The sequence below is a fragment of the Salvelinus fontinalis genome, unplaced genomic scaffold (assembly GCF_029448725.1).
Source record: "Salvelinus fontinalis isolate EN_2023a unplaced genomic scaffold, ASM2944872v1 scaffold_0632, whole genome shotgun sequence".
Classification (NCBI taxonomy): domain Eukaryota; kingdom Metazoa; phylum Chordata; class Actinopteri; order Salmoniformes; family Salmonidae; genus Salvelinus; species Salvelinus fontinalis.
The window spans coordinates 1-114,102 of NW_026600841.1; the positions used below are offsets into that span (position 1 = coordinate 1).

Below are 114,102 nucleotides of genomic sequence, written 5' to 3' on the forward strand. Positions count from 1 at the left end.
CTTTCAGGTTCCCTAACTGGTTAAAACACTTTCCACACTGGGAGCATAGGTAAGGCTTCTCCCCTGTGTGTATTCTCGTGTTCTTTCAGGTTCCCTAACTGGTTAAAACACTTTCCACACTGGGAGCAGTTGTAAGGCTTCTCCCCTGTGTGTATTCTCTCATGCCGTTTCGGCTTCGCAGGCCGGTTGAAACCCTTTCCACACTGAGAGCAGTGGTAAGGCTTCTCCCGTGTGTATTCCTTCATGCCGTTTCGGCTTCGCCGCCTCTCTGAAACCCTTTCCACATTGGGAGCAGTGTTAAGGCTTCTCCCGTGTGTGTATTCTCTCATGCCGTTTCAGATCCGCAGGCCGGCTGAAACCCTTTCCACACTGGGAGCAGTGGTAAGGCTTCTCCCCTGTGTGGATTCTCTCATGTCGTTTCAGTTCCGCAGGCCAGTTGCAACCCTTTCCACACTGGGAGCAATGGTAAGGCTTCTCACCTGTGTGTATTCTCTCGTGACGTATCAGCTCCCCTGACCGGCTGAAAAACTTTCCACACTGGGAGCAGTGGTAAGGGTTCTCACCTGTGTGGCTTCTCTCGTGTTCTTTCAGGTTCCCTAACTTGTTAAAACACTTTCCACACTGGGAGCAATGGTAAGGCTTCTCACCTGTGTGGCTTCTCTCGTGTTCTTTCAGGTTCCCTAACTTGTTAAAACACTTTCCACACTGGGAGCAGTGGTAAGGGTTCTCACCTGTGTGTATTCTCTCGTGTTCTTTCAGGTTCCCTAACTGGTTAAAACACTTTCCACACTGGGAGCAGTGGTAAGGCTTCTCCCCTGTGTGTATTCTCTCATGGTTTTTCAGGCTCCCTAAATTGGTAAAACTCTTTCCGCACTGGGAGCAGTGGTAAGGCTTCTCCCCTGTGTGTATTCTCTCATGCCGTTTCAGCTTCGCAGGCCGGTTAAAACACTTTCCACACTGGGAGCAGTTGTAAGGCTTCTCCCCTCTGTGTATTCTCTCATGGTTTTTCAGGTTCCCTAAATTGGTAAAACTCTTTCCGCACTGGGAGCAGAGGAAAGGCTTCTCCCCTGTGTGTATTCTCTCATGGTTTTTCAGGCTCCCTAAATTGGTAAAACTCTTTCCGCACTGGGAGCAGTGGTAAGGCTTCTCCCCTGTGTGTATTCTCTCATGCCGTTTCAGCTTCGCAGGCCGGTTAAAACACTTTCCACACTGGGAGCAGTGGCAAGGCTTCTCCCCTATGTGGATTCTCTCATGTTTTTTCAGGTGTGCTATAAATTTAAAACACTTTCCACACTGGGGGCAGTTGTAAGGCTTCTCCCCTGTGTGGATTCTCTCATGTTTTTTTAGGTGTGCTATACATTTAAAACCCTTTCCACACTGGGGGCAGTGGTAAGGCTTCTCCCCTGTGTATTTTCCTTCATGCCGTTTTAGCTTCGCCGCCTCGCTGAAACCCTTTCCACATTGGGAGCAGTGGTAAGGCTTCTCCCGTGTGTGTCTTCTCTCATGCCGTTTCAGGTCCCATAACCGGTTACAACCCTTTCTACAGTGGGAGCACTGGGTTCGTCTTGCTGGTTTGGACGTCCCTGGCTCTGGTTTTTCTCCTGCCAAAGACAGTGTTTAAAAAAAAAAATGAAACCTCCACATGATAAAACAACCTTGCTACGAGGGTAAATCCTGAATCAGATCTCTCAATAACCTGAGGCCATTTAACAATCTTTGTGTGATTTTAAAACAAATGTTGTAGAGCATCCTGGTAATTACTGATATGTTTACATTACTTATTTTATTCATCCTGTTTTACAAGTCAGAACACAAAAAACTAAACCGTTCTTGGACACTCAAGACACAGACGTCGCTTAATTCCAATCGAGCAGGTGGTTCTAAATACACTGCTCAAAAAAATAAAGGGAACACTTAAACAACACAATGTAACTCCAAGTCAATCACACTTCTGTGAAATCAAACTGTCCACTTAGAAGCAACACTGATTGACAATAAATTTCACATGCTGTTGTGCAAATGGAATAGACAAGTACTGGAAACAATAGAACACTATGAAATATCGGGGACACCAGGCCTGGTTTTCATAGCTGATTTTGAAAAGGCTTTTGATAAAGTACGACTGGAGTTTATATATAAATGCCTAGAATATTTCAATTTTGGGGAATCTCTTATAAAATGGGTAAAAATGATGTATAGTAACCCTAGGTGTAAAATAGTAAATAATGGCTACATCTCAGAAAGTTTTAAACTATCTAGAGTAGTAAAACAAGGTTGTCCACTATCGGCATATCTATTTATTATTGCCATCGAAATGTTAGCTGTTAAAATTAGATCAAACATTAATATTAAGGGATTAGAAATCCAGGGCCTAAAAACTAAGGTGTCATTGTACGCTTATGATTCATGTTTTCTTTTAAAACCACAACTAGAATCTCTCCACGGCCTCTTAGAGGATCTAGATACATTTGCTATCCTCTCTGGATTAAAACCAAATTATGATAAATGTACCATATTACGTATTGGATCACTAAAAAATACACATTTTACATTGCCATGTAGTTTACCAATTAAATGGTCTGACGGAGATGTGGACATACTCGGTATACAAATCCCAAAAGAAAGAAATGATCTCACTCCAATAAATTTTTATAGAAAGTTAACAAAAATAGATAAGATCTTGCTACCAATGAAAGGAAAATACTTGTCTATTTGTGGGAAAATCACCCTGATTAACTATTTAATCATATCACAGTTTACCTATTTGCTTATGGTTTTGCCTACACCTAGTGACCTGCTTTTTAAATTATATGAACAAAAAATATTCAATTTTATTTGGAACAGCAAGCCAGATAAAATTAAAAGGGCCTATTTATATAACGAATATGAATTCGGAGGGCAGAAATTATTAAATATTAAAGCATTAGACCTCTCACTAAAGGCATCAGTCATACAAAAGTTATACTTAAATCCAAACTGGTTCTCTAGTAGATTGGTACGAATGTCTCATCCTATGTTCAAGAAGGGCCTTTTTCCCAAAAATATATAAAAATATATATATATATATTAACACAACATGTAAAGTGTTGGATGTTTCATGAGCTGAAAAAAAAGATGGCAGAATTTTTTACATCCCTGTTAGTTAACATTTATTCTTTGCCAAGATAATCCATCCACCTGACAGGTGTGGCATATCAAGCTGATTAAACAGCATGATCATTACACAGGTACACCTTGTGCTGGGGAGAATAAAAGGCCACTAAAATGTGCAGTTCTGTCACACAACACAATGCCACAGATGTCTCAAGTTTTGAGGGAGCGTGCAATTGGCATGCTGACTGCAGGAATATCCACTGGAGCTGTTACGAGATAATTGAATGTTAAATTCTCTACCAGAAGCCACCTCCAACGTCATTTTAGAGAATTTGGCAGTACATCCAACTGGCCTCACAACCACAGACCACATGTAACGACGCCAGCCCAGGACTGGCACATCGTCTGAGACCAGCCACCAGAGATGTATTTCTCTTTGTAATGAAGCCCTTTTGTGGGGAAAAAAAAATTCTGATTGCGGAGCGAGGCCCAGCCAATGGGTGGGCGTATGCCCTCCAGGGCCCACCAATGGCTGCGCCCCTTCCCAGTTATGTAAAGTCCATAGATTAGGGCCTCAGTTAGTTATTTACAATCACTGACTCATATAAACTGTAAATCGTTGTTTATATTTTGGTTCAGTATAGACACACACACAGTGCATTCGTTAAAAACTTCTCTAGGATAGGGATCAGCATTTTCACGTTTGGATGAAAAGCATATCCAAATTCAACTGCCAGCTACACATCCCCAGAAGATAAGATGTGCATAATATTAGTAAATTTGGATAGAAAAAACTCTGAAGTTTCTAAAACTGTTTGAATCATGTCTGTGAGTATAACAGAACTTATTTAGCAGGCGAAACCCAGAGGACAAACCATTCAGATTTTTTTTTTTTTTTGGAGGTCACTTTTCAATTATATTTCATTGGGAATCCAGATTTCTAAGGGACCTTCTTGCAGTTCCTACCGCTTCCACTTGATGTCAACAGTCTTTAGAAATTGGTTGAGGTTTTTCCTTTGTGTAATGAAGAAGTACGGCCATCCAGAACGAGGGTAACTTGAAGAGTACTGTTAGATAGAGGCGCGTGACCAGAAAGCTAGCTACAGTTTGTTTTCCTCCTGTATTGAACACAGATCAGCCCGTCTTCAATTTTATCGATTATTTACGTTAAAAAATACCTAAAGTTGTATTACAAAAGTAGTTTGAAATGTTTTGGCAAAGTTTACAGGTAACTTTTGAGATACTTTGTAGTCACGTTGCGCAAGTTGGAACCGGTGTTTTTATGGATCAAACGTGCCAAATAAATGGACATTTTGGATATATATAGACGGAATTAATCGAACAAAAGGACCATTTGTGATGTTTATGGGACATATTGGAGTGCCAACAAAAGAAGCTCGTCAAAGGCAAGGCATGAATTATATTTCTATTTCTGCGTTTTGTGTCGCGCCTGCAGGGTTGAAATATGCTTCTCTCTCTTTGTTTACTATGGTGCTATCCTCAGATAATAGCATCGTTTGCTTTCGCCGAAAAGCGTATTTGAAATCTGACATGTTGGCTGGATTCACAACAAGTGTAGCTTTAATTTGCTATATTGCATGTGTGATTTAATGAAAGTTTGATATTTATAGTATTTTAGTTGAATTTGGCACTCTGCATTTTTACTGGCTTTTGGCCAGGTGGGAGGCTAGCGTCCCACATATCCCAGAGAGGTTTTAAGTATTCAGACCCCATCACCTTTTCCAAATTTTGTTACATTTCAGCATTATTCTAAAATTGATTCAATTGTTTCCCCCCCCTCGTCAATCTAAATTCAGCAAAAAAGAGAAACGTCCTCTCACTGTCAACTGCTTTTATTTTCAGCAAACTTAACATGTGTAAATATTTGTTGGAACATAACAAGATTCAATAACAGACATAAACTGAACAAGTTCCACAGACATGTGACTAACTGAAATTGAATAATGTGTCCCTGAACAAAGTGGGGGGGGTCAAAATCAAAAGTAACAGTCAGTATCTGGTGTGGCCACCAGCTGCATTAAAGGAGGACTGTAGCATCTAATGATGAAACATGGAGTCTTAAAGGAGGCCTGTAGCTTCTAATGATGAATTACTATGGAGTCTGATGCTTTAAAGGAGAAGTTTACCCAAAATCCAGAAACTCATAAGTGATTCCATACATTGAAACTAGTCCAGTGGAGTTTGCCCTCTCCCTCTCTCTCTCTCTGTAGTGCTGTACTGAAACAGCTGCAAAACGTGACTCGTGACGTTGCTGGATGCGGGCCTCGCTCTGCTGCTTTGCCAGTTAATTTGTTATTTTATTACAGCTATGGCCTTTGTCTTTCACCTGGAGATGTTCATTTATGTCTGAGAAAAAAACACTTTTCAACATAAAACATACACAAAATAAACTCAGCAAAAAAAATTACGGGTCTTTTTCAGGACCCTGTCGTTCAAAGAATATTCGTAAAAATCCAAATAACGTCACAGATCTTCATTGTAAAGGGTTGAAACACTGTTTCCCATGCTTGTTCAATGAACCATGAACAATTAATGAACATGCACCTGTGGAACGGTTGTTAACTTCTTGCGACTACAGGGGGTGCTGTTTTCTCATTAGCATAATTGCATTACAGATTAAACGGCTTCCTACTAAATTCTTTATCGTACAATATGCATATTATTACTATTATTGGATAGAAAACAGTCTCTAGTTTCTATAGGCGTTGGAATTTTGTCTCTGAGTGGAACAGAACTCATTCTACAGCAATTTCCCTGACATGGAGTCAGATTTCACACATTTTGGCCCCTGATCTGGAGTCAGTTTAAAGGCCACTGTGAACGCTATCAGGATACGGACACTGCTTACGTCTTCCCCTGGATGCCTTTATGTGATGACGATTTGAATGGCTTCGATTGCGCAATCACAGGCCCTATAAATGAAAAAAACCTGTAGGTAGGAACTATTTTCCAGCTGCGTCATGCGCGCGGAGGACACGGAACTGCTCTTTTTCCAAGCATTAGTGTAGCCAGTTATATTTCTCCGGTCATGTTTCTACTCGTTATAGGAGTTAAAAACATCATAAGGTAGATAATTTAAACCGTTTTATAGCAATTTATATCCCTTTAGTGCGATTTTGAGGCATTGCTTTGTTGTGCACTTTGACGCGCTGGGCACATTTCGGGCTCCCGGTCGTACGTTAGTGGGCATTTCGACGGACAAGTGGACATCTTTCGACCAAAAGAAGATTACACCCAAGCAAGAATTCTTTGCCCAAGATGCTGATGGAAGAACAGCTCACAGTAAGAACAATTTATGATGATAAATCGTGTTTCTGTCGATAAATGTTAAACGTTTATGTCGCCATCTTGTTTGCTATAGCTTCGCTTGGCGCAACCTGTATTGAAAAGTAAGGATAATTAAAAAAATGTAAATCAGAGATTGTATTAAGAACTAATTTGTCTTTCGATTCCTGTCAACCCTGTCAACCCTGTTTTTTTAGTCAAGTATATGATTAGCTATTGATTAAACTAGATCACTTAAAGATGGCGACCGACTTTACCAGGCTTGTTTTGCTACTATTTTCATTGTATAACCACGTTTTTTTATGGCTAAATATGCACATTTTCAAACAAACTGTATATGTATGTTGTAATATGATGTTACAGGAGTGTCATCTGAAGGATTCTGAGAAGGTTAGTGAAAAAATTAATATGTTTTGGCGATGATATGATATCGCTCTCTTTGGTTAGAATCAGTGCTCGGGTAACGTTTGCGTATGTGGTATGCTAATATAACGATTTATTGTGTTTTCGCCGTAAAACACTTAGAAAATCTGAAATGTCTGAATTCACAAGATCTGTGTCTGTCCATTGCTATGTGCTGTGTATTTTTAAGAAATGTTTTATGATGAGTAAATTGGTAATACACGTTGCTGTCTATAGTAATTCTAGGAGCTTTGGTGAGATTTGTGATGCTGGCTGCAATGGCAAACTATGATTTATACCTGAAATATGCACATTTTTCTAACAAAACCTATCCTATACCATAAATATGTTATCAGACTGTCATCTGATGAGTTTTTTTCTTGGTTAGTGGCTATCAATATCTTAGTTTAGCCGAATTGGTGATAGCTACTGGTGTTGAGAGAAAATGGTGGACAAGAAAAATGTTGATTTTTGCTAACGTGTTTAGCTAATAGATTTACATATTGTGTCTTCCCTGTAAAACATTTTAAAAATCTGAAATGGTGGCTTCATTCACAGGATCTGTATCTTTCATTAGGTGTCTTGGACTTGTGATTTAATGATATTTAGATGCTACTATTTCATTGTGACGCTATGCTAGCGATGCTAATCAGTGTGTGGGGGGGGGGGGGTGCTCCCGGACCCGGGGTAGGTGCTCGTTAGAGGTTAAGACACAAACAGCTTACAGACGGTAGGCTATTAACCTGTCTAGCCCCGCTAGAAATTCAAATTCAAAATATATTTTTTTGAAATATTTAACTTTCACACATTAACAAGTCCAATACAGCAAATGAAAGATAAACATCTTGTGAATCCAAGCAACATGTCCGATTTTTGAAATGTTTTACAGCGAAAATACCACGTATATTTATGTTAGCTCACCACCAAATACAAAAAACACAGACATTTCTTTCACAGCAAAGGTAGCTTGCAAAAAAACACCAAAATAAAGATAGAATTAGTCACTAAACAAGAAACAACTTCATCAGATGACAGTATTATAACATGTTATACAATAAATCTATGTTTTGTTCGAAAAATGTGCATATTTCAGGTATAAATCATAGTTTTACATTGCAGCTACAATAACAAATATCACCAAAGCAGCTAGAACAATTACAGAGACCAATGTGAAATACCTAAATACTCATCATAAAACATTTATGAAAAATACACAGCGTACAGCAAATGAAAGACAAAGATCTTGTGAATCCAGCCAATTATTCAGATTTTTTAAGTGTTTTACAGCGAAAACACAATATAGCATTATATTAGCTTACTACAATAGCCACCCACACAACCGCATTCATTCACCGCAAAGGTAGCGATAGCGAAAAAAACAGCAAAAGATACAAATTTATTCACTAACCTTGACAAACTTCATCAGATGACAGTCCTATAACATCATATTACACAATACATATATGTTTTGTTCGAAAATGTGCATATTTAGCGGTACAAATCGTGGTTTTACAATGTAAATACGTAGCCAAACCGCACAAAATTATCCGGATATATTTCTGACACTCACCTAATCTAATCAAAGAACTCATCATAAACTTTACTAAAAAATACATGTTGGACAGCAAATGAAAGATACACTAGTTCTTAATGCACTCGCCGTGTTAGAATTCTAAAAATAACTTTAGTACGACATACAGCTTACGTTATAGCGAGACAGCGCCTGCAATGAGGGCGGAAAATAGTACTAAACATTTTCCACAGAAATACGAAATAACATCATAAATGGTTCCTACTTTTGCTGAGCTGCCATCAGAATCTTGTACAAGGGGTCCTTTGTCCAGAACAATCGTTGTTTGGTTTTAGAATGTCCTTTTCTTCTGTCGAATTAGCAACCAAAGCTAGCCAAGTGGCGCGAAGCTGTCCATCTTCACCAAACGCAGAGAACAGAAACCGCCAAAACTCCCGATAAACTTTCAATAATCTGATAAAACTATATTGAAAAAACATACTTTACGATGATATTATCACATGTATCAAATAAAATCAAAGCCGGAGATATTAGCCGTCTATAACGAAAGCTTTTCAGAAGGGAATTCAGAGTTCCTTCCCGCGCCTTCCTGAACAAAGGAAATTGGGGTCATGTCATTCCAAGAGCTCTCTTTTGACCTCAGATCAAGCTAGACACCCCATTCCACCTCTCACTGCCTATTGACATCTAGTGGAAGGCGTATGAAGTGCATGTTTATCCATAGATTTCAAGCAAATGAATAGGGAGGCCCTGGAACAGAGCCTCGATTTCAGATTTTTCACTTCCTGACCTGAAGTTTGCTGCAAAATGAGTTCTGTTTTACTCACAGATATAATTCAAATAATTAAATCGTTATATTACCATACCACTAATGCAAACGTTACCCGAGCACTGATTCAAGCCAAAGAGAGCGATATCGTTATCATCGCCAAAATATATTAATTTTTTCACTAACCTTCTCAGAATTCTTCCGATGACACTCCTGTAACATCATATTACAACATACATATAGAGTTTGTTCGAAAATGTGCATATTTAGCCTCAAAAAACCGTGGTTATACAATGAGAAAAGTTGCCAAGCTGGTCAGAAAATGCCGGGCGCAATATTGGACAGTGATCTTGTCTCATGATTAACTATTCATAAACTTGACTAAAAAAATATAAGTTGGACAGCTATCGAAAGACAAATTAGTTCTTAATGCAATCGCTGAATTACATTTCTAAAATTATCCTTACTGTGCAATACAGGGTTCGCCAAGCGAAGCTATACCAAACAAAATGGCGGAATATGCGTTTAACATTTTTCTACAGAACAACGATTTATCATCTTAAATATTTCTTACTATGAGGTGATCTTCCATCAGAATCTTGGGCAATGTATCCTTTCTTGGGTCTAATCTTCTTTTGGTCGAAAGATGTCCACTTGTCCGTCGAAATGCCCACTAACGTACGACCGGGACCCCGAAACGTGCCCGGCGCTTCAAACTGTATTACAAAGCAATGCCTCAAAATCGCACTAAACGGATATATATTGCTATAAAACGGTTCAAATTAACTAACTTATGATGTTTATAAGACCTATAACGAGTAAAAACATGACCGGTGATATATTACTGGCTAAACAACAGGTTGGAAGGAGGCGAGTCCGACGTCCTTTGTGCGTCAGGCGCAGGCAGCAAAAGGAAGCTACTTCCGGTATTTGTTGTTTTATACAGGCCCGATTGCGCAATCGACCCCATTCAAAGCGTCACCACGTACTGACATCCAGGGGAAGACGTAAGCAGTGTCTGTTTCTCCATAGCATATACACGGACTTTACAACCGACCCCAGATCAGGGGCCAAGATTTCTGAAATCTGACTCCCTGTCAGGAAAAGTGCTGTAGAAGGCGTTCTGTTTCACTCAGAGACAAAATTCCAACGGCTATAGAAACTAGAGAGTGTTTTCTATCCAATAATAATAATAATATGCATATTGTACGAGCAAGAATTGAGTACTAGGCAGTTTAATCTGTAGAGCAAATTATGCTAATGCGAAACAGCACCCCCTATATTCGCAAGAAGTTAACCTGTTTGGGATAAGGGGGTAGCATTTTCACGTTCGGGTGAAAAGCGTGCCCAGAGCAAACTTCCTGCTACTCAGGCCCAGAAGCTAATATATGCATAGTATTAGTAATAGTGGATAGAAAACACTCTGAAGTTTCTAAAACTGTTTGAATTATGTCTGTGAGTATAACAGAACTCATTTGGCAGGCGAAAACCCGAGAAAAATCCAACCAGGAAGTGGGAAATCTGAGGTTTGTAGTTTTCAACTCATTGCCTATCGAATGTACAGTGTCTATGGGGTCATATTGCACTTCCTAAGGCTTCCACTATATGTCAACAGTCTTAGAACATTGTTTGAGGCTTCTACTGTGAAGGAGGGGGGAATGAGAGCTGTTTCAACCAGAGGTCTACCAGAGTGGCATGAGCTGATCACGCGCCTACACGTGAGCACAACCTGCGATCCATTGCAATTCTAAAGACAAAGAAATTCTCTGGTTGGAACATTATTGAAGATTTATGTTAAAAACATCCTAAAGATTGATTCTATACATCGTTTGACATTTTTCTACGAACTTTAATATACATTTTTGAACTTTTCATCTGAACTTTCGCCTGGACTTGCCCGCGCCTCGTGAGTTTGGATTTGTTTACCAAACGCGCTAACAAAAAGAGGTATTTGGACATAAATGTTGGACTTTATCAAACAAAACAAACATTTATTGTTGAACTGGGATTCCTGGGAGTGCATTCTGATGAAGATCATCAAAGCGAATATTTAAAACGCTATTTCTGACTCAACAACATGGCGGGTATCTGCATGGCTTGTGTCTGAGCGCCGTACTCGGATTATTGCATGGTTTGCTTTTTCCGTAAAGCTTTTTTGAAATCTGACACAGCGGTTGCATTAAGGAGAAGTATCTCTATAATTCTGTGCATAATACTTGTATCAACTTTTATAAGTTCATTATGAGTATTTCTGTAAATTGATGTGCCTCTGAAAATTTGCAGGATGTTTTCGATGCACAACATTACTGACCATAAAGCGCCAATGTAAACTGAGATTTTTGGATATAAATATGCACTTTATCGAACAAAAGATACATGTATTGTGTAACATGAAGTCCTATAAGTGCCATCTGATGAAGATCATCAAAGGTTAGTGATACATTTAATTGAATCTATATTTCTGTTTTTTGTGACTCCTCTCTTTTGCTGTAAAATGTCTGTGTGTGTTTTTGTGACTAGGCTCTAACCTAACATAATTATATGGTGTGCTTTCGTTGTAAAGATTTTTTGAAATCGGACACGATGGGTAGATTAACAAGAAGTTAAGCTTTAATTTGGTGTATTGCACTTGTGAATGCATCAAAGTTACATATTTCTAAAAAATATTTGTGAATTTAGCGCTCTGCCTTTTCAGCGGAATGTTGTCGAGGGGTTCCACTAGCCATAAGAAGTTTTAAGACTCCATAATGTTTCATCATTAGATGCTACAGTCCTTCTTTAACTTCTTATGGCTGAAGGGGCAGTATTGAGTAGCTTGGATGAAAGGTGCCCATATCAAACGGCCTGCTCCTCAGTCATAGTTGCTAATCTTTGCATATTATTATTAGTATTGGATAGAAAACACTCTAAAGTTTCTAAAACTGTTTGAATTATGTCTGTGAGATTAACAGAACTCATATTGGCAGGCAAAATCCTGAGTTGAAATCAAAACAGGAAGTCAGAAATCTGAGCTTGTATGTATTCACCAGAGTCCCTAAAGAAATTCCCTTGAGATATGAGTTTGCACTGCCTATGGGTTCCACTAGATGTCAACCATCAATATAAATTATAATGAGACTTCTATGATGTTGTGGGAGAGAATGAGAGCATAATCAGTCAGGTGTCCTTCAAGCAGCCATTTTCTGATCATGCTTTTTCCTCATGGGAGTCATTTGCGTTCCATTTACCACGAAGACAAGAAAGAATACTCCGGTTGGAACTTTATTGAAGCTATATGTTAAAAACATCCTAATGATTGATTGTGTACTTAGTTTGAAATGTTTCTTCGACCGGTAATATCACTTTTTGTCCGATATAACGCTGACCAGAATTAGTGTTTGGATATGTAAACCAGACGCGCTAACAAAAGAAGGTATTTGGACATAAATAACGGAATTTTTTCGAACAAAACAAACATTTATTGTGGACCTGGGATTCCTGGTGTGCTTTCTGATGTAGATCATCAAAGGTAAGGGAATATTTATCATATATTTTCTTGTTTATGTTGACGCCATCTTTGCGGCTCTGGTGTTTTACTTTTGAGCGCCGTCTCAGATTATAGCGTGGGTTTCTTTTCCGGAAAGTTTTTAAAAAATCTGACACAGCGGTTGCATTAAGGAGAGGTATATCTATAATTCCATGTGTATAACTTGTATTATCATCTATTTATGATGAGTATTTCTGTTGAAACGATGTGGCTATGCAAAGTCACTTGATGTTTTTGCAACTAGTGAATCTAGTCGCCTCAATGTAAACTCAGATTTTTTTATATAAATTGTGGGTGGTCCCGTGTGGCTGAGTTGGTAGAGCATGGCGCTTGCAACGCCAGGGTTGTGGGTTCAATTCCCACGGGGGGACCAGGGTTCAATTTCCACGGGGGGACCAGGATGAATATGTATGAATATGTATGAACTTTCCAATTTGTAAGTCGCTCTGGATAAGAGCGTCTGCTAAATGACTTAAATGTAAATATGAATTTAATCAAACAAAACATGCATGTATTGTGTAACATGAAGTCCTATGAGTGTCATCTGATGAAAATAATCGAAGGTTAGTGATTCATTTTATCTGTATTCAGGTTTTTGTGAAGCTATCTTTAGCTGTAAAAAATGGCTGTGATAATTGTGGTTTTGTGGTGACCTAACATAATCATTTGTAGTGCTTTCGCTGAAAAGCCTATTTGAAATCGGACACTTTGGTTGGGATTAACAACAAGATTACCTTTAAAATGATATAAGACACATGAATGTCTGAGGAATTTTAATTGAGATTATATGAATTTTAATATGAGATTTCTGTTTTTTAATTTGGCGCCCTGCACTTTCACTGGCTGTTGTCATATCATCCCGTTACCGGGATTGCAGCCATAAGAAGTTTTAAGACTCCATCATGTTTCATCATTAGATGCTAAAGTCCTCCTTTAAGACCTTATCATGTTTAGAATGTGTTTGGAAGTGCTACTCTATCTATCCTACTCTCATCCTTTCGGTTTTAATAATATTTAATAATAATAATAATAATGTTATAATACGTAATAACTAACTTTAATAACTAGGGTTAATACCTGCCTGGCTCCCCAACAAAATCTTTATCTTTACCCCCCTCTAACAATACCGCTACAGAATTAGCATAGTAGGCCATGTAACTTAAGGTCATCTGAAATATTTAGGACTAACTAACTATTCCTTGCCACCCATTCTGAAACTAACTGCAGCTCTTTGTTAAGTGTTGCTGTCATTTCAGTCGCTGTGGTAGCTGACGTGTACAGTGTTGAGTCATCCGCATACATAGACACACTGGCTTTACTCAAATGTCGTTGGCATGTTGTTGGTAAAGATTGAAAAACGTAGGTGCCAAACAGCTGCCCTGTGGAATTCCTGATTCTACCTTGATTTTGTTGTACAGGCTTCCATTAAAGAACACTGTCTGTGTTCTGTTAGACAGGTAGCTCTGGGGCGGCAGGTAGCCTAGTGGTTAGAGCGTTAGGCCAGTAACCAAAAGGTTGCTGGATCGAATCCCCGAGTTGACAAGGTAAAACTCCGTCGTTCTGTCCCTGAACAAGACAGTTAACCCACTGTTCCTAGGCCGTCATTGAAAGTAAGAATTTGTTCTTAACCAACTTGCCTAGTTAAATAAAGGTTACATTTTTTTTTTAAAGCTCTTTATCCACAATATAGCAGGGGGTGTAAAGCCATATGTTTTTTTTCAGCAGCAGACTATGATCGATACTGTCAAAAGTCGCAATGAAGTCTAACAAAACAGCCCTAACAATATTTCTATCGTCATCAACTTCTCTCAGCCAATCAGTCATTTGTAAGTGCTATGCTTATTGAATGTCCTTCCCTATAAGCTGAAAGTCTCAATTTGTTTACTGTAAAATAGCATTGTATCTGGCCAAACTATTTTTTCCAAAAAATTTAAGGGTTGGTAATACGCTGATTGGTCGGCTATTTAAGCCAGTAAAGGGAGCTTTACTATTCTTGGTTAGTGGAATGACTTTAGCTTCCCTCCAGGCCTGAGGGCACACACTTTCTAGTAGGCTTACATTAAAGACAAGACAAATAGGAGTGGCAATACCGGCCGCTATTATCCTCAATTTTCCATCCACGTTGTCAGACACAGGTGACAAGTCATTGTTGATTTTTTTGCCCAAAATTTAATTGAAGATGCTCCATTTTTTTTACTATCATTCTTCATGTCATTTATCTGTTTCATAGTGTAGTTTCTTCTTCTTTTTATTTAGTCACATGATTTCTCAATTTGCAATACGTTTGCCAATCAGTTATACAGCCAGACCTATTTGCCAACTCTTTAGCCTCTTCATCATACCATTTTTTAATTCCTCATCAATCCACGTGGATTTAACAGTGTTTACAGTAATATTCTTAATGGGTGCATGCTTATTAGTAACTGGGATAAGCAATTTCAAATGTGTCAAGGGCAGCGTCTGGTTGCTCATCATTACACACCACGGACCAAAAAATATTATTTACATCAACAACATAGGAATCACCACAAAACTTATTGTATGAACTCTCGCTCTGGATAAGAGCGTCTGCTAAATGACTTAAATGTAATGTAAATGTACACAATATTAGGCCCAGCCTTTGGAACTTTGGTTTTCCTAGACATGGCTACTATATTGTGATCACTACATCTGATGGATCTGGAAACTGCTTTTAAACACATTTCTGCAGCATTAGTAAAGATATGATCAAAATATGATGATGATTTAATTTCTGTACTGTTTGTAACTACCCAGGTAGGTTGACTGATAACCTGAACAAGGTTGACGGCACTGGTTACAGTTTGAAGCTTTCTCTTGAGTGGGCAGCCTGATCATAGCTTTCCTCCAGTATTAGTTAATTAATTAACAGTGTCTGGAGTTTAGTTTGCCTGTTCAAAAGTCTTGTAAAGATAGGGGGGTTGACTGGGACAGGCAATGTAACATCCATGTTTTAAGGAAACGTTTTTGTAAAACAAGCATCTTACATTGGATCATCTTTTAACTTTCTCTCTAAAGCTAACTTTCATCAAGGTATTTTATGGTCTATTGGTTTCTCCCTTTTCATTGGCAGAATCCTTTTTCAGTGTTATGATATTCATAACATCCATATCCACCAGTCTATCTTCCTGTCAACTAACATAACTCTGCTGGTTGTCCTGGTAACAGATACCAGTCTATCTTCCTGTCAACTAACATAACTCTGCTGGTTGTCCTGGTAACAGATACCAGTGGGCAGATCTATTGTATTTATTCAAACTAAACTACAGCACTTACTTTGATGTGTCAAATCTGATCCTTTCTTCTCTTCTTCTCCTCTCACAGTTCCACTCAGCCCCGTTGTTTTCCTGCAGTCCACCAGCTGCACATACAACCTCTTCATACCCAGCAGTACTGCGCTACCGGGAGAGGCACGACACGGGGACTCCGGGAGGGAGGAAGGGCTAGCGTTGTCCTGGTAACCATAAAGAGGGGACACAGACACATATCATTATGGATGCTGATGTCACTGTTGTCATAAAGTGCTTTACAGAAACCCAGCCCAGACCCAGATAGAGCAAGCTGTATGCTAGACCAGACCAAGCTGTACCATCTGGTGTTCTGATCTGGAGAGACTCTTCTCTGCCTCGTCAGCATCAGGATGTTGTTGAGGCTCCCCAGAGGATTGACAATAGTCATGTCTCTCGCCTGTGTGAATGAGAACATCAAACAGATTGTAAACTTATGACCATCTATTACAATCATAGAGTCTTACAAGAGGCATGAATATGTATAAAAAGAGCCTAAAATGGGCACTTTCATCATGATTTTGTCGAATACTGTTTGTGTTGTAAATGTAAAAGGGTCGTTCCACTAAATGGGTGCCTTTTACATCCCTTTGACATTTAAGTAGGAAATTATGCATCAATATTGCATTTTTAAAGCCTGTTATATTAGATGAGGTGCACTGTAATGTAGACCACCTGGAGAATTCAATATATCTAATTTAAAAGTCCCCAAAAATATATGTATCAATGGCAGATTGACCCTGAAACAATTCCTACAGTAGTGAACAACATATTAAAGTGCAAAACCTCAGTAGAATGCCCCTTAAAAACCACACATTAGTTCAACAACTGCACAGTTTGTGCCCCTGTTTTTAAGACAGTACTCACTGGTGGTAATCGGATCTTCAGTCGCCTCCTTTTTCACTCCCAAAACGTCTTCCTCCTCTTTTATTGAGATAGCCTCCTCTTCCTCTTTTACTCTAAAAGGTTCTTCCTCTTCTTTCACTACATTCTCTTCTTTCAATGTTATGGCATCTTCCTCCTTTTTGATTCTGAAAGCTTCTACCTCTTCCACTCTGACAACCTCTTTCCCATCTTCCTCTTTCACTGTAATATCATCTTCTTCTTTCAATGTGATACTCCTCTTCCTCCTTTTTCATCCTGAAAGCTTCTTCCTCTCCTTTCATCAGAGCTTCTTTCTCCGTCTAGTTTAGTGAGCTCATGCCAGGTCGCAGTTGTAAATGAGAACTTGTTCTCAACTACTCTACTTGGTTAAATAAAGGTGAAATAAATAAAAATAAAAAATGCTCAGGGAGATTAGCCTAGCGCAGTACCAATGTAACACATTTGCTAATGTAATAAGCAAATTGAGTTTAAATGAACAAGTAGATACGTAAACAGAATGATGTTCTAAAACACTAAGATTAATATACACAAGATTGGTCTAAAGATCTTAAATGTTTCGGTTTTATGTTCGCTAGCAAACCACCGCGGTTGGTGAATCAGAAGCCTTTTGTCGCTGTTGAAGAATCCTCCCGTCCCGTCCACTAGATTATACGTCACACAAGAACCATCAACTGAAAGACTCATATCGCCGTCTGCTGCCTGGAGTGGGTAACGCAGACTGGGAAAAATCCCCATTACAATGTTTATTCTGGCAAACAATGTCATAAGAAGTAATTTAAAAACAACCAGATGTTATGTTTTCTCCTCCTTCTTACAGCCAATACTTTCCTCCAGGGCTGGTCTGCCCAATAGGCAGGATTAGGTGACAGATTGAAGAGGGTGGCATATTCCGAGCTAAATTGACAAAGGCTCATCTGGTGGTATAATTTGTATTCATTTTTGCCATAGTTATTCTGACCCTACTGCCTGCAAGTTGTCGTTATCTACACCCAAAAAATGAAAATATCTTCTCAGATATCTCAAATATTTTTCTCAGACTTCAAAAGTGGTCTCCTGATGTGGTTTAATTATTGTTGTGGACTTAGAACATCCAATGTTGTTGTTTTTCTATTAACAGTGTGATTTTGGAAGAGAAAACCAGAAAAACAGCGACAATCAGAAACCTTGAAAAACTAAACGTAGAATATAAATTAAAGATTAGGTCCCTGAATGGTCAAAAACCTCTTCAAATAGAAGTATGTTTATAGCACAAAATATCTTACAGGTAGGCCATCTCTCACTCTCTCTCATCATGTCACAAGCTGTCAGGCTCCCAGAGGCAGGGCAATAAAAGGCCCCAGCTCACTCAACTGCCCCTCCCCTCTCCAACAGCCATCAACCCAGAACATCCTGAAGACAGAACATCTAAAAGATCATCTGGGAATCCTTTCTTCCCCATAGAGCTTTTCAAAAGTGAGGTGAATATTCAATGGGATGTTTGTACAGTGCATTCGGAAAGTATTCAGACCCCTTGACTTTTTCCACATTTTGTTACATTACAGCTTATTCTAAAATGTATTACTTAAAATGTTTCCTCATCAATCGACACACAATACCCAATAATAATTTAATTTACCACAGGTGGACTCCAATCAAGCTGTAGAAATATCTCAAGGATGATCAATGGAAACATCTGCATCTGAGCTCAATTCCGAGTATCAGAGCAAAGGGTCTGAAAACTTATGTAAATAATATGTATGTTTTTTGTTTTTAATAAATTTGCTAAAATGTCTAAAAGTCTTTTATCGCTTTATCATTATGGGGTATTGTGTGTAGATTTCTGAGGAAATAGTTTTATTTAATCCATTTTAGAATAAGACTGTATCATAACAAAATGTGGACAACGTCAAGGGGTCTGAATCCTTTCCAAAGGCACTGGAAGTGGTTGAGGAGAGAGCATCATTGATATATTCGAATTAAAATCATTGACCCATAAGAGAACACCTGACCAAAGCAAGGCGTGACCCATATAGAATTAAAACAACATTATTCTTAATGAGAAATATAATCTAATAAACAAATGTTTGCATAATCAAAGACATGAAAACATTGTATTTAGCAAGACTTTCATATGGCCAGGAAGGTCATTGAGAATAACAATAGACAATAGTTATTGTTGCTAGTTTAGGGATGAAGATAGTGAAGGTTCATGAATGTTACAGATGTGGTGTTCACAGTGTGGATGTTGACAGAGGGGGATTCGAACCCTAAAGTAATAGTGGTACAAAAGATCATAAAGGTCATTTATCATTCTGGTTTAGGGGGGTAATACCTTTTTGGAAACCACTATTCACACTATGTACAGACATAGAAAACCATCACATCAAGGAGGTGTAACAGTGATGAATGACTATTCAATGTACAACAGTAGTCTTCTGTAACAAGCAATACCTGCTAAATATGTTTACATACATCCATGACTGAATGGTTTCATGAACTCCTTTAAAGGTTTTGTAAGTAAGTTGTAACCGGTCCTCAATCAGCAGTCTGAATTAACCTAAAGGCACCAAAACAAACGTTTAGAGAAGTTTGGAGATTATTCCACAAGAAAGGTGCTAAGAGCAGATTTACCTAACTCTGTACAGACCAAAGGAATTCCCAGAGCTAGCCATCCCTGAGACTGTGTATGATAACACCAACTCTTACCTCTAATGGTTATTGTAGATGTTAGCTACAGAGGGAGTTACTGTCAAAGAGATTTATAAATGCAAAGAGAGCAATGAATGGACCTACGTGACCACAAAGAGGGTCAGCCTACTTCCTGATGAAGAATGCAGGGAGGTGTACTGAACCTGTACCCAGAATAAAACAAAGTGCATTATGGTCAAATGCATCTAATGGCTTTTAATGAAGTGGCAGCTGTATTCATATAGATGATGTCACCACAGTCTAGGACCAGTAAGAACATCGATTGAATGATCTGCTTTGTACTATTAAGCAAGAGGCCTGACCTATTTCTATAGAAGAAGACCCTTTTCATACTCAGCATCTTAATTAACTAACTCATCAATATGTTTTTTAAAAGACAGCTTAATGTCTATACAGAAACCCAGCCTAAAACACCAACTCAGCATCTTAACTAAATTACTCATCAATATGTTTTTAAACGACAGCTTAATGTCTATACAGAAACACAGCCTAAAACACCAACTCAGCATCTTAACTAAATTACTCATCAATATGTTTTTAAACGACAGCTTAATGTCTATACAGAAACACAGCCTAAAACACCAACTCAGCATCTTAACTAAATTACTCATCAATATGTTTTTAAACGACAGCTTAATGTCTATACAGAAACACAGCCTAAAACCCCAACTCAGCAGCTTAATTAACTAACTCATCAATATGTTTATTTAAAGACAGCTTAACATCTAGACAGAAACCCAGTCTAAAACACCAACTCAGCATCTTAACTAACTCATCAATATGGTTTTTAAAAGACAGGTTAAAGTCAGATACACCATACAAGGTACACACACTTCAATCATTAGAATTATTTTTGTACAATCTAGAAAACAACATATACTTCGTTTTTTTTGTATTGTTGTACCGGGTCTTGTTGTAACGGGTCTCGTCCCGTGTATTGTCATTACGGGTCTCGTCCCGTGTATTGTTACTATGGGTCTCGTCCCGTGTATTGTCGTAACGGGTCTCGTCCCGTGTTTTGTCACTACGGGTCTCGTCCCGTGTATTGTCACTACGGGTCTCGTCCCGTGTATTGTCATTACGGGTCTCGTCCCGTGTTTTGTCATTACGGGTCTCGTCCCGTGTATTGTTACTATGGGTCTCGTCCCGTGTATTGTCGTAACGGGTCACGTCCCGTGTATTGTTACTATGGGTCTCGTCCTGTGTATTGTCATTACGGGTCTCGTCCCGTGTATTGTCATTACGGGTCTCGTCCCGTGTATTGTCATTACGGGTCTCGTCCCGTGTATTGTCATTACGGGTCTCGTCCCGTGTATTGTTACTATGGGTCTCGTCCCGGGTATTTATTAGAGGTTTCCACCTCGCTCATTGTTTGGGTTACAGCCTTGTGTAAAATATACGTGTTTGCTTTGGGCTTCGTCCCCGTCATCTTTATGACGTACGCATCTGTGGGTAGAAAAAAACAAACTATTTTGTATTCCTGCGCTGTAACGATAATCCTCCTCCTCTTCATCAGAAGAGGAGGAGCAGGGATTGAACCAAGGTGCAGCGGATTGTGAAGACATAATGATTTATTAAAGATAAGACGAAAACACGAACTTCACTATAAACTAACAAAATAACAAAACGAAAGTAGACAGACCTGAACGACGAACTTACATACAACGTGAAGAACGAAATGAACAAACCGTATACAGTCCCGTATGGTGCAAACATAGACACAGACACAGGAGACAACCACCCACAAACAAACACTGTGAACCGCCTACCTAAATATGACTCTCAATTAGAGGAACGCCAAACACCTGCCTCCAATTGAGAGCCATACCAGGCAACCCTAAACCAACATAGAAACAGATAACATAGAATGCCCACCCAACCTCACGTCCTGACCAACTAACACACAAAAACTAACATAAATAGGTCAGGAACGTGACAGTACCCCCCCCACAAGGTGCGAACTCCGGACGCACCAGCACAAAGTCTAGGGGAGGGTCTGGGTGGGCATCTAACCACGGTGGTGGCTCAGGCTCCGGGCGCGGTTCCCACCCCACCATAATCCATCCTAACTTCCTCCAACATAGAATGTCCACCCTCTTTCTTCCCCCACACAATTCTCTTAATAATATATTAAATAAGGATAACACCAGGACAGAGAGATAAATCAAGATAGAGGGATAGATAAGACTATAGAGATAGATGAAGATAGAGAGGGAGATTAGGATAGAGGGGCAACTCCGGACTGAAAGGCAGCTCCGGACAGAGAGACAGCTCTGGACTGATGGGCAGTTCTGGGTATCCAGCCTTTTCAGGCTGAAGGGCAGCTCATGGCTGACTGACGACTCTCGATGCTCATGGCTGGCTGACGGCTCTCGACGCTCATGGCAGGCTGACAGCTCTCGACGCTCATGGCAGGCTGACGGCTCTCGACGCTCATGGCAGGCTGACGGCTCTCGACGCTCATGGCAGGCTGACGGCTCTCGACGCTCATGGCAGGCTGACGGCTCTCGACGCTCATGGCAGGCTGACGGCTCTCGACGCTCATGGCAGGCTGACGGCTCACGACGCTCATGGCGCTCTGACGGCTCTGGCCGCTCATGGCTCTCTGACGGCTCTGGCTGCTCATGGCTCACTGACGGCTCTGGCTGCTCATGGCTCTTTGACGGCTCTGGCTGCTCATGGCGCTCTGACGGCTCTGGCTGCTCATGGCTCGCTGGCGGCTCTGGCAGATCCTGTCTGGTTGGCGGCTCTGGCAGATCCTGTCTGGTTGGCGGCTCTGGCAGATCCTGTCTGGTTGGCGGCTCTGGCAGATCCTGTCTGGTTGGCGGCTCTGGCAGATCCTGTCTGGTTGGCGGCTCTGGCAGATCCTGTCTGGCTGACGGCTCTAGCGGCTCCTGTCTGGCTGATGGCTCTAGCGGCTCCTGTCTGGCTGACGGCTCTGTAGGCTCATGGCAGACGGGCGGCTTTGCAGGCTCATGGCAGACGGGCGGCTTTGCAGGCTCCTGGCAGACGGATGGCTCAGATGGCGCTGGGGAGACGGATGGCTCAGATGGCGCTGAGGAGACGGATGGCTCAGATGGCGCTGGGAAGACGGATGGCTCAGATGGCGCTGGGGAGACGGATGGCTCAGATGGCGCTGGGGAGACGGATGGCTCTGGCCGGATATGGCGCACTGTAGACCTGGTGCGTGGTGCCGGAACTGGAGGCACCCTGCTAATGATAAGCACCTTCCTACTAGTGCGGGGAGCAGGAACAGGGCACACTGTATTCTCAAAGCCTACTCTATCCCTGATGCGTGGTACCGGCACTGGTGACACCGGGCTGAGGACAAGCACATCAGGATTAGTAGGGGGAGAAGATACAGTGGGTTCAGGGCTCTGGAGACGCACTGGTAGCTTAGTGCGTGGGACCGGAACTGGAGGCACCGGGCTAGATACACGCACTACAGGGAGAGTGCGTGGAGGAGGAACAGGGCTCTGGAAATGCACTGGTAGCCTAGTGCGTAATGTAGGCACTGTAGGTACTAGGCTGGGGCGGGGAGGTGGCGCCGGAAATACCGGACCGTGCAGGCGTACTGGCTCTCTTGAGCATTGAGCCTGCCCAACCTTACCTGGTTGAATGCTCCCGGTCGCCCTGCCAGTGCGGCGAGGTGGAATAGCCCGCACTGGGCTATGCAGGCGAACCGGGGAAACCATGCGTAAGGCAGGTGCCATGTATGCCGGCCCGAGGAGACGCACTGGAGACCAGACGCGTTGAGCCGGCCTCATGACACCTGGCTCAATGCCCAATCTAGCCCTACCAGTGCGGGGAGGTGGAATAACCCGCACTGGGCTATGCACACGTACAGGAGACACCGTGCGCTCTACTGCGTAACACGGTGTCTGCCCGTACTCCCGCTCTCCACGGTTAGCCTGGGAAGTGGGCGCAGGTCTCCTACCTGCCCTTGGCCCACAACCCCTTAGCCCCCCCCCAAGAAATTTTTGGGAATTACTCACGGGCTTTTCGGGCTTCCGTGCAAGACGCGTCCCCTCATAACTCCGGTTCTTCACTCCAGTAGCCTCTGCTCTCCTCAGTGCCTCCACCTGTTCCCATGGGAGGCGATCCCTTCCAGCCAGGATCTCCTCCCATGTGTAGCAACCTTTACCGTCCAATACATCGTCCCAAGTCCATTCCTCCTTCTTGCGCTGTCCCTTACTCCGTTTAAACCGCTGCTTGGCTCTGGATTGGTGGGTGGTTCTGTAACGATAATCCTCCTCCTCTTCATCAGAAGAGGAGGAGCAGGGATTGAACCAAGGTGCAGCGGATTGTGAAGACATAATGATTTATTAAAGATAAGACGAAAACACGAACTTCACTATAAACTAACAAAATAACAAAACGAAAGTAGACAGACCTGAACGACGAACTTACATACAACGTGAAGAACGAAATGAACAAACCGTATACAGTCCCGTATGGTGCAAACATAGACACAGACACAGGAGACAACCACCCACAAACAAACACTGTGAACCGCCTACCTAAATATGACTCTCAATTAGAGGAACGCCAAACACCTGCCTCCAATTGAGAGCCATACCAGGCAACCCTAAACCAACATAGAAACAGATAACATAGAATGCCCACCCAACCTCACGTCCTGACCAACTAACACACAAAAACTAACATAAATAGGTCAGGAACGTGACATGCGCCTGTCTCCGATCTTTATACAACGTGACACACTTCAATCATAAGAATCATTTTTGTGCACTCTAGAAAACAACATATACTTAGTTTTACACAGATTCAATAACAATTTAAGGTCAATAAAGGTTTTCTGTAAAATAATGACAGCATACTGTAGTTCAGATAGAGACTGATCAGCAGGGCGGGCAATATAGTACACAACTGTATCGTCTGCATACAGATGCAGGTAGCAGTTTATTTTGACAAAACAATATTGTTAATGTATACAATATAGTTGTTTATTATACATTCTAACATATAAAACAATGCCTAGGAAGTAAAGATTTTATGTGCAACATTTGAACAACAATTTGACCACCCTTGGGTTACGATGTATATGACATGACAAGATACTTTAGTCATCTTTTTTTATTGACATGTTTATAATCCAAAAGTATGTTTTTAGAGGGGAGGGAAATACTGTTTATGTTAAACTGTAGAGAACAAGAAACTTTGGTGAATCAAGGAGTCCCTGATATTTTATATACTACACATGTCCAAAAAGCTGGTTCTGACAATAAACTTTTCAGTTTCAAACGTCAGAACAGGACCGTACTGTAGTACTAGACTATTACACTGTTATGTACTACTAATGTACTAGTATCTAAGATGTTAAGAAATGTCTACAAGGGGAACATGTACACAATATAACATATTCCCACAGCATCTAAGGATACTGACACTGACATTATATTATGTTATGTGACACTAGCATAAGGATACAGAACCAGTCAAAAGTTTGGACACATCTACTCATTCAAGGGTTTTTCTTTATTTTCACTATTTTATACATTGTAGAATAATATATGAAGCCATCAAAACCATGAAATAGCAGTGAAGTCCTATTACCAGATAGGAAGTAGCAGTGAAGTCCTATTACCAGTCTTGTATGTATCAGTTCATGAGGGTTGCCTAATCACACATATGACATTTTGGAAAGATGTGACCTTTTTAACCCCTCAAAACAGCACCTATGACCTCAATGTAAGGCACTTCCGGTTGTCACAGGAAGCTACAATTAAACACATTTCCTCACTGGGACACCTGTTTACATAATCCTGAGTTTCAAGTCTTTATGTTAAAAACGGATTGATTTTCATAGGGTTGAATACCTCTTTTAGGGTCAACTTAACCACTTCCGGTTGCTCCAGGAAGCTGAAAAACAACACAGGTAATCCTTATAGTAGCCTGATTAGTTGTCATTGATGATAGTTTTCTAGGGTAACCCTAACCCACTTAGTCATCCAGTTGAATTTCGAACAGCAGGCAATGTATTCCTAAGGGGAGAGAACTAAGGCACATTTATGAATTGATTCACTGTTTTAAGGGTTCATTTCAAATGGTCTGAGTAAATAAGGAGGACCTCCCAACCATTCCTGTGGTTGAATTGTGTTTCTAGCCTCCACGGTTTGGCTGCTGTAACCCAAAAGCACCTTAAATTTAGGTCAGGCTTCATTCTGGGCCTAGAATGTACACACTCTCTCCCTATCTTAATGGATACCTTTATGAAATAGATTCTCTCTCTCTATGACAAAAGACAACAGACATGGCATTGACTCAAATCAAATTTATTTATAAAGCCCTTCTCACATTAGCTGATTTCTCAAAGTGCTGTACAGAAACCCAGCTTAAAACCCCAAACAGCAAGCAATGCAGGTGTAGAAGCATGGTGGCTAGGAAAAACTCCCTAGAAAGGCCAGAACTTAAGAAGAAACCAGAATTTAAAAAAATTAAAGGATCAGGGCTGAGCAGGGACTTCATTGGCATTTGTACTTTGGTTCTTGGCCCTTTAAGGTTAGAAAGTCCATCAAATCCACATACTTTAGTGTAGACATTCATTTATTTATGATTTCATGACTGTTTGATAGTAGATCCCTGAATGGGAAAAAAACCTTCTCCAAATAGAAGTATGTTTGTATCACAAATTATCTTACAGATATTTTGACCATATCTGACAGGCTCCCCTCTGCAAGGCAATCAAAGGCTCCAGCTCACTGAACTGCCCCTCCCCTTTGCAACAGAAGATAATGAAATGTTGACATCCTGGGAAGATCACCTCCAAATGTCATTCTCTTAGCCTATCAACAATTTTCTGACAGGGAAACATTCAAACTACAGGGACAATTTAAGCCTTTCCTGTGGCTCCAGGTCCATAGCTTAAATCAGTAAAGGTAATCCTTATAGTAGCCTGATGAGCTGTCATTGTAGGTGATTTTGCAAGGCAAATCATTCAATTACCCGTGAGGACCTGACATTTTCAGTCAAACTTGCATGGCTAAACATATTACAGAAATTACAGTTTTTGAATTTTTAAAGAGAGGTTTGTTGGGTTCTGAGAATATTTGTCCGTCAAGTTCTTACTCTAATATTTAGAACCAAACATGTTAATGGATAGTATTGTGTCCCATTAGATTTCAAGCAGATGGACCTAGCAGTAAAGAGAGAAGGTACATTTTGGAATTTATTCACTGTTAAGGGTTCATTTCACATGGTCAGAGAATATATGGAGGACCTCAAAAACATTCCTGTGGTTTAATTTGTGTTTCTAGCCTCAACGGATTGGCCGCTGTTACCCAAAATCACCCTCAATTTAGGTCAGGCCTCATTTTAGGCCTACTTTTTTGTCTTGAGAGAAAACAGCCCATGCTTCCTATGAACACAACTTTTTCAACATTTCAAGATAGCAGTTTGTTCAATAGGAGAACAGGGCTCTGGCGGTTTAGGTTTCGGAGAAAATGGACCTCAAAGAGAACAAAATACACGGGCGCATGTTCTCCAACTCTATTGCTCCTTTGGATACATCTTTATGAAAGCTATTCTACTGGAAGTGAGGAAACATTCCCAAAAGGAGGGGGTAAAGGTTATTGTAGAATAAAAAGGTAAAATTAACATTTTCACATGTATGAGGAGGAGGGCCACTGCGGTGAGAAGGGAAGACTAGGACGCGGGCCCGGGTGGAGCCGCCGCGGGTGCAGATCTTGATGGTAGTAGCAAATATTCAAACGAGAGCTTTGAAGGCCGAAGTGGAGAAGGGTTCCATGTGAACAGCAGTTGAACATGGGTCAGTCGGTCCTAAGAGATGGGCGAACGCCGTTCGGAAGGGAGGGGCGATGGCCTCCGTCGCCCCCGGCCAATCGAAAGGGAGTCGGGTTCAGATCCCCGAATCCGGAGTGGCGGAGATGGGCGGCACGAGGCGTCCAGTGCGGTAACGCGACCGATCCCGGAGAAGCTGGCGGGAACCCCAGGGAGAGTTCTCTTTTCTTTGTGAAGAGCAGAGCGCCCTGGAATGGGTTCTCCCCGAGAGAGGGGCCCAAGCCCTGGAAAGCATTGCGGTTCCGGCGGCGTCCGGTGAGCTCTCCCGGGCCCTTGAAATTCTGGGGAAGAGGGTGTAAATGTCTGGGGATGTTTAAAAATGGAAAAAGCTCAAAACTTTCCCAAAATGCTCTCAAATTATAGGTCTAGTCACACTGGAACAGAGCATTTGTGATACATCGCTGTGACTGTCCAATCTATGGATCTATGCAGCCTCAAAACAAGCTTGTTTTTACTGTACGTTCAAATCATTGCCCATTTTCGTAATACCTAATACAACAAAATTGTATTCAGTTTACTGGATTTTAGGTGCACCTTACCAATCACATGAATCATCTCCTTTCCTCTTGCTGGCTTCTCCACTTGTCACAGCAGTGGAGCAGTGTAAACATTCATCTTTTAATGATTTCTTGACTGTTTGATAGTAGATCCCTGAATGGTAAAAAAAAACTCTCCAAATAGAAGAAGTATGTTTGTAGCTCAAAATATTTTACAGATATATCTTACTGATATTTTGAACATATCTGACAGGCTCCCAGAGGCAGGGCAATCAAAGGCTCCAGCTCACTGAACTGCCCCTCCCCTCTGCAACAGAAGATAATGAAATGTTGACATCCTGGAAGATCACCTCCAAAGGTCATTCTCTTAGCCTCTCAACAATTTTCTGACAGGGAAACATTCAAAACTACAGGGACAAACAATTGCTTCTGGCCTGTTCGGTTGCATTTGACTTTATTATTGTACCAAAACTTCTCAGACTAGAAAATACAATTAGAAAGTACATTTAGAAACTATGATTAGAAACTATGGCCAACTATATTCAAACTATGATCATATGCGATAATTAAAAATGGTGAGAAACTATGAATAAACTGAACAACGATGAAGCCATGTTTGTGTGTGTGTGTGATGATCTATTATTTAATATTGCACATTCTCTTTCAATATGTATAACAGAAGAAAACAAAATGTTGACAGGCTGGGAAGATCCAAAGGTCACTTCCAAAGGTCACTCTCTTATCTCCGCCACAGCACCACCCAAGGGGAGTTGTTTTGAGACCCATCTGACGGACCTAGTTGTCAAGCCATTCCAAATCTTCTCCTTCTCCAACAAAAGATTTTCTTGACACCCCATAGTCAAATAACAGTTCTTGTTGCACCTGAATGTCTCGTAGGGCAATGAAAAGGATGATGTTCCACACGTTGCCATCCTCTTCTAATTGCTGAAGCTGACCCTTTATGTTGCTTCTCTTTCTGGAATGATTTATCCTACGTCCAATTGTGTCCATCTCTGGGTGGCAAGGGCAGGGCACAGTCTTTGCATCTATACAGTACGTTTTCCCTGACGATTCCTTGTAGAAGTAAATGAACCCCATCTCGTCATTATCTGTTGCTTCCAACAATTCTTTCCCCTGCTTCCCTGAGAGTGGGAGACCGTGGTAGTCACAGACAACTTCCCCTTTAGCAAATGGACGTGTCGTCATGACCTTTTTTCCTTTATCAGGGTCAGTGGCAATGTACAGTCCTTTCCACTTCTGTGACTTCACCAGCTTCTTAATTGCCTTGTTGTCTTTTGGTGTGTCAGTGTTAATTGAAGGTTGCCAGTAACAAAGGACATTCTCCACTTTCACTTTGTTCTTCTCCCAGTTCTGCCTTTCAATGTATCTCTCTACTTGACTTGCAGTGGGCTGTCTTCTGGGGAAGTGCGCTGTAACCAAAAAATAAGTGTTATTAATAATTTCATTTATTCAATAGTAGAAGCCCTTATCAAGTAGTACTTTATTTACTGACTAAATAAAGTACATTTTTGTAATATATAATATAACAAAATTGTATTTAGTTTAGTGTATTTTAGCTGCTTCATACCGATCACATAATCACGTCTCATTTTCTCTTGCTGGCTTCTCCACTTGTCATAGCAGTATCTCTCATACGTTCCTGCAATCAGTCGTCTGTCCTTCGTCTTGATTGATTGTCCATCAATTGTGACAGGGAAGTGTTCATAGAAGAGTTTCAAGGTCTGTGCCTCATCCAACTTTTTGCTGCTGGACAATGCTCCTTTTCTCCTTGTGCTTGCACAGGAGGGGCCTGCAGTCTCACTACTTGAAAAAGGGAACATAACAACACATTTGTATCTATATGTAGCAGCATTTACAAGACAATGTAAAGTGTAATTTATATAATTAGTGTAAATACTTACTCAGATTCAATGGACATGGCAACTTTGGAGATCAGCTTCATTTCCATGCAGGCATTGACTGTTGTCTTCAAGCAGTAATGCTTTTTAGTTGTAGCAGTTGTATGGGCCAAGTAGTCAGCAACAAGGGACATCTCTTGGTCTGTGAAGCTGGCTTTGGTATTTGTCTCAAAAACTTTTCTTGCTACCTGGCTCGTGATGTTGGGCAAGTTGTATCTGATGAAAGAACAAGAAAAACAGTTTGGTTTCAGAAAACTGTACTGTCCAAAAAGTATTGTGGAATGATTAAACAGTGTTCTCCTTAACAGTGGTGTACTTACTTTGCATGAAACCTTTGTAGGCCATTGGATGGGTTGTAGATGGGTTTCCCGGTTGTGGAAATGAAGAATCTCTCATCTTCTTGCATGTCATCAGAGTTTTTAAGAAAAGCTGGTCGAACATGTCGGTAGTACACATCGAACCACTGAAAATATAGACAACATTAATACATGTAAATAGGGGGCACCCGATTCACTTCTGGATAAAATCGTGCCCAATTTAAACGGCCTCGTACTCTGTCCTAGATCATATGATATGCATATTATTATTACTATTGGGTAGAAAACACTGACGTTTCTAAAACTGTTTGAATTATATCTGTGAGTAAAACAGAACTCATTTGGCAGGCAAACTTCCAAACAGGGTCTCTGTGAAAGGCATTGCCTATTCAATTGTCTTTTATTTATGGATCTGTATGCACTTCATACGCCTTCCACTAGATGTCAACAGGCAGTAGAACGTGGAATGAAGTCTCTAGCCTTTTCTGGGAACGGATGGGACTCGCTGGAGTGAGAGGTCAGCCATATTAGTAGTACTTGGCTACGCACTTCGGTTTGTCATCGTTTTCTGCAATGCGTTAGGTAGACACGAAGAAAAGCTCCGTCTGGGAAGTTATTGGATTGATTTCTGAAAAACATCCTGAAGATGGATTCTCAACTGAGTTTGACCAGTTTATTCGACTATTATTATGACTTTTTGAATTTTTCGTTCATGCGTAAAATCTTCATGGACACGTGAGCTCCACTATGCAAGCCAAAATTGCTAATTCGACAGAAGAAATGGACAATCTAAAACAAAACAACAATTTATTGTGGAATTAGGATTCCTGGCACTGCATTCTGATGAAAGATCATCAAAGGTAAGGGAATATTTATGATGTAATTTCGTATTTTTGTGGACTCTTTGGACTCCAACATGGCGGAGAATGGCTGAGCGCTGTCTCAGATTATTGCATGCTGTGCTTTGTACTAAAGTATATATTTTTTTTTAAATCTAACACAGCGGTTGCATTAAGAACCAGTGTATCTTTAATTATATATGCAACTTGTATTTTTCAGCAAAGTTTATGATGAGTTTTTCTGTTAGATTACGTGGCTGTCTAAAATTTCTCCGGACATTTTGGTGCCATTTGTGACCATGGCTGCAATGTAGAACCCAGATTTGTAGCTATAAATATGCACATTTTCAAACAAAACATAAATGTATTGTATAACATGATGTCATAAGACTGTCATCTGATGAAGTTGTTGAAAGGTTAGTGATTAATTTTATCTCTATTTGTGGGTTTTGTGAAAGCTATCTTTACGGTGAAAAACTGCCGTTGTGTTTTGGGCTATTGTGGTGAGCAAACATAAATATATGTTGTGTTTTCGCTGTAAAACATTTTAAAAATCGGACATGTTGGCTGGATTCGCAAGATGTTTATCTTTCATTTGCTGTATTGGACTTTTGATTTCATGAAAATATATTATATGATATTCCCTGTGGCGCTAGGCTAGGCAATGCTAGTCAGCGTTTCTGATGAGGAGGATCCCGGATCCGGGAGGGGGGAGTCGGTAGAGGTGTTTAACAGGTTTGTATTAAATCACATTCACAATAACAGATTGTAGTAAATATACTTACTGCATGTTCCTCCTCATCTAACAAAATGGTTGCAACTTGCTGAGTTGCTGTTTCGTGCTTCTTAACACCGACGACAGTCCAATTCTCACCATCTGGCAACTTGCACGCGCTCCTTGAGAGCCATTCGCTCAGCTGCAATTGGAACAGTGACATATTAATAAAACACATGCCAAAGAAGCAAATACAATTCAACATTATAGCAAATTTATGACATTTAGTTAACTTACGGTCAAATGTTTGATCACTCCAGCCCTTTGGAGATGTTTGAGCATGAGCAGAGACTCAAGGTAGTACAGAACATGCAGTTGTTCAGTTTCCAGCAAGGATTCTTCATTCATGGCCTTCCCAATGATACACAGAAATTCGTTCTTCGCCACCCTCAATTTCCCAACATTCTTTTGGTGTCTTCGCAACTGACACCATCTGTGTGTATCTGCAGAAAAACATTAATACATACATTATTTTAACCTGTTGAGGCTAGGGGGTGCTGTTGTCACTATTTATGTAAATCGTGTAATTTTTTAAACGGCTTCCTACTAAATTCTTGATCGTACAATATGCATATTATTATTATTATTGGATAGAAAACAGTCTCTGGTTTCTATAGCCGTTGAAATTTTGTCTCTGAGTGGAACAGAACTCATTCTACAGCAATTTCCCTGACATGGAGTCAGATTTCACACATTTTGGCCCCTGATCTGGAGTCAGTTTAAAGGCCACTGTTATTGCTATGAGCATACAGACACTGCTTACGTCTTCCCCTTGATGCCTTTAAGTGATGACGATTTGAATGGTATCGATTGCGCAATCACAGCCCCTATAAAACAAAAACACGTGTAGGTAGGAACTCTTTTCCAGATGCGTCATGCGCGCGGTGGACACCGACCTGCACTTTTTCCAAGCACTAGTGAAGCCAGTTATATTTCTCCGGTCATGTTTCTACTTGTTATAGGAGTTAAAAACATCATAAGGTAGTTAATTTAAACCGTTTTATAGCAATTTATATCCGTTTAGTGCGATTTTGGGACATTTATTTCTGAGACACTGTGAATCTCTGGGCACGGTTCCAGTTCATGCCGAACGCAATGGGCATTTCGACATGGCAAGAGGACAGCTTTCGACCAAAAGACGATTAGACCCAAGAAAGGATTCTTTGCCCAAGATTCTGATGGAAGAACAGCTCAAAGTAGGAACAATTTATTATGATAAATCGTGTTTCTGTCGAGAAATGTTAATCGCTTAGGACGCCATCTTGTTTGACGTAGCTTCGCTTGGCGCAAATTGTATTGAAAAGTAAGGATAATTTAAAAAATGTAAATCAGCGATTGTATTAAGAATTAAATGGTCTATCAATCGCTGTCCACCCTATATTTTTCAGTCACGTTTATGAGTATTTATGTATACGGCTAGATCACTGTCTAATATGGCGCACGACATTGTCTGACCAGCTGGGCAACTTTTGTCATTGTCTAACCATGATTTTGGTGGCTAAATATGCACATTTTCGAACAAACTGTATATGGATTGTGTAATATGATGTTACAGGAGTGTCATCGGAAGAATTCTGAGAAGGTTAGTGAAAAAATTAATATATTTTGGCTATGTTTACGTTATCGCTCTCTTTGGCTAGAATCAATGCTCTGGTAACGTTTGCATATGTGGTATGCTAATATAACGATTTATTGTGTTTTCGCTGTAAGACACTTAGAAAATCTGAAATATTGTCTGTATTCACAGGATCTGTGTCTTTCGATTAGTGTATGCTGTGTATTTTTACGAAATGTTTGATGATTAGTAATTAGGTAAACAGGTTGCTCTATATATTTATTCTAGTCCATTTGTGACGGTGGGTGCAATTGTAAACTATGACATCTACCTGAAATATGCACATTTTTCTAACAAAACCTATCCTATACCATAAATATGTTATCAGACTGTCATCTGATAAGTTTTTTTGTTGGTTAGGGGCTATAAATATCTTAGTTTAGCCGAATTGGTGATAGCTACTGGTGTTGGTGGACAAATAAAAGATGGTGGATTATGCTAATGTGTTTTTAGGTAATAGATGTACATCTTTACATATTGTGTCTTCCCTGTAAAACATTTTAAAAATCGGACATGTTGACTGGATTCACAAGATCTGTGTCTTTCATTAGCTGTATTGGACTTTAATGTGTGAAAGTTAAATATTTAAAAAAAAATTTTTTTTTGAATTTCGCGGCTCTGCCTTTTCAGTGGGGGTGGGGGGGGTGGGGGTGTGCCGCTAGGGGATCAATAAGGGATCATAGCTTCCAGCCCCAGCTAAAACACCAGACTCCAATAATCACCTAATCATAATCTTCAGTTTAGGATGCAGTTTGATTAATCAGCTGTGTTTGCTAGCGATGGAGAAAAAGTGTGACACCAATCAGGCCCCCGAGGACTGGAGTTGCCCACCCCTGGTTTACAGGATGATTTGTACCTTAATTTGTACCTTAGCTTTAATGGAATAGTACCGTCACATCTAGATAAAAACGAATGTGAAAAATTAACAGAGCAAATGTTTATTAAAACATTACCTATTCATAGAAGTATGTATTCATCATTTACTATATATCAGCTTATTGTTAAATTATTCTGACGTTTTTTCCAATACAAAAGTGTAGTAACCAAACTGCGTTACCCACTCCAGCCAGCAGATGGCGATATGCGTCTTTCAGGTGTTGATTCTTGCGTGACGTATAATGGACTGGACCGGACGCTTCTTCAGGAACAACAACGCGGCTACTCTTTCAACCACCTCGGTAGCTTGCTAGCCAACATAAAACTGAAAGATTGACGCTTTAGACCATGTTAATGTACATTAGCTAATCTCAGTGTTTTAAACACATTTCAGTTGACGTATCAACTGGTTAACTTTAACCTAATTTGCTTGTTAAATTTTCAAAGTTGTTAAAACATTGATACTGAGCCTAGCTTTAGGCTAGTCGCTAATTCTAACATCCCAGACCATGAGCTCACTAAACTACTCCTCCCCCGTTAAAGAAGAGGTCTGCTGTATGCAGAAAGAAGCTCGGAGGCTGAACATTATCGTGAAAGAAGAATATGATGTTATAGAGGAAAAAGAGGAAGAACCTTTCAGAGAGGAAGACGATGCTATCACAATAAAGGTGAAGGAGGAAGACGTCTTGGGAGTGAAAGTGGAGGAGACAGAATATCAGATTAACACCAGTGAGTACTGTCTTAAAAACAGAGCCACACACTATGCCGTTAGTTTATCTAATGTGGGGATTTTAAGGGGCATTCTACTGAAGTTCTACACGTGAATATGTTGTTCAGTACTGTAGGAATTGTTAAAGGGGCCATCTGCCTTTGTTAGTTTTAATCTGCCATTGGTACATATATTTTGGGGACTTTTAAATTAGATTTATTAAATGATCCATGTGGTCTACATTAAAGTGCATCTCATCTAGTATAACAGGCTTTTAAAATGCAATGTTGGAGCATAATTTATACTTAAAATATCAAAGGTATGTAAAAGGAAACCCATTCGGTGGAACGACCCTTTAACATTTGCATTTTAGACCCTGTTTAGATATATTAATGCCTCTTGTAAGACCCTATGATTATAATAGACGGTCGTAAGTTCACTATCTGTTTGATGTTCTCATTCACACAGGAGAGAGACATGACTATTGTGGATCCTCTGGGGAGCCTCAACAACATCCTGATGCTGACGAGGAAGAGAAGAGTCTCTCCAGATCAGACCACCAGATGGTACAGCTTGGTCTGGTCTAACATACAGCTTGCTCTATCAGAGTCTGGGCTGGGTTTCTGTAAACCACTTCATGACAGTGATGACATAAGCATCCATAATGATATGTGTCTGTGTCCCCTCTTTATGGTTACCAGGACAACGCTAGCCCTTCCACCCTCCCAGGGTCCCCATGTCGTGCCTCTCCCGGTAGCGCCTCACTGTTGGGTATGAAGAGGTTGTCTGTGCTGCTGGTGGACTGCAGGAAAACAACGGGGCTGAGTGGAACTGTGAGAGGAAGAGAAGAGAAGAAAGGATCAGGTTTAACTCATCAAAGTAAGTGCTGTAGTTTAGTTTGAACAAATACAATAGATCTGCCCACTGGTATCTGTTACCAGGACAACCAGCAGAGTTCTGTTAGTTGACAGGAAGATAGACTGGTATCTGTTACCTGGACAACCAGCAGAGTTCTGTTAGTTGACAGGAAGATAGACTGGTATCTGTTACCAGGACAACCAGCAGAGTTATGTTAGTTGACAGGAAGATAGACTGGTGGATATGGATGTTATGAATATCATAACACTGATAAAGGATTCTGCCAATGAAAAGAGAGAAACCAATAGACCATATATGACCTTGATGAAACTTAGATTTAGAGAGAAAGTTTCAAGATGATCTGATGTAAGGTGCATGTTTTACTAAACCTTTTCCTAAAAACATGATGGATGTTACATTGCCTGTCCCAGTCAACCCCCCCCCCCCCCCCCCCCTTTCTTTTCAAGACTCTAGAACACACAAACTAAACTCCAGACACTTAAATGTGGTCTGTATTGCTTCAGTAACATTTGATCTACACAACTTGTTAAACATGGCCAATATATATTTTAAAACAAGCTCCTTTTTTGTCTTTACCTCCGTCTCTGTAATGGACAAAGTTCATTTCATTTCCTACTTTAACAGGTCAAGTAAAGCCTGAACTCCGACATATTGACCTTAAAGAACATGGTTCATTTGAAAATGACTAACTTTATTCATAAAATGTGTAACTGACACCAGTGTGCTGCTAACAGTTTAGTTTCCTCCACTGTCCCTGCTCAAACCAGTGATCCTCTGCTTCTCAACACACGTGACCGCTCTCCTTGAGAATAAACTATATTCAGAGTTCTAGAGCCACACACTCACTATAGCACAATAATTACTATAGCACAGTGTATTTAACAGATGGTGAGATCAGAAACAAATCAGCCCCTTTGTTGCTCTGTTTCAGAGCTACTCTGCCTTCTGACGAAGGAAAACCTTTTCAACTATAAATGTATATTTGGCTGCCATTTAGGCTGCAACAACTATACAATGGAACACCCCCTGATCTGTTGTTTTATGAAGGGTCACCTACGCCCAGAACCCAAACAGCTAGTCCCATCCTGGGATTTTTATGTTTTGCTTGAGGCCATTTCTGCTGTTGGAGCCGCTGGAAAGAATAAAAATTAGATTTATATTGTTTAAAACCGCTTTACTTTAGCCATTATATCCGTATAATGAGTTACACCCCCGTACCTTCATGAGGTTCTATGGTAGCAAGGGTCTGACACCTCCGGAGGGCTTGATGGCTCAATCCACCAGAGGTATGGCTACAACATAGGCATTGTTCAAAGGCATCTCTGTTGAAGAGATCTGTAATGCAGCATGTTGTGGTGATGTACCTTCATGAGGTTCTACTGACTGGACATCACTACACATACGGTGAGTAGAGTGGGGACCTCTGAGGGATGATCCTGTCTAGACTTGGCATCAGAGAGTATATGAGCTCTGTGGTAGTTGACTATATCCCCAAAGTGAGAGACTAACGAGTCACTGAAATAGAACTGAAGGTTCCCTAACAGAACCCTGATTCTATGATATTCACCAGGTTACCTAACAGAACCCTGATTCTATGATATTCACCAGGTTACCTAACAGAACCCTGATTCTATGATATTCACCAGGTTACCTAACAGAACCCTGATTCTATGATATTCACCAGGTTACCTAACAGAACCCTGATTCTATGATATTCACCAGGTTACCTAACAGAACCCTGATTCTATGATATTCACCAGGTTACCTAACAGAACCCTGATTCTATGATATTCACCAGGTTACCTAACAGAACCCTGATTCTATGATATTCACCAGGTTACCTAACAGAACCCTGATTCTATGATATTCACCAGGTTACCTTTCACACATGGAAGACGGGAGCGACTATGTCCCTGTAATAGGAAGTGGTCTGCTATTGGCCGTTGCTATCGGAGAGTACAGTGCCTCCTGAAAGTATTCAGACCCCTTGACTTTTTCCACATTTTGTTACATTACAGCCTTTTCTAAAAACACAATACCCCATACTGACAAAGCAAAAACATTTTTGTTTGATAATTTTGCTAATTTATCAAAAAATACAAAACTGAAATATTACATTTACTTAAGTATTCAGACCCTATACTCAGAACTCTGTTCAAGCAGCAGGTTCTGCTCTGGAGCAGGTTTTCATCAAAGATCTCTCTTAACCTGTTTGTGACTGCCCCCCCTTTCCTCAATTTCCACCTGAAAACATACCCTAATCTAACTGCTTGTAGCTCAGGCCTAGAAGGAAGGATATGCATATTCTTGGTATCATTTGAAAGGAAACATTCTGGAGTTTGTGTAAATGTGAATTGAATGTAGGAGAATATAACACAATAGATCTGGTAGAAGAAAATACAAGGAAATCAACAGACGTTTTTTGTTCTTTTACTGTTGTTGCATCTTTAAAAATCAACAAGAAAGGCCAAACATTCAGTTATGATACTGGGGATCATTTCAAATCCGAACATAAGTAGGCAACAGTATTTGACCAAAGTTTCAGATGGATACCTTCAGGAATGAGTAAGGTACATGCGATTGAGCATGAAGTCAACCAGGTGTCCCTCACAAGTTTCCCAATTGTACCCAAGTGGCCGAATTGGTACAATGATACAAATAACTATATACAAAATACAAAACAATTATTGTAACATACCCCAAAATATATATATTTGAAAAATTCAAGAAAAAAAAAGAATATTAAAAATAAATAAAAATTAACAACGGTAACTATTTACACTTCAAATGTTCAATCATGTGAAGACTCTCAGTCCTCTACACAATGTTGCGCTCCTGATGCCATATCCCATAGCAGTCTCTCTCTGGTGTGAAACAGAGGGTCACAGCACAGGTGTTGCAGGTGACAGGGGACTTCTTATGGCACAGGGCACAACGAAGCCGCCCTACTGAGCCTTTTTTTCCCTGAGGCACATCCCTGCCTGCAATGATGAATTTCAGCATGTGCGTACCGCTGGTTGGAGCAGAAGGGACAGAGGTAGAGGGGACAGAAGGTGCTACAGTGTTCTTGCTGTAGTTAGCAAGCTCCTGGATGAGCTGCTCCCTAAAGGCTAGCTGTGAGATTGGGGGCTGTCCACAGTTCTTGGCCATTTCCTTCTGGAGGATGAAGGAATTCACCACAGCAATGTCAATAAAATGATAAAACAAAGTTTTGTACCATTTCATGGTCTTGTGAAGAACATTATAGTAGCCTATCAGCGCATCCGATAGGTCTACACCTCCCATGCTCTTATTGTAATCCTTCACAGCAGCTGGAATGGGGACATTTCTGGCGGTCCAAGCGCCTGTAGGACCTTTCAAACGTCGAACAACGTGATCCCCACCGAAGGACTTGTGAATAGTGGAGCACATGACTACCTCTCGAGTGTCCATCCACTTCACAAACAGCAGCCCATCTTCACGGATCCATCTCATGGTACCCCGCTCAGCCCGCTTAGGCTGGTCGTTCACCCTGGTTTTTGGAAAGCCCACTCTGTTGGTCCGAATGGTGCCACAGGCCCACATCTCCAGCTTCCTCAGGTCTGTGAACAGGGTAGGGCTTGTGTAGAAGTTGTCTACAAATAGTTTGTAGCCCTTCCCCAGCAGCTGGAAATCTAATAACTGCATCACAGAGTCATAACTGAGTCCCTTACCGCTCGCACAAGTGTTCTTCCCCTCATAAACAAAAATATTGCACGTGGATGCACACGCAGAATCGGCCAAAACAAACAGCTTGTAACCCCATTTTGTCGGTTTGTTGCGCATGTACTGTTTTAGGCCAATTCTGGCCTTTGAGGCTACCATTCTCTCATCTATGGAAAGGTTCTGGGCGGGCTGAAAATTATTCTTGCAGGCCTCAACGATATCGTGGTAGAGAGGTTTGATCTTGCAGAGCTTATCAAACCCTGCCGTGCCTCGTTTCGTCTCGTTGTCCTTATCAACTTCTGGGTCACTGATGTGAAGCGCCCATGAAATTGTCAGAAACCTTTTCCTAGACATGACCGTTGAGGGGAAAGGCAGTTGATAGAGTGGTGCAGTTTTCCAGTAGTGTTTGAGGGTTCTTCAACTTCACCAGCCCCATGTAGATGACCATAGACAGGTAGCAAAACAGATCTGAAATGGAAATGTCCTTCCATGTCTCTGTCTTGCCTTCCTGCTTCTTAGCCCCATATTTATTAGTGTTCATCACCAGGGTATCAACAACTGCCGAGGTGAAAAACAACTGGAAAAGTTGCATGGGGGTGTATTTGGAAGTCAGGTCCAATTGAGGGCCTACTGGGCGTTTTGGGCGGAAAAGTGGAGATGGTGGGGCCACATCTTCCTCTAGAACAGACCCCTCCTGGATGGACCAGCTTCAGTGGGGGATTTGCACCTTGGCTCCCAATCAGAATCGCTGGGACTGTGAAATAAAGACACAGACACATATTATATATACAAATAGTGCCTATGGTGAGGTTGTCCATTCCATTTTAGATAGAAAATACATGTAAACAATTAGGTAATAATTATACAGACACACAGACATACACCCACAATGTAGAGCAATATGTACTTTCTACATTTCAATATACTTGTGTACTTTATATTTCATGTCCTAGTCATATTTTTATATAAGGCAAATAAAATACAAATATCTCAAACAACTCAAATGAATAATATTTGATATTATTAATTTCAAACAACGTTACTTACCGATCCAAAACTGCGTCTTCCCCGTAGAGGAACATCTCCTCAAATTCAGAATCAAAAGATTGATTAGACTCACTAGATTCATTATGGTGTTCACTATCTCTATCAATTTCCTCAATTATATCGTTTAAGTCCGTGTACTTTGTCTTCGTCTTTGCTTTGACTGATTTATTTGCCATTATTATGTCTTGAACATGCTCTAAAATAAACTGTTGCGGTGCGTAAACGGCGTGTCTGTTTCTTGTAGAATTTTCAATGGCGAATGGCTGTGTGTACGCACGAGTTTAGGACAAAGGATATTCTTCCCGGGTCGAACCATTACATGTTCCCATTTACCTCAGTTCATTGGCTATCTATCCAACTAGATTTCAAGAAGATCAGTGGTCATTGGTCCGAAATACAGTCAATCAACGAAGGACAGGCCACCTGATTTGCGCGTAATGAGGTCGTTGTTTGGTGTGTTCAAATCAATTTTTTTCGGTCAATATGTCCCGGGAAAAGAACCATGAAGTTTGGTTGTTTTACTAACAAACAGAGGATTGTAATGAAACCGAACTTGACTTGATAAACGTCCCTTTAGAGTGAGGAATTACAATGAATGTTACGTCCAAAGTTGAAGGACGCTGAATTTTCCACACAAGCCGTTCACAAAATGTTTCGTGTTAGGCTATAAAAATGGATTATATCGAACAAAACGCCACTTGATTGTTTCGTCGTGACCTTTAGGATTGCCAAAAGAAGAAAATTACCTAAGGTAATTGATGATTTTTATTGCTATTTCTGACTTTCGTGACTAATGTACTTTGCTGTAACTGCACCTGTGTTGTTTACTGTTGTTTACTGATCGATAATCGCTTTTGCAGTGAAGCTTTTCGAAATCAGACATATTGGCTAGATTAACAAGAGGTATAGCTTTGATTTGGTGTATAACACTTCTGATTTAATTGAAGCTAAATATGTATAAATATGTCATTTCACCAATTTTTTATTTTTTTTGTGAAACGTTCCGCTAGCGGAACCCCGGGGCTAGACAGGTTAAAGGAGGACTGTAGCATCTAATGATGAAACATTATGGAGTCTTAAAGGAGGACTGGGATGGGAAAGGAAAGGGGATATCTAGTCAGTCACAACTGAATCCATTCACCCTAAATGTGTCTTCCGCATTGAACCCAACCCCTCTGAATCAGAGTGGTGCGGGGGCTGCCTTAATCGACGTCCACGTTATCGGCGCCCGGGAAGCAGTTGTTGGGGGTTAACTGCCTTGCTCAAGGGTAGAACGGCAGCTTTTTTCTACCTTGCGGGCGTTCGGATTCGAACCAGCGACTTCTTGGTTAATGGCCCAACATTCTTAATCTCTAGTCTAGTCACAAATGTTCCAACTTCAATATATTATTTCTCAATGATGCTTTAAAACCTCTCTAGGGGGTGTGGGACGCTATCGTCCCACCTGGCCAACATCCAGTGAAATTACAGAGCGCCAAATTCCAAAACAGAAATACTCATTATAAAAATTCATGAAACATACAAGTGTTATACATCGGTTTAAAGATTAAGTTCTTGTTCATCCAGCCACGGTGTCAGATTTCAAAAAAGACTTTACGGCGAAAGCAAACCATGCGATTATCTGAGAACAGCGCCCAGCAGACAAATCATAACAAACAGTAACCGGCCATGTAGACGAGTAACATAAGTCAGAAATAGCGATTAAAATTAATCACTTACCTTTGATGATCTTCATATGATTACAGTCACAAAACTCCCAGTTACCCAATAAATGTTTGTTTTGTTCGATCAAGTCCCTCTTCATATCCAAAAACCTCTGTTTGTTAGCGCGTTTTGTTCAGTAAAACACTGTCTCAAACAACATCCGGTGAAATTTCAGAGCTTGAAACTCAACAAAACAGAAATTCTCATAATCTACATACATGAAAGACACAAATGTTATACACCAGCTTAAAGATAAACTTCTTGTTAATCCAACCACTGTGTCAGATTTCAAAAAGGCTTTCCGTCGAAAGCAAACCATGCGATTATCTGAGAACAGCGCCCAGCAGACAAATCATTACAAACAGTTAGCAGCCAAGAAGAAGAGTAACAAAAGCCAGAAATAGCGTTAAAATGTATCACTTACCTTTGATCTTCATATGGTTGCACTCCGAAGACTCCATGTTACACAATAAATGTTTGTTTTGTTCGATAAAGTCACTCTTTATGTCCAAAAACCTCAGTTTTCTTGGTGCGTTTTGTTCAGTAATACATTGGAACAAAGCGCGGTCACAGCAGTCAAAAAATCTGAAAAGTACCATAAAATTTCGTAGAAACATGTCAAACAGTGTTTATAATCCAGCCTCATTGTTGTTTTTGTCATAAATAATCGATCATATTTCAACCGGACAAAAGCTTCGTCAATAGAAGAGGAGAAACAAGAAATGCGCCCTTCCGATCATGCGCTGGGCTCATGGCTGGAAATTTCCACTGTACACTCATTGAACGTGCTGTTTCTCCCTCATTTTTCAGAGTAAAAGCCTGAAACGATGCCTAAAGACTGGCCACATGTTGAGGAAGCAATAGAGATAGTGACCTGCGTCATAAGTCTTTGTATGGTGGATAGGCTTTCAATGGAAAAACAGGCATTTCAAAATAAAAGCATTTCCTGGATGGATTTTCCTCAGGTTCTCACCTGCCATTTCAGTTCTGTTATACTCACAGACATTTTTTTAACAGTTTTAGAAACTTTGGAGTGGTTTCTATCCAAATCTACTAATTTGCATACCCTAGCTTCTGGGCCTGAGTAGCAGGCAGATTACTTTGGGCACGCTTTTCATCCAAAATCCCGAATGCTGCCCCCTACCCTAGTGAGGTTAAAGGAGAAGTTTACCCAAAATCCAGAAACTCTGAAGTGATTCCATACATTGAAACTAGTCCAGTGGAGTTTTCTCTCTCCCTGTAGTGCTGTACTGAAACAGCTGCAAAACGTGACTTGTGACGTTGCTGGATGCGGGCCTCACTCTGCTGCTTTGCCAGTTTGTTATTGTATTACAGCTATGGCCTTTGGTTTTCACCTGGAATTGTTTATTTATGTTTGAGAAAAAAACACTTTGTATTGATATAAATGTATATAAATATGATGTCATAGTGAATTCATGACATGTGACTGAACAAGCCTTTTCGTACTTCATAACATGGCTACATACAGTGCCTCCGGAAAGTATTCAGACACCTTGACTTTTCCATATTTTGTTACGTTACAGCCTGATTCAATCTACACACAAATACCCCTTAAACCTGTCTAGGACATGCGTTCCGCTGGCAGAACCCCTCGACAACATTCCGCTGAAAGGCAGCGCGGGTAATTCAAAAATATTTTTTTGAAATATGTAACTTTCACACATTAACAAGTCCAATACAGCAAATGAAAGATAAACATCTTATTAATCTACCCATCGTGTCCGATTTCAAAAATGCTTTACAGCGAAAGCACAGCATATGATTATGTTAGATCACCACCAAGTCAAAAAAAACACAGACGTTTTTCCAGCCAAAGATAGGAGTCACAAAAAGTAGAAATAGAGATAAAATTAATCACTAACCTCTGATGATCTTCATCAGATGACACTCATAGGACATCATGTTACGCAATACATGTATGTTTTGTTCGATAATGTGCATATTTATATCCAAAAATCTCAGTTTACATTGGCACCATGTTCAGAAATGCCTCCAAAATATCCAGAGAAATTGCAGAGAGCCACATCATATAAATCAAATCAAGTTTATTTTATATAGCCCTTAGTACATCAGCTAATATCTCAAAGTGCTGTACAGAAACCCAGCCTAAAACCCCAAACAGCAGGCAATGCAGGTGAAGAAGCACGGTGGCTAGGAAAAACTCCCTAGAAAGGCCAAAACCTAGGAAGAAACCTAGAGAGGAACCAGGCTATGAGGGGTGGCCAGTCCTCTTCTGGCTGTGCCGGGTGGAGATTATAACAGAACTATGCCAAGATGTTCAAAATGTTCATAAGTGACAAGCATGGTCAAATAATAATCAGGAATAAATGTCAGTTGGCTTTTCATAGCCGATCATTAAGACTTGAAAACAGCAGGTCTGGGACAGGTGGCGGTTCCATAACCGAAGGCAGAACAGTTGAAACTGGAATAACAGCAAGGCCAGGTGGACTGGGGACAGCAAGGAGTCATCATGCCCAGTAGTCCTGACGTATGGTCCTAGGGCTCAGGTCCTCCGAGAGAGAGAAAGAAAGAGAGAACGAGAGAATTAGAGAGAGCATACTTAAATTCACACAGGACACTGGATAAGACAGGAGAAGTACTCCAGGTATAACCAACTGACCCTAGCCCCGGACACATAAACTACTGCAGCATAAATACTGGAGGCTGAGACAGGAGGGGTCAGGAGATACTGTGGCCCCATCCGATGATACCCCCGGACAGGGCCAAACAGGAAGGATATAACCCCACCCACTTTGCCAAAGCACAGCCCCCGCACCACTAGAGGGATATCTTCAACCACCAACTTACAACCCAGGGACAAGGCCGAGTATAGCCCACAAAGATCTCCACCACAGCACAAACCAAGGGGGGGCGCCAACCCAGACAGGAAGATCACGTCAGTAACTCAACCCACTCAAGTGACGCACCCCTCCTAGGGACGGCATGAAAGAGCACCAGTAAGCCAGTGACTCAGCCCCTGTAATAGGGTTAGAGGCAGAGAATCCCAGTGGAGAGAGGGGAACCGGCCAGGCAGAGACAGCAAGGGCGGTTCGTTGCTCCAGAGCCTTTCCGTTCACCTTCACACTCCTGGGCCAGATTACACTCAATCATATGACCTACTGAAGAGATAAGTCTTCAGTAAAGACTTAAAGGTTGAGACCGAGTCTGCGTCTCTCACATGGGTAGGCAGACCGTTCCATAAAAATGGAGATCTATAGGAGAAAGCCCTGCCTCCTGCTGTTTGCTTAGAAATTCTAGGGACAATTAGGAGGCCTGCGTCTTGTGACCATAGCGTACGTATAGATATGTACGGCAGGACCAACTCGGAAAGATAGGTAGGAGCAAGCCCATGTAACGCTTTATAGGTTAACAGTAAAACCTTGAAATCAGCCTTTGCCTTAACAGGAAGCCAGTGTAGGGAAGCTAGCACTGGAGTAATATGATCAAATTTCTTGGTTCTAGTCAGGATTCTAGCAGCCGTATTTAGCACTATCTGGAGTTTATTTGGTGCTTTATCCGGGTAGCCGGAAAGTAGAGCATTGCAGTAGTCTAGCCTAGAAGTAACAAATGCATGGATTAATTTTTCTGCATCATTTTTGGACAGAAAATGTCTGATTTTTGCAATGTTACGTAGATGGAAAAAAGCTGTCCTTGAAACAGTCTTGATATGTTCGTGAAAAGAGAGATCAGGGTCAAGAGTAACGCCGAGGTCCTTCACAGTTTTATTTGAGACGACTTTACAACCATCAAGATTAATTGTCAGATTTAACAGAAGATCTCTTTGTTTCTTGGGACCTAGAACAAGCATCTCTGTTTTGTCCGAGTTTAAAAGTAGAAAGTTTTCAGCCATCCACTTCCTTATGTCTGAAACACAGGCTTCTAGCGAGGGCAATTTTGGGGCTTCACCATGTTTCATTGAAATGTACAGCTGTGTGTCATCCGCATAGCAGTGAAAGTTAACATTATGTTTTCGAATAACATCCCCAAGGGGTAAAATATATAGTGAAAACAATAGTGGTCCTAAAACGGAACCTTGAGGAACACCGAAATGTACAGTTGATTTGTCAGAGGACAAACCATTCACAGAGACAAACTGATATCTTTCCGACAGGTAAGATCTAAACCAGGCCAGAACTTGTCCGTGTAGACCAATTTGGGTTTCCAGTCTCTCCAAAAGAATGTGGTGATCGATGTTGTCAAAGGCAGCACTAAGGTCTAGTAGCACGAGGACAGATGCAGAGCCTCGGTCTAACGCCATTAAAAGGTAATTTACCACCTTCACAAGTGCAGTCTCAGTGCTAAACCAGACTGAAGCATTTCGTACACATTGTTTGTCTTCAGGAAGGCAGTGAGTTGCTGCGCAACAGCTTTTTCTAAAACTTTTGAGAGGAATGGAAGATTCGATATAGGCCGATAGTTTTTTTTATATTTTCCGGGTCAAGGTTTGGCTTTTTCAAGAGAGGCTTTATTACTGCCACTTTTAGTGAGTTTGGTACACATGCGGTGGATAGAGAGCTGTTTATTATGTTCAACATAGGAGGGCCAAGCACAGGAAGCAGCTCTTTCAGTAGTTTAGTAGAAATAGGATCCAGTATGCAGCTTGAAGGTTTAGAGGCCATGATTATTTTCATCACTGTGTCAAGAGATATAGTACTAAAACACTTAAGTGTCTCTCCCGATCCCAGGCCCTGGCAGAGCTGTGCAGATCCAGGACAGCTAAGCCCTGGAGGAATACGCAGATTCAAAGAGGAGTCCGTAATTTGCTTTCTAATGGTCATTATCTTTTCCTCAAAGAAGTTCATGAATTTATTACTGCTGAAGTGAAAGCCATCCTCTCTTGGGGAATGCTGCTTTTTAGATAGCTTTGCAACAGTATCAAAAATAAATTTTGGATTGTTCTTATTTTCCTCAATTAAGTTGGAAAAGTAGGATGATCGAGCAGCAGTGAGGGCTCTTCGGTACTGCACGGTACTGTCTTTCCAAGCTAGTCGGAAGACTTAAAGTTTGGTGTGGCGCCATTTCCGTTCCAATTTTCTGGAAGCTTGCTTCAAAGCTCGGGTATTTTCTGTATACCAGGGAGCTAGTTTCTTATGACAAATGTTTTTCGTTTTTAGGGGTGCAACTGCATCTAGGGTATTGCGCAAGGTTAAATTGAGTTCCTCAGTTAGGTGGTTAACTGATTTTTGTCCTCTGACGTTCTTGGGTAGGCAGAAGGAGTCTGGAAGGGCATCAAGGAATTTTTGTGTTGTCTGAGAATTTATAGCACGACTTTTGATGCTCCTTGGTTGGGGTCTGAGCAGATTATTTGTTGCGATTGCAAACGTAATAAAATGGTGGTCCGATAGTCCAGGATTATGTGGAAAAACATTAAGATCTACAACATTTATTCCATGGGACAAAACTAGGTCCAGAGTATGACTGTGGCAGTGAGTAGGTCCAGAGACATGTTGGACAAAACCCACTGAGTCGATGATGGCGCCGAAAGACTTTTGGAGTGGGTCTGTGGACTTCTCCACATGAATATTAAAATCACCAAAAATTAGAATATGATCTGCTATGACTACAAGGTCTGATAGGAATTCAGGGAACTCAGAGAGGAATGCTGTATATGGCCCAGGAGGCCTGTAAACAGTAGCTATAAAAAGTGATTGAGTAGGCTGCATAGATTTCATGACTAGAAGCTCAAAAGACGAAAACGTCATTTTCTTTTTTGTAAATTGAAATTTGATATCGTAAATGTTAGCAACACCTCCGCCTTTGCGGGATGCACGGGGGATTCGCGGGATGCACGGGGGATATGGTCATATAACAGAAATACTCTGAAAATCACATTTACACAAGCATCGTTGATCATTTCCAAACTGATTGCAGATTTTCCTGACAAGGTTGCCAGTCTGGCATCCTCAACCATAGTGCCGTTTAGGCACACGCCCCCTATCAGAGGAGGTCGGTATGTGTCTGCTGGTGAATCACCCAAGCCACACAGGAAAACCTCATGTTCGGTTAAGTTCCGAGTTGAACTCACCTTGTCATTTGTCACCAATGGCGAAGTCATAACCAAGTTCACCGGGTTTGTGGCAGATGCTGACGTCGAACACACGCCGTTGCGCAATGTATGACAGGTAGCCTTGGAAGAATGCGGGGAAGTCAACGGAGTTGGCATACATATTTGTCACCAGATTTGGTTGGTTTTCCAATCCATTAGTGGTACCAAACGGTCAATTAAATCTATCCCAATAAGCATCCGTTCGATGTCGATGGTAATCGCTTTCGAAGTTGAGTTTAAGTAGGAGACACTTGAATAGTGGCGAGGTAGCTTCGGTGAAACCCCTAAGCTTCGTGTCGCAACGTTCCGTTTTCAACCAACGGTTTGTTGGGTCCACTGCCCCTTTTAGTTCATCCAGCAAGGTTTCGGATATGAGTGAAATTGTCAAACCCGAATCTATGAGAGCGTGACAGGTCAAACAGTCCTCCAGGACTGTTCTAAGGTATGGCCTGTTCGAGTTGGGTTTTCTCATCATATCCCCAACATAATGGAGTGGGTTGGGAGTACCGAGCGGTTTGTAATCTGTGTCGATTTCCAAGACGGATAACTCACCTATGTGACCCAGTGGGTCCTCTATCGGAATGTGAGAGGAATCATCTGTTGCAAAGCTGCTTATCTAGAACGAGTGGTCCCTGGACAGGGATTGGAGTGGGGGCGGGGGTATTGGAAATGTTGACGTCCTCTCGAATTGCGTTAGTTTCGGCTGACTTGGTTCCCAACAATTTTACGCCTAGTTATGTTGTCCTCTTTCTCAAATTTCTTACGATGCAGTACATCTCTTATCAGAGTTTCTATATCATTTCGCTTAGGGTTTAGATCATTGTTGAACACTTTGTTGCGCTTGTTACTCTTGTGTCCTGACCCTTTGTGAGGGTTAGGCGCAGGGACATATCGGCCAAGTTGATCTCTACGGGACCTGTTCGATTGGGGACGTTCATCATAGCTATTGCTACTGCAGTGGTTGTCAGTGTGGTGGTTACTTGGTTGCCACCCCCTTTGATCGTCATCTTTTACCGCACCTGTCCCTAATGCTGCACCTTCTAATTGGAGTGATGGTTCCCGCCTAAGCTCGAAAGTCGAGGTGTCCGGGCTCTTAGCCCGGCTTGCTTTTAATGCTTCAAAAGCGGTGCTTACAAGCTCTCAGAGCGTCGAGATTGGCAACCCAATGTGGGCAGTAGGGCCCAAGTAGTTGATGAAGTAGATGTTTGACAGAAACAGTTGTTTGAATGGTAATAGGTCTTCCATTCCCGTTTCAGTGAGCATGCCAAAGTAAGCTGAAAAAAGCAGGTGATAGTAGGTCTGTGGGTGTTCATTTTGAGCTTGTCTGATATTGTTAGCCAACGAGCTGTCGTGTTTGCGAGTCGCAGAACCACTGAATTCTATTTTCAAAACCGTGGCAAGTTTAGCGTAGTCGTGCAGGATTTCGCCACAATTTCTCTGTATATAATGGCCCATAACTTTAACACTAGCAGAGATCCTGGAACTGATATACCCTTACAGTATATTATATTCAACAATATATACAAAAATCAACATTTATATTTTCAATATTAATGTAAGAAATGTTTGAATGAAATCCGAATACTACTCATATTACAGAGCAAGTGGTAAAGATTCATGACACCCATTGTTGATTTGTAGCCTGTAGCATCTAATGATGAAACATTATGGAGTCTTGAAGGAGGACTGTAGCATCTAATGATTATACATTATGGGGTCTTGAAGGAGGACTGTAGCATCTAATGATGAAACATTATGGAGTCTTGGAGGAGGACTGTAGCATCTAATGATGAAACATTATGGAGTCTTAAAACTTCTTATGGCTAGTGGAACTCCTCGACAACATTCCGCTGAAAAGGCAGAGCGCTAAATTCAAAAATATTTTTTAGAAATATGTAACTTTGATGCATTCACAAGTGCAATACACCAAATTAAAGCTTAACTTCTTGTTAATCTACCCATCGTGTCCGATTTAAAAAAAAAGCTTTACAGCGAAAGCACACCATATAATTATGTTAGGTCAGAGCCTAGTCACAAAAACACACACAGCCATTTTCCAGCCAAAGAGAGGAGTCACAAAAAGCAGAAATATAGATTAAATTAAATTTATCACTAACCTTTGATGATCTTCATAAAATGGCACTTATAGGACTTCATGTTACACAATACATGTATGTTTTGTTCGATAAAGTTCATATTTATATCCAAAAATCTCAGTTTACATTGGCGCTTTATGGTCAGTAATGTTGAGCATCGAAAACATCCGGCAAATTTTGAGGCACATCAATTTACAGAAATCCTCATAATAAACATGTAAAAGTTGATAAAAGATACAAGTATTATGCACAGAATTATAGATATACTTTTCCTTAATGCAACCGCTGTGTCAGATTTCAAAAAAGCTTTACGGAAAAAGCAAACCATGCAATAATCCGAGTACGGCGCTCAGACACAAGCCATGCAGATACCCGCCATGTTGTTGAGTCAGAAATAGTGTTTTAAATATTCACCTACCTTTGATGATCTTCAGAATGCACTCCCAGGAATCCCAGTTCAACAATAAATGTTTGTTTTGTTCGATAAAGTCCAACATTTATGTCCAAATACCTCCTTTTGTTAGCGCGTTTGGTAAACAATTTCAAGCTCACGAGGCGCGGGCAAGTCCAGGCGAAAGTTCCGATGAAAAGTTCAAAAATGTATGTTACAGTTCGTAGAAACATGTCAAACGATGTATAGAATCAATCTTTAGGCTGTTTTTAACATAAATCTTCAATAATGTTCCAACCAGCGAATTCCTTTGTCTTAAGAATTGCAATGGAACGCAGGTCGCTCTCACGTGTAGGCGCATGACCAGCTCATGCCACTCTGGCAGACCTCTGGTTGAAACAGCTCTCATTCCCCCCTCCTTCACAGTAGAAGCCTCAAACAATGTTCTAAGACTGTTGACATCTCGTGGAAGCCTTAGGAAGTGCAATATGACCCCATAGACACTGTACATTCGAAAGGCAATGAGTTGAAAACTACAAACCTCAGATTTCCCACTTCCTGGTTGGATTTTTCTCAGGTTTTCGCCTGCCATATGAGTTCTGTTATACTCACAGACATCATTCAAACAGTTTTAGAAACTTCAGAGTGTTTTCCATCCAATAATACTAATAATATGCATATCTTATCTTCTGAAGATGAGTAGCTGGCAGTTTAATTTGGATATGCTTTTCATCCAAACGTGAAATTGCTGCCCCCTATCCTAGAGAAGTTTTTAACGAATGCACGTGTGTGTGTATACTGAACCAAAATATAAACAACAATTTACAGTTTATATGAGTCAGTGATTGTAAATAAATAAACGAGGCCCTGATCTATGGACTTTACATAACTGGGCAGGGGCACAGCCATTGGTAAGCCCTGGAGTGCATACACCCACCCATTGCGGAGCCAGGCCCAGCCAATCAGAATTAGTTTTTCCCCACAAAAGGGCTTCATTTCAAAGAGAAATACAACTCTGGTGGCTGGTCTCAGACAATGTGGAGGTCCTGGGCTGGCGTCGTTATATGTGGTCTGTGGTTGTGAGGCCAGTTGGATGTACTGCCAAATTCTCTAAAATGACGTTGGAGGCGGCTTCTGGTAGAGATTTTAACATTCAATTATCTGGTAACAGCTCCAGTGGATATTCCTGCAGTCAGCATGCCAATTGCACGCTCCCTCAAAACTTGAGACATCTGTGGCATTGTGTTGTGTGACAGAACTGCACATTTTAGTGGCCTTTTATTCTCCCCAGCACAAGGTGCACTTGTGTAATGATCATGCTGTTTAATCAGCTTGATATGCCACACCTGTCAGGTGGATGGATTATCTTGGCAAAGAATAAATGTTAACTAACAGGGATGTAAAAAATTCTGCAATCTTTTTTTTCAGCTCATGAAACATCCAACACTTTACATGTTGCGTTTATATTTTTGTTTATTGTAGTTACTCTCAGTTTTAGGAACATCTTCCCAAATACACTGCTCAAAAAAATAAAGGGAACACTTAAACAACACAATGTAACTTCAAGTCAATCACACTTCTGTGAAATCAAACTGTCCACTTAGGAAGCAACACTGATTGACAATAAATTTCACATGCTGTTGTGCAAATGAAATAGACAAAAGGTGGAAATTATAGGCAATTAGTAAGACACCCCCAAAAAAGGAATGGTTCTGCAGGTGGTGACCACACACCACTTCTCAGTTCCTATGCTTCCTGGCTGATGTTTTGGTCACTTTTGAATGCTGGCGGTGCTTTCACTCTAGTGGTAGCATGAGACAGAGTCTACAACCCACACAAGTGGCTCAGGTATTGCAGTTCATCCAGGATGGCACATCAATGCGAACTGTGGCAAAAAGGTTTGTTGTGTCTGTCAGCGTAGTGTCCAGAGCATGGAGGCGCTACCAGGAGACAGGCCAGTACATCAGGAGACGTGGAGGAGGCCGTAGGAGGGCAACAACCCAGCAGCAGGACCGCTACCTCCGCCGTGTCCTTTGTCCAGAATAGTTGTTGTTTTGATCTGGAACGGCAAATATCCCTCTTCATTTAGCATGGGCACTTGCCAAGTGACACGGATTACTCCAACGTCAACAAAGTTAGAAAACGGAACACGGCAAAACTCCCGAAAAAGTTTCAATAATCTGATTAAACTATATTGAAAAAACATACGTTACGAGGATATGGTGACATGTATCAAATCAAATCTAAGACGGAGATGTTCGTCTTTCATAACGACAGCTAAACAGAAGCCATATCAATGTCCTCTTTCGCGCGCTCCAGAAACAGGAAATGGACGGTCACGTCAAACAAAGACCTTTTATTCCACCTCTGACCAAGATAGACACGAAAATTCTTCTCTCACCGCATCTTGACAACCAGGGGAAGGCGTAGGAAGTGTTTGTGACTCCTACGTCACACGCCCATGTATAGGCAGGCAGTTGAACAGAGCATAGATTTCTGACATTTCACTTCCTGGTCAGGAAAAATGCTGCAGAAGGATTTCTGTTTCACTCAGAGAAATAATTCAAACGTTTTTAGAAACTAGAGAGTGTTTTCTATCCAATTGTAATAATAATATGCATATTGTACGAGCAAGAATTGAGTACGACGCCGTTTGAAATGGGCACATATTATCTGGCTACTCAATACGCCCCCTGCAGCCATAAGAAGTTTTTAAGGAAGTGTGTACAATTGTGGCCAAAAGTTTTGAGAATGACACAAATATGAATTTTCAGTCTGCTGCCTCAGTTTGTATGATGGCAATTTGCATATACTCCAGAATGTTATGAAGAGTGATCAGATGAATTGTAATTAATTGCAAAGTCCCTCTTTGTCATGCAAATGAACTGAATCCCCCCCAAAACTGGAAGCTTCAAAAGGATGGTGGTGCTTGGAATCATTGTTCTTCCTCTGTCACCCATGGTTACCTGCAAGGAAACACGTGCCGTCATCATTGCTTTGCACAAAAAAGACTTCACAGGCAAGGATATTGCTGCCAGTAAGATTGCACCTAAATCAACCCTTTATCGGATCATCGATAACTTCAAGGAGAGCGGTTCAATTGTTGTGAAGAAGGCTTCAGAGCGGTTTAATTGTTGTGAAGAAGGCTTCAGAGCGGTTTAATTGTTGTGAAGAAGGCTTCAGGGCACCCAAGAAAGTCCAACAAGCGCCAGGACCGTCTCCTAAAGTTGATTCAGCTGCGGGATCGGGGCACCACCAGTACAGAGCTTGCTCAGGAATAGCAGCAGGCAGGTGTGAGTGCATCTGCACACAAACTGATATTCTGCAAAGGGTACAGGGATTGGACTGCTGAGGACTGGGGTAAAGTCATTTTCTCTGATGAATCCCATTTTCGAATGTTTGGGGCATCTGGAAAAAAGCTTGTCTGGAGAAGACAAGGTGAGCGCTTCCATCAGTCCTGTATCTTGCCAACGGTAAAGCATCCTGAGACCATGTGTGGGGTTGCTTTTCAGCCAAGGGTGTGGGCTCACTCACAATGTTGCCTAAGAACACAGCCATGAATAAGGAATGCTACCAACACATCCTCCGAGAGCAACTTCTCCCAACCATCCAGGAACAGTTCGGTGACGAACAATGCCTTTTCCAGCATGAAGGAGCACCTTGCCATAAGGCAAAAGTGATAAGTGGCTCTGGGAACAAAACATTAATATTTTGGGTCCAGGGCCAGGAATCAACTTCATGTCATTGCCAATAAAAGCCTTTGACCCTTATGAAATGCTTGTAATTATACTTCAGTATTTCATAGTAACATCTGACAAAAATATCTGAAGACACTGAATCAGCAAACTTTGTGGAAATTAATATTTGTGTCATTCTCAAAACTTTTGGCCACAACTGTAGCTCGCATTCTGTATCATACAGCTATGAAAGTTATATATTTAGAACCACCTGCTCGATTGGAATTAAGCGACGTCTGTGTCTTGAGTGTCCAAGAACGGTTTAGTTTTTTGTGTTCTGACTTGTAAAACAGAATGAATAAAAAAGTAATGTAAACATTATCAGTAATTACCAGGAAACTCCACAACATTTGTTTTAAAATCACACCAAGATTGCTAAAACTGGCCTTAGGTTATTGAGCGATCTGATTAGGATTTACCCTCGTAGCAAGGCCTATTTATCATGTGGAGGTTTCATTCAGGTCTCTTTTTTTAAAAACACACTGTCTTTAGCAGGAGAAAGTCCAGACTCAGAGGATCCAGAGCCAGGGACGTCCAAACCAACAAGAAGACACCAGTGTTCCCACTGTGGCAAGTGTTTTAAACAGTTAGGGAACCTGAAAGAACACGAGAGAATACACACAGGTGAGAAGCCTTACCACTGCTCCCAGTGTGGAAAGTGTTTCAACCAGCTTTGGGAGCTGAAAAAACACGAGAGAATACACACAGGGGAGAAGCCTTACCACTGCTCCCAGTGTGGCAAGTGGTTTAAACAGTTAGGGAATCTGAAAGAACACGAGAGAATACACACAGGTGAGAAGCCTTACCACTGCTCCCAGTGTGGAAAGGGTTTCGGCCAGCCGGCCCATCTGAAACGGCATGAGAGAACACACACAGGGGAGAAGCCTTACCACTGCTCCCAGTGCGGAAAGAGTTGTAACGATTTAGGGAACCTGAAAAAACACGAGAGAATACACACAGGGGAGAAGCCTTACCACTGCTCCCAGTGCGGAAAGAGTTTTAGCGATTTAGGGAACCTGAAAAAACACGAGAGAATACACACAGGGGAGAAGCCGTACCACTGCTCCCAGTGTGGCAAGTGTTTTAAACAGTTAGGGAATCTGAAAGAACACGAGAGAATACACACAGGGGAGAATTCTTACCACTGCTCCCAGTGTGGCAAGTGTTTTAAACAGTTAGGGAATTTGAATGAACACGAGAGAATACACACAGGGGAGAATTCTTACCACTGCTCGCAGTGTGGAAAGAGTTTTAACCGGTCAGGGAACCTGAAAAAACATGAGAGAATACACACAGGGGAGAAGCCTTACCACTGCTCCCAGTGTGGCAAGTGTTTTAAACAGTTAGGGAATTTGAAATTACACGAGAGAATACACACAGGTGAGAAGCCTTACCACTGCTCCCAGTGTTTAAAAGGTTTCAGCCAGCTGGTGAATCTGAAACGGCATGAGAGAATACACACAGGGGAGAAGCCTTACCACTGCTCCTTGTGTGGAACGAGTTTTAACGATTTAGGGAACCTGAAAAAACATGAGAGAATACACACAGGGCAGAAGCCTTACCACTGCTCTCAGTGTGGAAAGTTTTTCGGCCGGTCAGGGGATCTGAAAAAACATGAGAGAATACACACAGGGAGAAGCCTTACCGCTGCTCCCAATGTGGAATGAGTTTCAACCAGCCGGGGGAGCTGAAATGGCATGAGAGAATACACACAGGGGACTTGCTGTCTTATATTGTTGACTGATAATGATTACCTGTTTTTACCATATGAACTTGAATTGTACAAAGTATACTAAAACATATATTTGTATGTTTTTATTAGAAAACATGAATTGAATATGGAGTTTGAATATAGAGTAGGTCAGATTCCTTCTGTTTTAAATGGTCCTTTTTTAAACTCTGACACTGTGTGTGTGTTTATCTGTGTGTCATTCCTCCAGCACTGCAGATAATCAAGTGATATTTGGATGTGATGCATTTGTTCCGTTGTTTACATTTGCAATGTTGGCCCACTGATGATTTAATGAAATGAAAATGTTCACAGACTCTGTAATGCAAAATGTTAATTGTATGTGTCCACATATCTGAGTATGTGACTTGTGGTGGATGAATCAGAATTAGTTGGGTAACATAGATAATTAAGATGTCTTATCTGCATAATATGCTGATGTGATATACTTGTTATTAGAATGTATCCCTTCGGACTCTGGTGTTGGCAGTTGCACTTCTTCCCTCAGCTGGGGCTCAGTCACCTGGGGCCCAGAGAGGGGAGAGGTTAGGCTTGTCTTTCCTTTGGCATTGGGGGGAGGTGTATGGCAGTGTCTGGAAGCATTGTATGTCCTCTCTGATGTTGCACTTATCCTGGGATAGTGTATGACCTAGAGGCTCACTCCCCTCAGTGAGCTTGTCCAGGAGTGGGGTCAATAAGGGGTTTTACTTGAGATGGGAGAATATAGAGTTGACAATTGAGTTATGCCATTGGATGAGTTTGTGTTTTTGTGCTATGAAGTACCAGGAACGAGATTAGAACCTCGTCTTAGGGACCAAACTGAATGATAAATTATAGCGAATGCTATCTGGCTACGGGATACTCCTTTCTCATTATAAAATCTCACTTTGTGAACTGTTCCTAGTATCTGTGGTTTGTTATGTCGACTAGGGGGTGGATCTTTGCTATAAAAGATCTCAGTAGCCATTGTGTTGCCACTCTCAACGGTTCATTAGACATAGTGAATTGTTGAAAGTCATTGCAAAGATCTTATTATTAAAGATGTAGGTTAAGTATAACTCTGATTAGTGTGTGAAGTTTGTCTCTCATTTGGTAATACAGAAATTAACCACCACAGACTAACCTTGTGAAACTGACCTATTATAATCTCCTGTTCTTGGGAGTATCATTCTGCATTTCAAACCAGCTGCACCTGCATCCTTGTATGAATAAAGTCCCTCCCAGGAACAGGAAACTAAAAAGATATGTGCTCATCACCCAATGCTTCAGGAATTCAAACTGTCTACACTGCGCTGTGTAACTCTGTTATTCTCTCTGAGCTCAGAAATAAAGAATATTGGTTTGACTTGGACTCCAGCAGATCCTTATTTTATAATATCCACCACAACTCTCCCACAGATTGCTGTTTATCATTGTCTCAGTGAAGAGTTCTTCGTTTTACTTTCCTGGGGGCATTTACAATTCTCCCACTGGTTGAATAAACGTTGTTTCCACGTCATTTCAACAAAACAAATCCATGTGATGATGTTTGATCAATGTGGGAAACTGATTGGATTTGTAAAAAGCCATGAACATCAGGTATTTTTTATTTTTCACCGAACTGGCAACCCAAATCCAATGACAGGTGAAATTTTGTGTTGATTTCATGTTGAATTCACTTTAGTTGACGACTCAAAGAAATGTAAATAGAAACTAGATGTTGAACTGACGTCTGTGCCCAGTGGGCTGGTTTGAATACGCGGCAGGTGTTGGATCAATATCCACCTTCGTTGGATAAAAGGCTTTGCGTTATGACGTAGTGCACAAGAAGAATAACGTTTGCTGTTAAATTCCGATGTACCGAATGAAAAATACAAGTTAAATTGGTTTCCATCACATTTTCAACTCCACTGATGGTTTTAAAAACTTGTGTGAAATAGGAAACGTGCTCTTGTCCCGTGCACTGTAGCCTGCAGCTCACATATACAGTGCTGGTAGGCTACCTATATGATGAAATTATTATGAATGAGAGCGATATTATTGTATTTGTCAAATGGCAACCAAGCATCAATCATCATGTCACCAGAATAAGACCATCAAAATGTATTGGAAAGGAGCATCAAGCTCATCACATGCAGTTTCACCACCCTGTGAAGTTCATAACTTATTTAATCTGTAGCCTAAAAAACTACATGGTTTCCCAAGTCGTAGAGGGAGGACCACACAACATATCATCACGTGACTCCAAGTTAAAACAGATGTGATGCTTAGTATATAAATATTTGTGGATAAATGAGTTTCCACCGCCATTTCTTGCTCATACATTTTTACTGACACAAAAAGACCCCACCATGTCAAACAAACTAACAAATTGTCTATCTGCATTAATAAAAGTGTACAGGCATATCCTGTTTCCATCAGCCCAGTCATTACTTTTGAAATGGTTGGATCAATGTCCACCTTCATGATATGGATGAAGCCTGATTTGGAATGTCTGAGTAGTTCTATCTGATGTCATAATACACCCCTCTGATAATCAAGTGATATTTGGAACGTCTGAGTAGTTCTATATGATGTCATAATACATCCCTCTGATAATCAAGTGATATTTGGAATGTCTGAGTAGTTCTATATGATGTCATAATACATCCCTCTGATAATCAAGTGATATTTGGAATGTCTGAGTAGTTCTATATGATGTCATAATACACCCCTCTGATAGTGATACATTTGCTCCATTGTTTCCATGTCAGTTGGAGGCCCACTTTATGTCTTACATAGTGGGGCTTTAAAAGAATAGTATGGTGACATCTTAGTGTGGCTTGAAATGATTAGGATTATTAATCAAAAACTCCAAAGAAACAATACACTGCGGCTTTGACGTCAAGATGAGAATGGGCTGATGGTTGTTGGTGCTTCTATATAGGTAAGGCTGTCCAATATGAATGTTCAATACACACAATAGGTTGATCGGTAGCCAGTTAGCTAGCTGCTACAGTCCAATATGAATGTTCAATACACACTAGGTTGATCGGTAGCCAGTTAGCTATCAACAAAATCAAAATGGACTCCAGGCCTGGTGGTGGCTGCAGTGCACTACAACCACTGTTTACCAGGGCTTCCTGAGTGAAAAATAATTTGGCTATATAAAGAGGGCACGACAAAACCTATTCCCCCTTTGGCATGGGTCCTCAGATCACAACGCAGGGCCAGACGAATTACCAGGACGTGTACTCCGAGCATGCGCTGACCAACTGGCAAGTGTCTTCACTGACATGTTCAACCTCTCCCTATCTGAGTCTGTAATACCAACATGTTTCAAGCAGACCACCATAGTCCCTGTGCCCAAGAACACCAAGGTAACCTACCTAAATGACTACCGACCCATAGCACTCACGTCTGTAGCCATGAAGTGCTTTGAAAGGCTGATCATCTCTATGGAGATGGGAGAACCTTCCAGAAGGACAACCACCTCTGCAGCACTCTGCCAGTCTGGCCTTTATGGTAGAGTGGCCAGACGGAAGCCACTCCTCAGCACTCTCCCTACGGTGAAGCATGGTGGTTGCAGAATCATGCTGTGAGGATGTTTTTCAGTGGCAGGGACTGGGAGGCAAGTCACAATTGAGGCAAAGATGAACAGAGCAAAGTACAGAGAGATCCTTGATGAAAACCTGCTCCAGAGATCTCAGGACCACAGACTGGAGCGGTATAAAAAATATATGTGTTTAAAAATATACAGTACCAGTCAAAAGTTTGGACACACCTACTCATTCCAGAGATTTTCATTATTTTTACTATTTTCTGCGTTGTAGAATAATAGTGAATACATCAAAACTATGAAATAACATATATGGAATCATGTAGTAACCAAAAAAGTGTTAAAGAATTCAAAATATATTTTATGTTTGAGATTCTTCAAAGTAGCCACCCTTTGCCTTGATGACAGCTTTGCACACTCTTTTTTTTATTTTTTATTATTATTATTATTATTATTATTATTGTTATTATTATTTTTTTTATTTTTTTGAGGGGGTGGATCAGCCTAATATTGCGGAAAGAATGTTGCTTCCAATGTAATTGTCTGCATCATTTCCAATCCCCCATATTTTTTGGGGTAAATATATATATATCCATTCACGTATGCATACATATACACATATATACATACACATACCTACATAGACATACATACTTTTTTTTAAAGAGTATACCTTTATTATTATTCCCTGCAAACCCTACCACCGATCCCCCAATTGGAGTAAACTGATAAACATTTCTGTTTTTACCTTCAATTTATACATCTTATACACATTTTACAGACACAGTCTACTTTATAATAGTTCTCAATTGTTTGTTCTTAGTCCTTCCTCTATTTCTGTTGTCCATCCAGTTTGATTTCCACTTGTAACTGTGCTATTTCACAAAAGCTCCGCACCTATACACATTTCACAGATCCCGTATGCCCTACATTGTTTATCTTGTTATTAGTCCCACCCTTCAGCTCCACTCAACCTTTCCCATCTATCTTCCAACATCATCCATTTCGGATTTTTATTTGCCATATATTTTTCAACTGTGCTGTGATGCTTCACAAAAGATTTGAAACGTCCTATTCTCATAGCTTCCACGGATTGTAAATTAAAAATAAACATTTTTGCTAAAATAATTATTATATTATTGATTGATTGACTATGGCTTTTCAAATCCCCCAGTATTGCTATCTGTAGCGTTAGTTCTACGCAAATGTTGCAATTCTTCAACCATTCCTGGACCTGTGACCAAAAACGAGCTACATGCGGACAATACCAAAATAAATGGTCTAATGACTCTGCCTCCTCACAGCAGAATCTACAGAGCTGAGAAGATTGTATCCCCCATATATATAACATTCTATTAGTTGCAAGAATTTTGTACAATAATTTCAATTGAAAAATTCGAAGTTTTGAATCCAGCGTTGTTTTGCGTATCAATTCATAAACCATGTGCCATGGAATGGGTACATCGAAAATCTCTTCCCAACTATTTTGCAATTTATATGGCACAGCTGTAAGTTTTTTGGTCCTTAAATGAAATTGGTATATGTTTTTATTTATCACACTTTTCTTTAACCATTTATGTTCTTTAATATAAGGCCGACATACAAGTTCCTTACTTTTATCCCCTTCCACCTGCCTCTTCCATTTTTGTGGTAATGCTGCAATTAATTGGTTGTAATTTTGGGTAGAGCAGACATTTCCATATGTCTGTGTTAGCTGCATGTGTGACATTACTCCACCAGTCCTATTTATGATATCATTCACAAAAATTATACCTTTTTTAAACATTTCTTCGATAAATACAGTTTTTTTTATCAATTACTATATTTGAATTTAACCACAAGATTTGTTGTACTATTTGTTCCGTCCTTTCAGGTGGATTAAACTGAAATTGCAACCAACTTTCTAAGGCTTGTTTAAAAAATAAAGATATTTTGGAGATTATTTCCTTTTCAAGCAACCGAAAGTGAGCAGGTGTAATCTGAATAAAGGGAAAAAGGCCCTTCTTGAACATAGGATGAGACATTCGTACCAATCTACTAGAGAACCAGTTTGGATTTAAGTATAACTTTTGTATGACTGATGCCTTTAGTGAGAGGTCTAATGCTTTAATATTTAATAATTTCTGCCCTCCGAATTCATATTCGTTATATAAATAGGCCCTTTTAATTTTATCTGGCTTGCCGTTCCAAATAAAATTGAATATTTTTTGTTCATATAATTTAAAAAGCAGGTCACTAGGTGTAGGCAAAACCATAAGCAAATAGGTAAACTGTGACATGATTAAAGAGTTAATCAGGTTGATTTTCCCACAAATAGACAGGTATTTTCCTTTCCATGGTAGCAAGATCTTATCTATTTTTGCTAACTTTCTATAAATATTTATTGGAGTGAGATCATTTCTTTCTTTTGGGATTTGTATACCGAGTATGTCCACATCACCGTCAGACCATTTAATTGGTAAACTACATGGCAATGTAAAATGTGTATTTTTTAGTGATCCAATACGTAATATGGTACATTTATCATAATTTGGTTTTAATCCTGAGAGGATAGCAAATGTATCTAGATCCTCTAAGAGGCCGTGGAGAGATTCTAGTTGTGGTTTTAAAAGAAAACATGAATCATCAGCGTACAATGACACCTTAGTTTTTAGGCCCTGGATTTCTAATCCCTTAATATTAATGTTTGATCTAATTTTAACAGCTAACATTTCGATGGCAATAATAAATAGATATGCCGATAGTGGACAACCTTGTTTTACTCCTCTAGATAGTTTAAAACTTTCTGAGATGTAGCCATTATTTACTATTTTACACCTAGGGTTACTATACATAATTTTTACCCATTTTATAAGAGATTCCCCAAAATTGAAATATTCTAGGCATTTATATATAAACTCCAGTCGTACTTTATCAAAAGCCTTTTCAAAGTCAGCTATGAAAATCAGGCCTGGTGTCCCCGATATTTCATAGTGTTCTATTGTTTCCAGTACTTGCCTTATATTATCTCCAATGTATCGTCCATGTAAAAAAACCTGTCTGATTAGGATGAATAATATCTGACAAAACTTTTTTTATTCTATGCGCCAAGCATTTTGCTAGGATTTTTGCATCACAACACTGAAGTGTAAGAGGTCTCCAATTTTTTAAATGGACTGGATCTTTATATATACCACTTGGGTCCTGTTTCAGTAATAATGATATCACACCTTCTTGTTGCGTGTCTGATAATCTATCATTTATATAGGAGTGGTTAAAACAAGCTAATAATGGTCCTTTGAGTATATCAAAAAAATGTTTGTATACTTCCACTGGTATGCCATCCAGTCCTGGAGTTTTCCCATCCTTAAAGGCCCCAATTGCATCATGTAGTTCCTCCTCTGTAATTAGGCCTTCACATGAGTCTTTCTGTACAGATGTTAATTTTACACTATTATTAGGGAAAAAATCCATACAATTAGTTTCAGTTAGTGGAGATGGAGGAGCCTGAAACGAAAACATATTCTTAAAGTACTTTACTTCCTCTTCCAAAATATCATTTGGTGAATCATGCGTGACTCCATCATTTGTAACAAGTTTTAATACATTTTTTTTGGTAGCATTTCTATATTGAAGATTGAAAAAGAATTTGGTGCATTTTTCCCCATATTCCATCCAGTTCGCTTTATTTTTATAATATATTACACTGGATCTTTCTTGAATAAGTTCCTCCATTTCTTTTTGTTTTTCCTCTAACTTATTCTGTGCCTCTATGGTACCGTTTTTATTGTTATCTAACTGTACTGTTAGTCCTTCAATTTCCTTTGTTAATATGGACTCTTTTGATCGAAATTGCTTTTGTTTTATAGATGAGTACTGAATTGCATGGCCTCTAAAGGCACACTTAAAAGTGTCCCATACAATATGGGGATCTGCTGTACCTATGTTATGTCTAAAAAAGTCAGTTATAAATTATTCTGTCCTAGTTCTAAACAATTTATCATCTAGTAGGCTTTGATTAAATTTCCAATATCCTCGCCCACGTGGAAATTCTGTAAGAGTAATATATATGCCAATTATGTGATGGTCCGACCGCATTCTGTCCCCTATCAAACACTTTTTAACTTTTGGTGCCAGAGAGAATGATATAAGAAAGTAGTCAAGGCGACTAGCTTGATTAAGCCTCCGCCATGTATATCTCACTAGGTCAGGGTATTTAAGTCTCCATATATCCACTAATTCCAATATATCCATGACATTCCTGATTTCCTTAAGTGCCTGAGGGTGATAGTTTGTAGTGTGATTTCCTTTCCGGTCCATAGAGGTATTTAAGACCGTATTAAAATCTCCCACTATAATAATAGAGTCTAGTGTTGCTTGTAGAGTTGATACATTCTTATATTATATTGTCAAAGAAGCTTGGATCATCATTATTCGGACCGTATAGGTTAATAAGCCATATATGTTTATTGTCCAATAACATATTTAAAATAATCCATCTACCTTGAGGATCAGTTTGGACAAGTTGCACATTTGGATCAAAGTTATTACTAATTAAAACCATCACCCCTTTTGAATTTCTTTGCCCATGGGAGAAATATATTTCCCCCCCCAGTTCTTTTTCCACAAAACTTCATCTAAAACTGTTGAATGGGTTTCCTGTAAACAGTAGATATTATAATCCTTCTCTTTTAGCCAGGTAAATACTGAGGTAAATACTTATCAGGTAAATACTGATAAATCAGTAAATACTGATTTAAATCAAATATTGAATTTGGGCTTTACTAATATTGCCCATAGAAATGCATTGATAAACACGTTTTAACCTTTCACGGGTATCTACCCCGGGTCCGGGAGCACCCCCCCCCCCCCCCCCCCCCCACACTGAGTAGCATCGCTAGCATAGCGTCACAATTAAATAGTAGCATCTAAATATCATTAAATCACAAGTCCAAGACACCTAATGAAAGATACAGATCTTGTGAATAAAGCCACCATTTCAGATTTTTTAAATGTTTTACAGGGAAGACAAAATATGTAAATCTATTAGCTAACCACGTTAGCAAAAGACACCATTTTTCTTTGTCCACCATTTTCTCTCTCCACCAGTAGCTATCACCAATTAGGGCAAATAAAGATATTGATAGCCACTAACCAAGAAAAAACCTAATCAGATGACAGTCTGATAACATATTTATGGTATAGGATAGGTTTTGTTAGAAAAATGTGCATATTTCAGGTATAAATCATAGTTTACAATTGCACCCACCATCACAACTCGACTAGAATAAATACACAGAGCAACGTGTATTACCTAATTACTAATCATAAAACATTTCGTAAAAATACACAGCATACACTAATTGAAAGACACAGATCCTGTGAATACAGACAATATTTCAGATTTTCTAAGTGTCTAACAGCGAAAACACAATAAATCGTTATATTAGCATACCACATGTGCAAACATTACCAGAGCATTGATTCTAGCCAAAGAGAGCGATAACGTAAATATCGCCAAAATATATTAATTTTTTCACTAACCTTCTCAGAATTCTTCAGATGACACTCCTGTAACATCATATTACAACATACATATAGAGTTTGTTCGAAAATGTGCATATTTAGCCACCAAAATCATGGTTAGACAATGACAAAAGTAGCCCAGCTGGTCAGAAAATGTCGTGCGCCATATTAGACAGTGATCCAGTCTTATACATAAATACTCATAAACTTGACTAAAAAATACAGGGTGGACAGCGATTGATAGACAATTTAATTCTTAATACAATCGCTGAATTACATTTTTTTAATTATCCTTACTTTTCAATACAGGTTGCGCCAAGCGAAGCTACACCTAACAAAATGGCGGCATAAGCGTTTTTCGACAGAAACACGATTTATCATCATAAATTGTTCTTACTTTGAGCTGTTCTTCCATCAGAATCTTGGCCAATGAATCCTTTCTTGGGTCTAATCGTCTTTTGGTCGAAAGCTGTCCTCTTGCCATGTGGAAATGCCCACTAACGTTCGGCACGAACTGGAAACGTGCCCAGCGGTTCAAAGTGTCTCAGAAAGAAATGCCTCAAAATCGCACTAAACGGATATAAATTGCTATAAAACGGTTCAAATTAACTACCTTATGATGTTGTTAACACCTATAACGAGTAAAAACATGACCGGAGAAATATTACTGGCTAAACAACAGGTTGGAAGGAGGCGAGTCCGACGTCCTTCGTGCGCCAGGCGCAGGCAGCCAAAGAAAGTTACTTCCGGTATTTGGTGATTTATAGAGGCACTGATTGCGCAATCGACTCCATTCAAAGCGTCATCACGTACTGACATCCAGGGGAAGACGTAAGAAGTGTCTGTTTCTCCATAGCATTTACAGGGACCTTTAAACTGACTCCAGATCAGGGGCCAAGATGTCTGAAATCTGACTCCCTATCATGAAAAGTGCTGTAGAAGGAGTTCTGTTTCACTCAGAGACAAAATTCCAACGGCTATAGAAACTAGAGAGTGTTTTCTATCCAATAATTATAATAATATGCATATTGTACGAGCAAGAATTGAGTAGGAAGCCGTTTAATGTGTAGAGCAAATTATGCTAATGCGAAACAGCACCCCCTATATTGACAAGAAGTTTAACTGGAAAAAAATACATATATATATTTTTTAAGTAATAAGGTTTTATCTAGGCGATATATCTAGGCGATATAAGAAAGCTCAGGTAATATTTTATATATTGTTTTACATATATTTAACCCCTTATTTTTTGGGGCACAAAACTACCTCCGTACTTCCATTTGTGTGTATAGGTTACCTTCAAACGAGTTCCGATGAGCAACATAGAGAACACCGTTATGTTGGTGAGTCTCCCCTTTTCCATTTTATTTTGTAGCTCAAACGGTTTGGATGCTACAGACATTTTTTCGTGAGAAGACCCGATATTTGGGATGTCTTATGGTCTGACAATAACCGCTGTAGCGACCACCTTCCACCGCACAGGCGGAAGGCCGACATTTGCAGATGTGATGGATTGAGACGCAGCCCATGCAACAAAACAGATCTTTATCTTAAACTGATGGATTTGGATGGGGATTTTTTTTTTACTATGTTACTTAGATTGACGCAAAGTGCTTCAATAGACTCTTAAGGATTAACATCACCAGTAGGCTAAGGCTATCACATCCTTATGATATACAGTATCTATTTTCATAAGAGTAACGTGACTGCATTAACATCACCAGTAGCCTAAGGCTATCACATCCTTATGATATACAGTATCTATTTTCATAAGAGTAACGTGACTTCATTAACATCACCAGTAGGCTAAGGCTATCACGTCCTTATGATATACAGTATCTATTTTCATAAGAGTAACGTGACTGCAAGAGACAGGTCGGGAATGTCAGACTGTTTTACGGGACAAATCAACCTTTTTTTTCTAAATTAGTGGTGTTTGAATTTGTTGATAAAATGCAGGACATGATTGTTTGGTTGTGCGGGGACTCTCCGGGACATGTGGTCTCCCTAATTACCTGCCTCACTGACTCTCCCTTGGCCAGGTGAAACGACATCTCTCTCAGAAGCACTTCTCTCCCTGCCTCTCGCTTCAGTAACTCAGCCACTCTTTTACCATCAGATGGTCCGTCAATCTGTAAGTCTCTGCTTTCTTCGCTTTTGATGTGCTGGTTTAGTTTTAGTTGTGTTCTGTGGGCTCCTGCCTGTGCTACTTGGTCTTGAGTTGTTAACAATGTTGGGCTCTCGCTTGCTACTTACTACTTACTGTGGTGGTTGGCTAGCTAGGCTAGTTAGCTGGCTAGGCTAGCAGGTTAAAATAGCTAATGTTAGCTGGCTAGCTAACATAACTGCATGTAACATTATTTGATAACTGGCATTGTGTATTTACAAAACTTTGGATTACTTTAATGCGGCTCAATTTGCTATTAAAGCTGTAAATTAGAGCTAGCTAGGTGTTGATAGCCACTGGCTGACTCATGCAGTGCTGAAGTAGGTAGGTCTGGTAGGGCTAACATTAGCAGGCTAGTTAGCTAGCAACCTTGCAAGCTTATCTGTAACCGTCAATTCATAAAGTATTTGCTTGTAAGTTGGCTGAAGATGTTATTGAAACCACTAGTCATGAGTGCACACGATTTGGTTTAATTTGAAGTGATCTATTTGAAGATGTTTCTGTCAGAGTTTACATTGTAGGGAATAGGCTGGCTAGCCGGGTCCTCCATATTACTTCACAGCCTGTAAAAAAAACATTCTGACATGACTTTGGCATTCTTTGGAATTCTGATCGGTTTTATGTACTCTAAAAACAGAAAAGAGAGGTGGAACTTTGCATTGGGACTTGTGATGCTATACTAATGCAGATCCATATGTTACATGTGGTTACATTTAGCTACCTCCACTTTAAGGGAGTTGTATGGCCACATTTAGATGTGAATAAATAACAGACAGAGAAAACAATTTCTATTCTAACAGTATTTGGGTCATTCTTGAGCTCTGGTAATATTTCAGTCCCACTGACTAATTTTGATTATAAATTGAAATGTCCAGTATAATGAATTGAAATAAATATAGAATTAATTTAAACTTTATTATTACAAAATCATATTTTTTAACTGACACCAAGAATTGTTTCATGTCCCCCAGGCGTTTCAATAAATGTTTACTTGGGAAATTAATATTAAAATGTGCACATCATTTAATGCAAACAAAAATTTGTGTTATTTTGTTGAGAAAGTATTTTTTTTAAATAAATGCATGATTATTTATTAAATTTACACAATTTAGCTATGTCCCTCAGTCTACATGTAACGGGTTGTAAATCTGTGACAGGGTTGAGTTATTTACTTTATTTATGAATATTGCATCTAAACAAATTAATAATTGAATATATTATACATTATATATTGTTTATATTCACTTATAAAACATGCTGTAATGTGTTCCATGTGAACAGAAAATATATTTTATGGCAGGTAGCCTGGTGGTAGGAGAGTTGGGCAAGTCTCTTCAGTTGTTCCTTTAAGTTGCTCTGGATCCTAAATTACTCAATGATTATAGTGTATACATGTATATATTCTAAGAATCTTTGATTTAACGTTATTCCATTGAAACATCTAGGGAATGATGGCACCCACATCAGCAGCAGAACGACAAAGGCACGTCACAATGCTGACCCAGTAAAAAGGGAACAGTACCTTGAGAGAGAGAGATGGAAAAGGAATGTTGATTCAGGGGGAAAAAGGAAAGATAATTGATTTATTAAGTGAGAGAGACCAGCATCAGAAGCGTAAACAGTGGAGAACAGCTTACAAAAGAAGCAAGGAGAGGAAAGGAGCACTGAGGAACTTGACCACTAAGTCCACATCATGAACGTTGAAGAGAACGGCAGACAGGTTGGTGGCTAAGGGCCGTGATATCAGTGATGTACGGGACCTTTACAAGGCCTCCATCAGACAAACACGTCAGTGAAGCTGTTCTGTGTGAAGAGTGCCGATGATGAACGTGCGATGGAGATGATGCCAAGACCCATAAAAGCAGTGCCCTCGACCATGAGAATACACCAGGTCATCACCATGGCTCCTGGTGAGCTGATGTCTGGTGATGTCAGTTGCCTTTGTTCAACAACGAAGGACCTAAACTGTACATGCTTTAATAACACACAGCACTTCAGTTTCATTCAGAAGGTCCTGGTTGCTCCAGAACAGCCAGCCAATGAGGAAAATCGTTTTTTATCCAGGCATCATCCTCGGACGAATGAAGTTAGTGTATAAGTGAAATATATACATTGCGTAGGACCAAACAGATTTTTCTGGAATTCTCGAGACGACTTCCACTAGTGTCAGTTTGATGAAGTCCTTGAGATGATTCCAGTCCTTGAGTCCTTGAGATGACCTCCCTACTCTTCTACATTTGCACACACTGTCATAGATTTTTCTATTGTGTTATTGACTGCACATTTGTTTATGTGTAACTCTGTGTTGTTGTTTTTGTCGGACTGCTTTGCTTTATCTTGGCAAGGTCACGGTTGTAAATGAGAACTTGTTCTCAACTGGCCTACCTGGTTAAATAAAGGTCAAATAAAAAAATACCTTCATGAGGTTCTATAGTAGCAAGGATCTGACACCTCCGGAGGGCTTGATGGCTCAATCCACCAGAGGTATGGCTACGACATAGGCATTGTTCAAAGGCATCTCTGTTGAAGAGATCTGTAATGCAGCATGTTGTGGTGATGTACCTTCATGAGGTTCTACTGACTGGACATCACTAGACATACGGTGAGTAGAGTGGGGACCTCTGAGGGATGATCCTGTCTAGACTTGGCATCAGAGAGTATATGAGCTCTATGGTAGTTGGTAGTTGACTAGGTTACCTTTCACACATGGAAGACAAACGTACTTAGATGTGAAGTCGGGAGAGACTATGGCCCTTATATAGGAAGTGAAGTCATCTGCTATTAGCTGTTGCTTGACAGACGTTGTTTGATTGGATCTCCCTAGACTCCGCCCCTAACGAGGCTTATAATATCATAGAACAGAGGTTACGTTAGGTAACCTTAAGTTACATGTCCTACCATGCTAATTTCTCTGTATTAAATGGCCCATAACTTTAACACTAGCAGAGATCCTGGAACTAATATACCCTTAAAGTATATTATGTTCAACAATATATATAAAAAATCGAAACATTTATATTTTCAATATTTATATTTTCTATATTAATAAATTCATGTAAGAAATGTATGAATGAAATCAAAATACAAATAAAACATTTTTTTAAGTGTCAACCTTACAGTGGAATGCTTACTTACAAGCCCTTAACCAACAATGCAGTTTTAAGAAAAATAAGTGTTATACAAAAAATACAAATAATTAATATTAAAGAGCAGCAGCAAAATAACAGTAGCGAGGCTGTATACAGGTATTACCGGTACAGAGTCAATATGGAGGCTGTATACAGGTATTACCGGTACAGAGTCAATGTGGAGGCTGTATACAGATATTACCGGTACAAAGTCAATGTGGAGGCTGTATACAGGGGGTACCGGTACAAAGTCAATGTGGAGGCTATATACAGGAGGTACCGGTACAGCGTCAATGTGCGGGGGCACAGGTGAGTCGAGGAAAAATACTACTCCTATTACAGAGCAAGTGGTAAAGATTTAAATTGACACTCATAGTTGGAGGACTTTAGCATCTAATGATGAAACATGTAGAATCTCCACAGAGGAGCTCTGTCATGATTGTAGCAGGTTTACTAACGCGTTACTTATATTAGCTGTGTTGACTATGACGTTACTTTAGCTAATATGGTGACAACGATGCTGTGTGTAGCAGTTATGAAATGGTTTGGTTTGGAAAGGTTTTTTCTCCTGGTCACCTACAGCTGACGTCCACAAGCGAAGGGAAAAGGTGAGCGAATTGATGTGAGAGGAAATACAACGTGGCAGTTGTGAAAGTGAACTGTGTTTACGCGTCATCAATCCAGGAATAGGGGAAATGTTAGTATCATGTAGTAGCCTAAACCTATTGCTGTTACATTGAACAGGTTGAATGAAATATGAATGACAGTCATCTAATATGCTGTAATAGAATTAAGGCCATGAATAAACAAATCGTCCTGCCTCAACTTAAAAGGCACTGTTAGGATGACCGCCACTGTTTGGATGGTAGGCCTTTCTTGGGAAACTGTTGAGCTGTAAAAACCCAGCAACTTTGCAGTTATTGACACAACCCGATGAGCCTGGCACCTACTACCATACCCCGTTCAAAGACACTTAAATATGTTGTCTTCCTCATTCACCCTCTGAATGGCACACATGCACAACCAATGTCTCATGTCTCAAGGCTTAAAATTCCTTATTTAACCTGACTCCCCCCTTCATCTACACTGATTGAAGTGGATTTAACTAGTGACATTAATAAGGGATCATAGCTTTAGCCTGGATTCACCTGGTCAGTCTGTGTCATGGAAGGAGCAGGTGTTCTTAGTGTTTTGTCTACCCAGTGTATAGCACTACAGATAATCTACAGATAATAAGTGCTATTTGCATGTGATGCATTTGCTCTATTGTTTACAGTATGATTTGTATCTTATAGAGAGTGGCTTTAAGGTAAAAGTACCGTCACATCTAGATAAAAACGAATGTGAAAATAAACAGAGCAAATCTGTATTAAAACACTACCTATTCATAGATGTATTTATTCATCATCTACATATTCATATTAAGCTTCTACGTCTGTGTACAGGAACGTATTATTTGTAAGACGTAAGAGAAAATATATCAGCTTATTGATAAATTATTATGATGTTCTTTCCAATACAAAAGTGTAGTAACTGTTGTTTCCAAACTGCGTTACCTACTCCAGCCAGCAGATGGCGATTTGCATCTTTCAGGTGATGCTTCTTGCGTGACGTATAATTTACTGGACCGGACGCTTCTTCAGGAACAACAACACGGCTACTCTTTCAACCGCCTCGGTAGCTTGCTAGCCAACATAAAACCGATAGATTGAAACGTTACACCGTGTTTGTGTACATTAGCTAATCTCAGTGTTTTAAACACATTTCTGTTGATTTATCAACTGATGACCTTTAGCCTAATTTGCTTGTTCAATTTGCAAACTTGTTTAAGATTGATACTGAGCCTAGCACTAGGCTAGTCGCTAATGCTAACTAACTAGCTAACATCCCCGACCATGAGCTCACTAAACTACTCCTCCCCTGCTAAAGAAGAGGGGGTCTGCTGTATGGAGAAAGAAGCTCTGGGACTGAACATTGTCGTGGAAGATGAGGGTGTTACAGTGAAAGAAGAGGAGGCTGTTGCAGTGAAAGAAGATGAGGCTGTTATAGTGAAAGCAGAGGAGGCTGTTACAGTGAAAGAAGAGATAGAACATTTTAGAGAGGAAGAGGATGCTATCTCAATAAAGGTGAAGGAGGAAGACGTTTTGGGAGTGAAAGAGGAGGAGACAGAATATCAGATTACTACCAGTGAGTACTGTCTTAAACAGGGGCACAAACTGTTGTTGAACTAATGTGGGGTTTTAAAGGGGCATTCTACTGAAGTTCTACACTTGAATATGTTGTTCTGTACTGTAGGAATTGTTTCAGGGGCCATCTGCTGTTGGTACATATATTTTTGGGACTTTTAAATGAGATTAATGGAATTCTCCATGTGGTCGACATTAAAGTGCACCTCATCTAATATAGCAGGCTTTTCAAATTCAATATTGTTGCATATTTTGTACATTAAATATCAAAGGGACACAAAAGGCACCCATTTCGTGAAACTACCCTTTCACATTTGCAACACAAACATTATTTTATAAAATCATGATGAAGTGGCCATTTTAGGCCCTTTTTAGACATATTCATGCCTCTTGTAAGACCCTATGATTGCAAGAGAAGATCATAAGTTTACAATCGGTTTGATGTTCTCGTTCACACAGGAGAGAGACCTGACTATTGGGGATCCTCTGGGGAGCCTCAACAACATCCTGATGCTGACGAGGCAGAGAAGCGTCTCTCCAGATCAGAACACCAGATGGTACAGCTTAGTCTGGTCTAGCATACAGCTTGCTCTATCGGGGTCTGGGCTGAGTTTCTGTAAAGCACTTCATAACAACAGTGACATCAGCATCCATAATGATGTGTCTGTGTCCCCTCTTTATGGTTACCAGGACAATGCTAGCCCTTCCTCCATCCTGGAGTCCCCGTGTCGTGCCTCTCCCGGTAGCGCCTTACTGCTGGGTATGAAGAGGTTGTCTGTGCTGCTGGTGGACTGCAGGAAAACAACGGGGCTGAGTGGAACTGTGAGAGGAGGAGAAGAGAAGAAAGGATCAGATTTGACTCATCAAAGTAAGTGCTGTAGTTTAGTTTGAACAAATACAATAGATCTGCCCGCTGGTATCTGTTACCAGGACAACCAGCAGAGTTCTGTTAGTTGACAGGAAGATGGACTGGTATCTGTTACCAGGACAACCAGCAGAGTTCTGTTAGTTGACAGGAATATAGACTGGTGGAAATGGATGTTATGAATATCATAACACTGAAAAAGGATTCTGCCAATTAAAGGAGAGAAACCAATAGACCATATTAAACCTTGATGGAAGTTAGCTTTAGAGAGAAAGTTCTAAGATGATCCAATGTAAGGTGCTTGTTTTTCAAAAACATTTTCTCAAAATATTATGGATGTTACATTGCCTGTCCCAGTCAACCCCCCCTATCTTTATAAGACTGTAGAACAGGAAAACTAAACTCCAGACACTGGTCATTAATTAACTAATACTGGAGGAAATCTGTGATCAGGCTGCCCACTCAAGAGAAAGCTTCAAACTGTAACCAGTGCCTACAACCTGGTTCAGGTTATCAATCAACCTACCAGGGTAGTTACAAACAGTACAGAAATTAAATCATCAACATATTTTGATCATATCTTTACCAATGCTGCAGAAATGTGTTTGAAAACAGTATCCAGATCCATCAGATGTAGTGATCACAATATAGTAGCCATGTCTAGGAAAACCACAGTTCCAAAGGCTGGGCCTAATATAATAGAAACAAAGATAAATGACTTGAAGAATGATTGTAAAAATCTTTGGAGCACCTTCAATTCAATTTTGGTTAAAAAAAAATCAACAATGACATGTCACCGGTGTTTGATTTCTATTTTACCTTTATTTAACTAGGAAAGTCAGTTAAGAGCAAATTCTTATTTTCAATGACGGCCTAGGAACAGTGGGTTAACTGCCTTGTTCAGGGGCAGAACAACAGAGTTTTACCTTGTCAGCTCTGGGATTCGATCCAGCATCCTTTTGGTTACTGGCCTAACGCTCTAACCTCTAGGCTACCTGCCGCCCCAGAGCTACCTGTCTAACAGAACACAGAGAGTGTTCTTTAATGGAAGCCTGTACAACAAAATCAAGGTAGAATCAGGAATTCCCCAGGGCAGCTGTTTGGCACCTGCTTGTTTCAATCTTTACCAACGACTTGCCAACGACATTTGAGTAAAGCCAGTGTGTCTATGTATGCGGATGACTCAACACTGTACACGTCAGCTATCACGGCAACTGAAATGACAGCAACACTTAACAAAGAGCTGCAGTTAGTTTCAGAATGGGTGGCAAGGAATAGTTAGTTAGTCCTAAATATTTCAGATGACCTTAAGTTACATGGCCTACTATACTAATTCTGTAGCGGTATTGTTAGAGGGGGATAAAGATAAAGATTTTGTTGGGGCGCCAGGCAGGTATTAACCCTAGTTATTAAAGTTAGTTATTACCTATTATAACATTATTATTATTAAATATTATTAAAACCAAAAGGATGAGAGTAGAATAGATAGAGTAGCGCTTCCAGACATATTCTAAACATGATGGCGTCTTAAAGGAGGACTGTAGCATCTAATGATGAAACATTATGGAGTCTTAAAGGAGGCCTGTAGCATCTAATGGTGAAACATTATGGCGTCATAAAGGAGGACTGTAGCATCTAATGATGAAACATTATGGAGTCTCAAAGGAGGACTGTAGCATCTAATGATGAAACATGATGGAGTCTTAAAGGAGGACTGTAGCATCTAATGATTAGTTACTATGGAGTCTGATGCTTTAAAGGAGAAGTTTACCCAAATCCATACTATGAAACTAGTCCAGTGGAGTTCGTCCTCTCCCTCTGTCTCTCCCTGTAGTGCTGTACTGAAACAGCTGCAAAAACGTGACTCGTGACGTTGCTGGATGCGGGCCTCGCTCTGCTGCTTTGCCAGTTAATTTGTTTTTTTATTACAGCTTTGGCCTTTGTCTTTCACCTGGAGTTGTTTATTTATGTCTGAGAAAAAAAACACTTTTCAACCCATAAAACATATACAAATCAACTCAGCAAAAAGATGTACGTATCTTTTTCAGGACCCTGTTTTACAAAGATTATTCATAAAATACAAATAACGTCACAGATCTTCATTGTAAAGGGTTTAAACACTGTTTCCCATGCTTGTTCAATGAACCATAAACAATTAATGAACATGCACCTGTGGAACGGTCGTTAAGACACAAACAGCTTACAGACGGTAGGCAATTAAGGTCACAGTTATGAAAACTTAGGACTCGAAAGAGGCCTTTCTACTGACTCTGGAAAAACACTAAAAGAAAGATGCCCAGGGTCCCTGCTCATCTGCGTAAACTTACATTTACATTTACATTTAAGTCATTTAGCAGACGCTCTTATCCAGAGCGACTTACAAATTGGTGCATTCACCTTATGACATCTTGCCTTAGGCATTCTGCAAGGAGGCATGAGGTCTGCAGATGTGTCCAGGGCAATAAATTGCAATATTCGTACTAAGACAGCGCTACAGGGAGACAGGTCGGACAGCTTATCGTCCTCGCAGTGGCAGACCACTTGTAACAACACCTGCACAGGATTGATACATCCGAACATCACACCTACAGGTACAGGATGGCAACAACAACTGCCCAAGTTACACCAGGAACGCACAATCCCTCCATCGGTGCTCAGACTGTCCGCAATAGGCTGAGTGAGGCTGGACTGGTGGCTTGTAGGCCTGTTGAAAGGCTGGTCCTCACCAGACATCACTGGCAACAACGTCGCCTCTGGGCACAAACACACCGTCACTGGACCAGACAAGACCGGCAAAAAGTGCTCTTCACTGACAAGTCGTGGTTTTGTCTCCAGGGGTGATGGTCGGATTCACGTTTATCGTCGAAGGAATGAGTGTTACACCAAGGCCTGTACTCTGGAGCGGAATCGATTTGGAGGTGGAGGGGCCGTCATGGTCTGGGGCGGTGTGTCCCAGAATCATCTTACTGAGCTTGTTGTCATTGAAGGCAAACTCAACGCTGTGCATTACAGAGAAGACATCCTCCTCCTTGATGTGGTACCCTTCCTGCAGGCTCATCTTGATATGACCCTCCAGCATGATAATGCCACCAGCCATTCTGCTCGTTCTGTGCATGATTTCCTGCAAGACAGGAATGTTAGTGTTCTGCCATGGCCAGCGAAGAGCCCGGATCTCAATCCCATTGAGCACGTCTGGGGCCTGTTTGATCGGAGCGTGAGGGCTAGGGCTAGGGCCTTTCCCCCCAGAATCGTCTGGGAACTTGCAAGTGCCTTGGTGGAAGAGTGGGGTAACATCTCATAGCAAGAACTGGCAAATCTGGTGTAGTCCATGAGGAGGAGATGCACTGCAGTACTTAATGCAGCTGGTGGCCACACCAGATACTGACTGTTGATTTGGATACCCCCCCCCTTTGTTCAAGGACACATACTTCCATTTCTGTTAGTCACATGTGTGTGGAACTTGTTCAGTTTATGTATGTTGTTGAATCTTGTTATCTTGTTAAGTTTGCTGAAAATAAACACAGTTGACAGTGAGAGGACGTTTCTTTTTTTGCTGAGTTTAGATTGACAAGGGGGGAAAAACAATTTAATTAATTTTAGAATAATCCTGAAAAGTAACAACATTTGGAAAAGGACAAGGGGGCTGAATACTTAACGAATGCACTGTGTGTGTGTGTGTGTGCTGAACCAAAATATAAACAACAATTTCAACGATTTACAGTTCATATAAGTCAGTCATTGTAAATAAATAAATTAGGCCCTAATCTTTGGACTTCACATGACTGGGCAGGGGCGCAGCCATTGGTGGGCCCTGGAGGGCATACGCCCACCCATTGCGGAGTCAGGCCCAGCCAATCAGAATTTGTTTTTCCCCACAAAAGGGCTTCATTACAAAGAGAAATACAACTCGGGTGGCTGGTCTCAGACAATGTGGAGGTCCTGGGCTGGCGTCGTTATATGTGGTCTGTGGTTGTGAGGCCAGTTGGATGTACTGCCAAATTCTCTAAAATGACGTTGGAGATTAGAGATGGTAGAGATTTTAACATTCAATTATCTGATAACAGCTCCAGTGGATATTCCTGCAGTCAGCAAGGCAATTGCACGCACCCTCAAAACTTGAGACATCTGTGGCATTGTGTTGTGTGACAAAACTGAACATTTTAATGGCCTTTTATTGTCCCCAGCACTAGGTGCACCTGTGTAATGATCATGCTGTTCAATCAGCTTCTTGATATGCCACACCTGTCAGGTGGATGGATTATCTTGGCAAAGAATAAATGTTAACTAACAGGGATGTAAAAAATTCTGCAATTTTTTTTTTCAGCTCATGAAACATCCAACACTACATGTTGAGTTTATATTTTTGTTTATTGTAGTTACTCTCAGTTTTAGGAACATCTACCCAAATATTTCACTTTATTTTTTTACTTTACCCAAAATATGACATCAGCGATAGTCAAAATGTTGAAAATCTGTGAAGGTCTAAATAACAAATTGGTCCATTTAAACCGCATGTGTCAAACCCTTTCAACAACGGGGAGATTTTACTGATGTGCTTTGTGTCTTCGACGTAAAAACAAGTTTTAGACTTCCACACAAAATTACTTCTTTACTTATTTTATGTTTAAGGAAGTGTGTAGGTCGCATTCTGTATCATACAGCTATGAAAGTTATATATTTAGAACCACCTGCTCGATTGGAATCCAGCGACGTCTGTGTTCTAGTTTCCTAGAACTGTTTAGTTTTTTGTGTTCTGACTTGTAAAATAAGTAATGTAAACATATCAGTAATTACCAGGATGCTCTACATTTATTTTAAAATCACACTACGATTGTTAAAACTGGCCTCAGGTATTGAGGGATCTGATTAGGATTTGCCCTCATAGCAAGGTTGATTTATCATGTGGAGGTTTCATTCGGGTCTCTATTTTTAAAAACCACACTGTCTTTGGCAGGAGAAAGACCAGACTCAGAGGAACCAGAGCCAGGGACGTCCAAACCAGCAAGAAGACACCACTGCTCCCAGTGTGGAAAGAGTTTTACCACCTTACGTAACCTGAAAACACACGGGAGAATACACACAGGGGAGAAGCCTTACCACTGCTCCCAGTGTGGAAAGGGTTGTACCCGATTGTGCGAGCTGAAACAACACGAGAGTATACACACAGGGGAGAAGCCTTACCATTGCCCCCAGTGTGGAAATAGTTTTAACCACTTAAGAAACCTAACAAGACATGAGAGAATACACACAGGGGAGAAGCCTTACCACTGCTCCCAGTGTGGAAAGGGTTTTAATCAGTCAGGGGACCTGGAACGACATGAGAGAATACACACAGGGGAGAAGCCTTACCACTGCTCCCAGTGTGGGAAGGGTTGTAGCCGATTATGCTGGCTGAAAGAACACGAGAGAATACACACAGGGGAGAAGCCTTACCACTGCCCCCGGTGTGAAAAGAGTTTTAGCTGTAAAAGCTCCCTGAAAAAGCATGAGAGAATTCACACAGGGGAGAAGCCTTACCACTGCTCCCAGTGTGGAAAGAGGTTTAATCAGTCAGGGGACCTGGAACGACATGAGAGAATACACACGGGGGAGAAGCCTTACCACTGCTCCCAGTGTGGAAAGAGTTTTACCACCCTACGTAACCTGAAAACGCACGGGAGAATACACACAGGGGAGAAGCCTTACCACTGCCCCCAGTGTGAAAAGAGTTTTAGCTGTAAAAGCTCCCTGAAAAAACATGAGAGAATTCACACAGGGGAGAAGCCTTAACACTGCTCCCAGTGTGGAAAGAGTTTTACCCAGTTAGGAAGTTTGAAAGAACACATGGGACTGCACACAGGGGAAAAGCCTTACAAATGCTCAAACTGTGGGAAGACGTATGACTCATCACAGTCACTTAACCATAATGTGCGAATCCACACAGGAGAGAATAATTTCTTCTCCTTGTGTGTATATTGCTATTTCCCATCACATTAACTGACAATTTGTCATGGTCTTATAATGTTGACTGAGAATGTGTTTACTTGTTTATACCATATGAAATGTAATTGTAGAAAGTATACTCAAACATATGTTTTTATTAAGAAAAATTACATTTATTAATTTATTAATTATTAAATTAAATCAGATTCCGTGTGTTTAAATTTTCATTTTTTTTTAACTGTGTGTGTTTATCTGGGTGTCATTCCTCCAGCACTACAGATAATCAAGTTATAATTGGATGTGATGCATTTGTTCCGTTGTTTACATTTGCATTGTTGGCCCACTGATGATTTAATGAAATGAAAATGTTCACAGACTCTGTAATGGAAAATGGTAATTGTATGTGTCCACATAACTGAGTATGTGACTAACCTTGTGAAACTGTCCTATTATAATCTCCTGTTCCTGGGAGTATCATCCAGTGTTGCAAACCAGCTGCACCTGTGCCCTTGTATGAATTAAGTCCCTCCCAGGAACAGGAAACTATAAAGATATGTGCCCATCACCCAGTGCTTCAGGAATTCAGACTGTCTACACTGCGCTGTGTAACTGTTATTCTCTCTGAGCTCAGAAATAAAGAATCTTGGTTTGACTTGGACTCCAGCAGATCCTTATTTTATAATATCCACCACAACTCTCCCACGGATTGCTGTTTCATCATTGTCTCAATGAAGAGTTCCTCGTTCCACTTTCCTGGGGTAATTTACAAGCCTCCCACTGGTTGAATAAACGTTGTTTCCACGTCATTTCAACAAAACATATCCATGTGATGTTAGATCAATGTGAAAAACAGTTGGGATTTGTAAAAATCCATCAACATAAGGTATTTTCATGTTGAATTAACTTTAGTTGACGACTGAAAGACATGTAAATAGAAACTAGATGCTGAACTGACCAGTGGGCTGGCTTCCGGGATTAGCGTGCATTGTGTCAAGAAGCAGTGCGGCTTGGCTGGGTCGTGTTTCGGGCTCTCGACCTTCGCCTCTACCGAGTCTGTACGTGAGATGAAGCCATGGGACAAGACTGTAACTGCCAAAATAAACATTTGCTGTTAAATTCCCATGTACCGAATGAAAAATAGAAGTTAAATGGATTTCCATTACATGTTCAAATCTACTATGGTTTATTTTTTTAACATTATATAGAAAACTGCACTGTAGCCAACAGCTCACAGATACAGTGGGGTAGGCTACCTACGTGATGAGATTATTGTGGATAAGAGCACATATTACTTTATTTTATCAAATGGCAACCAAGCATCAATCATCATGTCACCAGAATAAGACCATCCAAATGTATTGGAAAGGAGCATCAAGCTCATCACATGCAGTTTCACCACCCTGTGAAGTTCATAACTTATTTCATCTGTAGCCTAATAAACTGCATGGGTTCCCAAGTCGTAGAGGGAGGACCACACAACATATCATCACGTGACTCCAAGTTAACTAAGATGTGATGGTTATTATATAAATATTTGCACATAAAGGAGTTTCCACCTCCATTTCTTGTTTATACATTTTTACTGACACAAAAAGACCCCACCATGTCAAACGAACTAACAAATCGTCTGTCTGCATTAATACAATTGTAAAAGCATATCCTGTTTCCGTCAGCCCGGTCATTACTTTTGAAATGGTTGGATCAATATCCACCTTCATGATATGGATGAAGCCTGATTTGGAATGTCTGAGTAGTTCTATCTGATGTCATAATACACCTCAGATAATCAAGTGATATTTGGAATGTCTGAGTAGTTCTATATGATGTCATAATACACCCCTCTGATAATCAAGTGATATTTGGAATGTCTGAGTAGTTCTATCTGATGTCATAATACCCCTCTCATAATCAAGTGATATTTGGAATGTCTGAGTAGTGATACATTTGCTCCATTGTTTCCATGTCAGTTGGTTTCCCACTGAAGATTTATATCTAACAGAGGGGCTTTAAAGGAATACTATGGTGACATCTTAGGGTGGCTTTAAGTAAATAGGATTATTAATCATAAACACCTACAGATACAATACCCTGCAGCTTTGACGGCAAGAAGAGAATGGTCTGATGGGTGGTGGTGCTACTCTATAGGTAAGGCTGTCCAATATGAATGTTCAATACACACAATAGGTTGATCAGTAGCCAGTTAGCTAGCTGCTCCATCTTAACACAGCTAGTAAGTCTGTACAGTCCAATGAATGTTCAATTCTCACAATAGGTTGACTATGGAGGTGATGTACCACAGTCAAAGTCCTGCAATAAAAGCTAAGACGCTAATATTTGTGTAAACTATACATAGTTGTGTTCTGTGGTTGTCACTGAGGTGGCTGATGTCCCATTTCATGGGGTCACTCCATAGTTAAAGCTGAATAGTGTTCTGTGGAGGTCACTGAGTTGGCTGATGTCCCATTTCATGGGGTCATTCCATAGTTAAAGCTGAACAGTGACTATAGAACATCTACACGCCTTTTAACTTTTTGACACGTTTTGCTCCTTAAAATTAAATCTATAAAGGGATTAAATTAGATTTAATAGAAAATGTTGAACAATTTTTTTGTTTACATCATAATTGGATAAGTCCGTCCCCCGTCCAAGTTAATACTTGGTGGAAGCCATTACAGTTTCATTAAGATTCCACCAACTTTGTGCAAAATACATCCATAGTTTTTGTCAAAACTGCTCATTGCTGGACAACGATATTTAAACCAGATGGGTTTTTTCAGTACATTTAAGTCAGGACTGAGATGAGACCACTTAGGAACACTCAACAAGTCTCGCCATTCTGGTGTGTTTTTTTGCATAAAAAATTGTGTAATTGCAGAAACATAAAACCCTATCCCAGCCCTCCAGGCCTGGTGGTGGCAGCAGTGTAAACATCTGTGTAATTGTCCTTCAGAAAAATTAAACAACGTGGCAGGGTTTCAGAAGACTGAGGTGGGTTTTAACTTTTTACCTGGGCTTTGCTCCTTTCATATTTATTTTGTTCCTGACAAACTCCCCAGTCCCTGCCGGTGACAAGCATACCCATAACATGATGCTGCCACCACAATACTTATTGTGTGGTTAATGTGTGGTCTATCTCCAGATCATCAGACTGTTAAATAGTCACCTCTAGCCGGCCTCCGCCCAGTACCCTGCCCTGAACTTTAGTCACTGTTACACTGCCGTCTACCACCCAGTACTCCACCCTGTATTCTAGTCCAGGCTCATCCTATATAAATACTGCTGTACACACCTTTTCTATTCATATACAGTCCATAATGTCTATACACACCATCATATACATTGTAAACTAACTGTATATATATTTATATTCCGGACTCTGACATTGCTCGTTCTACTATTTCTATATTTCTTCTTCCTTGAAGTAAATTGTGGGGATTTGCATGTATTGATTTGTATTGTTAGATATTACAGCACTGTTTCGATACAACAGGGATGACATCAGAGAAATATGTGTATGAGACCAATAACAAATGATTTGATCTGGTCAGAGGTGTGCAGACAACAGATGGTGTTTATGGTGGAGAGGACTGTGGACTCAGTGGAGGACATCCCAGCCACTTGGCAGTGTTAACACTCCTACTTCCTATCTGACTGGTAATAGGACTTCACTGCTACTTCCTATCTGACTGGTAATAGGACTTCACTGCTACTTCCTATCTGACTGGTAATATGAATTCACTGCTACTTCCTATCTGACTGGTAATAGGACTTCACTGCTACTTCCTACCTGACTGGTAATATGACTTCACTGCTACTTCCTATCTGACTGGTAATAGGACTTCACTGCTACTTCCTATCTGACAGGTAATATGACTTCACTGCTACTTCCTATCTGACTGATATTAGGACTTTACTGCTACTTCCTACCTGATTGGTAATAGGACTTCACTGCTACTTCCTACCTGATTGGTAATAGGACTTCACTGCTACTTCCTACCTGACTGGTAGTAGGACTTCTATTTATACAATCAATCAAGCAAATTTTACTTCAGCAGTGGTCACAAAGTGCTTTTACAGTCATCTGGCCCAGAAACACCTTGGACATACAGGGCACCACTGCTCCTGCCTTTCTCCCTGTGTGATGTCATATCCTTTTCCTGTTAAGGCACCTGACCAGCTGAGTGCAGGTGGGCTCTCCTGTGAACATGGGGCTGAAGATCAGACAGTGAAGAGACTCCGGGGGCGGTGATGAAGGCTGTAGAAATGAAGATATAAGATAGCATAACTTCCTGTGGGCAGTGTAGCATAACTTCCTGTGGGCAGTGTAGCATAACTTCCTGTAGGCAGTGTAGCATAACTTCCTGTGGGCAGTGTAGCATAACTTCCTGTAGGCAGTGTAGCATAACTTCCTGTAGGCAGTGTAGCATAACTTCCTGTAGGCAGTGTAGCATAACTTCCTGTAGGCAGTGTAGCATAACTTCCTGTGGGCAGTGTAGCATAACTTCCTGTGGGCAGTGTAGCAGAACATCCTGTGGGCAGTGTAGCATAACTTCCTGTAGGCAGTGTAGCATAACTTCCTGTAGGCAGTGTAGCATAACTTCCTGTAGGCAGTGTAGCATAACTTCCTGTAGGCAGTGTAGCATAACTTCCTGTAGGCAGTGTAGCATAACGTCCTGAAGGCAGTGTAGCATAACGTCCTTTAGGCAGTGTAGCATAACGTCCTGTAGGCAGTGTAGCATAACTTCCTGTGAAAGTAGTGAAATGAATGACATGGAATGAAAAGGTGTGGTATTTACTTCTGAGTATGTCCAATGTATATTGTGTGATCAAAATCTACTATAAAATGATAGTTTTCTTAGTTTACCAAACTTAATTGCCAATCAACATTCCCAGCATGAACAGCAGCCTCGGAAACAAATTCGTATTTCCAATGACAGCATGGCAAAATGCCTCCTATGGGGCAGTAAAAACAGCTCTGGTTATTTTGAAAATACTTTGTATTAAGTTGTTAGCAAGAATAAACAATGTAATTAACATTTTCCCAAACTGCGTCATCCAAACTAGTCAGCAGATGACGTATAATCTAGTCGACGGGACCGTTCGACACAAGGCTACTGATTCAGACAGAACGGCAGCTTTCTAGCCAACGTTCTACAATGAAAACAGGTGCATTCTGAAAGGTTTTGATGTGATAACAAAAATGTTATTCACGTCTGAATTCAGGATAATACTGTTTGTTTTATTTGACTTAAATGTTATTATTTATGTATCATACTATGCGAATACACTACCAAGCAATGCAAGTAGATATTTGGAATTAACCCCAAAGAAGGTTTTGATCAATAATTTATTAAGAAAACCAGTAGTCATGATGAGACTATGCTTCCTATTCAGGCATCATATAATGCACAGCCACATGCAAATACATCAACTCCACCAATAAAACATTGACAACTTTAACATGACTACTGGTGATGTCATTATTTTCATCACCATCCATCAATGGTTAAATTACATTATTATTCTTTGTACATGGTGTGCCCGCCTCCTGAGTCTGACTAGAAGTCCACTCGGAATACCTCTTCTCTGCCGTCGGCGACGAGCCCTGGGGAGTACGAACAAAGGATCACATTCTGGAAAGTCGTATTCCTGGTCGTAATGCTGGTGAGTTACCGCCGCTCTGATATCCAAATGTTATTTCCGGCTGTATGTAATAACACAACAAACGTTCTGGGCTAATAGAAATAACAGAACACTGCAAAGTTGCTGAGGAGCCAGAAGCAGAGTTTAGAACATGTCTCTTGGGAATATTTTAACCTGGCACATACAGTATTCAGACCCCTTGACCTTTCACCGTACAGCCTTATTCTAAAATGGATTAAATCGTTTTTTCCCCCTACACACAATACCCCATAATGACAGAGCAAAAATAGGTTTGAATTTTCTTGCAATTTTTGTGGTGTTGTGAACATTTATAAATGTACACTGACACATCGCGACCCACCATTAACAGGGTCGCGACCCATACTTTAAGAAAGGCGGTTGTAGGGTCATACCCAAGACTCGAAGCTGTAATCGCTGCCTAGGGTGCTTCAACAAAGTACTGAGTAAAAGGTCTGAATACTTATGTAAATGTGATATTTAAATTTTTAATGTTAACCTGTTTTTACTTCGTCATTATTGGGTATTTTGTAGATTGATTATTTTAAAAATATATATTTTAGAATAAGGCTGTCACGTAACAAAATGTGGAAAAAGTCAAGGGGCCTGAATACTTCCGAAGGCATTGTATTTGCACCCTCTGAACTAACCCTACAAAAAAAGACTAAAATCCAATTTATGCTTTATCCAAAAATTTGGTCTCAGCCTCCAGAGGCCAAATGGAGCTCCGTACTGCACCGCCAAGCACCTCCCAAATGTTGTACCAATGCGGACAGCTCTGTATAGCTTCTCATTGACATGATTGGTCAATGCGGCAACTTCAGGAGAGTAATGGCACAATCAGTGAAAGCCAGCAGGAGAGGGAGAATGGTTGGGTCAGGTTAAAACCTCTTCCGGATTGGACCCCTCATCTCAATTTCCACCTAAAATTACCCAAATCTAACTGCCTGTAGCTCAGGACCTTAAGCAAGGTTATGCATATTCTATACTATTTGAAAGGAACACTGAAGTTTGTGGAGATGTGAAATTAATGTAGGAGAATATAACACAGCTGGTAAAAGATAAAAACAAAAAAAAACATGTTTACAATTTTTATTTGATAATCTTTGAAATGCAAAAGGACATACATTGATATAGGACGCTGGGGGTCAGTTATTTGTTGTCCACAACAGGGCAACAGTACATGTGCAAAGTCAGACTGATAACTTCAAGAATGAGCGAGTTAAATGACATTTAGTATGAAGTCACCCAGGTGTCCCACACCAGTTGCCCAAATGGCCAAATTGATTTTTTCAAGAAAATAACTACATAGAAGATACAAAAATGCTACGCTAATAAAAAATACAAGTCTCCACACTCCCAGGAATGTCATAAATGATGGATCATTAGCTTCCCTACATAAAAGGTACTAACGGGAAATGTGACAAGAATGCTGATCCAATATCTCCAAACACAGAAGTGAAACATTTAAGGGCCAAGTTAGCAGCCCACAGTGATCAAATGTCACTGTTGAACAACACCACAAACCACACAAAGTTAAAAAATAAAAAAACAATTTGAACACTTTAGAATGACAGTATTTGGAAGACCCTCAGTCCTCTACACAATATCGTGCTGCTGATGCCAAGTCCCAAAGCAGTCTCTTTCTGCTGTAAAGCAGAGGCAAACCGAACAAGTCGTGCAGGTGATGGGGGACTTCATGTGACAAAGAACACAAAGACGCCTCCATGCTGTGGCCTTTTTGCCCCGAGGCACATTCATGCCTGCAGTTATGAATTCGGGCATGTGAACAAAACTGGTGGCAGGAGCAGAAGGGACAGAGGTAGAGGGGTCAGAAAGTGCTGCAGTGGACTTTGTGCCGTAGCCAGCAAGCTCCTGGATGAGCAGCTTTCTGAAGGCTAGCTGTGTCATGGAGGTCTGTCCAGAGCTCTTAGCCATTTCCTTCTGGAGGACGAATGCATTCACCACAGCAATGTCTATGAAATGATAGAACAATGTTCTGTACCATTTCGTTGTCTTGTGGAGAACATTGTAGTCGCCTATCAGAGCGTCTGACAGGTCCACACCTCCCATGCTCTTGTTGTAATCCTTCACAGCAGCAGGAATGGGAACATTTTTAGTGCTCTGTTCCCCATTAGCGTCCTTCACACGCCTGACTACGTGATCGCCACTGAAGGATTTGTGGATACTGGAGCACATGACCACCTCTCTGGTATCCATCCACTTCACAAAGAGCAGGTCATCTTTACGAATCCATCGCATGGTACCCCTATCAGCCCGCTTTGGCATGTCGTTTACTTTTGTTTTGGGAAAACCCACTCTGTTGGGACGAATGGTGCCACAAGCCCACACATTCAGCTTCCTCAGGTCTGTGAACAGGGTAGGGCTTGTGTAGAAGTTGTCCACAAACAGTTTGTAGCCCGTCCCCAGCAGTTGAAAATCGAATAATTCCATAACGGAATCATAACTAAGTCCCTTACCGGTGGCTGAGATGGATTTCCCCTCGTAAACAAAAAAATTCCAAGTGTAGGCACACACAGAATCGTCCAAAACAAACAGTTTGTACCCCCATTTTGTCGGCTTGTTACTCATATATTGTTTGTAGCCAATTCTAGCCTTTGAGGATACCATCCTCTCATCTATGGACAGGTTCTGGTTGGGCTGAAAATGGGTCTTGCAAGCCTCAACCATGCTGGGGTAGAGAGGTTTGATTTTGCAGAGCCTATCAAAGCTTGCTGTGCCTCTCTTCTTGTCATTGTCGTCGTCAACTTGTGGGTCACTGATATGAAGCGCCTGCGAGATAGTCAGAAACTTTTTAGAAGGCATGACAGTGGAGGGGAAAGGCAGTTGGTAGAGTGTTGACGTTCTCCAGTAGTCCTTGAGGTTTTTACACTTCACAAACCCCATGTAAATAACCAGTGAGATGTAACAGTACAGGTCTTGGATGGAAATGGGCTTCCATGCCTCTTTCTTATCTGCTTGTGTCTTAGCCCCATACTTGTTGGTGTTAGAAACCAGCGAATCAAGAACTGACAAGGAGAAAAACATCTGGAAAAGATGAAGGGGGCTGTACTTTACAGTCTTGTCCAGCTGAGGTCCTGGATGCCTTTTCGGTCTAAATGTTGGTGGAAGTGGCTCCACATCATCTTCTAGCACAGTGTGCCAACGGTCCTCTGCCTCAGTGGTAGTTGTCGCTGGTTCACTGGCCCTCCTCCGCTTCTGGGCTGACCTCTTCACACCTCTAGATGGCCGGGCGGGGGAAGGTGTGGAGCAGGAGACAGCAGGGGTCCGGCTGGATGAACCAGCTTCAGTGTCTGAATTAGTGGGGGATGGACACCTTGACATTGTGGGTTCCCATTGTTCATCCGAGTCCCTGGCACTGTGTAAGAAAAAACAATCAGTAAGAATACTTCTACAGATGAGCCCTGTATCGACACGTAAAATAAACAGATGTCTATTATATAGAGTAGAGGGAACATAATCACGACGGTGAAGTGTGTGTTTATCAATGGTGAATAAGGCTGGTCAGGGGAGAACGGCTCATAGTGGTGGCCGGGGTGAGGTGAGTGGAATGGTATCAAGCAACATGGTCTGTTTGGTGCTGTTCCATTCTACTCCATTCCGGCCATTGTTGTGGGCAGCCCTCCCCTCAACAGCCTCCAATGGCTATTTATATAACAATGGAATGGAGTGAATGGAACAGCACCAAACAGATCATGTTGCTTGATGATGTGGAACCTCGGGGCGATAAGGTAAGGTAACCCAGTGGTTAGAGCGTTGGGCCACTAACCCAAAGGTTGGTGGATCGAGTCCCAGAGCTGACAAGGTAAAAATATGTCATTCTGCCCCTGAACAAGGCAGTTAACTTCTCTTGGGTAGGGGGCAGCATTCGGAATTTTGGATGAAAAGCATGCCCAAATTAAACTGCCAGCTACTCATCCCCAGAAGATAAGATATGATTATGATATATTTGGATAGAAAACACTGAAGTTTCTAAAACTGTTTGAAACATGTCTGAGTATAACAGAACTTATTTAGCAGGCGAAACCCTGAGGACAAAGCATTCAGATTTTCTTTTTGAGGTCACTCTCTTTTCAATGAATTTTCATTGGGAAACCAGATTTCGAAGGGACATTCTTGCAGTTCCTACCGCTTCCACTGGAAGTCTTTAGAAATTGGTTGAGGTTATTCCTTTGTGTAATGAAGTACGGCCATCTTGAAGGAGGGTCACTCGAAGTGTCCTGTTTGTTAGAAGCGCGTGACCAGAAAGCTAGCTACAGTTGGTTTTAATCCTGTATTTAACACAGATCAACCCATCTTCAATTTTATCGATTATTTACGTAAAAAAATACCAAAATATGTATTACAAAGGTAGTTTGACATTTTTTGCCAAAGTTTACAGGTAACCTTAGATATTTTGTAGTCACGTTTCACAAATTGGAACCGGTGTTTTTCTGGATCAAATGCGCCAAATAAATTGACATTTTGGATATACATCGACGGAATTAATCGAAAAAAATGACAATTTGTGATGTTTATGGGACATATTGGAGTGCCAACAACAGAAGCTCGTCAAAGTTAAAGCATGAATTACATTTTTATTTCTGCATCTTGTGTCGCGCCTGCAGGGTTGAAATATGCTTCTCTCTCTTTGTTTACTATGGTGCTATCCTCAGATAATAGCATTGTTTGCTTTCACCAAAAAGCCTATTTGAATTCTGACATGTTGGCTGGATTCACAACCAGTGTAGCTTTAATTTGGTCTCTTTCATATGTGATTTAATAAAAGTTAGATTTTTATAGTAATTCATTTGAATTTGGCGCCCTGCATTTTCTCTGGCTTTTGGCCAAGTGAGACAGTAGCGTCCCGCCTAAACTCAGATTTTTCTATATAAATATGAACTTTACCGAACAAAACATACATGTATTGTGTAACATGAAGTCCTAGGAGTGTCATCTGATGAAGATCAAAGGTTAGTGATTCATTTTACCTCTTTCTGCTTTTTGTTACTCCTCTCTTTGGCTGGAAAAATGGCTGTATTTTTCTGTGACTTGGCTCTAACCTAACATAATCGTTTTGTGTGCTTTCGTCGTAAAAGCTTTTTGAAATCGGACACTTTGGCTGGATTTACAACAGGTGTATCTTTAAAATAGTGTGAAATACTTGTATGTTTGAGGAATTTAAATTATGGGATTTCTGTTTTGAATTTGGCACCTGGCAGTTTCACAGGTTGTTGACGAGGTGGGACGCTATCGTCCCACATACCCTAGTGAGGTTAACAAGATATTTGTGGAGTGGTTGAAAAACGAGTTATAATGACTCCAACCTAAGTTTATGTAAACTTCGACTGTGTGTATAAATAAATATAAATAAATAAAAAAGATCAAAATGAATATGCGACCATTTAAACAACTGCATTAGCATGGGAAGCAAAAACCTATTTTACTTACTGGTCTAAAAGTGGATCTTTTCCTTCCAAAAACATTTCTTCCGCGCTGGAATCATAACTGTGGTCACTCACAGAGTCCTCATCCATTCCTTCTGTGTCACTCTCCTGGTCAAATTCTGCAATAATATCATCAAAATGTTTATACTTGGACTGAGATTTAGCTTTTCCACTCTTAGTAGCCATGTTTAACTTTTTCAGATTTGAGAAGTTTGTAGAAGAGAAGGAACTGCTGTGAAACGTAAACTACAGTGCGTCCTGTTTCCTTTCACCAGAGAATGAACTCTGTTGTGCACAGCTCTAGCATGATGGCTGTTTGTCCTACAAACGGCATTCACATACTGCTGGAAAGCCCAGCTCATTGGCTATCTAGCTAGGTTTCAAAACGATAGGTGGTCATTGGACCAAGACCCTTCATGGGCTAATTCAGGTGTTGTATAGCCAATACATCATGTAGAATGATGAAACAAGTTTGGTTGCCTTCTAGAGTGTCTGAAGATTGCACAGAAACCGAACTTGACCATGTTAAACAATTTTAGATTTCTAACAAAATTAGATTTCATAAAATTGTTTTGTTGCAAGTTGAGTAAGAATTCATGCAGAATGCTGTTTACAACATGGATGGTGTTAGGATATACAATACCATTCAAGAGTTCGGGGTCACTTAGAAATGTCCTTGTTTTTGAAAGAATAGCCTTTTTCTGTCCATTTAAAATAACATCAAACTGATCAGAAATACAGTGTAAACATTGTTAATGTTGTAAATGACTGTTGTAGCTGGAAATGGCAGATTGTTTTATGGAATATCTACATAGGCGTACAGAGGCCCATTATCAGCAACCATCACTCCTGTGTTCCAATGGCACGTTGTGTTACCTAATCCAAGTTTATCATTTTAAAAGGCTAATTGATCCATTTTGAGCCTGTAATCAAACCCACAAATGCTGATGCTCCAGACACTCAACTGGTCTAAAGAAGGCCAGTTTTATTGCTTCTTTAAATCAGCATAACAGTTTTCAGCTGTGCTAACATAATTGCAAAGGGGTTTTCTAATGATCAATTAGCCTTTTAAAATTATAAACTTGGATTATAAACAATTGATTGGTGGAAAGAACAGGTGACTAAGTCAAACAAGTAAAAGATACCAGTCCATCTTCATGTCAACTAACAGAACTCTGCTGGTTGTCCTGGTAACAGATACCAGTCCATCTTCATGTCAACTAACAGAACTCTGCTGGTTGTCCTGGTAACAGATACCAGTGGGAAGATCTATTGTATTTGTTCAAACTGAACTACAGCACTTACTTTGATGTGTCAAATCTGATCCTTTCTTCTCTTCTCCTCCTCTCACAGTTCCACTCAGCCCCGTTGTTTTCCTGCAGTCCACCAGCTGCACAGACAACCTCTTCATATCCAGCAGTGAGGCGCAACCGGGAGAGGCACGACATGGGGACTCCGGAAGGGTGGAAGGGCTAGCATTGTCCTGGTAACCATAAAGAGGGGACAGACACATATAATTATGGATGCTGATGTCACTGTTGTCATAAAGTGCTTTACAGAAACCCAGCCCAGACCCCGATAGAGCAAGCTGTATAATAGACCAAACCAAGCTGTACCATCTGGTGTTCTGATCTGGAGAGACTCTTCTCTTCCTCGTCAATATCAGGATGTTGTTGATGCTCCCCAGAGGATCCAGGATAGTCATGTCTCTCTCCTGTGTGAATGAGAACATCAAACAGACGGTAAACTTATGACCATCTATTGCAATTACAGTGTTACAAGAGGCTTGAATATATGTCTAAAAAGGGCCTAAATTAGCCACTTGAATTATGCTTTTTCTTTTTTTTGTGATCAGTGGTATAAAGTACCTAAGTAAAAAATACTTTAAAGTACGATTTAAGTTTTTCAGGGAATCTGTACTTTACTATTTTTGACTAATTTGACTTTTACTTCACTATATTCCTAAAGAAAATGATGTACTTTTTACTCCATACATTTTCCCAGACACCCAAAAGTACTCATTACATTTTGAAGGCTTAGCTGGACAGGAAAATGGTCCAATTCACTCACTAATCAAGAGAACATCCCTGGTAATCATCACTGCCTCTGATCTGGCGGACTCACTAAACACACGTTTCAATTGTAGATAGTCTGAGAGTTGGAGTGTGTCCCTGGCTATCCGTAAATGTAAAAAAAAAAAAATGTTAAATGGCACCATCTGGTTTGCTTAATAAGGAATTTGAAATTAGTTATATACTTTTACTTTTGATACTAAAGTATATTTTAGACTTTTACTCAGGAAGTATTTTACTAGGTGACTCACTTTTACTTGAGTAATTATCTATTCAGGTATCTGTACTTTTACTCAAGTATGACAATTGCGTACTTTTCCCACCATTGTGGTGCAAATGTTAAAGAGCCGTTCCACAAAATGGATGCATTTTGCGTCCCTTTGATATTTTATGTAGAAATGATGCACTGTATATTATATTTAAAAGCCTGTTATATTAGAATTAGTGCACTTTAATATAGACCATAGAGAATTCAATAAATACAATTTTGAAGTGCACAAAATATATGTACCAATGGCAGATTGCCCCTTAAACAATTCCTACAGTACTGAACAACATATTCAAGTGCAGGTATTCAGTAGAATGCCCCTTAAAAAACACAGTTCAACTACTACATAGTTTGTGTCCCTGTTTTTAAGACAGTACTCACTGGTGGTAATCGGAACTTCAGTCTCCTCTTTTATTGCGATATCCTCCTCTTTTACTCGAAAAGGTTCATCCTCTTCTTTCAATTTTACGGCATCTTCCTCCTTTTTGATTCTGAAAGCTTCTACCTTTTTTTCCACTTTGACAACCTCTTTCCCATCTTCCTCTTTCACTGTAATATCATCCTCTTGTTTCTCCTTTTTCATTCTTCAAACTTCCTTGCCTCCTTTCACCAGAGTTTCTTTCTCCGTCTAGATTTGTGCGTTTATGCTCCGGGAAATTAGCCTAGTGCGGTATCAATGTAACACATTTGCTAATTTAACAAGCAAATTACGTTTATAAATGAACCAGTAGATAGGTAAACAGAATTATGTTCGAAACACTAAGAGTAATATACACAAGAATGGTATAAAGAGTTTTAGGTTTGCTAGCAAAGCACCGCGTGGTTAAACCAGAAGCCTTTTGTCGCTGTTGAAGAAGCCTCCTGTCCCGTCCACTAGATTATACGTCACGCAAGAAGCATCACCTGAAAAACTCGCCTTCTGCTGACTGGAGTGGGTAACGCAGTTTGGAAACAATAGTTACTACACTTTTGTATTGGAAAGAACGTCATAATAATTTAACAATAAGATGATATATTTTCTCTTACGTCTTACAAATAATACCGTCCTGTATACAGACGTAGAAGCTTAATAGTGTAATAATAATAGCGACCCTGGGTTTATAGTCGCGGAAATCAACCCTGCCGCACGAGCATGCTTTTGCGGCACAGTCGATAGCGCGCCGGACCTCGGGTTAGAAGGTCGAGAGTTCGAGACCTGCTCCCTACTGTTTCATTACAATATGAATATGTAAATGTTGAATAAATACTTATATGATTAGGTAGTGTTTTAATACACATTTGCTCTGTTCATTTTTTACATTCGTTTTTATTTAGATGTGGGTACTATTCCCTTAAAGCTACGCTCTTTAAGATACAAATCATCCTGTAAACCAGGGGTGGGCAACTCCAGTCCTCGGGGCCTGATTGGTGTCACACTTTTTCTCCTTCCCTAGCAAACACAGCTGATTAATCAAATTGCATTCTAAACTGAAGATCATGAATTGCTGATTATTGGAGTCAGGTGTGTTAGCTGGGGCAAAACTGTGACACTAATCAGGCCCTCGAGGACTGGAATTTCCCAACCCCGCTGTAAACAATAGAGCAAATGCGTCACATTTAAATAGCACTTGATTATCTGTAGTGCTTTACACTGAGTCTACAAAACATTAAGAACACCTGCTCCTTCCATGACATAAACTGACTAGGTGAATCCAGGTGAATGATATGATCCCTTATTGATGTCACAAGTTAAATCCACTTCAATCAGTGTAGATGAAGGGGAGGAGTCAGGTTAAATAAGGATTTTTAAGCCTTGAGACAAATGAGACATGGATTGTGTATGTGTATCATTCAGAGGGTGAATGGGGAAGACAAAATATTTAAGTGTCTTTGAACGGGGGATGGTAGTAGGTGCCAGGTGCACCGGTTTGTGTCAAGAACTGCAAAGTTGATGGGTTTTTCCAGCTCAACAGTTTCCCATGTGTAGCAAGATGGTCCACCATCCTAACAGTGCCGTTTAAGATGAGGCAGGACGATTTGTTTATTCATGAGCATGGCCTTATTTCTATTACAGCATATTAGATGACTGCCAATCATATTCCATTAACATTGTTCAATGTAACAGCGATAGGTTTAGGCTACTACTGATACTAACAATTCCCCTATACCTATCATGAGGTTTCTATAACCTAGCCTATGAATTAAAGTTTACAACGTAGGTGCACACTGGTCGAGAGAAAAATTTGAGGTGATAAACAGTGACATATTCAATACCACCTTGCACACTCTTGCATTTATCTAGCTGATCTAGGGTGTAGTCATTAGTCCAACACTTGCAAACGAGAGTTTCTATTGGACAAATTCAGGTATGTTTATCCCCGTTTTGTTCTGTTTAAGAAACGTTTTTCAACAACAATCGGCGGAATGTGTGATCTAACTTTAACTTTAAGTAGCCTATATTTGATGTGATATATTCCTTTCGAGACAGGATTGTGTCACGGCACAGATCTGGGGAAATGGACCAAAACATTTCTGCCACATTGAAAGTCCCAAAGAAGACAGTGGCCTCCATCATTCTTAAATGGAAGAAGATTGGAACCACCCTTCCTAGTGCTGGCGGCTCAGCCAAACTGAGCAATAGGGGGAGAAGGGCCTTGGTCAGAGAGGTGACCAAGAACCCGATGGTCACTCTGACAGAGCTCAAGAGTTCCTCTGTGGAAATGGGAGAACCTTCCAGAAGACCAACCATCTCTGCAGCACTCCACCAATTAGGCCTTTGTGGTAGAGTGGCCAGACGGAAGCCACTTCTCCGTAAAAGACAAAAGAAAGCCATCTTGGAGTTTGCCAAAAGGCACCTAAAGGACTTTCATACCATGAGAAACAAGATTCTCTGGTCTGATGAAACCAACATTGAACTCTTTGGCCTGAATGCCAAGCGTCACATCTGGAAGAAACCTGGCATCATCCCTACGGTGAAGCATGGTGGTGGCAGCATCATGCTGTGGGGATGTTTTTCAGTGGCAGGGATCGAGGGAAAGATAAATGGAGAAAAGTACAGAGAGATCCTTGATGAAAACCTGCACCAGAGCTCTCTCCAGTGATGTTCGATCCGGTTCAAATCCGAGCTCTGGCTGGCCCACTCAAGGACGTTCCGAGACTTGTCTCAAAGCCACTTTTGCGATGTCTTGGCTGTGTGCTTAGGGTCATTGTCCTGTTGGAAGGTGAACCTTTGTCCCAGTCTGAGGTCCTGAGCAGGATTTTATCAAGGATCTCTCTGTACTTTGCTCCGTTCATCTTTGCCTTGATCCTGACTTGTCTCCCAGTCCCCTTTTAAATTATACGAGAAAATAATATTCAATTGTATTTATATCAGCAAGCAAGACTAAATTAAATAGGACTATTTATATAATGAATATGAATTCGGAGGGCAGAAATGATTAATCATTAAAGCATTAGATCTCTAACTAAAAGCTTCAATCATACAAAGGTTATACTTTTATTCCGACCTGGTTCTCTATCAGATTAGTAAGAATGTCTCACCCGATGTTCAAGAATGGCCTTTTTCTCTTTATTCAGATTACAACCTCTCACTTTCAGTTATTTGAAAATGAAATCATCTCCAAAAGATCATTATTTTTTAAAACAAGCCTTAGGAAGTTGGTTGGAATTTCAGTTTAATCCACCAGAAAAGACCAAACAAATAATTTAAAAAAATGGTTAAACTCAAATATAGTAACTGATCAAAATAAATAAATAAAATTGATTACATGAAAAAGGTATAATCTTTGTAAATTATACCATCAATAGGACTGGTGGAGTTGTCACACATGCAGCTCATAAAAATATATGGAAATCTCTGCTCTACCCAAAATTACAACCAACTAATTGCAGCATTACCACAAAAATGGAAGAGACAAGTGGAAGGGGGGAAAAGTCAGAATCTTGTCTGTCAGCCCTGCTTTAAAGACCAAACTTGGTTCATGAAAATTGTGAATGACACCAGATTCAAAACTTAGAATTTTTCAATTGAAATTATTATACAAAATATATATGGGGATACAACGAACCCCTGTAGATTTAGCTGCGAAGAGACAGAATCATTAGATCATTTGTTTTGGTACTGTCCATATGTTGCTTGTTTTTGGTCGCAGGTCAAGGAATGGCAACATTTACCTGGAGCTAACTCTGCATACAGCACTAATGAGTGATTTGAAAAGTCATAGTCAATTGATTAATAAAATAATAATACTTTTAGCAAACATGTTTATTTTTAATTTACAATCTGTAGCAACGATGAGATTATAAAAGTCAATAACTTTTGTGAAACAGCACAGTTAAAAATATATGGCAAATAGAAATCAAAGAGGGTGGTCTTCAGAGATAGATGGGAGAGGTTTAGGGTAACTGAAGGATAGGACTGGATGGTCTTCAGAGATAGATGGGAGAGGTTTAGGGTAACTGAAGGATAGGACTGGATGTTCTTCAGAGATAGATGGGAGAGGTTTAGGGTAACTGAAGAATAGGATTAAAAACAAACTAAATATAACTATTGTAAAATATATTGTGTAAAATGTACATAGTATGTAGAAGCTGGACGTAGAAGCCTAATAGTTGTTGTGCATTAGTTTACTCTAATTAGGGGATGGATGGTAGGGTTACTGGAAAACATGTTTTTATATACATACAGTGCCTTCGGAAAGTATTCAGGTTTTTAGAAATGTTTGCAAATTATAGAAAATCAAAAGAAATACTTTATTTACATAAGTTTTCAGACCCTTTGATATGAGACTCGCTCAGGTGCATGCTGTTTCCATTGATCATCCTTGAGATGTTTCTACAACTTGTGGTACATTCAATTGATTGGACATGATTTGGAAAGGCACACAACTGTCTATATGAGGTCCCACAATTCACAGTGCATGTCAGAGCAAAAACCAAGCCACGAGGTCGAAGGAATGGTGCGTAGAGCGCCGACACAGGATTGCTTTCATTGTGCATCTGTAAATATTTGTGAGTGTTTTAGGTGACAAGCCAACTTTCTTTAGCCTCCTGAGGTTGAAGAGGCTCTGTTGCGCCTTCTTCACCACACTGTGTTCTTGGGGTCCTTCAATGCTGCAGAAGTGTTTTGGTACCCTTCCCAAGATCTGTGCCTCGACGCAATCCTGTCTCGGAGCTCTACGGACAATTCCTTCTACCTCATGGCTTGATTTTTGCTCTGACAGTCTCATAGCAAAGGGTCTGTATACTTACTGTTATGTAAATAAGGTATTTCTGTTTTTTATCTTTAATAAATTCGCAAAATTTTTATAAAACCTGTTTTTGTTTTCTCATTATGGGGTATTGTGTGTAGATTGCTGAATATGTATTTTTTAAATCCATTCTAAAATAAGGCTGTAATTTAACAAAATGTGGAAAAAGTAAAGGGGTCTGAATACTTTCTGAATCCACCGTACAAACATCACATTGAATATTCACCTCACTTTCAAAAAGCTCCATGAGGAAAATCTTTTAGATGTTCTGTCTTCAGGATGTTCTGGGTTGATGTCTGTTGGAGAGGGGAGGGGCAATTAAGTGAGCTGGGGGCCTTTTATTACCCTGCCTCTGGGAGCCTGTCAGCTTGTGACATGATGAGAGAGAGTGAGAGAGGGTCTACCTGTAAGATAGTTAGGAAAATTTAACAATGACTTGCAGGCAGTGGGTTCAGAATAAAAATGACAAAAAAATGAATACAAATTATACCACCACCCAAAAGGACACTTTAGAGATTGGAAGGGAAAAGGGGCATGTGCTCTACACAGGTAGAGTCCTATCTGTCCATGTTACCTTAAACAAAGCAGGCACTGCTTCATGTGGCCTCACCTACACTCACCTTAATAGCCCATATGCCACTGGGTGATAGAAATTGTCATAGTTTTAGGGCAACATTATGTGAGGTGTTATTATGTGTTGTTAGCGATGAGCTTTGGTCAATTTAGCTCGTAAAATGCCACCCTCGTCAATCTGTCACCTAATCCTACCTAATGGGCAGGTCAGCCCTGGAGGAAAGTATTGGCTGTAAGAAGGAAGAGAAAACATAACATCTGGTTGTTTTTTCTCCAATCTGCGTTACCCACTCCAGCCAGCTGATGGCGATATGAGTCTTTCGGGTGATGCTTCTTGCGTGACGTGTATTCTAGTGGACGGGACAGGATGCTTCTTCAACTGCGACAAAAGGCTTCTGATTCAATCAACGTGGTGGTTTGCTAGCTGGCTCATAATTATGTTTACGTATCTACTCGTTAATTTAAACGTAATTTGAGTCTTAGATTAGCAAATGTGTTAAATTGATACTGTACTAGGATAATCGCCCGGAGCATGAGCTCACTAAGCTCGACGGAGAAAGAAGCTCTGATGAAAGGAGAGGGAGAAGCTTTCAGGATGATAAAGGAGGAAGAGGAGGCTATCACATTGACAGAAGAGGATGATATTACAGTGAAAGAGGAAGATGGGAAAGAGGTTGTCAGAGTGGAAGAGGAGGAGGTAGTAACTTTAAGAATAAAAAAGGAGGAAGATGCCATAACATTGAAAGAAGAGGAAGAACATTTTGTAGTAAAAGAGGAAGAGGAGGCTATCTCAATAAAAGAGGAGGAGAGGGAATTTCCGATTACCACCAGTGAGTACTGTCTTAAAACCAGGGTCACAAACGATGCAGTTGTTGAACTAATGGGGTCTAATTTGTGGAACGTCCCAACAGGAATCTGTTCCAAAATCTTCGTAAAGTACAAGGATGCCAACCAACGCCGCAAACAAAGTAGCATGGTCAATTCACCGAGCTAACACGCTGCCGAATAGGCATCAACACTCCACGAAGCTTATTCTTAATGTTTGTCCGTAGGCTACCAGAGTGGATTAACGTGGTGAGTGAAACACGTAATGAAATAGCCCACTCCCTTCCCGGTGTCTTATTCCGCCTCTATACAACTTTGTATGCGCTGTTTGTTGGCAACCTTGTTATTTACGAAGTTTTTGGAACATATTCCTGTTGGAAAGTTACACAAATTATAACCTGAACTAATGTGGGGGTTTTAAAGGGCCATTCTACTGAAGTTCTACACTTGAACATGTTGTTCAGTAAGGTAGGAAATGTTTAAGTGGTAATCTTCACTTTGCATAACAGGCTTTTAAAATTCAATATTGGTGCATCATTTCTACTTAAAATATCAAAGGGGTGCAAAAAGCCTCCATTTAGTGGAACGACCCTTTTACATTTACAACACAAACAATATTTTACAAAATCATGATGAAAGTGGCCATTATAGGCCCTTTTTAGACATTCATGCCTCTTGTAAGACCCTGTGATTGTAGTAGAAGATCATAAGTTTACAATCTGTTTGATGTTGTCGTTCACACAGGAGAGAGACATGACTATCGTGGATCCTCTGGGGAGCCTCAACAACATCCTGATGCTGACGAGGCAGAGAAGAGTCTCTCCAGATCACAACACCAGATGGTACATTTTGGTCTGGACTAGCATACAGCTTGCTCTATCGGGGTCTGGGCTGGGTTTCTGTAAAGCACTTCATGACAACAGTGACATCAGCATCCATAATGATATGTGTCTGTGTCCCCTCTTTATGGTTACCAGGACAATGGTAGCCCTTCCTCCCTCCTGGAGTCCCCGTTTCGTGCCTCTCCCGGTAGCACCTTACTGCTGGGTATGAAGAGGTTGTCTGTGCTGCTGGTGGACTGCAGGAAAACAACGGGGCTGAGTGGAACTATGAGAGGAGGAGAAGAGAAGAAAGGATCAGATTTGACTCATCAAAGTAAGTGCTGTAGTTTAGCTTGAACAAATACAATAGATCTGCCCACTGGTATCTGTTACCAGGACAACCAGCAGAGTTCTGTTAGTTGACAGGAAGATAGACTGGTGGATATGGATGTTATGAATATCATAACACTGAAAAAGGATTCTGCCAATGAAAAGAGAGAAACCAATAGACCATATAAAACCTTGATGAAAGTTAGCTTTAGAGAGAAAGTTTCAAGATGATCTGATGTCAGGTGCATGTTTTACAAAAACATTTTTTCAAATCATTAATCATGATGGATGTTACATTGTCTGTCCCAGTCAACCCCCCCTTTCTTTACAAGACTCTAGAACACACAAACTAAACTCCAGACACTTCAATGTCGTCTGTATTGCTTCATTAACATCTGATCAACACAACTTGTTAAACATGGCCAATATATATTTTAAAACAAGCTCCTGTTTTTGTCTTGACTTCCGTCTCTGTGATGGACAAAGTTCATTTCATTTCCTACTTTAACAGGTCAAGTAAATCCTGAACTCCAACATATTGACCTTAAAGAACATGGTTCATTTGGAAATGACTAACTTTATTCATTTCATGTTTAACTGATGCCAGTGTGCTGCTAACAGTTGCAATTCCTCCACTGTCCCCATACCAGGCTCAAACCAGTGATCCTCTGCTTCTCAACACACGTGACCGCTCTCCTTGAGAATAAACTCTATTCAGAGTGCTAGAGCCACACACTCACTATAGCACAATAAGGGGTGTGTATTTAACAGATGGTGAGATCAGAAACAAATCAGTCAAATCAAATCAAATTTATTTATATAGCCCTTCGTACATCAGCTGATATCTCAAAGTGCTGTACAGAAACCCAGCCTAAAACCCCAAACAGCAAGCAATGCAGGTGTAGAAGCACGATGGCTAGGAAAAACTCCCTAGAAAGGCCAAACCTAGGAAGAAACCTAGTGAGGAACCAGGCTATGAGGGGAGGCCAGTCCTCTTCTGGCTGTGCCGGGTGGAGATTATAACAGAACAGGCCCTTTGTTTGCTCTGTTTCAGAGCTACTCTGCTTTCTGACGAAGGAAAACCTTTTCAACTATAAATGTATATTTGGCTGCCATTTAGGCTGCAACAACTATACAGTGGAACACCCCCTGATCTGTTGTTTTATGAAGGGTCACCTCCGCCCAGTACCCAAACAGCTAGTCCCATCCTGGGATTTTTATGTTTTGCTTGAGGTTATTGCCGCTGTTGGAGCCACTGGAAAGAGTAGAAATTAGATTTATTTAAAACTGCTTTACTTTAGCCATTATATCCGTATAATGAGTTACACCCCCATACCTTCATGGGGTTCTATAGTAGCAAGGATCTGACTCCTCCGGAGGGCTTGATGGCTCAATCCACCAGAGGTATGGCTACAACATAGGCATGGTTCAAAGGCATCTCTGTTCAAGAGATCTGTAATGCAGCATGTTGTGGTGATGTACCTTCATGAGGTTCTACTGACTGGACATCACTACACATACGGTGAGTAGAGTGGGGACCTCTGAGGGATGATCCTGTCTAGACTTGGCATCAGAGAGTATATGAGCTCTGTAGTAGTAGTTGACCCCCCCCCCCCTAAAAGATTTAGATGCACTATTGTAAAGTGGCTGTTCCACTGGATATCTTAAGGTGAATGCACCAATTTGTAAGTCGCTCTGGATAAGAGCGTCTGCTAAATGACTTAAATGTAATGTAAATGTAAATGTAGTAGTTGACTATATCCCCAAAGTGAGAGACTAACGAGTCACTGAAATAGAACTGAAGGTTCCCTTACGGAACCCTGATTCTATGATATTCACCAGGTTACCTAACAGAACCCTGATTCTATGATATTCACCAGGTTACCTAACAGAACCCTGATTCTATGATATTCACCAGGTTACCTAACAGAACCCTGATTCTATGATATTCACCAGGTTACCTAACAGAACCCTGATTCTATGATATTCACCAGGTTACCTAACAGAACCCTGATTCTATGATATTCACCAGGTTACCTAACAGAACCCTGATTCTATGATATTCACCAGGTTACCTAACAGAACCCTGATTCTATGATATTCACCAGGTTACCTTTCACACATGGAAGACGGGAGCGACTATGTCCCTGATATAGGAAGTGGTCTGCTATTGGCCGTTGCTATCGGAGAGTACAGTGCCTCCTGAAAGTATTCAGACCCCTTGACTTTTTCCACATTTTGTTACATTACAGCCTTTTTCTAAAAACACAATACCAAACATTTTTGTTTGATAATTTTGCTAATTTATCAAAAAATACAAAACTGAAATATTACATTTACTTAAATATTCAGACCCTATACTCAGAACTCTGTTCAAGCAGCAGGTTCTGCTCTGGAGCAGGTTTTCATCAAAGATCTATCTTAAAGGAGGACTGTAGCATCTAATGATGAAACATTATGGAGTCTTAAAGGAGGACTGTAGCATCTAATGATGAAACATTATGGAGTCTTAAAGGAGGACTGGGATGGGAAAGGAAAGGGGATATCTAGTCAGTCACAACTGAATCCATTCACCCTAAATGTGTCTTCCGCATTGAACCCAACCCCTCTGAATCAGAGTGGCCTTAATCGACGTCCACGTTATCGGTGCCCGGGGAGCAGTTGTTGCAGGTTAACTGCCTTGCTCACGGCAGCTTTTTTCTACAATGGAGATAGTGACCTGCGTCATAAGTCTTTGTATGGTGGATAGGCTTTCAATGGAAAAACAAGCATTTCCAAAAATAAAAGCATTTCCTGGGTGGATTTTCCTCACGTTTTCACCTGCCATTTCAGTTCTGTTATACTCAGACATTATTTTAACAGTTTTAGAAACTTCAGAGTGGTTTCTATCCAAATCTACTAATTTGCATATCCTAGCTTCTGGGCCTGAGTAGCAGGCAGATTACTTTGGGCACGCTTTTCATCCAAAATTCCGAATGCTGCCCCCTACCCTAGTGAGGTTAAAGGAGAAGTTTACCCAAAATCCAGAAACTCTGAAGTGATTCCATACATTGAAACTAGTCCAGTGGAGTTTTCTCTCTCCCTGTAGTGCTGTACTGAAACAGCTGCAAAACGTGACTTATGACATTGCTGGATGTGGGCCTCGCTCTGCTGCTTTGCCAGTTAATTTGTTATTTTATTACAACTATGGCCTTTGGCTTTCACCTGGAATTGTTAATTTATGTCTGAGAAAAAAAACAACTTTTAAACCCATAAAATGTATATAAATATGATGATGTCATAGTGAATTCATGACATGTGACTGAACAAGCCTTTTCATACTTCATAACATGGCTATATACAGTGCCTTTGGAAAGTATTCAGACTCCTTGACTTGTCCATATTTTGTTACGTTACAGCACATATGTCAGAGTCAAGGCCCGCGAGAAGGTTTTTTACGGCCCCTGGGATGATCTTGATTTATTATTAGAACCGGCCCGCAGACCGCAGCAAGCCGGCAGCCCGCAGATCTTTTACACGCACCAATACTACATTTCCCACAATGCAACGGTGACGCACCGAGCAGTGGACTCCAGCCTAAGCGTGACAGAGGAGTTTTTGGCTTTACGTCCTATGCATGGCACAACTACGGGGCATGATTTGTATGAAGAGGTGTCAAGATGTGTAAATGAGATGGAGCTGCCTTGGGAAAAACTCGTGGGTTTGACAACCGACGGAGCACCTGCGATGTGTGGACACAGGAGCGGACTGGTGGCGAAGATACGGGAAAAGATGCAAGAGGAAAACGCGACAGGTGAGCTGACAGCTTATCATTGTATCATACACCAGGAAGCGTTGTGCGGTAAAGCCTTGAAAATGGAGCATGTAATGAGCATCATCACGCGCACAGTTAACTTTATCAGAGCCAAAGGTTTGAATCACCGCCAGTTCAAGGCATTTCTGACGGAGTTAGAAACGGAGCATGGTGATTTGCCTTATCACACAGAGGTGCGATGGCTAAGCCAGGGAAAGGTGCTTCAAAGATGTTTCGAGCTTCGTGAGGAGATTTGTCTGTTCTTGGACAGCAAAGGGAAAGACACAACACAACTCCGAGACGAAATGTTTCTGTGTGAAATGGCTTTTCTGTGTGACATTACGAGTCATCTGAATGCAATGAACTTGCAGCTGCAGGGTCGGGATCATGTCATCTCTGATATGTACAGTACAGTGAAGGCATTTAAAACCAAACTGACTCTGTGGGAGACGCAGATGCGGAAAGAAAATTTGAGCCACTTTCCCAGCTGCCAGACCATGAAAGAGAAGCTCTCTACCAGTGCGTTCCCGAGCGCACAGTTGGCTGATAAAATAGGTATGCTTGCCGCTGACTTTCGACGCCGATTTGCTGACTTTGAAGCACAAAAAAGCAGGTTGGAACTGCTCGGTAACCCATTTGCTGTTGACGTGGAAAGCTCACCACCAAACCTCCAAATGGAGTTGATTGACCTCCAATGCAATGATGCACTGAGGGCAAAATATGCGGCAGTGGGTGCTGCGGAGTTCGCCCGTTTCCTCCCCGACACAATGCCCCAGCTGCGCATCCAGGCTGCTCAAACGTTGTCTATGTTTGGCAGCACATACCTGTGTGAACAACTGTTTTCTTTGATGAACCTGAACAAAACATCACACAGAAGTCGACTTACTGCTGAACACCTCCACTCAATTCTGAGGATTTCCTCAGCTCAGAGCCTTACCCCGAACATTGATGAACTTGTGGAAAAGATGGGACACCACCAAGTATCACCCTCAACCTCAAACAAGTGAACATTACTGTGCAATCACATATTTAGAGTTTTTACTCAGTTCAAGTTTAAAAGTTCAAGTTTAATATTTGTTTTCACTGCATGTTACTTCTCCTTAAACAAAGTGTTGTTTTTGATTAATAGATTTGTGCACTTTATTTTATTGTATTTCAATCCAATTATATTTTAAAAATATTTCAGTTGAGTGGATGATAGAAAATTGCTATTATTGTTTTTTTCTTTGAAGTAAATTTAGCCCACTTTTGCTAAAATAGAAAATATAGGCTACTGATGGTGCCTTGAATACCGGTTTCTTTCATTTAATGTTCATGTTATGGGGATTTTTATATAAAGGAAATTTGTCTTTTGTGTCTGTTGAAAATTAAAGATTACTGACAGAGCCATAAGAAAATATTGCTTTATTTATCTGATCATATTGGAATATATTTGTTAGGTTTTCAGTAGGTTCAATTAGGTTCACTAGACTATATGCGTCATTTAAAAATTTTTCAATGAACATTCGAACAGTCCGGCCCTCGGCTTGTAGCTAAATTTTTTATTTGGCCCTCCGTCCATTTGACTTTGACACCCCTGCGTTACAGCCTGATTCAATCTACACACAAATACCCCTTAAACCTGTCTATGACATGCGTTCCGCTAGCGGAACCCCTCGACAACATTCCGCGGGAAATTCAAAAATATTTTTTAGAAATATGTAACTTTCACACATTAACAAGTCCAATACAGCAAATACAGTTAATCTACCCATCGTGTCTGATTTCAAAAATGCTTTACAGCGAAAGCACAACATATGATTATGTTAGATCACCACCAAGTCAAAAAAACACAGCCATTTTTCCAGCCAAAGACAGGAGTCACAAAAAGCAGAAATATAGATAAAATTAATCACTAACCTTTGATCTACATCAGATGACACTCATAGGACATCATGTTACACAAAATATGTATGTTTGTTCGATAATGTGCATATTTATATCCAAAAATCTCAGTTTACATTGGCGCCATGTTCAGAAATGCCTCCAAAATATCCAGAGAAATTGCAGAGCCACATCAAATAACAGAAATACTTATCATAAACTTTGTTGAAAGATACATGTTTTACATAGAATTAAAGATACACTTGTTCTTAATGCAAACGCTGTGTCAGATTTCAAAAAAAATTTGCGGAAAAAGCACACCATGCAATAATCTGAGACGGCGCTCAGAAAAAAACAATTCTCTGCCATGTTGGAGTCAACAGAAATCAGAAATTACACTATAAATATTCCCTTACCTTTGATGATCTTCATCAGAATGCACTCCCAGGAATCCTAGTTCCACAATAAATTGTTGTTTTGTTCGATAATGTCCATTATTTATGTCCAAGTAGCTACTTTTGTTAGCACGTTTAGTACACATATCCAAACGCTCGTGCAGGTCCAGGCAAACGTCGGACGAAAACTTCAAAAAGTTATATTACAGGCCGAAGAAACTTGTCAAACTAAGTATAGAATCAATCTTTAGGATGTTGTTATCATAAATATTCAATAACGTTCCAACCGGAGAATTCCTTTCTGTGTAGAGAAGCACAGGTCGCTATCATGTGAAATGCGCGTGACCAGGAAATGGCTCTCTACCAGTAACCTGACTCATTCCCCTCTTATTCAGCCCCACAACACAGTAGAAGCCCCATTCAAGTTTCTAAAGACGGATGACATCTAGTGGAAGCCGGAGGAAGTGCAAACAGATCCATATCCTACTGTGCATTCAATAGGGACTGAGTTGAAAATCGACCAACCTCAGATATCCCACTTCCGGGTTGGATTTTTCTCAGGATTTCACCTGCCATATGAGTTCTGTTATACTCACAGACATCATTCAAAAAGTTTTAGAAACGTCAGAGTGTTTTCTATCCAATAGTAATAATAATATGCATATATTAGCATCTGGGACAGAGTGGGAGGCAGTTCACTCTGGGTATGCTATTCATCCATACGTGATAATGCTGCCTCCTATCCCAAGAAAGTTAACCACAAAGCAAAAACAGGTTTTTAGACATTTTTGCAAATGTAAAAAAATACATATCTTATTTACATAAGTATTCAAACCCTTTGCTATGAGACTCGGAATGGAGCATCCTGTTTCTACTGATCATCTTTGAGATGTTTCTACGACTTGATTGGAGTCCACCTCTGGTAAATTCAATTGATTGGACATGATTTGGAATGGACACACCTGTCTTTATAAGGTCCCACAGTTGACAGTGCATGTCAGAGCAAAAACCAAGCCCTGAGGTCAAAGGAATTGTCCTTGAGAGAGGATTGAGTGACAGCACAGATCGGGGGAAGTGTACCAAAACATTTCTGCTGCATTGAAGGTCCCAAAAAACACAAGGTCCTTGATCATTCTTAAAAGGAAGAAGTTTGGAACCACCAAGACTCTTCCAAAAGCTGGCTGCCTGGCCAAACTGAACAATCGGTGCAGAAGGGCCTTGGTTAGGGAGGTGACCAAGAACCCGATGGTCACTGACAGAGCTCCAGAGTTCCTCAGTGGAGATAGGAGAACCTTCCAGAAGGACAACCAACTCTGGCGCACTCCAACAATCAGGCCTTTATGGTAGAGTGGCCAGATGGAAGCTACTCCTCAGAATAAGGCACCTGACAGCCCACTTGGAGTTTGCCAAAAGGCACCTTAAGGACTCTCAGACCATGAGAAACAAGATTCTCTGGTCTGATGAAACGAATATTGATCTCTTTGACCTGAATTCCAAGCGTCACGTCTGGAGGAAACCTGGCATCATCCCTACGGTGAAGCATGGTGGTGGCAGCATCATGCTGTGGGGATGTTTTTCAGTGGCAGGGACTGGGAAACTAGTCAGGATCGAGGGAAAGATGAATGGAGAAAAGTAGAGAGAGATCCTTGATGAAAACCTGCACCAGAGCTCTCTCCAGAGATGTTCGATCCGGTTCAAGTCCGAGCTCTGGCTGGCCCACTCAAGGACGTTCCCGAGACTTGTCTCGAAGCCACTTTTGCGATGTCTTGGCTGTGTGCTTAGGGTCATTGTCCTGTTGGAAGGTGAACCTTTGTCCCAGTCTGAGGTCCTGAGCAGGATTTTATCAAGGATCTCTCTCTGTACTTTGCTCCGTTCATCTTTGCCTCGATCCTGACTTGTCTCCCAGTCCCCTTTTAAATTATACCCCAAAAAAATATTCAATTGTATTTATATCAGCAAGCAAGACTAAATTAAATAGGACTATTTATATAATGAATATGAATTCGGAGGGCAGAAATGATTAATCATTAAAGCATTAGATCTCTAACTAAAAGCTTCAATCATACAAAGGTTATACTTTTATTCCGACCTGGTTCTCTATCAGATTAGTAAGAATGTCTCACCCGATGTTCAAGAATGGCCTTTTTCTCTTTATTCAGATTACAACCTCTCACTTTCAGTTATTTGAAAATGAAATCATCTCCAAAAGATCATTATTTTTAAAACAAGCCTTAGAAAGTTGGTTGCAATTTCAGTTTAATCCACCAGAAAAGACCAAACAAATAATACAAAAAACTTGTTAAACTCAAATATAGTAACTGATCAAAATAAATAAATAAAATTGATTACATAAAAAAGGTATAATCTTTGTAAATTATACCATCAATAGGACTGGTGGAGTTGTCACACATGCAGCTCATAAAAATATATGGAAATGTCTGCACTACCCAAAATTACAACCAACTAATTGCAGCATTACCACAAAAATGGAAGAGACAAGTGGAAGGGGGGAAAAGTAAGAATCTTGTCTGTCAGCCCTGCTTTAAAGACCAAACTTGGTTCATGAAAAATGTGAATGACACCAGATTCAAAACTGAAATTATTTTACAAAATATATATGGGGATACAACGAACCTCTGCAGATTTAGCTGCGAAGAGACAGAATCATTAGATCATTTGTTTTGGTACTGTCCATATGTTGCTTGTTTTTGGTCACATGTCAAGGAATGGCAACATTTACCTGGAGCTAACTCTGCATACAGCACTAATGAGTGATTTGAAAAGTCAGAGTCAATTGATTAATAAAATAATAATACTTTTAGCAAAAATGTTTATTTTTAATTTACAATCTGTAGCAACGATGAGAATATAAAGGTCAATAACTTTTGTGAAACAGCACAGTTAAAAATATATGGCAAATGGAACGGGGTGTTCTTCAGAGATAGATGGGAGAGGTTTAGGGTAACTGAAGGATAGGACTGGATGGTCTTCAGAGATAGATGGGAGAGGTTTAGGGTAACTGAAGGATAGGACTGGATGGTCTTCAGAGATAGATGGGAGAGGTTTAGGGTAACTGAAGGATAGGACTGGATGGTCTTCAGAGATAGATGGGAGAGGTTTAGGGTAACTGAAGGTTAGGACTGGATGGTCTTCAGAGATAGATGGGAGAGGTTTAGGGTAACTGAAGGATAGGACTGGATGGTCTTCAGAGATAGATGGGAGAGGTTTAGGGTAACTGAAGGATAGGATTAAAAACAAACTAAATATAACTATTGTAAAATATATTGTGTAAAATGTACATAGTATGTAGAAGCTGGACGTAGAAGCCTAATAGTTGTTGTGCATTAGTTTCCTCTAATTAGGGGATGGATGGGAGGGTTACTGGAAAACATGTTTTTATATATATACCGTGCCTTCGGAAAGTATTCAGGTTTTTAGAAATGTTTGCAAATTATAGAAAATCAATAGAAATACCTTATTTACATACGTTTTCAGACCCTTTGATATGAGACTCGCTCAGGTGCATGCTGTTTCCATTGATCATCCTTGAGATGTTTCTACAACTTGATTGGAGTCCACCTGTGGTAAATTAAATTGATTGGCCATGATTTGGAAAGGCACACAACTGTCTATATAAGGTCCCACAGTTCACAGTGCATGTCAGAGCAAAAACCAAGCCATGAGGTGGAAGGAGTTGTCTGTAGAGCGCCGACACAGGATTGTGTCGAGGCACAGATCTGGGGAAGGGAGACACATTTTTTTGCAGCATTGAAGTTCCCAAAGAACACAGTGGCTGTAGCCAAGACCATAAGCAAATAGTTGAACTGGGATATGACTACTGAGGGTAGTGCGTACAGCCCAGTGCATCACTGGGGTCAAGTTTCCTGCCACCCAGGCAGTGGTGGGCCGTCAGGGCCTGCAAGGCCTTCTCTGCTGGCCTAAACATCATCAGAATATAATTTAAAAAAATATATATTTTCCCACAAATATGTATTAAATTATTCCCCAGAGTAAGAGTTATACTCTTCATTTCATAGCTTTCCTCTTGGTGGCACTGCTTCCAGACCCAGGTTGAGATTTGGAGGGCTGGTCTTTATGTTAGATCTTTTATCCAATCATATTCAGCCATCATGTGTTGCCAGGGGTCTAAAATCTGCCCTCAGGCCTTCAGAATCAACAGTGCGGGCGCTTGTAGCTTATAGTGAATGGAAATGAACATTTAGTGTCAACCAATCAGCTTTAGAGTTGGCTATTGTACGCCTTCTGGCTGGCTCCAGTGTTACACAGGAGCCAGCTAGCAGGCGTAGTGCGTGCACGTCTTTTGATTGGATTACCAATATTGAGAGGCAGGTCCTATGGAGATCTAGGAAACTGAATTTGATAAACGAATTCATTCGCGTACTACTAAGCTGTTTTTTCAACCCACAATGGCAGAAGGAAGGGAAGATATCGATTTGGTCGAAGATATAATTATAACGTCATTCTCAAGACGAACTTTTCAAGAAAAGTTAGACATTGTAAGGAGAGGTCGCCCGACGCCACAAAGCCTGTCACAGGCGGGAAAGGGCTTTGTTCGTTCGCCACTTTCAAAGTTTCAACTACGAGCGCTGTCAATGGCTCACAGGCTCCTTGGCTCTGAGAAGCACTGCAAACTGTACTGCTGGGAATGCCTATTATTTGCAAGTGATCGATTTGGTGTTTGGAGCCACACTGGCTTTGCAAACTTGAGTTGTCTAACCAAGGCCGCAACGAGACACCAAAGTAGGGCTGGGCACTAACAAGCAATGGTGCTTTTGAAAACTTTTGGGGACACCGGAGTGGATCTACAACTCAAAGAACAAGCGCGCAGGGCAACGGAGCTGCACAATGAAAAGGTGAAGGGAAATATTGAAAAGACTCATTGATTGTGTCATGTTTTTGGGTAAACACTGTTTACCCAAAAATGTCAATTTGTCAATTTCAAGGTGACGCAACACCTGGTTATACTGCGTTTCTGTCTAAATGTATAGTGTCTAGAGCCATGGTATCATAATGAGGTGGATTAATTTGGGTGGAACTGTGTAGTACCTCACTGAAGGCCCAGGCCCCAGGCCCACAGCACGCCACTGCATCCAGGACTTATATCAAATCCAATTCTATTGGTCACATACACGTTATTAGCAGATGTTATTGCAGGTGTAGCGAAATGCTTGTGTTTCTAGCTCCAACAGTGCAGTAATATCTAACAAGTAATATCTAACAAATTGCACAACATATAGCCAATACACACAAATATAAGTAGGAATGAATTAAGACTATATACATAAGGACGAGCGATATCAGAGCGGAACGGACTAGGATACCGTAGACTAGTATAGAATACAGTATATACATATGAGATGAGTAATGCCAGATATGTAAACTTATTAAAGTGACTAGTGTTCCATTCCTTAAAGTGGCTAGTGATTTCTAGTCTATGCCTATAGGCAGCAGCCTCTAATGTGCTAGTAATGGCTGTTTAACAGTCTGATGTCCTTGAGATAGAAGTTGTTTTTCAGTCTGTCAGTCACAGATTTAATGCACTTGTACTGACCTCGCATTCTGGATGATAGCGGGGTGAACAGGCAGTGGCTCGGGTGGTTTATGTCATTGATTATATATTTTTGGGCATTGGGTGCTGTAGGTGTCCTGGAGGGTGGGTAGTTTGCCCCCGGTAATGCGTTGGGCAGACCGCACCACCCTCTGGAGAGCCTTGCAGTTGTGGGTGGTGCAGGTGCCGTACCAGGCGGTAATACAGCCCGACAGGATGCTTTCATTCTGCATCTGTAAAAATGTGTGAGTGTTTTAGGTGACAAGCCAACTTTCTTTAGTCTCCTGAGGTTGAAGAGGCTCTGTTGCGCCTTCTTCACCACAGTGTGTTCTTGGGGTCCTTCAATGCTGCAGAAGTGTTTTGGTACCCTTCCCAAGATCTGTGCCTCGACGCAATCCTGTCTCGGAGCTCTACGGACAATTCCTTCTACCTCATGGCTTGATTTTTGCGATGTCAGTCTCATAGCAAAGGGTTTGAATAGTTACTGTTATGTAAATAAGGTATTTCTGTTTTTTATCTTTATGAAATTTGCTAAATTTTCATAAAACCTGTTTTTGTTTTCTCTTTATGGGGTATTGTGTAGATTGCTGAATATGTAATTTTTTTAATCCATTCTAAAACAATGCTGTAACTTAACAAAATGTGGAAACAGTCAAGGGGTCTGAATACTTTCCGAATGCACTGTACAAACTTCACATTGAATATTCACCTCACTTTTGAAAAGCTCCATGGGGAAGAAAGGATTCCCAGATGATCTTTTAGATGTTCTGTCTTCAGGATGTTCTGGGTTGATGGCTGTTGGAGAGGGGAGGGGCAGTTGAGTGAGCTGGGGCCTTTTATTGCCCTGCCTCTGGGAGCCTGACAGCTTGTGACATGATGAGAGAGTGAAAGAGGGTCTACCTGTAAGATATTCAGTTAGGCAAATTTAACAATGACTTGCAGGCAGTGGGTTCAGAATAACTATGACAAAAAATGAATACAGATTATACCACCACCCAAAAGGGCACTTCAGAGACTGTAAGGGCAAAGGGGCATGTGCTCTTCAAAGGTAGAGCCCTATCTGTCCACATCCTATCTGTCCTTAAACAAAGCGGGCACTGCTACATGTGGCAACAGCAACACTCACCTAAATAGCCCACATGCCACTGGGTGAGAGAAGTTTTCATTATTTTTGGGCAGCATTATGTGATGTGTTATTATGTATTATGTGTCTTACCGATGAGCCGTGGTTTATTTAGCTCGGAATATGCCACCCTCTTCATTCTGTCACCTAATCCTGCCTAATGAGCAGGTCAGCCCTGGAGGAAAGTATTGGCTGTAAGAAGGAAGAGAAAACATAACATCTGGTTGTTTTTAAATAACTTCTTATGACATTGCTTGCCAGAATAAACATTGTAATGGAGATTTTTCTCCAGTCTGCGTTACCCACTCCAGTCAGCAAATGGCGATTTGAGTATTTCAGGTGATGCTTCTTGCGTGACGAATAATCTAGTGGACGGGACTGGAGGCTTCTTCAACAGCGACAAAAGGCTTCTGATTCAATCAACGCGGTGGTTTGCTAGCGAACATAAAACTGAAACATTGAAGTGTTTAAAGATAAACTTCTCCTTTAAACTTCTTAAGGCTAGGAACCCCTAGACTACATCAACTAAAATGGCAGAGCGCGAAATTCAAACATATTTTTGGGAATATTTAACTTTCATACATTCACAAGTGCAATACACCAAATTAAAGCCGATTTCAAAGACAACATCAACTAA

The 114,102-nt window shown here is 40.6% G+C and overlaps 3 protein-coding genes and 1 pseudogene across 3 annotated transcripts; 1 reads left to right on the forward strand and 3 right to left on the reverse strand.

The window, feature by feature from the left end:
- Positions 1-6: 6 nt before the first annotated feature.
- On the reverse strand, positions 7-17,258 carry LOC129846865 (zinc finger protein 883-like). Its single transcript, XM_055914642.1, has 5 exons — positions 17,246-17,258; positions 16,800-17,048; positions 16,235-16,332; positions 15,922-16,099; positions 7-1,601 (listed from the first exon to the last, which is right to left on the reverse strand). The coding sequence occupies exons 1-5, from the start codon at positions 17,256-17,258 to the stop codon at positions 298-300; spliced, it is 1,842 nt and encodes a 613-aa protein (XP_055770617.1). The 3' UTR covers positions 7-297.
- An 11,002-nt stretch (positions 17,259-28,260) lies between these two features.
- On the reverse strand, positions 28,261-32,095 carry LOC129846862 (uncharacterized). The gene is made up of 6 exons (XM_055914640.1): positions 31,911-32,095; positions 31,684-31,815; positions 30,063-30,205; positions 29,746-29,958; positions 29,412-29,647; positions 28,261-29,253 (listed from the first exon to the last, which is right to left on the reverse strand). The coding sequence occupies exons 1-6, from the start codon at positions 32,019-32,021 to the stop codon at positions 28,619-28,621; spliced, it is 1,470 nt and encodes a 489-aa protein (XP_055770615.1). The 5' UTR covers positions 32,022-32,095; the 3' UTR covers positions 28,261-28,618.
- Positions 32,096-34,361: 2,266 nt separating this feature from the next.
- Positions 34,362-80,149, forward strand: LOC129846863 (zinc finger protein 502-like; annotated as a pseudogene).
- Positions 80,150-86,236: 6,087 nt separating this feature from the next.
- On the reverse strand, positions 86,237-94,042 carry LOC129846864 (piggyBac transposable element-derived protein 4-like). The gene is made up of 5 exons (XM_055914641.1): positions 93,327-94,042; positions 92,222-92,319; positions 91,911-92,088; positions 90,610-90,724; positions 86,237-88,537 (listed from the first exon to the last, which is right to left on the reverse strand). Exons 1-5 carry the CDS (start codon positions 93,526-93,528, stop codon positions 86,758-86,760), a joined length of 2,373 nt encoding a protein of 790 aa, XP_055770616.1. The 5' UTR covers positions 93,529-94,042; the 3' UTR covers positions 86,237-86,757.
- Positions 94,043-114,102: the final 20,060 nt, after the last annotated feature.

Excerpts from the sequence above, each read along its gene's own strand:
- LOC129846865 (XM_055914642.1), bottom strand. Across the intron at positions 16,333-16,799 it reads TGAAGATCCGATTACCACCA|GCGAGAGACATGACTATTGT; the intron begins GTGAGTACTGTC and ends TCATTCACACAG. Across the intron at positions 1,602-15,921 it reads ATCAGATTTGACACATCAAA|GAGAAAAACCAGAGCCAGGG; the intron begins GTAAGTGCTGTA and ends TGTCTTTGGCAG.
- LOC129846862 (XM_055914640.1), bottom strand. The coding sequence starts at position 32,021 with ATGAATGAAGAATCCTTGCTGGAAACTGAACAACTGCATGTTCTGTAC. Across the intron at positions 31,816-31,910 it reads GAGTGATCAAACATTTGACC|CTGAGCGAATGGCTCTCAAG; the intron begins GTAAGTTAACTA and ends TTCCAATTGCAG. Across the intron at positions 29,648-29,745 it reads GCCATGTCCATTGAATCTGA|TAGTGAGACTGCAGGCCCCT; the intron begins GTAAGTATTTAC and ends CCCTTTTTCAAG.
- LOC129846864 (XM_055914641.1), bottom strand. The coding sequence starts at position 93,528 with ATGAAAAAGGAGAAACAAGAGGATGATATTACAGTGAAAGAGGAAGAT. Across the intron at positions 92,089-92,221 it reads CCAGATCAGAACACCAGATG|GACAATGCTAGCCCTTCCAC; the intron begins GTACAGCTTGGT and ends TATGGTTACCAG. Across the intron at positions 90,725-91,910 it reads ATCAGATTTGACACATCAAA|AATTTGACCAGGAGAGTGAC; the intron begins GTAAGTGCTGTA and ends ATATTATTGCAG.